Raw genomic sequence first — 127621 nt, 5'->3', positions numbered from 1 at the left:
CTCAGGTGGCAGACCTTGTGCCTTTACCTTTCCTGGGGTGGAATTTTGCAATTATTTTATTCATAGACTGGACCCAGGGCTACAACACCCTGTGTATCATGTGGACTTACCCAGCAAGTCTGACTGAGATTGGACACCTGTGGTTCTTCTCTTCAGTAGTCCGTGATCAGTGGTAAATCTGAGATCAAGCAGCCTTCTTAAAACCCAGACATTATTTATTTCCACAGTTGAAACAAAGCCTTTAGAGAAAAATTATTTTAAAACCACAGTCTACGCATGTCTATCTTACCTAAGGGTTATGTCTACACTGCCCACATTACAGCGTGGCTGCGGCAGTCCTGTGACGTGGGTAGTGTAGTCACGCTTTATCGCCAGGGGATAGCTCTCCTCGTGATAAAAAAAAAAAACAAACCCGAACGATCAGTGGTAGCTTTATTGCTGGGAGTGTGGCTCCCGGTGATAAAGCGCTGTCTATACTGGCACCTTTCAGTGCTATAACTTTTGTTGCTTGGGGGGGGGTATGTTTTTTCACACCCCTGAATGACTAAAGTTTTGGTCCTGAAAGTGGCAGTGTAGACACAGCCTAAGGCTTACAATCCCCTGATGGTAACGTAGGCAGGCCTAACTTCTCCGGGTGACCCAAGTGGGATCTCATGTATCTCAGTCTGCCTTCCCCCAAAAACTCCTCTCCCTCTTGACAGAGAGACCCTTTTAAAATTGCCAAAAATGTTTTGTTCTTCTGCATTCTGAGTGTTGGCTGTTCTGGAAATAAATCTCATGGGTTTATTTGGGTTTTTATTCTGATTGCTAATCTCTAGGTTTGGCAACAGTGTCGTTTGCCAATCAGGGATCACTCCCACATCAGACTTCCCTGTGTTACCACACTGGATCCATCACTAGTTCCTCAGCAGGTTGATGCGGTCATGGCGCAATCCCTAACTGGTAAACTCAGACCATTAACCTTGCAGTTGACTCTGATATTACTGTCTAGTAAGAAAAACATTCCTCTGATCCGGCAGAGGAAGCAATAGTTTTATAAGTGCATTTAAGCAGTCTGTCCAAATCCTAGGAGTTTGCTGATACCTACTAATGACATTCCATTGTTAGGCAATGGATATCTCTCATGTCACTGCTCTGAGGGAAAGAGAAGGGACTGGGACTAAAATACTTTATTAGTGTCTTTATTCTCTCTGTAAGGTGATATGACCATCTATTGTGCCGTAGGCAAATGCTTAGTACTAATAATTAATAATCAGGAATATTAATATACATTAAGACTACTATTTTATATGTTAAGTGTGATGCAGTATGATTGAAGATGACCATTTATATCATTGTTGCCCCTACTATTGCACAGTTGCATTCAATTTGATACAAACTGTATCATGTAAGGTGTCAATGGAAAAGTTACAATCCGTCAAGTATGATTATCCTGGTTAAAAGTTCACCTACCACAGCTGGATGCACCCATGCAACAGAAGTCAGGGATGCTTTGTGGCCCTACGTTATGGACTTTCATGATCCAGTGGAAGAGGGGGAATAGTACTCTTATGAATGTGCTTGTGGGGGATAAGGAAGGGGTTCATTGATTGTGGGGATTTCAGTGCTCAGGAAGGGCTTGATTGCCGGGCAATGTACTTATGAATGACGTGACAACTTTTGAAATGGTGGTGGTGATGGCAGTTGATTCACAATATGGACTGAGGTAAGGTAGTGATTGAAGTAGATAACTGTAGTGAGAAATATTGTTTACATACTAATTCCTAATTGTCCCTGATCATGTGTTCACCTTTATTTTAAATACACATTGTGATGCGATACAGTGATAGCAATAAATTTTCTTGATGAAATAAGTGTTCTAATGCATGTTTATCAATACAAGTATAATATTCAGTTGTTGCCTGGCAGGCCAGCTGCCATTACCACACCACAACACTAGTAACAGAATCTTAAAGATACAAATAAACAAAATAACCTAACCCCACTCTGCCGGAAAAAAACCCCAAGTGAACAAGTGAAAACAGGTAACCTATGTACAAGATAGAACCCCCCTACTGTTCCATGGTCCCTGGCCCCCTGTTCTTTCTCTTCTTTTCCCATTTGCCACATTTGGTGCCCAGGGAGGTGGGGTGGAGCAATCCACAGGGGCAGGGGTCAATATGGTGGGCTGCATGGGGCAAGGTTGCTCTGCTCAGCTGCTCATTGGGCCCCATTGCATGGATCACGCACCCCTGGAGTTTTCCAAGCTGTTTCTGGACTGCATTATAGGGTACCGTGGAGGGGCACTGGCCGTGACTGATGCAGCAGAAGCTGTTACTCTTGCTGCCATTAGTGATATTAGCCATTCAAACAGTTCTTTCTGCTGAGCTCCCTTAGCTGCCATTCCTTTTCCAGGAACTGCAAAGTACGTGCCTGCTCCTGCATTGAAACCCTGCCCTCAAGCTGTGCAGCCAGCCTCAGCCTTTCCTTATGCCTGTGTCTAGCCATAAGTCCCTCTGTCTGGACCTGCTTGTTTGCCCTGTCCAGAAGTTCAGGGAAACGCTTCCTCTTGGAATGGTCCAGGATGGTACATTGGCCCAGGCGTGGAGGTACTGCAGCCAATAGAGGTTAAGGGGCCTGGAGCAGGACAAGACACAGAGGGTTATTGTGTCACATTGCTCAGTGCAGAAGCACAGAAACAATCCTTGTGGAATTTCAAGGATATAAAATGTTACTTTTCCAAACTGAACTTCAATATATTGTGAGAGGGCTGCTTCAGACCACAGAAGCTCACTGGACACAGCCTGGTTAATTGCAGTGAAAGAAGTGCAGAGGCAATGGTAAATTTTTAAAAATTCAAAGCTGGTTTTTGCTTTCTAAAAATTCCAGAACTACTTGTGTTTGCAGGGAAGGGGGCGGGAAGGAGGAGGAGTTGCTATCGGGGCTGTGCTACAAGAAGCTTTTTCTATCATTTCAGGCCTTTCACATGTTGCAGGACATAACGGTTCCTGTGGTGCCCAATTGGCAAAGGGAGATTTTATTCCAAGCTGCTGGTGGGAAACCTGCAATGTATGCAACTGAAGTATTCAAATATATCAAGAGACTGAATAGCACATCTGTGAGTGGAGTGGGCTGGTCAGCTACTGAAGTGGCCCTGGAAAATACTTCCTTCCCCGAAATGGGACTATGTATCTGAAGTTCCTGCTCCAGGAAAAGTTTGCAGCTATCAGCACTCAGGATTGGGTCAGAATTTGAGGGAATCAACAAGCTGCTACATAAGCATCTATATGGCTTTGCCTGTTTTGGCTGCATGCAAACACACAGAACTCCACAGCCATCCTCCTTATCCCCCAACCTCTCTCCCCACCACATTTCTGGACAAAATTTCAAAGCCCAGTTGAATTTTGCACAAATTATTTTGTCACCTATGGACTACCTTTAACAGAAATGGACTAGATTTGTAATTTGAAAATATTTCCACCTCCCCCCATTGTTCACTGTTTCCAGGCACCTAGATACATTGTTGCGTGGTTACAGAGCGGCATACTTACAGGCATGGCAACATAAGGTTATTATTTTAAAGAAACTGGAATGCCCTATCAAAAAGAATCTGGGCCTTCTCCAATAAAAATGTTGACAAGTACACTTTCAAGGCCTGTTTGCAGTTTGCATTTCCCACTCACCATTGTGTTCTCCCTTCTGTCTGTCTGTGTGTGTGTGTCTGTGTGTGTGGGGGGAAGTGGATCCAAGGCACTGGAGGCATACAGTCTGCCATTAGTGGCTATATGCTGCTAGCTGGGGCTTCTAATAACTTTTGCATTGGTTCATATAACAGCAATCCCACCCATTCCTATATTAATGAAAATTAAAATGGAGCCAGAAATTTACACAGCTCAGGGACAGCTTCTGTCCCTTCCATGTCTGCTGCAGGCTCCGCAGTGGGCTCATCAATCTGCTCCTCTGAATACAACCCCACGATATGCTGCTGCTTCTGCTCCAAACCCTCCTTAGGGACTGGATTCAGCAACAGAGTTACCCAGTCAAACTCACCATAAAATGGGGTTATGGACTGTGGGTATCACAGGCAAGGGGAGGCTGTGCCTCCCCAAACAGCCTAGGGTGACCTTGCCCCCAGGCCAGCATGTCTCCTGCTGGGACTTGAGGCCACTGGGGTGGCTGGTGCTGGGCTATGCTGCCTGTCTGGTACTCCAGGGCTAGCTGCCCCAGTACCAGGACTGGGGGCTGCCCAGAGTCCCAGGGCTGGGGCCGCAGCAACCACGCAGCGCAGCCGTCCAAGCACTGGGGCTGGGGCCATGGCGACCATGCTGCCTGGCCGCCCAAGCTCCAGAGCTGGGGATGCAGTGACCGCACCACCTGGCTGCCTGAGCAGGGGGACAGGGGGGGAGGGAAATGTGTGTGGCCATGCTCTCCAGGGGCTAAGGGCGTTGAGGATGCGGTGCACTGGGGCTTGGGCCTCGCCCCTGCCCCTGGCTGTCCAGTGCTGGGGCCAAGGGGCTGAGGTGGGGGTGGGGGGTGCCAGCAGGGGAGAGGCAGGGCCAGGGATTAGCCTCCCCAGGCGGCCAGGTCACCAGCCGCCCATGAATAGGACATTATGTCGGGAACTTGCCCAAGGTGCGGTTCTGGTCCATGGTTTTCCAATACTCTGTCCTGAGCCACTTAATCTGCTCCCTGCACTCACTGGTCTGGTACATTTGCAACATTGCCAGGTCCTTTGCTATTTGTTGGTATGCAAGGTCATTCTTTTTCCACATCATCTGTCACTAGTTGCCTTTTATTAAATTTCATTGTTTTCTGTCCCCACACCAGAGATTCACCAAAATATGGCTGCGCTCTGTGACCATGAAGCAGTGCACTTTGCAAAAGGCTGCTTCTGTTGAGTCTCTGTTGCAAACACAGAAGGCTCTTGGATGGTGTGTTTGCTGCTCAGTGTTCAGAAGACGATGGAAGTATTAAACACTGACTCACCAAAGGCTGGCTGCTTCCCTGGAATCAACTGGAGATTCTTGGGATAGAGAGGACAAAGGAAGTGGTCTACTTTTGGGGGACACTCAGGACCCGAGTTGCAGCGGCTGCATGTACACAGCAAAGCAATAGGGCTCAGGCCTGGCTCCCAGCTTGACTTGAGTTCAAACTCTCCAAAGACACAGGATACTAGGACCCTAGGTCCAAGCCTGAGTCTGATAGATGTATGTAGACAGAAGGAGGGTTTGGACTCAAGCCTGAGTCTGAGACAAGGCTTACACTGCAGTACAGATATACCCTTAAGGTTCTGTTCTCAGTTCCGCCACTGACTTTTGTGAACTTGAGCAAGACATGTGCAGGCAAGTTTTCAAAAATGTTCACTGATTTTGTATGCCTCAGTATTTGGGTATCTAACTTATGTCACCTTCAGGTGCCCAAAACTCAGACACCCAAAGTCAGTGCACAATTTGGATATTTTGGCCTTAATCTCTCTGTGCTTAATTCCTCATCAGAAAAAATGGGAATAATACTTAGCACTTATCTGTAGGCCTTACAATCTGTAGATCTCAAAGTATTTTAACAAAGGTGGCTAAGTATTGGGTCAAATCCATCCCTCATATAACACCACTGAAGTCAATGGGATAAAAGAAGCTGATTATTAATATTATTATTAACTAATAGTTGTGGATTGTAAAAGGACATAAAGCAGCCTCCCCCACCCCCAGTTTGAAAGTATCTTCTTTCCCCATTGGTCCTTTTGGACAGGTGCCAACCAGGTTATTTGAGCTTCTTAACCACTTCAAGTAAGGAGGAATTCTAAGCTGTATGGTTATGACAGAGAGCGTGAGAGAGACAGAGAGGCACACATGCATTTTCTAGGGCTAATAATTTTTATTTAGCTGTTTAACAAGTGTGTCAATCTCTTGGAACAGGAGATTAGCCATGCCTCAGTGTTCTGCTTCATAGTGCAACAGGAAAGTAATTAAGCAAATTAAAAATACAAGTTTAAAAATATCAGTATCTTTATTGACAAATATGATGTACATGTGTAACTCATGATAATTTACATAGTGCCTTTCAGCCAGAGCACTTACATACTTTACATACAGGAATCACTGCAGCCACTTCAGGACCCCATCCTCCAGTGGCAGAAAAGAGACACAAGCAATGTTTAAATTCAAACTGAAAGGTGACTCAGACTTATATGTAAACAGTGGGCTAAATTGAGCCTTATGTGGATTGGGGAAGTTAGATGCACTGCATTTCTCCATCAGAGAAGTATAAGCTGGATATAATTGTACCCAGTTCATACATGCTCTTCAGTACATATAGTTCAGAAATTTACTACACCTAATGATACACATTGCAGCATTTCTTCTAGCAGGTTGCAGAATTCTGTGAAAGGCATGTCACCGGCTAGTTCGCGGGCAGTGGCATACCACCTAGTTGTGACAAGCCATAGCTTAACAGCCAGTGTACAGTGTGCTTTTCACTTCACTGACAGTCATGCCATATGTGACAGTTCTGCAATCCCTTTGCACATTACAGTTCCTAGTCCATTATGTTCTTGCCCACAGAGTGCTTTGAAACAATAAAATAGAGAACATGATCAAAATTGTACTTGTCAACATTACATTTTGGAGCCAGTGTAATCCATGTGATTTATTCATTGCTTTGTTTTCTCCAAGTCCAGAGAGTATGTAAAATCCACATGAATTTGCAGTTAGAGCTCTGTACAGAAACTCTGGTGGCAATGCATCTTCTCAAGTACAAGAATGCAAGTTATTCCTCACTTATAAGACCTTGCAAGGGGGCTGTGAACTTGTAAGGGATACCATTCCTCTGGTATCAGAAGCCTACAGCTGGCTGCTTAGCCATCCACTGCACCTGAGCAGAGAGCTGGAACTTAATTAGCTGATCCTTATAGAAGAGAGCAGCAGCAGATGGAGAATTAAGACTGCAACACCGTTCAGAAAGCTGAAGGGCTGTGCTCCCAATGGACTGCTACTGGAGCCACTGCAGAAAGGAAGTGATCCAGAAACCAAATGGATAGAAGGGAAACTGTGTGAAATCCTTGATGACCAAGTCTGAGGTAAGAGCCAGGAATTTTGGGTTGCTGAAGGTATCAGTGTGAGGGACAAACTTGGGGAAGGGACTACCCAGCATGCTTTGAGAGAGGAATCTGACATTTGATTTGTTAAGAAGAGTTAAAACAGCTAACCCAGCTAGCAACTGCTTCCCTGGATTCTTTGGAGAGAGCACAGACAGAATTATCCAGGGACTGAAGCAGCTCCCCAAGAGCAAAACCTGGCCCAGTAGGAGGGGGATGCTGTGCAATAGCTCCCAATGCATCACAGAAGCATACTCACCCTTGGAGTCCCCCCTTACGTCTGTGTGTAATGTTGCCAGTATCCTCAGCACCAGTGACTACTGCAGGGCATCTGCTTTTTGCTGGGTCTTCCATGGCTTGGCCCTCCAGCCAAATCAAAGTTCAAACACCTTCCAGGGTATCATGAACAAGTCTAAATGAATCTGAATAATTCTTCTGCCCCCTTGGGTTACTGAAATATTCTGTTTCTAATTAGAGATGCTATCTCAGGGCTCCCTCCAACAGAAGCCTACTCTGTTCCCTTTGGGGTTCTCTTTCTGCCTCTGCAGTCTGCCCCTAGATCTTGCTCCCTTCCCAGGGCCCTGCAAAAGGATCAGTTCTGTCCGCATAGCCTTCCTCAGTCTGCCTTCTCAGAGGGAGGGAACTCCCCGAGTTTTCTTATAGGGCCTAGCTCTGCCTCTTCTGGCAGGAGGCAACTAGTTAATTAGGTGCACAGCATGACTAATGAGGGTTCTTTTTCTTTGCCCTGCAGGTGACAGGGTGTAGTAGGGCAATGACTTACCAGTGCAGCACCTCCTGCTGGTCACCTGCTCTGTAAGCTGAAAAAGAGCTAATTTGCATCCTCTGTAGGCCAGTGTCTCACCTCCCACTGGCCCCATGTCCCTCCCAGACCCCAGTGCCCTTTACCTTGAGATTCTGCCCCAGTAGTACCCCCACTCTGGGTCTCCCCTCCCAGGGGAACCCCCACCCCTCTATCCCCACCTTGACTCAGTGGCTACTGCCAGTCACCATCTAGCCCCTGCTCACTGGGGTAGACTGCAGTCTGTAAACCACTCATCAGCAAGGAGGGTTTGGACCTGCTGCCTTTGTCTAACCCTGGGCTGCCCCTCTGCAACCCCAATACCTGCTTTGGGCCTTCAACAAGGCCTGCAGCCTGGGGGTTCTCCAGTCTGGGGCTCCTCTGGCCTTTCCCCAGCCCTGCTCCACTCTAGGGACCCTGCTCAGCTGCCAGGCAGCCAGATCCTTCTCTCATCACAGCAAAAGAGAGACTCTGCCTGAGTTCCTGGCTCACAGCCTTTTATAGGACCAGCTGTGGCCTGATTAAGGCATGGCCTCAGCTGTGGTGGCTTCCCTGATCAGCCTAGCCTATTGGCTCCCCAGGGCAGCCCTTTCCTAGGGCTGTTTTAACCCCTCCAGGGCCGGAGCAGGTGACCACCCCGCTACACAGGGGTTAAACCACATCACAGACCTTTTGGGAAAAGATTATTTTCCTGCTTGCTTTTACAGTCCCAGGCACACAGTGGGCTACATAAATCATGAGTATTATTTTATTATTTCTTAAAAAGTAACTTGTAATTTACACTCATCAGATTGCCTCCAGATTTATCTATTTCAAACAGTAGAATAGGAATAATACAACTTATTTAATTTTGCTTCAAACATACGTATCTCAAAGCCATGTCACCATTTGGAGACCTGGCACTGGATGTGTAGAAGATGTGCAGATCTGGAGATCCATGTGATTTAGAATGCAAACCTTTCAAATACTGGAACCATGTATTGTCCTCAGTCTGCATATGGTCCACAGAGCATATATTTTCCACAACAGAGAATGTAGTAAAGTTCTTCAGGGCAAGGACCTCGTGTTTTATGTGTTCTGTAAAATCCTTACTATTACTTTTGAATGCTGTAAAAGGAATTATGATGATTAATGCAGAAGCTGCAGTCATCTCCTTAAATGTTCATTATGATGCTGATGCTTTTCCCTACTATTCAGGAACAAAGTGCTAATGAAAGCCATAATATGGCTGGGTCAAGGGGAGTGATGGTTATACAGGCTTCTCCCCACATTCTATACTGTAATTGCATTAACTGCCATCTGCAAAAATCTGCATAGTCTATTTTCCTGTGGGAAAATGGAGAGGGGTGATGGGGCTGGAGGGAGGAGTTCCACTAAGTGGCATGCTCTATCTCAACATCTGAGCAAAGCTTGCAGTAAAATGTTTAGCAAAGTAATGCTGCGTGAACCAACATTAACCTTGGTTGTGAACACTGCCCCTTACCAAGTCACAGAATGCAGCTGGAGCCCAGCAGCTAGTGGTGGCTCTGTTTTCTGCTGTAGTTAGTGGGAGCATGGAAGGAGAGAATCATGCGCTGAGTTCCTGCATGTAGTTGGCTGAGACCTGTGGCTATGTGGGTTTGGGTACCTGGGGTTCCCTGGCCCTATGTTGCAGTTCTTGGCCCTGTCTCCTGCCAGTGCCACACCTCTGCTAGTTCTGTGGATCAGGAGGAAAATCCACAAACTCCATGATTCTTACAGAGCCCCAGAGTCTTAATAATAGTTTGTTCCCAGCTGTGAATTTTTTTGTGCAGGAGAAGACCATATAGGCCTATAACTCAGATGTAGGCTGTTCAGTTCTTTTGCTGGAATTAGGGTCTAATAGTTCAATTCAACTATGCGAGACTCACTGGGTCATCTGAAAAGTGTGTAATTTTATGCACGGCAGGGGCTCATTGCACCTTAACCACCAAACATGTCTAGATTAGATCTACATGCTTGCTGTATTTGGGAGGAAAGAGGGACTTGTGCCAGAAAGGGCATTTCAACCTAAATTGCATAAACAGCCTTGAGTGCTATCATCTAAAATCACAAATCTAGAGATATTTTCACAAGATACCACTGACACTGAAAGCCATAACCTAGTCCCTGATCCCCTTCGGTGCCATGACTTGAAAACTATGATGCCCTCACATCACCCACATTGGAAGAGACTGGACATAAATTATTAATGTAAAGAAATGTCAGAATGGATTATGGCATCCGACTCTTAAGGATGCAGCATTAGCAAGATTTGATGGCTTTTATCTATATCCAGATCATGATGAAGCTCACGTTCCCCCATAGTTTGACCATTTGGAGCTTGATTCTACTTTCACTAACACAGGTGTAATTCCAGTGACTTCAGTGAAATTACTCCGGATCCTCACCAGTGTGAGGTCAGAATCCAAACTATAATATTTATACTTTAGAAGTATTTGTTATGAATCTGTCCAATGTGTTTAGATGGGATTGTGATGCTGACAGACCAGCTCAGATGAGAGCAATAGGCCAGTTCATTTTTGTGTGAAGATAAAAAAAATGTTGTGTACTAATTCACTTGAGAGTTAATTTAGTTCAAAGGAAATGTGAATGATATTGTCTTCACTTATCTGTAACTTGTTGATTGCTATGGGATTACATTATGTATACCCTGTAATTAGATAACCCTAGACCAAAGTGTGTGTTAGTGCTAAAATGAGAAGATGTTTGATGAGACTGCATGAAAACTAATGAAATGTTACTTGTATTGTTTTCACTTATCTATCCCTATTATAATGTAATGGCAGGCAACTGCATTATGTATATCACTGAACTAAATTACTTGTGAATGCAAAGGAAGTAGAATGCTAACTTCAAGACAAGGATCATTGTGTTCAACAATGGAAATTCAAAGATTCAATCTGCATTCCTCACTCACAGCCAACAAAGGAAGGCCCATGTGGGTACAGAAACTGTCAGCTTGCTCTCTGTGTAAAAGAGCTATAAATATGTATTCAAAAAAAGATCCAGTATTTCTGTACTATTTGGACACTCACAGGGAAGTGGGTATCTCTGTCTTGCATCTGGCCCAAAGTTATTTTGTGTAACCCTGAGAGACTTACGGAAAACCAGTAGATTACTACATCTCTGCTATCATTTTGGACTTACAAACTTAGACTCACCTGTTAATGTATTTTACCTGCTTTAACCTCTCAATAACACTACCTTCTTTTTATGAGCTAACAAATCTTTAGTTAGTTTACTAGAGAAATTGGCTGCCAGCATTGTCTTTGGTATGAGATTGATCTTATCCATTGACCTAGGGTAAGCAACTGATCGTTTGGGGTAATCTAATGTGATGTGATATTTGGTATAGAGACCAGTATCACAAAGTCCAGTTTGTCTGGGTTGCAAGGTAGGCTGGAGAGTCTAAGGGGACTGTTTGTGACTCCATGGTAAGACTAATATCATGTTCCAGGAGTGCACATTTGTTACTGGCTTGGTGAAATCTAATGATAGAATATACCACGAGTTTGGGGTGTCTGCCCTGTTTTCTGACAGTCTTACCTGGGCTTGGCACTCACAGTTGTGAGCCACTTCAGGCAGCATGACAGGTATATTTAATGTTGTTAACCTGCACTGGTATTGCCAATCTGAACCATGTTGATGAACGTGAAAATGATCTGAAGTCTAGCCCAGGATCAGTGCATAGTTCCAAATACCCTTAAATACTATGCAACATTTTGTATTACGAGAACAGAAATATAGTTGGGGCCACATTCTCTAGCCTCCTATGCTCCCTTTGCCCTGGTCATCTGGGGGAGGTGGAGCTATCTGCCACTCCTTACACAGGGCTATGCCTAAAGGTACAATCTATGTATTTCTCTAGAACACTAACTTTACAGAGTTTAATCTTTGAAGGACATTTTCACTTTGTTGATCTTAAATATTTTTGACATATGTCTAGCACTTATTTTGTAGACATGATGATACGTCTGACAGATATTTTTGTTTTATGATCCACAGGGTATCAGGGCTTATTCTTAATTATATGCATGGTCCTGAGAACTGAAAAATAAAGACAAAGAAAGCAGTACTGTAAGAGAATGTGGTGTGATTGCTCCTAATCCTGGCTAGAAATTGTTTCCTTCTGCTAAATAGATTGATATTCACTCAGAATACACGGTGTATGGTTATTTTGTGAAAGATTTAATGAAGAATGCAATAGGCAAAAGATTAAAAATTAATCTTATGTCTGTTTGTTGCACAATGAAAATACATGCAAACCTCTGAGCGTTACACTGGAAAATGAAGAATTGTTTCTTTAAACAGTAATTTAAATAGAGAGGAAGAAAGTTTACATGTTTGCTGTTGCTGAGCAATTGTTTCATAGGGAAACAATCATGGAAGCAGCTCTGACTTCTTAGTTCCTCCCATCAACATCCTCATTTCAAAATTGCAAGAATACTTGATGAGAACTGTGAACCCCCCACTGAGGTCAATATTTCTGTGCATAGAGAGATGGCAGGATAAGTCTTTAGAAATACACCAAAAACGTCTGTGGCATCCAAAGTTTCTTTATTTTTAACTGATGATCAATGTGTGGAATTTCACAGATGTATTTCTGGAGATCTGAATTATCTTCCATAACTGATTATCGGCACATGTTGGCATCCTTATCACTAACTGGAGTGGCCTGTATTGCTGATAAGGTTACTTCAGCATGCAGCATAATGGTGCGTTAGTTCCCTATACTTGACTGTCTTGTGGCAGAGTAGATTAGCTAAATTAGGGAATATCACCCGCGGCAAACTTCTTTTCTTCGCTAATTGACAACTCACCTGCAGCAGAAAACACTGTACCTATATGACAAAAAGTTGGTATTAGGTTATAAGCAACTTTATTTTTAATATCTAACCTTTGTTTTACTATAAATTGAGTGTATTTATTAAAGAGAGACTTTTTCACTTTCCTCAAGAAATAAGGAAAAAAATAAATCAAACAAACAATATGCAGAGATATACTGTGACCTTTTAAATGCAATCTGTCAATTTTTTCTCTTTGCTTCTCTCATTGAGAAGCACCAGACTAGAGGAATTTTTTTTTCTCCAAGATCTGGATACGCTAAAGGCTTACACACTTCAATAGTTTGTGTGGGCTGGGCTCACAGCACACATCAGGGGCTCCTTGCGCTCTCCATTCCTACATAGACTTCCTGTGTGCACCTTTGCCAACCCCATCTCTTTCAGGGATTCCCTGCAACCCCCTTCCTTCCCCTCATGTCAAGGGATATGTTTGTCCTGTGGTAACAACTGGGGCCTAGAAGGCCTACCTCACTTGTGAGCTGTTGTATTGATATCTAGGGCCAAAAGAGTTAAAGGCGTTTAAATTTTCACAGTACAATATTAAATCAGTGATACAAAGGTTCAGTGTTTTTTACAGAGACCTGGGTTCCTTGGCGAACAGCCAGCAGCATTCATTCTTAAATTGGAAGTTTATTGATCAAATACAAGAAATCAAAACAACCACTTACACTGAAACTGAAACTGAGTAATTATGCAAAGCAATCTTAATTAAAATCTATTAAAGTCTCTCGCCTTTAGGAGGCAAAATATCAGTCTTTTATTTTCATGAACAACCTTTCTTTGATGAAAAGGAAAGGGTTAATTTTACTCTCAGTCCTATTATGTGAGGTATAATCACTTCTGTTTTTAACAGGCACAAGGTGGAGGAGAGACAGGACAGTACAGGTGGGAAGAAATATGGCTTTGGTGGTAACCTTGGAACACTGGATGGCAGGTCAGTCACAACCTGTTGCTTGGACCCAGGCTCACATTCCAGTCAGGGATATTGTTTGGTTGGGCCCTTACTCCTCAGACAGGGTCGAGCTGAATGGGCTGTTTCATCTCGCTGTGGTAATGCATGCAGTGCAGTTGATTTTTGGACCCATTGAAAAGCTGAGGGAGTGAGAGATAGGATAGGGGGAAAAATAGTGGGGCAGAAAACAAAAAGATCCAAATCTTATTGCAGTGCTGCCAGTTAGGTATCCCCACTGATGGACTGAGGCCTGGATGTCATGATGATATGATGACTTTCAGACTCACAGGTGAAAATAAAGTTCCTTGATCAAGAACAAGGCCTCCTGGCCTTTCTCTTGGGAAGAAAATTCTTCAGATACACAAATGGAGACACCATCACTTCAGTGGAGACTTTAGCAGTGGACATGTGTGATCCTGCTTTGTTTCTGCTTTCCATCTGATCTGCTCCTAAGTACAACTGTACTACCACGCGGTACCAGGATGGGTATGTTCTCAGCACAGTCCTTGAGTTATAAGAGCAAAGCCCTTTTGTTTAGACGAATGCATTCTTCACATGTAACAGTCTGAGTTGGACTTTTCTTATCTTTTTTCCCATCAACATTTGGTACAGATGACTAAATCAGTTTACAAACTTCCATACACTTTCCCACAGTTAGGCTCACAGCTGAATTAGGCCTTCTAGGCCCCAATTATCACAATGTTACCCCCTTCTTCTCCATGCTAGGGGCACTATGTGTCCCCCATTACCTCCTCTGCCATATGCCAGGTGTTTTGTCCCCTCTGCCTCCCTCTTCCCACAACTTGATTGTCAATTATCCCCCCTTGCCCATGCCAGTGGTTCTCTGTGTCCTCCATTCCTCCTTTCCTCTTACTATGGTCTTCCATTCTTGCCCCCATTTTCCTTTTCCTCCCATGCTAGGGATTTTGTCCCCCATTTCCCTTGTGACTAATCCCGTCTTAGCCTACCCGTGTCTAGAGGGTCACACACTTCACTGTGTCTCTAAGTTGAGCTCACTGAACACAGTGGTTCCTTGCATCCCTCCATTTCTGCACCACATCCCTCCCATTCCCTTCCATCCCCCTTTATTTCAGGTATATGTGTAAATACACAAATAGTTAAGTTTGTAGAATTTGTAATTTGTTAAATGATTTCTATCTCTCTGGGAGGTAAATCATTCTAGGTGTCAACATTTTAAACTCCATTGGGATGACGGGCAGAGTTGAGATGAGGGTGTTATGGCAGAAGAGTTAATAGCTGTCACCAACTGGTTCTTTAATCTATAGACAATTGCAATCCTTGTTAAAAGCTGGATCTGCTAACCAGATGCAAGGAGCTCTGTGTGTACCTGCTTTGCTTAAGAATTGGCCAGTCATGAGGCATGAATATGCTTTTAACTGTCCAGGGTCCTGAAATACATCAAACAGGTTTTCTTTATTTGACACATACTCTTCCATGACTCTGTTTGGCTTTTCTTTTCACATCACAGAAATCCTTAAGTAGCACTAGAATTTGAACCCCCAAATTCTGGAATTTTAGCCATCTACTACCATGGCACTACACATTGAACTGGCAAGAAATCTTTTGGAGGAAAATGACACAAAGAAACAGAATAGTGCTATGTTATAAACAGAAAGGGAAGGGTAACCACCTTTCTGTATACAGTGCTATAAAATCCCTCCTGGCCTGTGAATCAGATGTAATTCCACTGAAATCAAGTTACACTAAGGTAAAACAGGTGTAAGTGGAATCAGAATCAGGGTAATATCTAAGCTGCATAGTTTGTAGCAGGGAGACTCTTGTACAGTACAGAAACTTTCCTGAAAGAGCTTAATTGTTTACAGCAATCTAATTAGTTGAATTAATAATAATACTATTGCGTATTCAGTGCCTGATATATGCCGAGTGCATTACAGACAGATTAAAAGACATGAAATGAGATTCTCACCCCTGCCTGAGCCCCATGTCTGCCATGTAAAGGGGCTGGAGTGGTGTAAAGGGGCTCTAAAAGCCCTGGATCTGGCCAAGGGAGACTCTTTCTAGCGCTGAAGCTGAGGGTGAAGAAGACAACTACAGGCTGACTTTCAGGGACACCCTTATAAGTCCTGGCATAGTGGGTGTGTGTCTGGTGTGCATTTTAGGGGTCGGAAGGGGATGGAGTTGTAGTGTATGGCGTTGTAGAGATTATCTGTGGTACTGCTGCCCCTATGCAGCGGGGCAAGGCTGCCACAGGCAGTGTTCTAGGGTTTGTTATGCCATGAGCTTCTCCAGCCCCTAGAGCCCCCTGCAGCTGGGAAGGTGCTATAGTGGAGCCACTTTAGCTCCCACTTCCCCTGGCCTGAGTCCTGTGCTGGGAATTTCAGCCAGGGTCTCTACCCTAAGCAATTTACATCTAGGGGCTCCATCCTGTAAACACATGCTACCAAGTAGCATCATTAATTTCAGTGGGATTACTCACAGGAATAAGCATTAACTTCTGAACGTAATGCTTGCTGGATCAATCCCTAAATGAATTAATTACACAACATAACACATAGCCGGTAAGAAGATGGGTACTGCAGGGAGATGAATAAGAATAAAGATGTGAGGTTACTCTTTATTGCACTATACATAGTGGGTTTGATTCTCAGTTACTCTGATGTCCCTTTACACCATTGTAGCAGCATGAAAGGGCCTTTGAGTGAGTATAAATGGACCTCTTAGACTACCCTGAACGGAGAGGCTACTCAGCCAATTTAGAACTGGTGTAAGGGCTTTACACCAGACCTGCTCCAAATCCTCAGCATAGTGGGGTGGATCAGTGGCATATCACAAGTGTGGCCAGAGTGCACTTCAGTGTGCTTATTCTCTGGCCAGAGTGTAAATTAGAAGTCCTGCAGCAGCTCTAATTCACACAAGGCCCCTGCATGGCCCCAGAATATGGAGAGAGCAAAAGTGTCTTAAAGCTGCCCTTGCCCCCAGCTGCATCCCTGTAACTGAGAATCTGGTCTTTGATGTTGACTCCCATATTCATTTTGTTTTGGTTAAGTTGGGGGGGGTGTGTGTGTGTGAGAGATCTGAGGTGGAATTTGAAGAATGGGCAATGTGAGGTCATGCCAGTTATGTGGGGAGTACAGAGTAAATTCTTTTTTTAAATATTTTTTTCCTCTGTAGCAATGTCGCTTGTCTCCTTTCCCTTTTTTCTATTTCAGGTTTTTAGTTTTTAATCATTTCATTTTTGGATTTTCACAACATTAAACAGCTCAGAAGGACATCAGCAGGAGGTATAGATGGATTACAGCTTTTCTATGACCAGAGAGAGCAGCTACAGCAAATGTGAGACATGGAACAATCTTCTCAATCAGAGATGAAAGATTTCAGAAGACAATTTTATATTTAGTATACATATTTGAAAAATAGGCAGATCATCTAATAGCAGTAGCATGATGTCTCAGAGACTGATATGTATTTTAAATCTAATCATATCTGGTTTTCTCAATGCATCAAAGAAATGGCAGCATTTTATATAGAAATCACCTGTTATTTCCTGCATCAATACACCTTTCATTATTATTCTTCCCAAATTCACCTTTTAGGATCTAAGTATGAATAAATAATATTTATTCACCTGCACCACTGAAAATTCCATATGTTACATCACAACAGTGTCTAAATCACTCATGCCATATTGCTAATGAATAATAAAAGGGCACTTAACATTTTTTCCTCCTGTTAATAACATTCTAAAAGCAAACCTTGTTGCCTTTTGTCTTGGGATGGTAATGCCAACCCTGTAAGGCATTGAGTGTCAACTCCCACTGACTCTAATGGAAGTTAAGGGCACTCAGCACCTCTTCCTATTGAGCCTTAAATGAAAATACAGTTTTAAACCCAACCAACTTGTGAGCTACTGCTATGGGGCCCAATCCTGCATACTTTTATACAAGTAGAAAGATGGATCCTGCACTACTTGGAATTTTTTAAAGACAATGTAGGCAGTAAGCAGTACTAAGGCTGCTGCATTATCAGAGGTGCAACAGCTTGAGGCACTATGCTTCAAGACACAAGCTTGCTCTTTCCTTAGAAATCCATATCACTAAAAGGTGAAAGGTCTCATATTTGCAAATGATGACTGTTAAGTTCCTATGCAACAGCTGCATAGGCTGTGAGAGGAGATTTCATTGTGCTAAATTCATCCATGGTGTAACCCCCATTAATTTTAGTGAAGTTAAATCCAGGTATTTATTTGGTCCATGAAGTAGAAATCACAGTTCTGAGGTACTGAAATAATTGAGCAAGATTTGTCTGCTCACAACATAATAACTAATTGCAAAGAAGTTATATGACATCATGTGGTTCAGTATCTGATTGTCTTTTTAAACAAACCTTATTGATTTGCCACAAGCCTCTTAAACCATATGGCTGATAGCAAGACAAATGTTTATATAGATGTTGCAGATGCTGTTTGGGAAGTGCATTTACAACCGTGAAAGGCAGGAGACAGGAATGTGGTAATATAAAATTAGAATTTTTAAGATACTGTAAGTCAAACAAATATATAGGCACTTCCCTGAGGTCAGTTTTACTAAAACATGACTATGAACATATGAAAATCCCTCTTCATAAGATAACACTGACAATCAGGGTCCAGATGTCTCAGGAGTTTGGTAATGGAGTACATGAAATGTTTACCCCAGGCTACAGATTTAAATCCAGCCCTGGCTGGCAGCAATTGAAAGCTGTTGGCTTTCCAGTAGCCTCTGTAAAATGAGTTTGGTGATCTCAGTCCAGTTCTCAGAGGACAGATGTCCACAGCACAGAATCCACCACAGCAACTGCTGGCAGTCATAGCAGAAAGGTGAAGTAGTAAAGGGGCTATGGAGACTGAGATAACTAAAGGTGGTACTTCTAGTTCACAGGTGTGGGGGTGAAGCTTGCTGGGTTGCTATCCATGCTGTAACTGTTCTGTGGGAGAAATAAAGGCTTTAATCTCCAGGGGTGTCAAGATGGCATCTTTCATGAGTGCTAGGGAGTAAAAGGTAACAGCACACAAGTTCATTTAAAACTCTTGCATGGCATCATTAGTCCTTTAGTGATGTGTGGACACTGGGTTTGGAATTCTTCTCAACAGCTTGCCTAAGCAAAGACATACCTGAATCATCAAAGGTTTCTTATTCATGATCAAAGTCATTGTAAAGTAATTGTACAGCACAGATGTAAAACCTAATCTGAGTTTTGTTTCCATTCAGTTTGCTGAAGTAATGTCAACAGGAATCCCAAAGCCTCTTCAGAATGCAGCGGGATTCGCTTTCCCGTGAAATACTTCCTGCTTCTGGTGTCATCACTACACTCATGTTAAATTCAAGTCTGGCTCATTATCATTCCCTCCATGTCTTCCCTCACAGCAACCTCCTCTTCTCCTGTTCAACACACCACAAACTGCAGGGGAGTTGAGATTAGGGAAAAGGAAGGAAGTCAATGGCCTAACTCCTTGAAAACTTGCTGCGCTACTTTAAACTAGTTTCTTAAAACTAAGTCTCATGTTAGGGACTCCCCTCCAAACAAACAAAATGCACTTAAAGAGGTGCCACACTATTGGTTTTCCTTTCTTCTTGTTCAGCGCTGGACAAAGATTGGGGTATTTACAAATGTTTCTGAAATTAATTTAAAAAAACAAAATTCAGGTTCTGTTACTAGCCAGAACCACAGTTTGTAGGAGGAGAAAGTTGGGCCGCCACACTGGTTTTCTACAACAGGGATTTCATGTTACCACTTACCCAGGTTTAATCCCGGGGCACAGTAGCCAGGGCAGCTTCAGCAGGGCAGCCGCAGAGGGGATTGTTCAACAACAGAGATGGGGCAAAATGAACAATTTCCAGCTTGGCTCAGGTTTGAAATGGGAACCTCTCTCCTGACAATGGAGGGCATAGGTGCAGGAAAGAAGGGTGCAGGAACTAGGGGTGCTGCCAGATCCCCTGGCTTGAAGTGGTTTCCATCATCAGGGTTTAGAGTTTACAGTTTGGTTCAATAGCTCTCAGTACCCCCACTATACAAATTGTTCCTGTAGCCCTGATGGAGGGAGTGGGGGTTCTGATCCAGGCCCTGACAGAGTCAGGCTCCTAATGATTGAAATCTACCATGCAGATCTAGATTGCTGACACCCACGCCCTGGAAGTTTGAAGGCTTCAGGAAGCCAGCTGGTCCCCTCCCTATTCACCCCCATTTCTTTTCAGAGCATGACTGTTCCCTGCCAACAAAGGGTTGGTCTCCACTGTCAAAGAAAGGGGACAGCGCAGGGTTAACCTCGCGCATCTGGGGACTCCGGTCGTTTTCAACCCCTCTGTGGGAGAGTCTAACACGAATATTGTGACTTTAGCTCAAGATCCAGCCGCTCCTTCCTGGAGTGGAGTGGGGCCCATCTATCTTTGGCTGGATGTCAAAGGCTTGTTACCTGGAGCAGGGAGAGAGGAGGAAGGATGCAGAATTAGCACGCGAACAGCAGGTGTCTAGTAACTGCGAAGGAAAATGCAGCCCAAGAATCCCCGGGGCCCCTCAGGGCGCCGAAGGGCAAAGGAACATCGAGTTCTGCTCCCCTCCCCCTCCCGCAGGGCTCCCCAAGAGCCAGCTGAACCCCACCGCCTGGCTCGGGTTTGTCCGGTGCCAGCGCTTTGTAGGTATCTTAAAAGGGGGGCGGACGGAGAGGGGAAGGCTCCTGGATGGAGTGTGCCCTGTCTTGTTGCCCCGGCTGTGCGGCTCCCACCTAGCACACAGGGCTGGAGGATGCACGATCAAGCATCCCACCCGTTTGCGGCAAGGACTCCCAGCGCTGCCCTCGCTCCTGCCAGGTGCTGCTGCTGCGAGTAGCTAGTCAAGCGTGTCTCCGGCTGCAAACTCCAGCGAACAACCCACGGCAGCCGCCGCCTCCTCCAGGGAAAGACTCCAGTAAGTATCCGCCGAGAGCCCTCCCGCAGCCCCCGGCGACCGGCGCTCCTGGGCTCTCCTCACAAAGGGAGTCGGTTTCTCTTTGCCTTGCTGGCTCCCGTTCGCACTCACCGAGCCGCTGCCCCGCGCCGGGGCAGAGACGGGGCTCCCCGGGCTTCCCACCAAAGCCGTAGGGCTCGCCTCCTCCTCCTCCTCCTCCTCCTCCTGGCTGCCTCGCCTTGGCCACACGGCGAGCCGCGGCTGGCGGCATTGACAGGGGATGGTCTCCCCCACCCTCCCACGGGCCACGCCGCTGCGGCGTCCAACCTCAGCCGGATGCCTGCTCTGTTTGCTGCTGGTGCCTGGCGCAGAGCTGGGCTGGTTCTTGGCGGTGCTGAGGTTGGAGGGAGTGGGGGCGGTGTGTGTGTGTGTGTGTGTGTGTGAGTGTGTGAGTGCTTCCTTCTCGCCAGCCGCAGTAGCTAGGAGGGAACAAGGCTGGCTGTTTTCCCTTGGCACCCTCAGGTCTGCGTCTCGCTAGCCTGTGATACACTCACGTGTGCACCAGTCAAATGTGTAATGCTGCAGTGGGCAGCCCACCACCACTGCCGGATCAGCTGCAAATGGACTGGGCGAGCCCGCTGCTGAGGAACCCCGCGCGGGAGCGAACAACACCTCGCCTCTGACGCCCCATCTCAGTGCAGCCCCTGTGTTTCCTCTTTCAATCAGACCCTCTCTCACTTTACTTCCCCCCTCCCCAGGCGGGGTGCTCCCCTCCCCCGCTTTACTCTCCAATCCTAAAGCCTCCATTCCCTCTTTCCACCTTCCCTCTTGTATTTGTATGTTTCTTTGCTTGGCAACCACCGGCTTCCCTCAGTCAAACGGCGCAGACTGCCCATCATTTGAAATTAATTTGTTTGACTGCAGCACCGAGACAGGAAGGTTGGGAAATTTATTTAATTCCTTTCCCTCCCTGTGCAAAAGGAAGCGATGAAATTTCCAATCGAGACTCCAAGGAAACAGGTGAACTGGGATCCTCAAGGTTGGTGTTCCTGACTTTATTATTCGTGCTGGTATTATGATTCCTCCTGCGTGGCGATGGGAGGAAAGTGTTTGGCTCGGAATTGGAGTAGATGCTTCTTTACAGCCTGCTCCCCATGTGCACGGCTCAGTCTGTCTCATTTAGTCTTACCGGTGGCTTGAAGCTCGGAAATGTTACTAGGATCTGGGGGAAGGAGAGGCGAGACAAACCGTTTTTTCCCGATTTGACCTCTCCCCCCTCTCCCCCTCCCCTCAGTATTTTAGTATTTCCATTGCAAACTTGTCTGGGATGGCTGGGTTCACCGCATTGGTGCATTGATTGTTTTATTTTATGCCTGGTTCCTTTGTTGTTTCTGGTGGTCATTGCACATGGGTGGTGTAGGGGTGGACACAGAGGTGACTGTATGGCTCTGGTGTCCTCGGCGGTAAATGTCTCTTGGCAGGCAGCTGGGGGTAAAAGGCTACTGCAATATGTCCTACAGAGTGGGCAGCAGGAAAGGCATGTTAAATAATGGAACCCAAAGGGACCTTTCTACGCCTGACTCCATCCTATTAACAATCGATCAGCAGAAGCTGGTAGATTGATTAACTCTACACTTAGTTTTTCAGCGTGTTGGTGTGGTGGGTGGAGGGGAATATGTCTACGCCAGTGCGGTGGTTTGCTGTAAAACGATCCAAGTTGTGTGTGTGTGTGTTTCTTTTAAATACTTGCAGCGCCCGAGGCGGTTAGTTACGATCTATTGGCTAAGTAACTGAAAGGGTCCTGATGATTAACATACTGACGTGCAATCTCTCTATAAACGATCAGTAGAGGATCTGAACAAGTTGAAGCCATATGTCCAGGTTTGCAGTCAGCAGCTGTTTAATAGCGCCCAGAGGAACTATGAAAGAAAGGATGGCATAGACTTGGATTATTGGTCTTTCTTCTGCGGGTCTGGTTTTGATTCTCTGCTACCCCACCCTGTTTAGCTACAAAATGGGACATTTAAAACATTTCTCCTAGTTCAGACCGACCAAAATGAGATCAATATCCTCAGGCTGAAAAGTGAGGTAGTGTCTGAATAACAGAACATTAAGCTTTAGTTTAAGCACTGCTACCTGCTTAATATGGTGAAAGCTGAAATAGACACATAAAAACCCACCCTGTGGTTCACAACAGGAATGTGAGCATCAGTATCTCTTAAAATATTTTATCTCAATAATAGCCTGTGTTTATAAGGCATCAGGTGTTCTGAAAAGCAGAATTCAGCAGTGTAAGCACTTGTAGAATGAGTGTAACAGCATCTTTGCTTATTATTTATTTGCTGCTGTCTCTTTTTTTGAATTTTATCTTACTGGAAATTGCAGCAAAAATTTGAAAAAAAAATCAACAAAAAATCACACATGGAATTGTGGAATGGTGCTATTATGACGACACCCTGTATACAGCTCCATTATCTGGCAGTCAGCAATGGGGGTGTGGGTCCCTGCAACAAGTGGTTGGTCACAACTCACCACGTGCATTCAAACCCCAGTGAAAACCAGCCAGCACAGATGGTGTGTTTCTTCCCTCCTGAGTTGAACCCTAGTAAGGACTGCAGGACTGGGCCTATTATTTCCCACAACTGTACAGACATCAGTCAGGCATCAAGGATGCTGATGTATAACAAGGAAGTAAGCAAAAAGAGGCATGTTAATTTACAGTTTTATGACAACCACAGGAAACAGATAAATGTTAGCCCTGTGAAGGATAAAATTAGTAGGGAAAAACATCTTGGGTCCAATCCTGTAACCTTTACATGAGTACTCCCATAACATGCACTCTGTTGAATAGTCCCATCGAAGAACTAATCATGTGAATAAGGGACGCAGGTCTGAGTCCATAGGGTTCAATTTTGTAAAGAAGATAAAATAAAAACTGCCCGCACAAAAGCTCTAGGTGCCCTAACAATTAATTAGACTTACAGTCACAGAGGCTGTATGCAGTGTTGTTGTAGCTGTGTCGGTCCCAGGATATTAGAGAGACAAGGTGGGGGAGGTGATATCTTTCATTGGACCAGCTTCTGTTGGTCAGAGAGAGACACGCTTTCGAGCCACACAGAGTTCTTCGGGTCTGGGAAAGGTACTCAGAGTGTCACCGCTAAATACAAGATCAAACAGATGTGCTAAACTACTAGACTAGACTATCTGTTTGAACTTGTATTTAGCTGTGATACTGAGTACCTTTCCCAGACCTGAAGAAGAGCTTTGTGTAAACTCAAAAGCTTGTCTCTCTCACCAACAGAAGTTGGCCCAATAAAAGATATCACCACACCCACCCAGTCACAGATAGATGCTGTCCATTTGGTCATCTGCATCCATATATATGCCAAAGGATGGCAAGTCTTTGAATACCATAATGTTTGTGGAGTTAAAGATAGCACTTTTTAGGGTATGTGCTTCCCAGCTTGGGTAGACAGACATGACTTCGCTTGAGCTAAGACACTAAAAATAGCAGTATGGCTGTGGCAGCATGGGCAGTAATTCTGGCTAACTACGGGTACATACTCAGGTGGCTAGCTTGAGATGTCCCCGCAGCCACAATCCTATTTTTATCACTTTAGCTCCATCAGAGCTAGCACGTCTGTCTACTCACATTGGGAAGCACATTCCCAGATGTAGTGTAGACATACTTTAAAGATCCACATGTGAAAATCTGTCGGTAAGAAGGCTGTGAAAGGGATTAAGAGATCTTAACTATTAAAACAGGTGATTGGTGTTCAATCAGTACATAGCTTCATATATCTAGCTGCATTTAAATGCATGTCAGTTCAATATATCTTGTTCTGGTTGTCAGGCACATAACCCATAGGGACCGCAGTTTGTCCAGCATGAATTTAGCCAGAATATTGTACTCACTTGGGGCTAGATCCACAAAGCGATGTAGGCATCACAACACCTAACTTGTAGGTGCCCGCTGCTCAGTGAAATCCTCAGCCTTGAGCTGGGTGCCCAGGCTCCCGTACGATGCATGAAGCAGGTTAGATGTTGAGAATGGGATTTCCCAAAGCCAGGAGCCTAAGTTAGCCAATGGAGATGGCAAGGAGAGTAGTTTAGGCACCTATCTCCACTCAGCATTCACAGCTTTGAACCCTGTCCTGGAGTTAAGTGACAAAGCCAGGTCTATCCTTTCTCATTAGAAATCAGAGAGTGACCACCTATTACAGCCAACAGCCCAGTGGCCAGGTAGTTCACCTGGGATATGACAGCTTTGCTTTCAAATCCCTGCTCAGCTTCATTTGGAGCAGGGGCTTGAACTTGAGTCTCCCACATTCCAGGTGAGTGCCCAATCTCTTGCTAGCTCAATGAATATTTAATTAGTAATCTGAAGTGGAACCATTTCAATAGGAGAGACTGAGAGACCCACCTCAGAATACTTAATAGTGAGGGGGCTGGGCAATCACATTAGAGATGGGGACACTGGTTTCAAGACTCTGCTCCAATCAGGCGGGGGGACAGACGGACGTGAAATAGATCTCCAACATCCCAGGTGAATACATGACCTCTAGGCTATTATTCCTGATCTGTTTGCCCACTGTCATCTTTTGTGTGAGGCCTGATGCAGTTGGCATGCTCAGAGAACACCTACCGGATTGGGCCCCACAGATGTGGTCAGCGGGTGGAGTGTGTGTGTGGGGGAATGTCTAGACTGAGATTCCCACCAGGGTTTAGTTGTGAGACCAGGCGCCAAGCAACTTGGCAGCATCAGGATTTAAGCAGTTTCACACATGCCTACCTACAGAAACTGACGCACCGTGGGAATTTAGACACCCACAGCATTAGGTGGCAGCTAAGAAGGGATTCTGAGGATCTCAGTGGTACCTAAATGTTGAATTTAGATGCCAAAAGTGGCAGTTAGGCACATAAGTACCTTTATAGATTTATAATATCTGAAGTACACCCATTTATGTTTCTTTGCTAGCAAGCCAGCAATTGGAAGATGTAACATGCTGTAATGCAAGTGATGAGCATTATATTTAGAAACATACAGTTATTCCCAAGATAATTTTGTAACAAATGATCCCAGATGATGTTTTCCAGAAATGACATATATCTTCCAAAGGCCAAAGATCTTGTAATGGAGGACTGCATGAATCAGGGGATTGGTGAGGATGCTAGTTTGAATCCACGTCAAGATATTAATCACTTAAATGAATTAGTGCTCAGATACCACAGCACTGGTTGCACTGTAAATATTTAGATAGGTAAATAAATTACCATCTAATGGCTTTTTTGGGGGCTTATATGAAATTGGTGTTCTCAATCCACACAACAAACACCCCCAGCCACAAACCAATGTACCATGAAAAGACTTTCTGAAAGGGTATATACAGTGTATACAGGTGGAAAGTAATAGAAGAGAAAGCAGGTGTTTAGCAGACAGCAAATGGGCGGCTGTTCAGTTTCCAGCCGTAACGCCAAGGAAGGAATGGATCATGGAAACTAAATCAGACATTTGCTCCGCCAGGTGATACCTTCAGGGGAGGGTTGCCACATAATGGTAGTACGGAGAGGGATATTTTTGCTGTCCCTGCCCAGGCTGCACCTGTTCCGTGGATAAACAGAGTATAAGCTGTTGTTCTGGTGCTCCTCTCCCCCTCTGGATCCCTCATTCTGACCCTGTGACCTTCACGCCTCTGCCTGGTTTTTCACACTTTGGCCCCTGTAATCACTTAAGTTCTGGGAATGGCCCTTTTATTGCTTTGAGGAACTCCGTCCACCATTCCAGGATTTAGATATGCTGGCCCTTTTAGTGAGCCTTGAAATTCACATTAATGAACATATCAGATACCTACATGAACACTATTTGCTGGGGAAGAGTCAACATGGCTTTTGTAAAGGGAAATCTTAGAATTCTTTGAGGGGGTCAACAAACGTGGACAAGAGTGATCCAGTGAATATAGTGTACTTGGACTTTCAGAAAGCCTTTGACAGGTCCTTCACCAAATGTTCTTAAGCAAAGCAAGCAGTCATGGAATAAGAGGGAAGGTCTTCTCATGGATCAGTAACTGGTTAAAAGATAGTAAGCAAAGGGTAGGAATAAATTATTAGAATTTACAATAGGGAGAAGTAAATAGTGGAGTCTTCCAGGGGTCTGTACTGGGACCAGTGCTGTTCAACTTATTCATAAATCATCTGGAAAAAGGGGTAAACACTGAGGTGGCAAACTTGGCAGATGATACAAAACTACTCAAGGTAGTTAAGTCCCAGTCAGACTGCGAAGAGCTACAAAAGGATCTCTCAGAACTGGGTGACTAGGCAACAAAATGGCCGATGAAATTCAGTGTTGATAAATGCAAAGTAATGCACACTGGAAAACATAATCCCAACGATGCTTACAAAATGATGGGGTTTAAATTAGCTGTTACCACTCAAGAAAGATCTTGAGGTCATTGTGGATAGTTCACTGAAAACATCTGCTCAACGTGCAGCAGCAGTCAAAAAAGCTAACAGAATGTTAGGAACCATTAGAAAATAGATAGATAATACAACACTAAATATAATAATACTGTTGTATTAATAGGCAGCAGGTTTAAAACAAAACACACAATGCACAATCAACCTGTGGAACTTCTTGTGAGGGGATGTTGTGGAGGCCAAAAGTATGACAGAGTTCCAAAAAGAATCAGATAAATTCATGGAGGATAGATCCGTCAATGGTGATTAACAAAGATGGTCAGAGACCCAACCCCATGCCCAGGGTTTCCTTAAATCTTGGACTACCAGATGCTGGGATTGGACAACAGGGGATGGATCACTCGATAATTGCCCTGTTCTGTTCATTTCCTCTAAAGCATCTGGCCAGTGGCAGAAGACAGGATACTGGGCTAGATGGACCATTGGTCTGACCCACTATGGGTGTTCTTACTATAAAATTAGGAAACATAAATCATGCGAAGAATGAATAAAAACAGGTAGGCACTGCAGGATCTGGCCCTTAATGTGAGTGAGAATTTGGCCACTGACTTCAGCATAAACTTGGCTCTTCTCACTATTTGGCTTCACATATTTTTTAAAAAATCCCTTATCTTGGATTTGTAAAGCATCTGTTACCTATTACTGATAGTGGCAAGTCAGGTGATTGGTCTCACACCACACACATGTAAATGTCTTAGACCATCAAGTTGTACGTCTAGCTAGCTTTTGCAGATACTTATCCTTATAATTGTGATTCTCATCCTCCCTCCTCCATTCATCCTGTTTGTTACATGTACTTGTTGTACCTTGTTTAAATTAGATTGTAAACTCCAATTTAAACAAGGGACTGTTATTTTCATATACATTTTTATAAAGAGCAACACAACAGATCTCTGATCCCATTGGGTACTACCTTGACAAAATTATTATTAATAATTAACAGACACTGAAAGGTAATATTTGGTCTGGTTAAAACAACAGATTCTATTGGAGTAACTGAAAAAATATTTCCATAGGAACATTTGTATTGATTTTAGGTCTGGTAAAAGATAGTTTTGTTAACCAAATATAAAACTGGCACCAAATTTGACTTGACAGTGCCCCTTTCAGGTATTGATTTTAATGCTCCAAAGTAATTTTCCTCTGAGCACAGAGGATCCCTCCTTTTCCTCACATTCTAAGGGGAATGTCCTTCAGACTGAAGGGGGCTGGATGTGACTCCTTCCAAAACCCACCAAACACATCCCTGAATTGCTGATGCCTGATGCAAGGTGCTCTGTCCCCTCCAGGGGAAGAATGTGTTTCCTTTGTGATGCTCCTTGTAGTCAGAAGGCCAAGCTCAATCTTCACGTTGGACCTGGTAGCACATAGTGCAGTCATAAGACTGCCCAGCTTCCTTTTCACAAATGAAATATAATAAAACTATAATATACATTCAAATGACTGGGATTGTAAAAGCCCTTTGAAACTCAGGTTATATGTGCAGTTCCAAAGCAACTTTTTGACACTCTGGATCCACTGAAGCTATAGTGTAACTTCTTGGGTTCTCTCACAAAGGCAATTTTTGTGTAAGAGTAATTCATGTATTTGGGAGACTACAACTCAGTAATAAATCAAGAAGCTGAGAGAGTTCTGTAGAGATTAGAGCAGTGACTGGGAGCAAGGACTCCTTGATTCTGCCAGTGACTTACTGCGGGACTTCCAGTTAGTCACATAGGCCCAGATCCACAGAGGTATTCAGGCAGCTAAGTCCCAGTTTTGGCTCCACTGTGTCCATAAAACTCCTGCTGGACCTTGTAGGCACCTCAACTCACTTTGCACCTAAGTTTTCAGGGTAAAGTTTCCTTGGGTGCCTAAGTTCCTGCCTCTGGGCATGCGCACTGCTGCCTCACTTTAGGCGGCCTAAGTCTCAAAGCGATTAATAAACTGGGTGAAGATAGGCATTCCTCCACCTAAATAGTGTGCAGGGTCTAATCAGGTAGGTGTGTTCAGGGGCTGCCTGCTGGATCATTCAAAATCTGGCCGGAGGAGGAAGTGGTGCCCATTTATAACTTTTAGCTCAGTGGTGAGAACACTCCCCTGGGATGTGGGAGACCCACATACAATTGCTCCCCTGCCAGATGGGGAGAAAGGTGGGGGACCCCTGTTCAAATCCTTTCAGATATGTTCTCTAACCACTGAGCTATGGGATATTCAGATGTGGGGATCTCTGTCTCTCCTGTTGGAGCCGTTCCACTTTGTATTACATAATGAAAGTGATTGGAACAGAGGGACTGGACCATTGGGCAAGAGAGAAAATGACTGAAGTATAGGGTTGGGGCACCCACCAGGGAGGAGGGAGCCCCTGGCTCAAGTCTCCTTAATCCAATTACTCTATCATTATTGAACGTGGGTCTACCACATCCCAGGTGAATGCTCTAGCCATGGGCTAAAAGTTATAAGGTGGATACCTCCTCCTTCAGGGTTTTGTGTGGAGCAAGACAGACACCTAAGCCACCTGAACTCAGGCACCAGGTTCCCATTTGTAGATGGCTAAGCAGAGATTCTAGACAGATAGTTAGATATAATAAGCGCATGGCCGCTTACGGCTTCCCTATTGTTACGGTGCTATATATCCTGGCCATTCCGAATATCATGGTGCTAGTAGGGCTAGAGCTCTTATGGGTTCAGGGTACAATCCGGACCAGTAAGGGATTGTGTCTCTTCTTGCCCTGCAACCCAGGGTGCCTTACAATACTTTGCTGCTGGAGCACCCAGGCTGGGACACTCACAACCAGCCTACAAGTATACAGGTCACACCCTGAAGTGTCTGTGTGCTAGGCAGCCCTGGTTCAGCAGCCTGTCTGCAGCCCCACAGCAGCTTCCACCAGCCTGGGTTACAACCATCAAGGTGACCCCAACACACTCACAGTCTCAAATTTCCCCCAAATCAAGTGCTCTCCAATGTCTTTAGCCTTCTCTGGACTGGCTTGTTTGTTCTACTGAAGACATAAAAACACATCACAATTTATTAACTTACCCTTCCATTTAAACACAGCACTGAGCTGGTTTATAGTAAAAATAAAAAGTTTATTCACAATAGGATGTAAGTTATGTGACACCAGGTGAAAGGAATAAAGTGAAAACACACATTTAATAGGTCTAAAAGTTAATCTAGCGAAGTGCAGGCTTTGTTCAAGATGGTTTCTCACCTACGTTCAGTTTCCAGAGACTTCAACCCCTTTGTCTGAAGGACCCATCCTTCTCAGCCCACAAGAGCTCTGTTCCCCTGTGTCTGTCTAGTGATAGATGCCAAAGATGGCTTCTGTCTTTGCTTATATCTTCCAAAGTTCAATGACTTTGTTTCAAGAGGCACGATGACCTCAAGCTGTTTTTTCTCCTTCCTGTGGGCTTCTCATCCCATATATGTAAATGAGGCCTCCATTGTTTTGATTCCACCCTGCTTAATTTACACAGGGAACATGTAAGTAGCTGCCTTCTCTCCTCTGTCTGGGAGGGAACCTGTTTCTTCCTGTTTGACAACAAACTTTAAAGCATAATATCATTAAGTATTCATATTTCCTCATATAGTGTTAATACATACATTTCACAGTGATATTAATTACTTAGTTTCCAGAAAAGACCTCACTCAATACACTTTTCTGATACAGTAATATTGTATACCATTGATTCAATTGCTTATCACTTGAGGTTCAGTCCCTCTCCCTTTATAGACCAGTAAACCTTTGCAATGGATTCTTTTGAGGGTTACCCCTCAAAGTAAAGTTTATCCAAGCTGTGAGGAAGGCAACATGGAGTCTGGTGGAGAAGGAAGCACCATGCTTTTTCTTCCTCCACTTGTTAGCTTAATAGCTTTGTTTACCTAATATGTAAAAAGATGGACCTTCATTGACTTTGCCTGAAGACCAAGCTGGTCAGGGAATCAAATATACATTTCTTTGTTTAGGGCAGACCTGTTTACCAACTCCCCCAACATACCTGGTTTAAACACTCTTTAGTGATAATTTTAGCATATATCCATAACTCTTACCATGTAACATGTACATACATCACACAAGAATAATATTGATCAGTGACAGGTTTCAGAGTAACAGCCGTGTTAGTCTGTATTCACAAAAAGAAAAGGAGTACTTGTGGCACCTTAGAGACTAACCAATTTATTTGAGCATGAGCTTTCGTGAGAAGTGAGTTATTAGTTTTTAAATTATACCTCACAAGGCATATTGCAATAGTGTGTGAACACAGGAGTGCTTAGAGTCACAGACTCAGATCCGCCTGCTCTAGAAATTCATGATCCTAGTGCCTGAGCTAAGGGAGAATTGTTGTTAGCATCACAGAACTGAACCCATGACACCAAGTTGAACAGTTTTGGATCTAACCAGAAGAGGACAGTGGCACATATATAGTTTAGTATTTGCATTACAAATATTTGCCTTCCCTCCCCGCCCCTAATTTATTTGTGGTGATTGTAATCACAGCAGATAACCCGACACTATATTATACCTGATCAATGTGGATTGCAGAATTCCTGGAAGACGTGCATTTTATGGAGGGAGCTGAAGGAGGAGACAGTTACACAGGGAGGAGGCTATTGCAAATACAGAGGACTTTGTGAGCAAAGGTGCAAAAGCAGTAGTGAGGAGAGAAGATGAAAGGAGCAGTAAAGTGATGGGATTAGAAGATATTTAGGAAGCAAATGAGGGAGAATGAGGAAGGGACAGCAGTGATACATGTGGAGGCAAGATTACATAGGGTCTTACAGATGAGGAGCTTGAGTGTGATGTGGTAACAAACAGGAAGCCAAAAAAGGAGTTGAAAGAGAGGCTGATGAGATTGGATCAGCAGGAGAGGAAGATAACAGTCTGAGCAACTTTTAGGATAGGGCTGGAGGAAGAAGTAATGGGCTGACCAGAGAGGAGAAGATGACAGTAATGAAGTAGAGAGGTGACCAAGGCTTGGTCAGGGTCCATTTTCACAATGGGGATAGTGAGGAAAGGATTAATGGTATTAAAAGGAAAAATAGGACTTAGTCATAGACTAGATACTAGGGAAAAGGGGGAAATAGGAATCAAAAGTGACACTGGGGCTCTTAGCCTAGGAGACATGGAGAACAGTTGGATTGTCCATAGTTATATAGTGAGTTAATCAGGGATTCCAGTTAAATGAAGAATATTATCATTATTTTTGCCACATGTAAATGAGAGTAATCCATTAATTGGCATTTGGACTGAAAGTCCCCCAGACAATGTTACAAATCCACACAGTGCCATCCCTGAGTGCTGAAGTTAGCTCCTTTGGGACTCTGCTGAAGATGAAAGATATGTGAAATCACATGCAGAGAGGCAGCTCTTGATTCACTGTGAATCTGAGGAAGTTTATGTGTGTTTATTTTAGCCAGTGTGTGGGATGTACTATACTGATGAAGTGTCCAGCTGTGCTAGCTTCAAGCAGAAATATGCAAATACATGACAATATTACTTTAGGGCTCAGTCCAGCTCCTGATCAAATCAATGGTGTGTTACCATTTTCTTCGATGGAAGCAATTTGCATACCATCAAAGTTGCACAGATTACAAACTGTGCCCTCAAATGCTTTAAATAATAAAGAGTTGCCTGAAGTAAATGACAGAAAATAGAGGTTCACAACATTATATGTGAATAAAGTGCTGAATTGTAAGACCAATAACTGAGAGAGAGAAATTAAGAGGGTTAGTGAGAAAGAGAGAGATACATTACAGAGTTCAGTTTAATAGGACCTTTAAACCTTTATTTTGTAAAAATCTCAATGAAATGGCAAAAACCAAAACAGACTATACACATTGGGTAGTATTTGAATTTTTCATGGTGGTTTGATGAAAAAAATGTATTGATACACAGTGAACAATAAGAGATTTAAAATCACAACTTTTGGCAACTGTTTCACTGGATTGTCTCATTGTTCTTTGTATCTCTTTTGCAAGAGATTTTAACATGTTTGTCTATGACCTGGCCTTTGTCTACTTTTTTACTCCTCACTGCTAGTATTTGTCTAGCGCACATGTTATAACCTATTATCCACACTGGAAAATATGTGCCAAGGCCAAGCCGCTGAATTTGACAACAAATCTGCTGTGGTGCGAATGCCATCACTCACTCCCAGGAAGCAAAACAAACTAAGTGAGATCAGCCCTTGATAAATGCTACTGTACCTATGGGACAGTTCCATAAGTTAGGAAAGTGGTGGCGATTAATTGCAGTTACACAATAACAGAATACCATTTATTAAATATTTTTGGATGTTTTCCACATTTTCAAATATATTGATTTCAATTATAACACAGAATACAAAGTCTACAGTGCTCCCTTCATATTTATTTTTGATTACAAATATTTGCATTGTAAAAAAACCAGAAGAAATAATATTTTTCAATTCACCTCTTACAAGTATTGTAGTGCAATCTCTTTATCTTGAAAGTTGAACTTATAAATATAGAATTAGGTACAAAAAAATAACTGCACTCAAAAATAAAACAATGTAAAACTTTAGAGCCTACTAGTCCACTCAGTTCTATTTCTTGCTCAGCCAATCACTCAGATGAACAAGTTTATTTAGATTTGCAGGAGATAATGCTACCCGCTTCTTGTTCACAATATCACCTGAAAGTGTGAACAGATATTCGCATAGCACACTGTTGTAGCCAGTGTCGCAAGATATTTACATGCCAGGTGCACTAAAGATTCATATGTCCCTTCATGCTTCAACCACCATTCCAGAGGACATGCTTCCATGCTAATAATGGATTCTGCTTGATAATCCAAAGCAGTGTGGACACATGTTCATTTTCATCATCTGAATCAGATGCCACCAGCAGAAGGTTGATTTTCTTTTTTTGTGGTTTGGGTTCTGTAGTTTCTGCATAGGAGTGTTGCTCTTTTAAGACTTCCACTCCTCGTCCCTCTCAGGTTTTTGGAAGGCACTTCAGATGCTAAAACCTTGGGTCGAGTGCTGTATCTATCTTTAGAAATCAGACATTGGTATCTTTGTGTTTTGTCAAATCTGCAGTGAAAGTGTTCTTAAAAGGAATATGTCCAGAGTCATCATCCAAGACTACTATAACATGAAATATATGGCAGAATGTGGGTAAAACTGAGCCAGAGACATACAATTCTCCCCCAGGGAGTTCCTTCACAAATTAAACAAGCATCATCAGCATGGAAGCATGTCCTCTGGAATGGCGGCCGAAGCATGAAGGGGCATACAAATATTTAGCATATCTAGCACGTAAATACCTTGCAATGCTGGCTACAAAAGTCCCATGCGAACGCCTGTTATCACTTTCTGGTGACATTGTAAATAAGAAGTGGGCAGCATTATCTCCCATAAATGTAAACAAACTTGTTTGTCTTAGCAATTGGCTGAACAAGAAGTAGGACTGAGTGGGCTTATAGGCGCTAAAGTTTTACCTTGTTTTGTTTTTGAGAGCAGTTATGTAACAAAAAAAAAATCTACATTTGTAAGTTGCACTTTCACAATAAAGAGATTGCCCTACAGTACTTGTATGAGGTGAATTGAAAAATACTATTTCTTTTATAATTTTTACAGTGCAAATATTTGTAATAAAAATAATAATATAAAGTTAGCACTGTTACACTTTGTGTTCTGTGTTGTAACTGAAATCAATATATTTGAAAATGTAGAAAAACAATCCAAAAATATTTAATAAATTTCAATTGGTATTCTATTGTTTAACAGTGCAATTAAAACTGTGATTAATCGTGATTAATTTTTTTAATCATGATTAATTTTTTTAGTTAATTGCTTGAGTTAACTGCGATTAATCAATAGCCCTAGTTCAAATCTTACTGCTTTTAACTGATGTTAAATTAATTTACTAACTTAGTTATTCATGAATATCATGACAGCAACCTCAGCAGTGTTCAGGCAGAAAAACTTCCCAAATGCCTGGAATGCAAGCTGGTCAGATGTGCTGATCTGTTGCAATAACGGATATCAAAGAATACAAGGTCACTGTCAAGGTCTCGCATAAGAGTGCAAGTTTGATGAAGCTGGGCTACCTATTGCTTTTGGGTAGCTGTTGGAGATGGAAGTGAAAGCCTTCTAGAGAGTTGGGGTGTGTTACTGACATCCTCGTAGCCATATGACGATGGAAAGGAATGCACAAATCTTTCCCCTTACTTTATTTCCATTTCTTTGAGGTTTTGGGTGGACGGGGAGTGTCCTGCCACAAGCTTAACTGCCACTAATAAATATAATTTTTGTCTGCTAATTTTATAGAGATAGTTCTGAGCCTCAAATTTCAGATCCATATCTGATATTGGCCAGTTTGGGGCTTTTTGTATCTCTGGTTTTGGTTTAGCCCTTTCTAGAGATAATGGCCAGCCTCAAAGTTTGGATTGGGATTCAAACTTTCTTAATGTTTAGGCATGTTTAGATGAGGAGTTTTGGTCTGGGTATATTGCTTATGTTTTAAGAGAAGATTTGAAAAGAGATGGAGACCTAAAGAGTAGAGAGACAGAGACACTGCTCCAAGTGGTAAGAGCTACAAAGGAAAGAGACTTTTGCTAACATTGTCCAAAAGGTGTGAGGGGACAGGGCCTGATGTTAGGTAGCAGAAGATGTGGAAAGAAGAATATAGATAGTGGCTGAAGTGAGTCCATGGAGACTTTGAGAAACAAGGTAGGTACAGAGACAGAACTGGTGCTAGTAACTAAAGCCTTCCCTTTTCAGTTAAGCTATGCTCCATATTCAGGATCTCAGAGCACAAACCTGTAACAAATAAGCAACTAAGCTAATGCATATTTGGAAACACTGCAGTATCTGTATGGTTGCTACTAGTTCCCCAGATTTCATATATTATTGAATTTTTGATGCCATGTCAGTGCATGACTGAAAGCAGAGGCCTAAAGGATAAGGAATGGGATGTAAATGTCTCCCTGTAATCAACAGCATTTTGTCTAGGCAGGCTGTAGTTTAAAAATAATTGTAAATATTTTTATGGGACTGTTTCAAAATGTCTGAATTTAATGAAGCAAAATATCATCTTAGGCAATGTTCATATTCCTCCTGGGAGAGAAATATGTAGATATTGTCTTCTGCTTATTCCTCATACTGCCCTGAAATGTATGCGGGGTGAATGATCTTTCAATTCCTACATGGTTATGTCTGCCTGAGAGCCACTAGACTGTTGGTGACCAGCTGCAAGTTGTTTTGTGTTTGCTGAAGGCAATGGACAATGTAATCAACAAAAAAGTAACAAGAATTATCCTCCTGAAAAACATCCTACTGAGAAGCAATTTGGCTTATATTAGCAACACTATACCAGAGGCTCAGTTTAGTGTTTTTAAACATCAGGTTTTGAATACCTAGACTTGCTGGTTCCGCATGTTCATATCCCAGCAGGACTGACTCAGCCCTTCTTCTTTTTGAGGAAGATAAATTTGAGTACCATGCAGTTTGCTGCATGGGGTTCTTTGGAACAAGACCTTAAAACAGATATTCTGTCTGCTCTGTGAAGACTCTAAAGAGCCATGGCATCTATCGTAAAAGTAGGGGGTTTACCTGGTGTCCTTGGGCTGTATTTTCCCTCTCTCTACCACTGTTGCATGGTATGCTTATGCTGGCAGGGCTTGGAAACAGCTAGTGTAAACTCCTCTGAAGCCAATCTCTTGTTCTGCAGGATCTCAGTATTCATTTAAGAGAAAAAGTAAGGCTTCTTCACAACCATAAAGAAAACCTAAAAAATGTGAGCTGAATGTAACCAAAGGAAGGAAGAATCTGCAGAGAGCCTGGGACAATAGCTTGGAGAGGTTCAAATTGCCGTATTCATTTCAGTGATGATAATTTAAACATTGACGTTGTTAGCTATTTCATTCCTCTTGTAAGAAAGGAAATGGAGAGTTACAGATCTGCACAATTTACTGAGAGTAAATTCTGGTGTCGCAAGTGAATGGAATTTGGTAGATACCACCACTTGTCGCACCCACCTCCCCTGAGGTCAGCAAGTAGCCAACCCCATGAAACCTAGTAGAGCCAATGGACATATTTGAACCCCACTAAGGGGGAACCAAGCTCAAAGAGCCCAGTGGAGCCAAACAGCACATGATCATGTTTTGAACATCTGAAAAATCTACTGTGAGTGGAGTCTCATTATGGCTCTTCGCATGGGTGAAGCTTGTTTCCTGGGCAGAGCATGGAAGGGTGTTGTTCTCCCTCCCCCCACCCGCCCCGCCAATCCTGAGCACTGGTGCCGATGGCTGCATTTTAGTGATACTGTCTAGTGACCAGACTGTGAAATGCTTTGGGATGAAAGGTGTCATACAGAGGTAAGATTTTATTATAGTTTATATTAAGATGGTATTTCCAAGCTATGGGCCAAATTAGGAGGTGAGACTAAGCAAGTTTAAGTAAATCTAGAGGTAATCTTGGTTTGCGTCACTTACACCTTTTTCCAGTGCCATTCACAGTGTAATGGTGCTGGCAGTCCCTGACCAACCCCTTGCAGCCCAGTGTGACACTCTCTAGCGGAACAGCAATAAGTTTCAGGTTAACAGCTCAGGACAAGGGGACGCCAGCACGTTGAGTAAATGCCATATCCCTTTAATAAACTTCAGGCCAGGAAGCATTAGCACCATCAAGTCATACTACTGGAACCATTTCAATTGTTTCATTAGGCCCCAGGTTCAGGGCTTCCAAACTCACATTCTGCACCCAAGTCTCTTCATCACATTAGGTTTGTCTCCAAGTGCTTCGAGGAGCAAATGTCCCTACTAGATCTATAACTTACCAGCCTTCTACTTCTCTCTCATTCTGCTTCCTGTTCCTGTTTACAGCTCAGTCCCTAGGGTGGAGTGGGGCCTTAATGACTAGCTGCAGGCTGTAAACTCTAGCCTCCCTATTATATGGGAACCTGGGGTTCAGAGAGCTAGAAGCCCACAGTTTCAAAACTGGTATCTCTTTGAGTGCCGCAATGTCTGAGTGCCCAACATTAGATACCATGGGCCTGGCTTTCAGAAATGCTGGGCATCCACAACTTCAGCTGAAGTCAATGGGAGCTATAGATTCTCAGCACCTCTCTAAAACAGATCCCAGGCATCCAAAGCTGTGGAACTCTTCCCCCCCTCCCCCCAAATTTGATATACCTAAAATTAGAGGCCACTTTTGAAAATTTGGTCTTAAGTGATTTGTCTAAGGTCACAAGGCAAGTATATAGGAGAAAGAGTTGGTAAAACAACCTAGTTCTCAATATTAGAACTGACTGGAAGATAACAAGAGAGACAAGGTGGGTGAGGTAATATCTTTTATTGGACCAACTGCTATGGGTGAGAGAGACACGCTTTGGATCCTGAAAGCTTGTCTCTCGCACCAGCAGAAGTTGGTGCAATAGAAGTTATTACCTCACCTACCTGGTTTCTCTAGTCTCCTGTGGCCAACGTGACTACAACTACACAATTCCATTTCACAGCAACTTTTGAGGGAGGTCTCAAAATTTGGTTTCATTCTACATTGGAACAAAGCCTTGTCAAATGTAAGTCCCTGCTCTGCCTGATTCAGAGCAGAGTTCTTCAGCTCAGATCACTCTCAGTCAGGTAAAGCAGACTCTGGAACCTGGGGCTCTCATATCCCAGCCTAATGCCCTAACTGCCAGGATACAGTGTTTGCGAGAAAAAGTCAGACTCTCACACTCTGGGGATTGTGGGAGGTTCTGAGCATAAGGTTGTTGCAATAGCTATTTCTCTCTTAGTTGTTTTACTTTGATTGTTTTACTTGTAAGTTTCCTTGTTTTAGGATATCAGGTAGTTGGAGTCCAAACCTGGCAACACCACCTTGTGGCAGGAGTCAGCAGCCATATTGCCCAGTGGTGAGAGTCAGTGGCTGGGGGTAGGGGAATCCAGTCCCTCCCTACTCCACCAGGTTCTAACCTACGGTCCTGTGAGTAGTAGTCAACTGTGCTGCCAGGGGCCTTAGGCCTGCTCCCTGGGCCACTTCCTACCTTGGCTTCAGTTCCATCTCTGGCCTGGATCTGGATTTACCCCGGAGTTCTCTCTGAACTCACTCCAGAGGGTTTTCCTCTATCAGTTGCGGCCCATCATTCCTGGTCTCTGTGGGTGAAGGGCTTATGGCTTCTCTATAGGATCTCTATATAGGATATATAGGCTTCTCTATAGGATCTTGTAGTACACAACTGATCCCTTGCCCTGTCCATCATTCCAGACTGAGCTGAGATGTTCCCTTTTGAGTTCAGCCTCCACTGTGAGCACGCCCAGCAGATGAGGCTGGGTGAGGCCTTCTGGGCCCAGAGCTGCTCATTAACCCTTAGTTCACCAGTGTGTGGCTCATGCAGCCTATCACATTATTTCACCTCCCTCTTTTCCTGGGGAGCGAGGGGGGTTCACCATGAGATCTGCTTCAGATGGGTTCATCACTCTGACCTGTAGACATGAGGTCTGGTGTGCTCCTGCTGTCTCCTGCTCTATGGAAGACATGTTCCTGAGCATAGGCGAGGTTATTGACTGTATGAATATATAATCTGCTTCTCTAATGAAGAGATCTATCATTTTTTCCTAGTATAGGACCAGTTTGCAAATTGCTTGGTTCAGGAGGGGCTCTGGGTCAAGGAGTCTTGTTGCAGTTTCCCTTTGATTACTACTGCCACTGAAGTAATTTTTTCCAGTGTCCTCCTCCTTCATTTACAATGCCACCCTGGTGTTTGCTCTTTCCCACTATAGGAAGGTAGTTTCTGCTGCTAGGTTGATCCTGCTGGGCAATAAAAGCCCAGATGGGAGGCACATCATGCCATTCTGACTCCAGGTTTATGTGGTTTTAAATAGTCCTGAGCAGCCCTTGAACCTGGCTCTAAAGCACTGTATTGACGTGAAGGATTGCCACCACAGACACTATGAAATGTGTGGTAAGCTGGCCCACCTCAGAGGTTCTTGCCTGCTGACTCTGGGAGCCCTAGCACAAATACAGGAAATTGGGATACAAGAGAAGGGGCTGCGACATCGCTGGCCCAGCAGGAGACAGAGCCTATGCCTGGACCACTGGGATCTGCATTCCCCCTTGCCCTAGATGGTCTTCTGTTGTTCAGGGTATAGGATCCCCAGAGCAACCCTCCACTGTGACCTCAGTTTCTATACTTGGACAGAAGTGGGTCCTGGACTCTGGAGAGCACTTCTTCGTCAAGCAAGCGGAGTCAGATTCTGGAGATGGGGGTGAGGAGTAGGCTGGTGAGGCAGATTCACCTGGGACTGTTATTAAAAGAGACTACGGAAGGCCCTGAGCTGCTGGCTGTGACTGACAATGGAGCTATGTAGGGCCCTGGGGAACATGACTGTGCCTGTGGCTGCCAGTGGTGCCGTCTCTCCCAGGCATGGTGAGCTCTCTGTCCTCAGAGCCTGCCAGCCTGGGGCTAGCCTGCCCCAATGTGATCAGTGTACCAGCCACGACGGCTGAGCCCGTCTCCCTTGTGCGGAATGGGGATACTGTAGCGAAAGCCCAATGTTCTTCTCAGGCTCCACTAGCTTAGGATGATGAAGGGGATGACAATGACCTTTCTGACTCCTTGCAGTTCTCTATCTCAGCCAGCCAGCTGGACAGGATGGGTGGTTAATGTGCTGGAGATCAGTGATTTTTTTTTGGATAGTACGAAAGAAAAGTAGGGAGTTACAGACAAGGCCTACATCTCTGATTTACAGTGCTTTGTCCATGCGACTGCCCTTAGTTTGAGGAATGCCTTGTTTGATTATAGGAAAGTTGCCAACTCAAGAAGCTGCTGTTCAAAGTTAGGAAGCCTGTATGGACTGTTCAGAGCATTTAGACTTCCCCATGGCTTGCATATCTGTGGGTGCACCCACTTTCCCTTATTTCTCTCCGCTCTCTGGCTTTCTCCTTCTAGCTTTCACAGTGCTGTTCAATCTTGGCACATTGCATATTAATAGGTGCTGGGATGGTTATAAAAGGGCATGTGATGGGCTATGCACCCAACACAAGTAATAAAAGCATTAACTGGAGAACTCAGTTAAGGCAGCTGTGTGAGCCAGTCCCAATGAAAGACGAAGCTCAGCTGGTGTGGAGCAGGGTGGTTAATATAAAGAGAGGAAGCCCAGTGGAGGAGAGTTGTAGGAGGAAAGGAACGGAACTTTACTGTTCCTTTCTTGGTACTAGAGAGTGAAGAGATTGGTAGAGTTAAGGAGGAAGCTTGGGGAAGAGTTGGTCCAGAGATCCTCTCCTAAGCAGAGTCTGGCAGGAGGCCAGGAGAGACATGGAACAGTCTCTCATGGTGAGCCCTGATAAAAAGGCAGGATCTGGAATTCCAGGGAGAGAGCCCCAGGATGCATTCAGCTGAGGAACTGAGCAGGGGAAATGTAAGAGGGATGAAAGGTCAAGACTCAGGGGGGCAGAAGTTGGCTTAAGTTTTGTACTTTTGTTTTGGGATTCTGTTGGGGGATTCAGGGTACAGCCCTGTGAGTCATGGCCCTGGAAGAACAGTGAATCTAAGGAGGCTGTGGGAGAGAAGGCCTGGAAAAAAGGCTACAGTAGGAAGAAGTCTAAGGAAATATCAGCAAGGAGTCTGATAGAGCAGACCTTGGTTCCTGGATTGGATCCGAGGGTAGAGGGTGAACCTGGGTTTGGCTAACAATCACTGGGAAGGTGGAGTGAAGCCTCTGACATAAGGGGATAAAGACTATTTAAAGCCTTGAAAGAAGGATGTAAGGACTATGGAGCCAAGAGATGGGGCCAACAACCACATGTAAAGACACTGGATTTTCAGTTTGACTTTGTTACCCTGAAAGAGGTGGAACTAAAATGGGACCTGGCTAGAGGACTAAGTCTTGTGGACTAAAATCTGCAAACATTAGCAAGCTTTGGGGGTTTATAGTGAAATTTGAACCCATGTGAATTTTATCTAGTTTGAGCTTCAGTCACCTAAATATTATGCAGTTTTAGAATATATAAAATAGTAGTTAGGATAGGAAGCATATCAAGTAGAGCTGGTGGGAACTTTGTCAAGCAACTTAAGTTGCATCGAAATATGCTTTTTTTGTCAAAATCAAAATGTTTCACCAAGAGAGATGTGATGTGAAAAAACGTCTTTATTCACCATAAAAAAAAACTTATGTAAACAAAACCAAGTTGTGTGGAAACAAAAGATGAACAATTTTGACTGTTAAGAAATAATTGACTTTCAGAAGACCAAATCCAGAGGTTCTGTCTCAGTTTCTATAGGCCTTAAAATGCACAATACCAGGAGCCTGAGGACCAGCTCTCTGTTCCCACCTCTGTTACCCACTGGCTGTGCAACCTTGGGTATGTTACTTTGCTTTGGTCTCCCCATTTGTAAAATTGAGCTATAATGTGTTTTGAGAGGTATGGCTGAAAGGTGCGCTATACATGTTAAATATTTGTATTGCAGTAATGGATTCAGGTTTGGAGCCCCCTTGTACTGGGCTCTGTGCAAACAGGAGAAGAGTGGGTCCATGTTCTGAAGCGCTTACAGTCCATGAGGTTATTAATTACCTCTCAATTAACATTGTGCTTAATTAAAAATAATGACCTAGTTATTTCTCAAGATGTCAAACTGACTTGGGATTTGGTTTGTTGACTCAAATAAGTGTGTTTGTGTGATTAATGGCAGTAGGATTTTTGGCCCCATAAACTTTTAAAACACTGAAGCTTTTGTTTTCTTGCTTGGAAAGACCCCAGTCAGCTGGTTGCTTGAATTGCTATTCTTGTGTTCCTGAAAGAATTGTGATTTTTTTTTTAAATAGCAGCATCATTGGAAGGCACAGTTAACTACCAAAAATGTTATTCAAATGTTTCTCTCTAATTATGTTTCTATGAGTAAAATTAAATCAGACTGCATCTATTCCTTTTAAATCTCTGCAGGGAAACAAGGCATAGGATTTTTAAATTGAAATAATAGAATTCCACAGAAAAGTATTTTTAATACCCTGACAAAAACCTGTCAAAAGAAACAAGGGAACTGTATGGCTCAGTGAATTGGTAATAACTTAAAGAGAGCTTTTAATCTGTCATTTGTTAAAATCATCACTACCAGGTTAACAGTTAATAGAACTGAGCAAATAACTTGTCCAACAAATTTAGCTGCTTTTTGTAATTGCATGATATCTGCAAGCAGATTATGATTTCTTTGACACTTTTTGAGTTACCACTTAGTTGTGGTTGGTTAGATAAGTCACATGGTATGGTTTTCTTTCCTTGATTGGTGACAGTATAAGCGCTACCAGTATGAGATGTAATGGAACTTTTGACATTTGCTTTCTGTGAAAATGTGTGCCATTAAGGTAAACTCCTTGAATGTGTACAGAAAGTGAACACAATAAGTGTGTGCGTGTGTGTGTGTAATGTGAGAGAAGCAAATTCCTCCGAAAAGCTGAAAGATTGCTCTTTGTGCAGTATTCACCCAACTCTCATAGTGAGTACCAGAAAGTCATTAGCATGTGAAGGCAGTCTGCTGTCTACATCCATGTTCACTACTATAGTTTGAGTGCTGACCTATGTATTGATGGGCCATTACCTAGTCAGTGGACAGGTGTCTACATCACAAAAAAGCATTATATTTGGAGAGCCTCAGAAAAGAAGCTAGGGATTGAATTATCCATACTGAACTTCACTCTATCTGTACTGTTCCCTTCCAGTCTAGTACAGGACAGATGTCAGTTACAATGCTTAATGAGCTACGATGATGAGAGCGATGTAAGAACCGATATAGTATAGGAATAAAACCCTGAAGTCTTAAATTCTTGGTGATAATCAGATATGTATTCAGTGTGTGACAGCATTAAAGGATGTTTCCACAGTGCACTCCACTAGTTGGGGAAATCCTCGGGTATAACTCCTAGTGAGCACACTTATTCCATGGGAAGGACTACCCTAAAATGAACAGGCAGTGCCATTTTCATAGAACACAAGATTCATCCTAAGTGCCTGCTGTGTAGCTTCTAAGATGCTTAACTGTTCCAACAAGGTTTTTATGGTACAGGGTAGGAAGCTTAAAATCTCCTTACCTCTTAGCCTGATGACTTCCCTCACCACCAGCTTTGCAGGACTCCCTTCTGATAGTTGGGCAGCTGTCTCAAATGCTTTGTCTCAGACCATTGTGCTCAGTTGACTTCTACTGTACTCCCATTTTTGACTTTCTTTGTTTTCTTTTAGTGTCTTAACTATAGCTTTCTAATAAAGAAGCGAGGAAACAGCACTTCAAACAGTGGTGTTTTTAATTTTCTCATTACAACTGCATTCCAAATCAATTAAGCATTGGGTTATTCCAAGAGCTATTAATTATAGCGTGTCAATTATAAACAATTAAGTGGAATCATGTAGATTGGCTGGAAATTACTGAGAATCATATTGTTAGCTGCCGATATATCCCAAAAATTGCAGAATTGTTTGTATATGACGCTTTTCCCCAAAGCTGCTCGCAGGGATGAGAAATTAGTCTTCATTTCCATGTGGAATACACTGCTAATATTTCTCTCTCCCAAAGCACAGTCTGTAAACACCTACAAAAAACCACCGTTGGGCTGGAACCTTTGGGGGTAATCAACATACTACTTCGTTTTTAACAACACGCTCAGTCTCTTTGTTTTAAGGTTAGATCACCATTTATACCTCTCCTACCCATCTCTCTCTTTTGGCCCTTAGTTGAATTTGTTGCCACTGAGAACTGCCTTTGCAGCAGATTGCTGAGATGTTGCTGATGTCAGCAGCACTAAGACTGCCTTAGAGAATCCATGTTAGTTAAAATGATGTTAGACTTCACCAGAGTGCTGCTGCTGCAGTGTAAAGCCATTTGCTCTGAGGCACTGTGTGCATTCTCCCAGCAAGTGATGTCTTCAGCTTTGCTTTCATTGAAAGCAAATATAATAGTAACACTTTACTCTTCTATAGCACCTTCCAGCAAACTACTTTACAAACACTAGGGTGTGAAATTCACCCTGCTGTGGCAGTCTAGCACCAGATCCTCTGCCGTGCGTAAGCCCTGCCGTTGATGCTGCTAGAGGTGCAGCCCCAGAGAGTATAGGGTGTCCATGCATAGGCCAACATGGAGAGTGGGCAGTTATATGGATCCAGTGCCCACAGAGGGGCTGTGGTTGCTATTCTGACTCAAGCTGGAACAACAGTCATGGGAATGCTGGGCTGCATTCCCAGACATTGTCCCAGCCAGATGGGAGGATTTTGTCTCCCATGTCTTCATCGCAACCTGAATTTCACCCATTAGTTATTTAGTATTTGTGGTAGTGCCCACAAGATGCTAAGGTGTTGTACAAACACAAAGGAAGGAACAATCCCTGTCTCCCAAAATTTACCCTCAAAGAGCCAGATTTTCAGAAAAGCTCAGGATCAGATTTTTCAAGTGCTCAGCACCCACGATTAGGGTCAGATTTTCAGTAGAGCTCAGCACTCAATGTGTGAAAATCTGGTCACTTATTTTGTTGCTAAATTGATGCTGACCACTTCTGGCCCTATAAGACACAGCAGACAGATGGAGACCAGAGGAAAGTGGAACAAGTAGGTAAGGTGGCCAGACAGTGATTAGCCGTGCAATAATAATGCAAAGTTCTCATGCACAATAGATTTTTCTTTTTTGCTATATATTTCTATAGACACTCCTAAATCACATTACACCTGTAACAACCTCCTGCTTCTGTAATGTGTGCTTTCTGCTTCTGTTAAATCCTCACTGCCTTTTCTACTTCACACACATGGATGAGAAACACATGTGGCTAGTAGGTTAATGCACTGATTGCTTCATTGTTTCCTCTTGCATACCTCCGTCCTAACTCTTCCCCACGTGCACAGTTGTTATTGTTCCCTAAGCAGGTAGTTTAGTTGAAATCACTTCAGAGTTTGTTGTGTGTGCTTTTTTTTCCTTTGGGATGTGGAAGCAAATGGTACAAACCTGTTTCCCTCAGGAACTTCTATTTGGAGACTAGCCCAAGCTTCACAGGTGGAAGATCAAAGCATTCTCCACTGTTGGGCTGCTTACCTTTCAGTCCTTTCACACTGTTTTAAATAGGAAAATCTTTTGGATATTAATTTTTCAATGCAGTGAGTGGGCTGTTGAGAAGGAAAACCACTTCTGAAGGAACAAACCTGTCTGTTTTCTGCACTTAGAATAGTCCCATCAGTTAAAATTAAATGTGGCCCTTTCCTGGGAGCACCCCGAACCTCAATGTTGGGAGCTCTTTATTCCTCCCTCCTCAGGGGTTGGATGACCCTTAGGACTGGTGGACCCTGAGTTCTTAGTGCTGGGGCAGAGCAGGCCAACTTGGCTCAGCTGGCTCACAGTCCATGTGTGTACAACAGAATCTTGGGGCTCAGCATCTGTTGTGCATCTGGGACTCTAGCTCAGTCTCAGGCCCAGGAGAGACAATGGTCACCTCCCCTTCTGGTGCTGGCAGCACTGCTAAAGCTGCTTCTCCCCTGTCTCCCTACAGCCAGCTTAGGCTCTGTTCTCGTGTCCCAGCCATTTGTAGACTCTCAGGTTGCCTGGCAGGAATGCCGGTACGGACCCAGGTCTGCGGTGTTTTGAGGGATGTGTTGGAATTGCAGGCTATTGAAGAAATTGTGTGTGTGTATGGGGGGAGGGGGTGGTGGTGGTGGGGGTTCCTGGTCATGCTTACAGGTTAGAAAGCTATGTAGAAAAGTGTCCAAATCAGTCAGTATGTGACAAGCAGCTGAAAGCAGCGTGGGCTGAGTTGTGCTTCTCTGCCTTAGGGAACAGCCTGTTTTCTCTCTCTGTGTGTTGGGTTCTTTTGTGTCATCATTCTGAATTCTCAGAAGGAACATAGTGTCACATTACAACCTTCCAGCAGAAGTGTTTGTTTTATGCTGTGAACATAAGTGGGTCTGCCTCTCCCCAGGCCATCTGCATCCCTCTAGCACAGGCCAGGCAGGTAGTCTCAGTTTGTGTTCCAGTCTCATCCTCAGGACTGGTTTTGCTGGTGCTGCTCCTCGGAACTTCCCTAACTGGCAAGGTGCTATGTAAACTTTGCAAAAGATTGTGTTTTTTAATTGCTTCAGGAGGGATGTACCAAGTGCATAGGGCAGTGCTGCAGAAGAGCTGTCTGAGCAGGCTTGATGGAACTAGATTTTTTTCCCCCCTAATTTTTATTTTTTTATCTTTATTTTTAAGATGAACTATTTATGTTTACATTTGCTGCAAATGAATCAGAGGCTAGGCTGGGGACTAGGGTTCGGGTGACCAGGTGTCCAGTTTTGGACCGGAACACCAGTTCAAAAAGGGATCCTGGCGGCTCCGCTCAGCACCGCATGTCCAGCTCCTAGCCTTAGGGGCTGCCGGGGCGGGGGGATGTCTGTGTGCTGCCCCACCAGCAGCTCCTATGGGGGTGGGAGGATCAGGGCAGGGAGGAACTAGCCTGACTCATGAGTGCTCAGTGGGTGGCTGAGGGGTCGCGTGGCGCTCGCCTCTCCTGCTGCTGTCCGGCCCTTTTCTCCTCGCACGGCTGGGCTTGAGCTGCGGCGCATGCCCAGCAGCGAACCGCGATCTGTCTGTCGCCCCATTGCCGGCACCCAGGAGTTCGAGGTATATGTAGCCCCGTCTCTGAGTGCTGGAAATGGAGCTGCACCCCCACCCCCTTAACTCCATTGCTCCCTGTCACACTCCCCTGCACCCCCATCCCCCCCATCATTGCATCCCTCCCCATCCCAACCCCCCCACACCCTCATTCCCCTCACTGCATCCCTCCCCCATCCCATCCCAGCCCTGTACTCCTTACAACACTCTCCCACCCATCCCCTCCACCTCCCAGACCAGCCACTTCCATGTCCTTCACCCCCCACAGCCCTGCACCCCATTCACCTCCATACACTGCTGCACTCCCAATATGTCCCTAGACACCCCTGTGCCCCGCACATCCTCATGCACCTGTAGCCTTCTGCCTCCCTCTGCATTCCCATCCACCCCACATACACCTCCACACTCTTCTCTCCTTCACTGCCCCCTCTCAGCCCCACCCTGCTCTTGTCCTTGGCCTCTTTCTCTCCCCATCCTCTCTCCTCCACCCTCCCAGCCCCCCTGCCACCATCCTTTCCCCTCCAGCCCACTCTCCTCCATTCCTGGCTGGGTGATTTAGGCAGCCCCTGGAAAAGTGTATGAAAAAATGTCTCTGCGTAGGCAAGTGTGTGCATGCATGCATTGTATGTGTGTAAGAGACTGTGTCTTTGTGTAGGGAGGTGTGTGTATTGCCGCATGTGTGTATACCTGTGTGAATAAAATTTGCAGCCTAACTCTTTGACTTTTATTCCTTTTGCTGTCTTGTGCTCAAGAAATTGATGACATAAAATATGTGTATTCATTTCATAACAAGATTTTAAAAGAGAAGGGAACTCTAAAAGAAATGTATTATTTTTTAAAAAGTGAATGTTGTTGACTAGTAATTGCAGAAGAGCTAATGTATCATACATTTCACCTCACCTTTGTCTAGCTACACTATAAACTCTTTGTTGCAGACTCTCTTATGTGTATGTCCAGCACCTACCACCGTGGAGCCCTGATCTTACTTGGGGTCTCTAGGCACTAAACAACAATTGTAATAGTAAATAATGTGGAAGTAATGTGTTAGTGCATGCTAGATATGTACACATGAATACATGTGTGTATCTGCATGTAGGTGTGGGAGTCAGTTTCTACAGATTTATTTATATAGGTATTTGGACAGGTGTGCATTTCTGTGGTTGTGCTCTATGGATTTGTATTTGGGCTTCAGAAGTGGGCCTTTAATAGACCCATTGCAGCTATGACCATGTGTGGTCCTAATTCTGCACATAAAATTAAATAATTTTAGTGAACAAAAAACATGGAGCTGGTTACGAAAAATGGGATGAGGGGAGGGAAAGAATCATGAAAATCTTTGTGAAATTTCATTTTTTTTAAAAAATTACCCTTTTTGACTATTTTGCTGCCAGCTCTAATGTCCTGTAACAAATAAAACCTGAACTTAAGATAATACATCTGTCAAAACAATAAATATGCCTGTTTGGGCCTTGCAGGGAAAATAAGCACATGAGAGAGGGTAGGGGACAGCAAGCTACAGGGGGCAGGGGGAAATGGAGTGAGTGGGAGTGGGGCCTCAGGAAGGGCAGGGAAGTGGGCAGGGCCTCAGGGAAGGGGCGGGGCAATAGGTTGGGCAAGGGTGTTTGGTTTTCTGGAATTAGAAAGTTGGAAACCCTAACTAGGGTTTGGGTTAGGGCAGCACTGACGGCAGAACTGCAGAGGGCTCCCTGCACAGCTGAAGGGCCCATGACCCCAGCGTGAAAGGTGCAGGGGGAAGCTGTGGTCCTGGCAGGGCAGAGCAGAGAGATCCCATCGGGACTGCATGGAGGAAGTGGAGGAGGAGACCATAGAAGTGGGGGAGGCCACCCTGCTGCTGAATGGCTTCATCCCTTGTCAGGAGTCATTCAGCAGTGGGGTGGCCGACCCTGAGCCTGGGGTCTCATCCTCCTCCTTGTGGCCCTGGCCAGGGGTTCTGCTCTGCCCCCTCTGCTCCCAGGACCACAGTCTTCCTTGCAGCAGCAGGGATCTGGATAAAGCTGCAGAGGGAGCTCTGCACTGCTGCAGGGCTGGTGATGCGTAATCCCTACAGGCACAAGGCAGGAGACTGCACGCCCTTTGTCTGTTACCGATTGATATTTTCATGCAATTACTTGCCTCCAGGAGCTGGGGATTTAAGAAAAATACCAATAGGAGACTCGTGCTAAAATTGTGCAAGTTGGCAACAATGAAGATGGAAAAACTTTTTTTTAGGTCATCTAGCTCTTCTCTAAGGGGTCAGTGCAGGATTGTTTCCTACTGTACATTCTTACAGGATATTAATCCCTGAACTGTTTTTCTATGCCCCAATCCTGACAACTCTACAACTGACTTTAGTGGAAGCAGGGTCAGACGTCTAAGGAGCAAAGTTCTTACTCGTGATCTGTCAGGGAAGATTCTATGTTCTTACTTGGCACATAGAACAAACTCTCCAGATCCAAGCATTCAAGTCATTAACTACTTCTTAATCCTTAGCCACAAATAAATGATTAAAACAATATATCCAGAATACCTAGGTAAAAAGCTCTTAAGTCAATGTCCACAACACAGTGTGCATCCTTTTAGTAACAATAATATTTTACATTTCACCCTTTTGCCCTGCCTTAACCTGCTTGCCCATCAGTGGCAGGGGTTTTGCTAGGTTAACTCTTATCGAGTGTTGTTAGAAGTCTCATGTGTAAGCCTGTCTGTTCTAATGCAAAGCATGGCTATTCTGTTCATGCAAGTGCAGAAGGATTTCCAAGGCTTGGCTCTCATTGCATGGCTCTTTCAGAGGTTAATGGCAGTGCAGAAGCAGACATTTAATGCAGCTGGTAACATTAGTGTCTTCTGATTGTTTCACTCTGGGGCTTGTTCAAACAACCAGGATCTTGCTTTCCCCACTGGCATCCTCTTGCTGGGAAAAGACCTGTGTCAAAACACACACTTTCCTTTTGAGGGCTGCATATTTGCCAGTATAGTGTGTGTGTGGATTCATCATTGCTTTCAATGAGGCAGATTAATTCACCCTCAATATGATTTAACAAACATTGCCCTGGGAAAAGTCCATTCTGATAGTGGTTTATTTTGAAATACAATAGGGGATTAACAGAACTGGGATTTTGTTTTGCATTTTCTAATACCCTGTTCTTGTGCAATACGTTTGTCTTATAATAAAAAAATAGTATTGCAGAGCCACTTGTAATGCCTGTGAAATGAATTCATTTATTCCTATGTAGACAACCAAACATATAAGTAGAGCTGGTAGCAACACCTATGTTGAGGTTCCTTGACATTCCAAGACCATATTTTCAGTTGCTTATAACTTTGTCAGCCTTAAATTGTTGAGGCTGAAATTTTCCATAGGGGGTAGCTGCCTTATGCTGAACTTTTTTGGGAAGTGTCTCCTGAAATGGGTGAGCCCTATCTGAGAATGAGGTGAGGGGAAAAATACATATTTTCTATTTTTAAAAAGAAGAAACAATCCATGGCCCCAGCATTCTTCCAGTGGTTTCATTGAGAAGCTTTGAAGCAGGGACTTGGAATTTGTCAAGATGAGTTGCCCTGGTGTCAGGGATATGCTCTGTGAACATTCACCCAAATTTGATCAAGTTATAAGTTTCTGAAAAATTGCAGTTCACACATGCTCCATTCCTCCATAAGTCCTGTTTGCTGACTGGACTGCACCACCCTTGCAGTGTCACTCCAGTCCAGGGCTGCAGGGGCTGAGTAGGACATTCTTTATAATTGCTCCTCGTGACTGCAAGGGGCCACTGTGATGTCGGGCACCAGAACTGAGATAATGGACCAACTTCTGTTGGTGAGAGAGACAAGCTTTCGAGCCACACAGAGCTCTTCTTCAGATCCTTCAAGCTCTGTGTGGCTCGAAGGCTTGTCTCTCTCACTAAATAAGCAAGGTCTCCCATCACTCTGACAGATCTTAGGAGACAGACCAGTCCTTGCTTGCAGACAGCCCCCCAACCTGAAGCAAATACTCACCAGCAACCACACACCCACACAACAAAAACACTAATCCAGGAACCTATCCTTGCAACAAAGCCCATTGCCAACTGTGTCCACATATCTAATCAGGGGACACCATCATAGGGCCTAATCACATCAGCCACACTATCAGAGGCTCGTTCACCTGTACGTCTACCAATGTGATATATGCCATCATGTGCCAGCAATGCCCCTCTGCCATGTACATTGGCCAAACTGGACAGTCTCTACGTAAAAGAATAAATGGACACAAATCAGATGTCAAGAATTATAACATTCAAAAACCAGTCGGAGAACACTTCAATCTCTCTGGTCACACGATTACAGACCTAAAAGTGGCAATTCTTCAATAAAAAAGCTTCAAAAACAGACTCCAACGAGAGACTGCTGAATTGGAATTAATTTGCAAATGGGACACCATTAACTTAGGCTTGAATAAAGACTGGGAGTGGATGTGTCATTATACAAAGTAAAACTATTTTCCCATGTTTATTTCCCCCCCTACTGTTCCGCACATATTCTTGCTGGAAATGGCCCACCTTGATTATCACTACAAAAGCTTTTTTTTTTCCTCTCCTGCTGGTAATAGCTTACCTTACCTGATCACTCTCATTACAGTGTGTATGGTAACACCCATTGTTTCATGTTCTCTGTGTATATAAATCTCCCCACTGTATTTTCCACTTGCATGCATCCGATGAAGTGAGCTGTAGCCCACGAAGCTTATGCTCAAATAAATTGGTTAGTCTCTAAGGTGCCACAAGTACTCCTTTTCTTTTTGCGGATACAGATTAATATGGCTGCTACTCTGAAGGCTGAGATAACGTATCTCTTGTACGCTCAATGCTCCCCTTCTGGCATCCAGAGAACTAAGGTCTATGGGACCTGTGCGATGGATATAAAAATGCTGAGTACTCTGAAAAAATCAGGCTTCTCACATGGGGAACTTGAAATTAGTTGACATTTTTGGCCTTACTTTCTGTGCCTCTGTTCCCCAAGAGTAAATGGGAATAAAGCCACAGCACCCCACAGTAGTGTTGGGAAGATAAATTCTTTGATGTTTATATAGGACTCAGATACTACGATCAGAGCATCATAGAAAAAAAACCATGGGGAAATTAATAATTCTGTATCCAGTGCAGGGTTTGGATGATGTGCTGAAAGTAGTACATGGGACCAAACACTGAATGATGTAGATAAAGAGAACTATTGAATGGCTACCCATTCAATGAGCACCATTTATCCTATACACTGAACAATCCTATGGAAAAAACAGTACGTGCTTATGTAATCAAAGACTGTATCATAATACATATGCAGAGGCAACCTTAAGTCGGGCACTTCCTAACTTTTGAGCGCTTGACTTTGCAACCTTAATGTTCTTTTAGCATAGTTGTAGTTGATGTAATGTTTAACTACAATGCACTGTTTCAGAGTAACAGCCGTGTTAGTCTGTATTCGCAAAAAGAAAAGGAGTACTTGTGGCACCTTAGAGACTAACCAATTTATTTGAGCATGAGCTTTCGTGAGCTACAGCTCACTTCATCGGATGCATACCGTGGAAACTGCAGCAGACTTTATATATACACAGAGAATATGAAACAATACCTCCTCCCACTCCACTGTCCTGCTGGTAATAGCTTATCTAAAGTGATCATCAGGTTAGGCCATTTCCAGCACAAATCCAGGTTTTCTCACCCTCCACCCCCCCACACAAATTCACTCTCCTGCTGGTGATAGCCCATCCAAAGTGATAACTCTTTACACAATGTGCATGATAATCAAATTGGGCCATTTCCTGCACAAATCCAGGTTCTCTCACTGGAGGGGGGTGAGGGAGTGAGAGAACCTGGATTTGTGCTGGAAATGGCCTAACCTGATGATCACTTTAGATAAGCTATTACCAGCAGGACAGTGGGGTGGGAGGAGGTATTGTTTCATATTCTCTGTGTACATATAAAGTCTGCTGCAGTTTCCACGGTATGCATCCGATGAAGTGAGCTGTAGCTCACGAAAGCTCATGCTCAAATAAATTGGTTAGTCTCTAAGGTGCCACAAGTACTCCTTTTCTTTTTACAATGCACTGATTTTTATATCTGTTAAATGGATTCATGTAGATCAGAGGTCCCCAAACTGTGGGGTGTTCCCCCCTCAGGGGGCATGGAGGAACATTCAGGGGGGCACGGCTGGGCCCGGACTAGCTCCCATGATGGGCGGGGAGGGAACGCCACCCAGCCCTGCTCTGCCACCAGCTCTGCTCCAGCCGCGCCCAGCTCTGCTCCTAGCTGCAGCCCTGGCTCCTGGCCCTGTGCCCATCTCCACTCTCAGCCCGGTCCCAACCCCCAGCCTCGGGCCCCGGCCAGGGCTCCACTCCCAGCCCTGCCCCCAGACTTGGATCCCAAAAGCAGCCTCGCCCGCAGCCTTGCCCGCAGCTGTGCCCCCAGCCTTGGCTCCCTTACCCCTATCCATTGCCTCCCTCCTGGAGGGCGTGGACCAGGGTTAGGGGGGAGTGTGACCCTGAAAAGTTTGGGGACCACTGGTTTAGATCATCAATCAATGAGATATCAAATAGTTCAACTGAGATGGTTTTATTAAGTCATATTGTTCTAACTAAAGATCGCTTAGCACAAATACAGAAAGTGGGAGGTCAAGATTGCTCTAACTTACTCTGCCAGGGATGCAAATTGCAGTGGTCACTGTTCCAGATTGGTTATTTCATGTTTTATTTTTGGTTTTTATACTCTACATTTACTTCTTTCTAGAACGTGCAGTTAGCTATACACCTAGCATCATCCAATCACCATCAAATGTCATCCTTGCAGTCAACAGTCTAGAGCAGTGGTTCCCAGACTTGTTCCATCGCTTGTGCAGGGAAAGCCCCTGGAGGGCCGGGCCGGTTTGTTTACCTGCCGCGTCTGCAGGTTCGGCCAATCGCGGCTCCCACTGGCTGTGGTTCACTGCTCCAGGCCAATGGGAGCTGCTGGAAGCGGCGCAGGCCGAGGGACGTACTGGCCACCGCTTCCAGCAGCTCCCATTGGCCTGGAGCAGCGAACCACGGCCACTGGGAGCCGCCATCGGCTGAACCTGCGGATGCAGCAGATAAACAAACTGGCCCGGCCCACCAGGGGCTTTCCCTGCACAAGCAGCAGAACAAGTTTGGGAACCACTGGACTAGAGTCTAGCCAGCATTGGTTCCACTATGCCCTAATACGCTCCAAGTTTCCAACATTTAAAATGTCATAACAGCTGTGGCCTATTCAATAACCACACTATATTGTGTGGCTAGCTGTGTAACACCTTTTTATCAGTTGTTTCATTTTGCCCTTTGCAGTTGGAACACCCTGTGCATCTTCAAGACTTATTCCTTTCTTGTGGTTTTTATAGTCGAGCCAATCACAAGCACAAAAAGAACCTTAAACTGCTGTAAAAATCAGTTATGCCATAGATCCCCTTCCATTTCTTTTAGGCCGGGGTACGTGCTGCATAAGTTTAATATGCTCAAAGCCAAATATATCTCTTGTTTCCCTTGACACAACCATGAGGGATGCTGGGAGCTCTCCATCTGGCAACATTCCTTTCCAATGATCTGTGTAAACCTCATGGCCAGTTTCTGTTACTAAAGATCCCATGTCACCTTTTTGGATGAATGAGGGTGAAAATCTTAATTTCCCAGTTAAATTCCAGTTTGGGTAATTGTGTGGTAATTGTAAATGGAATTTGCTGTTTCAAGTGGGTATGGAATTCTTCACTTTCCTAAACTGTTTTGTAGTGCTGCTGTGTATTGTTAAACTACCTCTCCATTTAATTCCAGAGGTGATTGTATTTTAGTAAAACTCAGCATTTTTACAGCCCTTTATATACTGAAAGTACCATGTCGGCACTAATTCCCATAACATCCTTGTGACGTAGAAAGAGTAATCATTATTATTCCCATTTTACAGATGGGAAACTGAGACTGAAAGGCGAAATGACTTGCCTCAAAATATAGGGAGGTTGCAGTAGAGCTGGGATTAGAATTCAGGCCTTGACTCCCCACATTATGTTCATGCCAACAAATCCTTGGGATGTGGGGGAAAGTAGAGAGAGGATTAGTGACAGAAAAGCTACTTTCCTTCTGATTCCTGGGTGCAAGCTGGTTTCATGTGCTAGTTCAGTATTAAATTTACATGTGAAGAGAACTACATTCAGTAGGTTTCTGTAGTATGTTGGTCATTCTGCAGGTGGAGGATCCATCCCCAAAGTAATGCTTAAGAAAGTACCTGTTTTAGGAAAAAAATTGATTTTTAGTAGACAGCAATTTCTTTAAATTATTCTGTACCCACAAATTGTTCTTCTCCTGGGAGAGAATTGTAACCCATTGTCTAGTTAATGGTGTAATCACGCTGGTATGTTCAAATTGTATGTAGTCAGCCACTTCACAATACTGCTTCCCCATAGATGCAGTAAACATCGAAGTGTAGTTCTCAATTTGAAGACGCTAAGGTACTTGGAGGGTAAAGGCAGCCTTGGTTTAGCACCAGAGACTATATTTTTGTCATCTAGTTTCATTTCATTTGCGACTTAAACCAGTAGTTCTCAACCAGGGGTACGCAGAGGTCTTCCAGGGTGTACAATACAGCAGTTCATCTAGATATTTGTCTAGTTTTCCAGCAGGCTACATAAAAATCACTAGCAAAGTTACAAACTCAAATTTCATACAGACAATGACTTGTTTATACTGTTCTATGTACTATACACTGAAATGTAAGTACAACCTTTATATTCCATTTGATTTATTTTATAATTGTATGGTAAAAATGAGTCAGCAATTTTTCAGTAATAGTGTACTGGGACACTTTTCGTATTTTTATGCCTGATTTTATAAGCAAGTATTTTTTAAGTGAGGTGAAACTTGGGTACGCAAGACAAATCAGACTCCTTAAAGGGTACATCAGTCTGGAAAGGTTGAGAGCCCCTGAAAAACCAATGAGGTCTCAAAGTGATTATGGAGTAATGATAGTAGCCCCATAGTTAAGGTTGCAGCAGAGGTTCTGTTTAAAATGAATCTAGTACCCTCTCCTAAACCGATATGATATGCTATATGTACAGTCAGATCAGCTTGAAAAGTAGCATGACAGTTCAAAGGCCTAGGTAGCCCTATTCTGAGGGCTTAAGCAGGATTTAAGTGACACATAGGCCTTGTGCTGACTCTCTGCATGATGGTGAATTTCACCCTTCATGAACAGTAAATGTCTGGCACTGAACACTGGATGAAGCATGTTTCATGCTAAAATCTTTAAAGCTCCCAGGGTTCACGAACACTTTCACAAAAACCCAGTGGCTTTCTGAGTACTTATGAATCATACGGTCCCACAAATCATAGTAAATCAAACTCAGCCTTTTGATTTGTCAAGATGTTTGAAAAGAAATGTTTCACTAATCTACCAGGTCTAGTTCTAACCACTTCTGGTCACTAATGACTCCACAATAATAATTATTAATAAAAAATTAATAATAAGTTATAATTAATTATGTAAGAATAGGATGCTAATTCCAGTGTTCTGACAAAACTCCATTTTGTGTGATTTACATTCTGCCAACTTAAAATACCTGTTGGTGTTCTAACTGGATAAACACTTCTCCACTTCTTTCCTAAATTGTTGCATCAGCTGGTGTGTCCTTAGAAGTAGTGGGTGAAATGATCTCTGTGAATAGTTTGTATAAATATGTGAAATGCTGAGGGATCCTTTGAGGGAAGGTGTCCCTTCATTTTGAGATTATCATTACAATGTAACAAGGTTCTTCTGTGTATCTTGGACATAATATTTTACAAAATTATATGTGCAGATACATAAAGATCCCGGCCATGCTTTCAATTAGAGATTTTATTTTTTAATGAGGCTTGGAAGGATTAGATTTTTATTGGTAAATGTTGATAAAGGTCGATTGCACCATACATACAAAAACTGATGAAAATATATTTCCAATGATGAAAATCAGAATTTTACAGATAGGCAAAGTTTAAAAAAAATGCAGTTTGAGAACTTATTAACATTTGATTTTAGGATATTAACTCTGTATATTTTGACATATGATGTTGATAACTTGTGCTTTAAAGGACTTTTTGAATGTCAGAGTCTATTGTCATTAAGTAATTATTTCCTGCAACTGTGAAAATGTTTTTGGATGTTTTTCTACATTTTCAAATATACTGATTTCAATTATAACACAGAATACAAAGTGTAGAATGCTCACTTTATATTATTTTTTTATTACAAACATTTGCACTGTAAGAAAGATAAATAAAAGAAATAGTATTTTTCAATTCACCTCATACAAGTCCACTCCGTCCTACTTCTCACTCAGCCAATCGCTAACACAAACAAGTTTGTTTACATTTACGGGAGATAATGCTGCCCACTTCTTATTTACGTCGCCAGAAAATGAGAACAGGCGTTTGCATGGGACATTTGTAGCTGGCATTGCAAGGTAATTACATGCCAGATATGCTAAACATTTGTATGCCTCTTCATGCTTCGACTTGTAGGCTTTAAAGTTTAACATTGCTTTTGTTTTTGAGTGCAGTTATGTAAAGAAAAATCTACATTTGTAAGTTGCATTTTCACGATAAAGAGACTGCACTACAGTACTTGTATGAGGTGAATTCAAAAATACTATTATCTTTCTTACAGTGCAAATATTTGTAATAAAAATAATATAAAGTGAGCACTGTACATTTTGTAATCTGTGTTGTAATTGAAATCAATATATTTGAAAATGTAGAAAAACAGCAAAAATATTTATAATTAATTTAAATTGGTATTCTACTGTTCAACAGTGTGATTAAAACTGTGATTAATCACAACTATTTTTTAAATCTTGCAATTAATTGTGATTATTTTTTAATTGTTTGACAGCCCTAATATATATTAAAAATCAATTTCTACCAAACCTATTTTTAACATCCTTTGTTTTGCATTTCAGTGGCTGTTCCCTCAGCCATGCCAGCTTCTGAGCCCAAGACTAACGGGCACCATCCAGCTCCACGACTCTCTGTTTCTTCCCGGACCACTGTGGTCGCCACCATGGAAACCACCTCCCAGGGCTTGCAGACAGTCATGAAGTGGAAAACGGTGGTGGCCATCTTTGTTGTGGTTGTAGCTTACCTGGTAACTGGAGGTCTTGTCTTCCGTGCCCTGGAGCAGCCTTTCGAAAGCAGCCAGAAAAATACGATAGCCTCAGAGAAGGCGGATTTCCTTCGGGAGCATATTTGTGTGACCCCACTGGAGCTGGAGACTCTGATTCAGGTGAGACATGTGAGGAAGACAGCAACTCACGGTGAAGGAGGAAACTTTTTTTTTTTGAGCCTCTTCCTGGAAGTTCTGAGAAATGAGCTTAATATTTCATTGCTAAGTCCAGACCACAGGGTGACTGGAGGGCTCAGGGGGATTGGCAGTGAGGTAGGGCGCATTCCAGCTTGCAGTCTCTGGTTTGAATCCAACCCAAATGGGTAGTGACAGAAATTATCACCTGAGAGCTGTTTGGTGGCCTGTGTGAAATGAATTGGTCTCATTCCAGGTTCCACTCAAGAAGTGTTGGTATTGCCAACATTCACCATCCCAACTGGCAGCCTCAACAGAGGGCTCAAAGACCAAATGGGTATAAGGACTTGATAATCCTCTTTAGCTGGTGCCTCCCAGTCAAGATATTGTGAAAAGGTCTGCATTGCTGCTGGCTGTGCGGTACATGTTCCTGTTTGCAGTGCTTCTAATCTGGCAGCTTTCACCAATGCTGAATTCACATTAAAGCATCATTTATTTGTTGTTAGGCCTATGCACACTAACGTAAGAACATTTACGGCTTGACTGATAAAGCTGGGGTTCATTAATAAGATGACTATTCATTTAATAAATGAGTCATAAATAAATCATACACCAAAAGTCCAGAATTCTTGTAGTGAAAATCTGTTTTGATGAGGAAGATTAGAATTTCACTTCAGAAGAGTGACAACACTTGCTTTATTCTACAGTAGTGTCGAGGGGGCCATATTCTGTGCTGGTGTAGATCATCTGAAGTCAGTGAGGATACACTGGGATTGAATTTGGCCTGATGTGTTTGGCATTTCAGTCTGAGAATGTTCTATCCCTATTTACTGGGAGCAGCTCAAATTGCAGCACTGAACCTCAATATTGAGGTACATGAGTGAGCTTTATTGATGAGGTCTGCAGTGCATAAGTATTCACACGCCAAAGCATACTCCCAACATTTCAAGTGGCTAACGTGGGACACAGCGCCACTTATGTCTGGCCCCTCTCCCCCTGCATAGCTAGAGACAGAGGTGTGTATGGGCCAAATTTGGTTGGCATTGTAATCTAGCACACTTTGTTGCAGTACCACTCAAATTTGGCCTGTGAGCCCCTCCATCTGCATCTATCGAGGGGTATGTCCTGAGTGGTGCTGCAATCCTGTGTGCCAGGTCACAATGCCACTTGGTTTTGGGGCCCTCTCAAACAGGGAGCCTGGAGACTCCAACCTCCCATCCCAAGTGCCCCCGAATGCAGAAATAGTCACTTCAACTGAGGTAGAGGGTTTAGGCATTCAAAGTGGGATAGTCCTGAAAAACCTGGGACTGTTGGGAGGTCTGCTCAAGTCCTGTCCTAACCTTCATTAGGCTCAGCGCAAAACCTGTGATGGATTTTGTGGCAGACAGCCTCTTTTTAGTTTCATAGAAATTTAGGTCAGAAGGGACTATTATGATCATCTAGTCTGACCTCCTGCACAACATAGGCCACAGAATTTCACCCACCACTCCTGCAAAAAACCTCACACCTATATCTGTGCTATTGAAGTCCTCAAATCATAGTTGTTCAGTGTTCTGACCTGGAGTCTGGAGAGGATGGCCCTAAAACATTGTAGGTGGATGTTCAGATCTATTCTCAAATGCAGTGCAAAATGTTTGCAAGCAAACTTGAAACTATTTTATACTCACCTGGAATGGAGTTTTGTGATGGATCCAGAACTGAAGCAAGAGGCTTGCTTAGGTTCACAAAACCTTTGCATGAAGCTGAACCCAATTCCTCCTGCCTGGTCAAACTGTTGAGAATCTCACAACTCAATAGTTCACAAGAGGAAACTATATATATTTTAAAAGTGTATAAATTTTGACATCTGGCAATTGCTTATCTTATATCTTGCTCTCGCAGAATTATGTTATACCCAACTGAGAAAAATGTAGCAACGTATATATTTTATACCATGAGATTAATTTAAGGCCTATATACATGTTACTGATGGACCTGACCATCAAATTGCAGATCTGAATTTGCATCTGCATCTTCCCAAAGCACAGTGTGTTCAGTTCTGGTGTTTTTCTTTATAAGAACATATGTACAGGCAGGAGTTCAGGATGAAGGTGGAACCTGGACTTGTATCTGAACTTTTCCAAGTTGAAAGCTTCTGGTCTGGGATTTTTGCTCTGATCCATTTCTAATACACATCATGTGAGGGCTACTGAGGTCAACATTTCCTGCTATTCTTGAGGTGCAATAAATAATGGAGCAGTTCTAGGAATGAATATTAAAGCAAGAAATTTGTGTGCTGTATGTGTGAAAGTCAATGATGAAAGATATGCAAAGTTCTTGTTTTTCTAACAAACACTTTTTCCTGCCTATTAGAAATTCTATCTCAACAGGATGCTAAAGACTGCTGCCTATAGAGTGCAACACCAGGATATTTCTTAATGTCATGTAGTCTGAACCAGGTTTCAGTTCTCAAGTGTACACAATATTTTGTCCTTTCTTTTACCTTAAAAGGTGGTGGCATTAATCTCATATACAGGCAGGTTGTGTCACTGCAAGTCAGATATTCTGAACAAACCTTATCTCTCATAAATTCAGTTTGTCCTCAGGCATTTCACTGGCTAACTGGGAATCATTTCTAAATAGTAAATTAAACAGGTTTAGCAGAGTGACATACTGAATAGCTTAAGGCCAGCTAGTGTAAAATATTAAAATGTATTTTCTCAATAAAGAAGCATTCTATTTGATTCTTATGAATGACTGGGAATAGGTAAGCATGGCTCACAGCTGTGGTGAAATATGATGATACATTATAAAGCTGCACTTGTAACTGAGCTGAGTGTAAGAACACAAAACAGTGTTTCAGATTATTGTCAAGGGGTTAACATTTTTGCTTTCTACCTTTTATGTTGATTTTAAAAAGTGACATCTTCCCTTGCTGGAACAATGGATTACTGCAGTGCATCAAGTGTTGGCCTGCCTGTGAGACCATGAGTTCAGAATAATGGAACTGATGGGGTAACCTCCTTGGGTCTTGGCGGTGTTACATGTCTTCATCTCAAAGCTACACTTAGGGGTGATGTTTATTATTAATTCAATTAGACTAACTTCATTGTGTAGATGAATGCATAGATCATACTCCCTAGAGTTATAATGAGGACTCAGCTCTGAGCTACTGGAGTACATTCTCATGGAACAGATCCATAAGGGGAATGAAAGGGAGACTTTAACCATAGGCCAGGGTCTGTGCTCTTTCAAGCTGGAGTAGCCTTTGTTAGAAGGGGGAAGTAAGGAGAGGCTGTAGCGAGGAGATGAAGCCTGTGATGAGTTTGCAAGGTCAAACCTCTGACCTGAGCCCTAGGTCCTATGTCCCCTGGAAGGGTCTTGCCTTGGGAGGCAAAGCACAGAAGGAAAACACATGGCAGCTGCGTGGATCTAGGAGAACCTTGGTGTGGCTGAAAGGTGCTCTCCACACTGATCCCCTCTTCTGCATTCCAAAAACATTTGTATTATGGCACAAACACTACTTGTTTTATTGAGAGAGACCAGAGATGATCCCAGGCTGTGAAGTTCAGATGTGCAGGTGCTCAGATACGACTGATAAATGCAGTATAAATGTCTAGATGGGGGGAATCCAGATCCAAATAGCCTCAATAGCCTGGTCAGATATAGGGCTTTTGTTTCACCTGTTATAGAGACAGGGCCTGTCCATGAAATTCAGGGAAAGACGTGAACTTCTCAAAGTTTGTGTTTGCCAATGGCATTCAGTTCAGGCCTATCTCAAATACTGATGCCTGCTGCGGTACAGGGTACAGAACAGTTTCTCCTAGCAATAACTACATTGTCTCACTGCACAGCTGGTGTTATCCCAGTTTGCCTGAAGTGAAAGTTTGTAGTTTTGTCAGCACACAACTGCTTCTTAATATGAATATACTGCAGTGAAAATAACTCATTAATTAGTGCTTCATGCAATCTATGATCTGGCTTCAATGATATTATAAACTATTGTAAATATAGAGGAGTGAGGAATGGACAAAATCAGCTATTGCACTACTTTTTAATTGCAGCCCCTTCGGATGTGGGTACTTTCATTAGATTGATCTGAAATTGAATTTTGAGAGGAAAAAAGAAAGAAAAAGGTCTAATGTAGTAAAAAGAAAACAGACCTGACTGCCTCTGTTGAGTTTAGCTCTCTGATTCCCATTTGGATAAAGTGATATAAGATTCAACAAAAGATTAGACAATTATTTTAATAAAAATAAGATCTGCAATTACACTTGCTAGGGTAAAATCACCAGGATTACTAATCCTCATGGTTCAGGGCCTAAAATAATCAGTACCCTCTCTTTATAGTGTTGCACAATGTGAGTGCATTATGAGGAGGTTCCACCTGCTTCTGAAGTAGTAGGCATTACCCTTTGTTGGAGACAGAGTAGAAGACTAGATAGACGATAGGTGTATTTTGGCATGGTAATTCCTTTGGGCATGGTTACCAAGGCTGGGCTCCATAAAGTAATTTAGGTGTTGCAATGGCAGCATCATGGTCCCTAACTTTTAGGTGCCTAGAAAATCGCAGTAATACATCACTGTAATCCACAAAGTCTGAGTTAGGCTTCTAGGCTCCCTGTACAATGAATGGAGAGAGGCAACCAAGAGTGTGACCCACAAAAGCCACCATGCTAGGCTGGGAGCAGCTTAAGCCAGCCATTGGGAAATGCCCACTAGAGGGGTGTGTGCTAAGCCCTGCTCCTCTCTCAGAGATAGATGTCTAGCTGCAGGGAGGCACCTAGCCCTTTTAGCAATCCATGGACAGGACCCTGCCACCTGGAGCTTAGGCGGCAGATAGGCATCTAGATGCCTAGAGGGAAGCAACCATGTGCTTCCTCAAAGGCTGAATCATAGGTGCTTAGGCAACTTTTACCTTGAAAACTTAGGAGCCGAGTGAGTCTAAGCACCTACAGGGCTCAGCAGGGGTATTGTGGATTGCAGTGGAGTCAAAACTGGGATTTAGGTGCCTAAACCCGAGACTTAGGCACCTAAGACTGGGGTTTAGGTGCCTAAGTGCCTTTGTGGATCTGGGTCAAAGTCCACAGTTGGTTTTCACTCATTCGTCACCCAGTAAGATCCTCAGAATTTGATCCCATATAAGTAGGTGTGATGGTGGGTGACTACCTTAAGAGGTTGCCTGGATTTTTGATGGGTTGCTTTCTTCTCCGTGCTCCCTCAGAGTTTAATTGAGAAGCGTTGGTCATCATAGCCCAAATACACAGATCTGGGAACCAGGTCTTATTATAAGGGCCATTACTGACTAGGAAGGTAACAGGAAATAGTATGAGAACAGAGAGTAGGTAAGGAGGGAGGCTAGTCAGTAGTTACTGTCTGGGGCTCAACTATTTGCACTGCTGGGGTGTGCATTGAGTTTTTTTCCCCTAAAGAGCAGAATTAGTAAAGAAACTTTAAATGCTGTGGCCCAGATCCATAAAAGTCCTTAGGTGTTGCAATGCCTAAATTTTAGGCACCTAGAAAATCACAGGAACAACACTGCGATCCAGAAAGCCTGGCTAGGCTCCCTATATAACGAATGGAGAGGGATAGGCGCCATAGAATACAATCCACAAAAGCCAGCATCACAGGCAGGGAGCCACCTAAGCTAGTCCATGGGAGATTCTGACAACAGTAGGGATATTATACCCCCACCCCTCTCAAAGAGATAGGCACTTATCTCTGCTTGGTGATCCATGAATGGGAGCCCATCTCCTGGAGTCAGGTGGCTTAGCTTCCTAACCAGTTTCTTTCAGGAATGAATTAGACACCTGCCTCACTCAACGCAAAACAGACAGTGAAGGAGGATGTGGTGGTGACTGGAGCAGGGAACTGGGCCCTGGGTCACCCACCTCTCTGGTGGATGTCCAACTGAACACTAAACTATACACTCATTTTCTCTCTTTCATTATCTAGCCACCGTGAAATAGCTTCAACAGGAGAGATTAGAGGAGTCCTGTGCCAGAATATCCCACAGTTCAGTGGTTTGCACATGTGCCTCAGAGGAGAGAGAGCCCAATTCAAATCCTTTCTACCCTGTTAACAGAGAGGCAGAAATTGTACCTGGACCTTCCCCCATTGCAGGTGTTGTTCCTAACCCCTGGGTTATAAGTGCGGCTGTTTCCATATTTTGAATGGTCCCTGATTCAGTAGGCAGCCTTTGAACCCACCTACCAGATCAGGCCTCACACACAAGTTAGGTGGCTGAATGCTGATCTTCCCTGGTTTGTGAATTGCTCTGGGGCTTAGGCAGGAGATAGGCACTGAGACACTGAGAGGGAGGCAGTGGTGGGCGTGCCTGGAGACTGAAATCAAGGCACCAAGGGAACTTTTACTCTGAAAATTTAGGAACCGACAGGATTCGGCAGGAATTTTGTGGATTGCAGCAGAGTCAAAACTGGGACTTAGGTGCCTAAACCCGAGACTAAGTCTGGGATGTAGGCCCTGAAATATCTTTATAGATCTGGGCCTACCTGCCTGACAGGAGCACTGTTATTAGCCAACCTGTGCTGGCCCTTTGACAATAGACCAAAGAGAAATTGGATGACTTGAATGAGATGGAAGAAAAAAGCCCTAAACAGAGCAGAAAGAGGGACTTTTGAACAAAATACTGAAGGAGGTGTGAAAAGACTGGCCATACAGTATAGAAAAGCAATTGTAAACTTCTGAGAGTTGACTCTTTTGTGCATCCTGTATATGGAAACTATTTTCTGTACATGTCCTCATCTCCTTTCTGTTCCTATTCTTCACTTCTTAGATTACAAACTTTAGGAGAGACAAAAAGAAAGCTATTAGATTTCTCCAAATCACATGTGATCCATTTCCTATAAGAGTAAGGGGACAACATTCAGATAGATTTCTAATATTAGATTCTAAGTAGTGCTTGGGTTGTGAATTCTTGTGGGGAGGTCTGGTGCTAAAACACAGGATAAGAAGGCAAGAGATTTAAATTTAATTCCTGTTTCTATCACTGATATACTCTGTTTCCTTGGGAAAAGTCAAACATTTTGTCCTGCAGTCTCCCCATCTGTAAAATGTGTATAATAACACCCGGTTCAGTTCATAAATATTTGTCAAAAAAACCCACTTTGAAATTCCCAAATAGAAGATGCTGTAGAAGTGCAGAGTACTAGCAGCCAGAGTCAGCTCATGTTTGGAGGGCCTAACTAACCAGGAATGTCAGCTTTCATTCTAAAAGAAAATAACTTTCTAAAACTTTTTTCCTTGTGAAGAGTCTTGAAAATGTAGCAAGTGCAAACTGGTGACTGAGACAGAGAACTTGGAACTGATTGTTCCTGAAGATCAGACTCCTCACACTTGAAGTTTGGGCTGGCCTTCAAGTGCTCTTCACTTCTGATAATCAAGCCACTTACAGTATCTGGATGTCTAAAATATGGCCTTGGGGCCCAACCTTGGCATACATTTTTGAATATCTTGGAATTTGGCTCCAACTTCTCTGTGCCTCAGTTTCCACGTATCTAAAATGGGGATAATAATTGTCTGTTTCTCGGGGGGATTATAGTAATTTAGTAGTTAATGTTGTAAAAGACTATACAAATCCTAAACTCACCCAGTTGTTCACAAAATGTTTCAATGGTTGGTGACCTTACAGGTCCCAGAACAGCAGCCTATTTGGGCAACTGTCCATTGCAAAGCTTTTCTAAATTTTGGCAACACCTGGGTTCTACTCCTGCACCAGGAGGATAGGGGGATGGAACCTGAAGATTGTGTGCTTGCTCCCTTAATTGAAACGAGCCATCTACATTTGGGATGTATGCTGAAGGATCCTCATATTAACTCTCTGGGCTAGTTAGCTAGCACTAGAAGTGCTACAGTGGTGCAACTGCCCTGCTGCAGTGCAGCCAGTGAAGACGCTCCATGCCAATGGGAGGGAGCTTTCCCATCGGCATAATAAAACCACCTCTGTGAGAGGTGGTAGCTATGTTGGTGGGAGAAGCTCTCTTGCTGACATAACACTGTTCACTCCGGCGCTGAAGTCTGTGTAACTTACGTCGCGCATGGGGGTGGCTTATTCACACCCCTGAGTGATATCCGTTATACTCACATAAGTGGTAGAGTGTACAAGCCCTAAGACTCTGCATGTGTGGGAGGGCTGGCTCTAGGGGGATGCTTACTCAGAGGCATTCTGGAGGGGGCAGGATGATAACATGACTGTATGACAGGCTACGGTGTGATTCCTGAGGTGAATATGTGCTCACCCAGTTTGCTGTCGATTTCATTAGCTCAGCTGGCTGGTGGTTCCTTCAGGATCCTTCTGAGGTTTGCAAAAAATGGAGAGGGATGGGCTCTAAAAGCAGCAACTTTTGTGCTTTCAGAGACATGGTTACACTGATCATTTATAAAATCTGAGGTTGTTATGTTCATCCACATTAGAGTCCAGTGGGTTGTGACCATGGAAGGGGTAAAAGTCAGGGTTTTTCTTTAACTCAAGGATGGGTGGGACAGGAGTCAGTATTATTTTCTTAGTGAGAGGGGAGTTTGGAGGCAAAGGGCCTGATTCAAAGTTCAAAGGGCCTGAAGCTAGTACAAAGACTCCCATTGACTTCAAGAGGAATTTTGCTTGATTAAACACTGCATCATTTGGCTCTCATCTCTCACACTGACTTCAGTGGGAGGTTGGCCCAAGTCAGAACTGAATAAAAACTAAGTGAGTATCCCGTGTTTGTTCCGAAGTGGTCTCTTAATTAGTGTTATGTTTCTTTTCAATATTTAACAATTCAGTTAAGTCAATTTGGCTTTTTTCCCCACTTGTGCAATCCTCAGAGGTATAGTTAGGAATAATGAACCACATTCATCCCAAGTGGAATTCCACTACTGCCAGGGTATGTGTATGGTTCAGTCACTAAGACAGTGGGGCATGAGTAGCTCCAATGAAGACTATCCAGCAAGTGAAGAAATATATTTGAAATCAAATACCATTTTTTGAGACCTAAATCTGAATAGTCACAGAGCACCCAGCACAGTAGGGTCCCGGTCCATGACTAGGGCTCCTAGGCACTATAGTAATACTAATACTCCCACTAATTTAGTTATCCTTACTGTGTCTAGGAAACATCCATCTAATTGATGAATAGCTCAACCCTGCATTCCTGGCACAGGCAAGGGCACATTTGTCTGTATTAGAACTGTGGGATCAGGCCGTTACAGTGATGATTTTCTAACAGGGCCCTTCCTTCAAAATAGGTGTGAAGAACTGGGGATCAATTAGAAATAATGCAGGCAGGACTTTCCATAAATAAAGAGTGGGGACAAAGGGAGGGGAGTCTAAGGTTGAAGATAAAAGTGAAAGCTCATAAAATGCGCTTATTGCCACACTGATGGTGCTGATTCCATGCTGTTTTAAAATAAATTCATATAGTGAAATATGTAGCTGGAATGAAAGTCAAGTTGGAGGTCAGCAAAGGAGAGTCTGTAGTCCGTAGAGTCCCTCCGGTACTTGGGTGAAAACCTGATCAATAACCAACTTTCACTGATGTCAATTTAGCCAGGATGTCACCCCTGGGCTTTTCCTCTGCCTAAGCATTGCAGTTTCTTGGTTGGGCATGATACCCAGAGAGTGTCACCCAGCATGCCGGACTCAATAACCTTCAAGGAAAAGTCTGATTATGAATGGGGCCTTAGCCTGTCATTCTGTTTCAGCTTCACTTGGCTGCTCCCCAGGGGTTGCATGCTGGGAATTCATGAGACAGATTTATGAATCTTGATATACCCAATAGAGATGATGGAGAAGCTGATTGTGGCAGAAAAAAATGATCTGCAAAAATACAGAATTTATTTGGAAAAACTTGGGCTAATTAATTCCCACTCATATAAGACAATCAGGAAATGACAATATTAATATTTGCACTTACATGGCACCTTTCAACTAAGAATCACAAAGCACTTTACATGCACTGGACAAAATTACTGAGCTCTCTGGCTGTTCTGCGTGAGTGAAGACCCATTGATTTGGCCGATTGGTTACTATTTTTAGTACAATGGGCCTGATTCTTACATACACTATGCCCCCTTATACTCTGCCAGTATAAAGGGCCCTTAAAGTGGCTGTACATTTAATTTATGTTCACTTTAAGTTCCCTTTACATGGCTAGAGCAGTATAAAAGGTCTATAATGTAAATGAGAATCAGGCCTTATGCATGACAGGGTTTTTTTTTTACTCTTTGCCCTAAATTTCTGTTTTGTACATTGTTAAACAGCTGCCACTTGCAACAAGGGTGGCAGCACTTCCCTGATGGGTCACATCATTCATAGCAGGATGACTCAGGCATCATCTTCATCTCCAGCACTGCTCCATTTCTCTTGACCTCCCTCATTGCTATGATGCAAGGTTATGCTCCTAACTTATAAAAATGACACTATGTAGCTCTTGTATTGCACTTTTCAAGAGGAAAATGACTTGCCTAAGGTTCCTGGCAGAGCCAGGTATAGAAGCCAGCTCTCTTGAGACTTAGTCCGGTGCTCTAGCCCTAAGTCACCCTACCTAGGATAGATAGTAGTCTTGGATTAAATGGAATTTTTTCTTATTTGTTTAGAAAAAACCCAAGCAACCATAAATACAGTAAATTTAAAATGTGTTTTTGTATTTCATAGAGAGAATTATAAGTATGATTGTATGTAAGGCAGATAGACTTTTTTCCTAATCGATCAGCTCATCTATAGAGGCATTTTAAAGAAGTAGCTACCGTAGTTAGTATAAATCTAACACTTCATTCATTTTAAATTGTCAATCGACACGTTTAGGCTCAAAATTAGACAAAGGTTTATCACTATCAGAGGAGTGAAGTTCTGGAACAGCCTTCCAAGGGGAGCAGTGTGGGGCAAAAAACTTAACTGGATTCAAGACTGAGCTTGATAAGTTTATGGAGGGGATGGTATGAAGGGACTGCCTACAACGGCAACTGCCAGTAGCAAAAATCCCCAATGACTGGAGACAATGTACGAGATGGGGAGGGCTCTGTGTTACCACAGAGAATTCTTTCCCGGGTATCTGCCTGGTGGGTCTTGCCCACGGTGCTCGGGGTCTAACTGGTCACCATATTTGGGGTCAGGAAGGAATTTTCTCCAGGGTCAGATTGGCATAGACCCTGGGGTTTTTTCACCTTCTTCTGCAGCATGGGGCCTGGGTCACTTGCAGATATAAACTAGTGTAAATGGTGAATTCTCTGTAATTTGAAATCTTGAAACTGTGATTTGAGGACTTCAGTAACTCAGCCACAGGTTAAGTGTCTATTTCAGGAATGGGTGGGTGAGGTTCTGCGGCCTGCATTGTGCAGGAGGTCAGACTAGATGACCATGATGGCCCTTTCTGACTTTAAAGTCTATGAGTAATCTATGCTGGGATTCTTGTTCTGTTTAAGTGTATTTTTGTATTGGGCTAAAGTTTCACAAGACAATTATATTGTCTATATTATCTATTATTTATTTAATGAAATAACATTGCAAAATTCCATTGCTTTGTTCGGAGACTCTGAGCATCAAATGACTTGGGATGTATGACATGGTTTACAATTTAGCAAGACTCTTCTGATGCTAATGTCTGAGGCTTAATCCCACTGCATATTTGGTCCTTGTCAGGTTGATATGATTCTCTTGCTCCCTAATAAAACAGTCAATGTCACATACTAGCAGAAGCTATGAGGCATGAGGTTATCTCTGCTGTATAAGACAAAGCATAGAATCATCATTAGGTCCCTAGACATCACTCTTACTATTATTTAGATGCATTTTTTATTTGACCCATGAAAAGCAATCATTGAATTGAAGTTGATATAAAATGTTTTCAGGCAAAAATTAGAGAGCATGGTAATTAACGTGGCCACAGTTTCAGAAGCTGAACTGACAATTAAGGATGTGGAATCCAAAGAAAGAATTTATATAGGAAATGTAGGAATGCAAGAGGAAAGCATTGTAGACTAAGTTGAAATGGTGTATTAATCTTCTACATATCATTTGTTTATGTAGTGTCCAAAGTGTCTTGGATGCTTTATGGGCAGAGACCAGGTCCTCATCCCTAAGAACTTAGCATTTAAATAGAAACATAATAGGACAAGAGAATACAAAAATAAAGGGAGCTGGCAGGTAAACAAAGGATAAGGGTTACAATTATAAGGTCATGAGTTAGCTTTGATGATTCTACGCACATCCTGTTTCTTGTTATTTTGTTGGGTTGGTTAAGGTAGAGCTGGCAAAGAAATAGATTGTCTAAAAAAATTGTTGGGAACTTAATGAGTCCTCAGAACATTATTGTAGGACTGGGAATAAAGGTGAATCTACAGCAAGCATCTCTTAATCACTGAAGGGGAAAAAAACAAGGAGAGGAAGAGTCTAAAGAAGAGTTATTATCTTCTTAATAAGAAGTCATTATAATAGAGAAACAAATGCAGCAGGAACATCCTTTTGTCTGCTTGATGATAGGAATCCATTTGGAGGAGAATGATGGTGAGGGAAGCAGTGATTATAAAGTTAAACACAATCCTTGGAAGGGATTTAATAGAACTGGAAAGGAAGAAAAAAAGTGGAAGAGGTTGGTTTTTTTACTCTCTTTTTTTTTGCCAAATTTTTGCCCTTGGATAAATTTGTTCTGCTTCCACTGAATAACCCTCCAAAAGCTCAAGAGGGTTTGTGTGTTGTATTTGTCCTCTGTTGGCAAGGAAAACATTTTTTCTTGGCTTTGGACTCTTTTGAAGACGCAAAAGGAGCTAGAATACTAGTTGAGCCAAACCCAGAATCAGTCCTCTTGACATCCCATTCTACTTATCCCTCGCCCTGCCCTCAAGTCAGCAGTTCATAGCACCACCTCCCAGCTGTCCTGCTGCTTTTTTTTGCATTAGACTTTTTTTTTTATTTTTTTGATTAGACTCAAATTGATTGCCAATTAAATGGAGGTGGTTAACATATTTATAAAGGCTAGTATGCACAAACATGTGTACATATGTTTGTAGCCTGGATCAAATATATGCAGAGTGTCCACACAAGACTTGACAAATATAAGTTCTTTGATTGAATTGGCAATTGAGGGGCAAATGGCCTAGTGTAGACATATGCTGCCAGAGGATGGTTGTCTGGGTTAAACTAACTATGGTCAAGAAGCAAATGATGTTAGTGGAAAGATGGAACACACCGAAGAACTATCCAAAGGTCAGACTAGATGATCACGGTGGCCCCTTCTGACCTTACAGTCTATGAGTAATCTATGCAGGGATTCTTGTTCTATTAAGTGTAGACAAGTGCATCATCCTTAGTTGAGGGAGTTGACCCTCTGCTTGTTGACAGTTCATAATTTCAGGGTTTGCTCAGACTCTGCTGCTGATTTCCCATATGGTAAGAGGGGCCAGAAGCACCTTTCTCCATTTCTGAATATTCAGGAGGTTACATCCATTATCTCAGGTGCTGATTTACCTTGTGACCATCAGGCTCAACTACTGTAACTGTGCTTCAGAATGACAACAACTCCGAAAGAGCTCCTGCTGCTTTAAAATGTGGCTGTGCACCTGCTAAACAATATCAGGTGTTGTTAACATGTTACCTACACTGGTTCCCCATTGGATATCAATTCCAATTATAGTCTGACCCTGATCTTCAAATCAATGCCTCAAACTCAGGCTACCTATCATCTGCCTTGTCTTGTGTGACCATGAACTTCTGTAATAGGTCATGCTTTTCAGGGACAATGGAATTGTCAATGACGGGGTTAAAACTTGTGAGAGCAGTAGACTGGTCCATGGCTTTGGAATTCCTTTCCACTGGAGATTATAATGATGACCACAAAGCTCACAGCTGTTAGGACAAATGTCAACTCTGTCCTGGCTCTGTCACAGACTTCTCTGTGCCATGATTCCCAGCTTGCAAAATGGGGATAATAAAACATCCCTCCTTCACAATGGTATTGGGAGGGTCAATTCATTAATGTCAGTGAGGCACAGCAATACTCTAGTGATGAGTGTCATAGAAACGCCTATAAATAAATCTCCTCCCGAGAGCTTTCCTGCATAATAATAACAGGAAAAGAAAACCAAATATCAATAATGATTAGACTGCATAGTGGGTCAAGGTAATTCTGTAAGGCACTCCTGGAACAGTGATGAACAGGGTATACATAGAGGGCATTACCTCTGACGTAGGTGAGGATATCAAATGCAGGTGGAGAGATTACTGTGCCAATCTGTATGCCTCATCAGAGCCACTTACAATACAGGATGATAGAAAAGTGAGTATGCAGCCTGCGAGGGGACGTGGTATGTGCTATTATGGAAATGAAACCAGGGAAAGAACTAGGATATTTAATGTACCAGCAGAACTGCTAAAACTGGTTGATGACTGTGGTATTGATCTCATGTGGAAAAAATTGCAATGATGTATGGATGACTAGAAATTGGCCAGACAATTGGATGAAGGGAATCTTTCTGCCCTTATCAAAGAACAGGGATATAACAGAGTACCGTATCTTCAGCCCATCTCCTTGATATCATACATGAGTAAAGTATTGCTCTACATAATTCAGGGTGGCATGAAGTGAATTATAGAAGCAGATCTACCACCATCAGCAGCTGGTTTCAGAGAGGAACAAAACACACATGATTAAATCATGACTATCTGTGTCAGGCGCTATGACTCTTGAATCCAGGCCCAGGGGGTGGCCAACCAGCCTTCCCCTCTGCTTTACCCCACAGCAAGTCCAGATGAGGGAACTGTAGCTAATACCTCACCCCCAGAGGCTATACCTGTTGACTCAGCAGGGTCAGGTGACTAGCAGCAGACTGCTGATTGGTTACCACCATGCACAAAGCTTCCTGTTCTTGTCCCACCATTTGTCTGAGAAACTACTTGATGGGCAAGCTGCTGACTAGACCCCTGAGACCAAATTCCCGTCTTCTTGCCTGGTTCCTGCTCTTTGCTCCTGTTACCACAGCTTTATCCTAGTTCCTGCCTCCTGGCCTGGTTTCTGCTTTTTGCTCCTGTACTGCTCCTTGTTCTTGGTTCCTGCTTCCTAATCCTAATTCTAGTGACTGACTCCAGTTTGACTTTTGGCGTTACTTCTGTCTCTGATTGTGGCTTAATCCTTGGCGTATCTACTGACTTTGACCCTGGCACTGACCCCTGGCTTGGCTTCTCACTCTGGCTTTGACCTTTGATGTGACTTTTGACAGTGACCCTGACTACGCTCCTGTCTCTGACAACTATGTCAGAGCAGCCTATTACTGGCAATGACAATCTGTCATATCACTGAAAAATGTAGAGAGTATAATTGCCCCATTAATTATGTTTCATTGACTACTTCAAATCATCTGATACCCTCAGACATGACCGTCTCTAGGGGATACTAGCAGATGTGGCGATTCTAAACGTTGAATAGAACACATCACAATTCTCTACTGTCAACAAGAGAGCACAGTGTGAACAGCAGCAGGTGACAGTGAGTGGGCCAGGTGAGGGACAAGGCTGTGCTTTGTGCCTAGGTCTTTTCAACATGTATGCAGAATTTATCATGTGACAAGCCTTGGAAGGTTTTTATAAAGTGCATGGAGCTGGGGTTTCCTTTGGTGGACACCTCTTAACTGGCCTCAGATTGCTGAGGATGTGATACTCTTTGCTACAACCATTGATGCAATGCAGTGAATGTTGGAGTCTGTAAAAACAGTTAGTGAGGATATGGACTATTCCTGAACGTGGCAAAACAAAATGCATGTATATTGATACAATCAATAATAACAGGATGAAAGTAGACATCACAATCAATGGTCAAACTGTAGAGGAGGTATATGAATGTATTTATCTGGGATCATACACATCCAACCAAAGAAGCTGCTCCAAAGAAATCAGAAGAAGACTAGGGATGGCTTGCCCAGTCATGGCCTCCCTTACGGAAGTATGGAAAAACTGCGGTAGTTGGAAACGTATGCAGGTTCGACTGGTGAAAAGCTTCTTCTTTTTCCATAGTGACTTAGGGATGTGAATTCTGGGAAACTAATGCTGCTGAGAAGAGGAAACATGAAGCCTTTGAGATGTGGTGCTGGGGAACTCTTGCGTATCTCCTGGATGAACACTTAGATTAGAAATATTATTGGAGAGAAGTGGACTCTGCTCTTGGAAATCAACAGACACAAACTTATGTACTTTGGTCACATGATCAGGCATAGAGATGGAAATAACTTTCTCAAAGTTGTCATGGAAGGAATAGTGATGGATCATCATAGTAGGGGATGACCAGCGAGGAGATGGATAGGAGGTGTGCAGCGTATCAGTGGGAGGTCAGCTGTTAAGTGTTAAAGTTAGTGATGGATCAAAAAGACTTCTGAAAATTATTCTATGAGGTCACCAGGATTTAGACATAAATAAATGGACTTTACTTATTCTTTTACAGGTGAGGAAACTGAAGTATAGATAGGTTAAATTGGTATCCCAAGCCAAAAACTGCACCCAGTTCTCCTAATGGCCAGCCCTGTGCTCTAAACACTTGACAGTGATTCCTATCTAATATCCATCACCACTCTTAAAATGCATAGGCCATGTGAGAAAAAGCAATTTCAGTTACCCTTCCAGCCAGTGTATTCCCCTATAATTGTACTATAAGCCAGGTTGTTAAATGAGGTCACCCCATCACCACCACATGAGTTGTGCCCTTGAACAGCTTTTTGCTGTTGTATGTGTCTGAACTTCTGTAAAGACACAGCTGTGCTAAATATCTTAGTCCTGAAATGCCTTAGTCCTTGTCTTGAAATGTCTCTTCTGATTTTGGAGAAGTGGTTTGTACTGGTGCCTTATGGGCTAGGAGTAAAAAGCATAATTCCACAGGAACATGGAGCCAAGATTAGAGCTCTGAATAAATGGTGAATGTTTTTCTGTAAAATTATGTCTGAATATTTTCAGCTTTGTTGCAGGCATTTTCCTCCCCCTCTAATTTGGCTTCTGAGCAAAGGTTTTGATCACATGGAATATTTGCACTGAAAAAAATGAACATTGAAAATTTGAACTTCTAAGCCACCTACCACTCTGAATTTTCAAATGAAAAGCAACGTACCACTTAGAAGCCACCTATTAAGGGTTTTTTTTATATAGCACTTTTATCCAAAGGGCTTTACAATAGTTAGCTAACAGTACAAACATCATTTGGAAAGATCATTAAGTGGTCCACCGAGACCCTCAGCAATTTTCAAGTGGTCCGCGAAAAAAAAGATTAGATTAACCTACTATAAAGTAAGTGCACAACTGATTGGAAAACCGTACTCAGAGAGTAGTTACCAATGGTTTACAACTGAGCTGAAGGGCATATCAAGTGAGGTCCTGCAAAGATCTCTCCTGAGGCCATTTCTATTCTGTTCAATATCTTCATAAATTATTGGGTAAGGCATAGAGAAAACACTAATAAAGTTTGTAGGTCAACTTCTAAGCCACCTACCACTTACCATTTTCAAATGAAAAGCCACTGAAGATTGATATATGTTTTTGCCAAGATGGAACCTTTTTTCAAGTCTATAAGAAATGCTTTGGGGGGGAGGGATAGCTCAGTGGTTTGAGCATTGGCCTGTTAAACCCAGGGTTGTGAGTTCAATCCTTGAGGGGGCCGTTTAGGGATCTGGGGCAAAAATTGGGGATTGGTCCTGCTTTGAGCAGGAGTTGGACTAGATGACCTCCTGAGGTCTCTTCCAACCGTGATATTCTATGATTCTATTAAGAGAAACCCTTTTACTGTGTGAGTACTTAAATGGCTTGGATTCTGGGTACTTTAGAGACCCACTCTTACCTACAGCAATTGAGATCCGTGGAGGCATTTGAGCTAGAATCCCTAGTTTAAATGGGAAGAGGTTGCTGACAGAGCCTTCTTAGTGAGGGGCTTTTGACTCTGGAGCTTTCTTCCCTCTACTCCAGAGGAGCCAGAGTCTGCAGATCTTCACAGCATGTTGCAAAGCCTGTCTATGCTTTCACTGAGGGGATGGGGAGAGAGTTCTCAGTCCTGCTGGACTGGGTGGGCTGGGAGAGCTTTATCATTGAAAGTACCCCTGTTTTGAACCCTGTGTGTCCCTTATACATAGAATGTTATGTTTCATGCACCAAGAGCATGGATAATTGCTTGTTTAGAAATCAAAATAGGTCAATCAGGTTTTAAAGATGGAAACAAATGCAGTTCTGAGATATGATGGATGGAGGTATGCACTCATGTGAAGGGTTGAAGACTAAGCCTATGGGGCTGTCCTGCACCATGGCTTCCAGACGGGCATTGCAGACAAAATATCAAGCATATAGGTGTGGCTGACAGTGTTAAAAGCAGCAGATAGGTGAAGGAAGATGAAGCTAGAGTACAGCAGCAGAAAGGTCATGGGCATGGTAGACACAAACCATGGAATGACGAGCTGGTTGATGGCAGTGGGCAGTGTTGAAAGCGAGGTGGCTAGAAAGTGGCGATTCAGATGGGGACAGATGAAAGAAGGGGCAATGTTTAGTGAAGATAAAGGCCAAATGATCAGTTGGTGGGAATGTTGATCTTGAATTGAAGGAGGCTGAACAAGGAGGTGAGGTGGGAAGCCAACAAGCCAGACAGGTTGTCAGCATGGAAGTTGAAGTCACCAAAAATAAATATCAGAGATTATATTTAGAGGGAGATGCAAATCAAAGGGGAAAGAGATTGGAGGGAGTCATGGTTAGAGTAGATAACAGCAACATGGAGTGGGAAAGGAGAATAAAGTCTAATGGGGCTCCAATGAGAACAAGTGGGAAGAGATAAGAGGGAGGGGTTGAAAGTGGCAGGAGGGGGAGAGGAAAAGCTTGACCCCCTCACTGTGAATCGTTTGGGGATGATTCATGGTAGCGAGTGTTTGAGAGGCAGAGATCAAGGTTGTGAAAGTCCAGATCATGACAGAGTGGGGGGATCTAGGTTACTGAGTGTCCCAGGCAATGGAGAGCATGAGAGATGTAGGAGTTGTGGATAGTGGCGATCTCTTCAGAGATGGAACAAATGTTCCAGAAAGAGAGTAGGGGAGACTGCCAAGGGAGGTGCCAGTAGAGCAGAGGTGGGGTCAGAGACAGGTACAGAAGGGGCAGGGAGGGAAGGAAGGTTGCAGTTGGGTGGTGTCACTGGATTTGTTAAAAACAAGAAGTACTGGAGTTATAGATTAAACGTATCAGTCCAGGTATTTCCTTGCTACATGGGAAGACTTCACACCTCAGTAACCCCCAGACGCTAAATGCCTTCTAGAGTTGTGACTATCCCCTCAGGGTACATGAAGTCACATAACTGTACTGATATATAAATATGCAGAGAATACAGTAATCTGAAGGGGGTTTCTGTGTTAACCTCCGCTGCAGTTGTAATCCAAGTCCTACCGCCAGGCCACCTGCAGACTTTTTTTTGGCATGGCATGGAGAACGATCCAATGACCATACATGAAAAGCTCCATACTGCTAGTGTTTATATGCAGCACTGCCATCTACAGTATGGGATCAGACCTGCTCAGCTGTGTCATGGCTACTGATGAAGGCTAATTGAGTTTTATAGCAGATGGCAGGCACCTGTGCTATTAAGACAGGAGGATCAATCACCATGAGTGCTGTGAAATCCCAAGGGTTCATGGTGTGCATTATAGTGGCAATTGGGAAGTCCTAGGTGGTCACAGATTTCTTTCAATATATTTTTATTAAGGAGTCCTTTTTGTTTGTTTCAGATTAGGTATTCTGCATTTTATTTGGTATCTGATATATTAATAACTTAATGTAATTTATTTAATTGCCTGATAATTAAAACCCTTGACTGACTAGATTTAGTTGACTCAATAAGCATTGTTTCTATTTACTACCCCCACTGTCACATTTAGCATCCACCTCATCCCTGTCCACCATTAGAGAGTCTTTTCCTCTGCAGCTTCTGCCTCTGGAACAGCATTTCTGCATCTCTCTACTGTACCAATTCTCCGTTTGATTTCAAGCCTCATTGTATCTTTCCTCACTTGTCTGTGCCTCTTCACTTTTCTTCCCCTTTCATATTTATTATTGAACTCTGTAGAATACTTTGGGGACACAATTTGTATGGAGGATGCTACTGTACTTAGAGCATCAATTACAGAATTCAGATCCAAGCTTCCCCACTGGTGTGTGGAGCTGGGGTTCCTGTCTTTAACTGTACCCTATCTGAGAAGGCACTTTGCAGGCTGACTTGTTATCTCTTTCCTTGCAGCATGCCATTGATGCAGATAACGCAGGAGTCAGTCCCATAGGAAACTCTTCTAACAACAGCAGTCACTGGGATCTTGGAAGTGCCTTTTTCTTTGCTGGAACAGTCATCACAACCATAGGTATATTTATATTTTAAGGGAAATGGTGACATTGAGAAGTGGAGAGCAAAATAAGATTTATTAAATCTCAGAGAGACAGGCAAAGCAGCAGAACTGCACTCTTGGGTTTCAGAGTAACAGCCGTGTTAGTCTGTATTTGCAAAAAGAAAAGGAGTACTTGTGGCACCTTAGAGACTAGCCAATTTATTTGAGTTATGCTCAAATAAATTGGTTAGTCTCTAAGGTGCCACAAGTACTCCTTTTCTTTTTGCACTCTTGGGGGCACTTTCACTGTATCATTGTGTAGTGTATCTGACACTGAGCTGTGGGGTGCATATCCGGAACTACTTATATAATGAGAATCCAAGAAAGCAAGACTGAACCAGAAATCAAGTACTGCAGAAATGTTCACAGTTCTGTAACCCTGTTACTACTAGTACAGGTGGCTGCCTACTTGGCCATGGCTACGCAAGCCAACCCTGTCTCTGAAGGTCAAGCACAAGTGCCAGATGCTTCACGTGAAGCTGCAAGAAACTCTGCAGTGGTCACTAATGGAATAACTTTCCCATAAGGGTAATTTCTTTCTAACCACACCAGTCTATGGTCGGCGTATGCCCTGAAGCATGAGGGTTTATATCCCTCATTAATTTTTCAAATCCTAGCTATTTTAACCGGGGCTATACTCAGTGTCCATATAAATATCTAATCCTTCTTAAAATCCTACTAAGCTTTTGGCCTCAATGATACCTGGTGGCAATGAGTTCCACAAGTTAATTATGCATCGTGGAAAAAATAACTTTCTTTTACCAGATTTTAAATTGTTGTCTTTAAATATCACTGAATGTCTTCTTATTCCTGAATTATGTGAAAGGCTAAATAGGAATGCCAAATTTACCTTTTCTATGCCACTAATATTTGTATTAATCTGTCAGGTTCCCTCTTACTTGTATCCTCCTAAATAGCCCCGATTTTTTCAATCTCTCTATTTATGAATGAAATCTTTACCCCCTAATGACTTTTGTCACCTCTCTCTGTACTACTTCTTCTGAGGACACTCAGTTGATGATCTTTGCCTTTACCAGTAGCTTATATTTCTGTGGAAAGTCAATAACTGAGGTGTTCCTCATATGAATTCATTTTTATGTGAAAAAATGTTTGGGAACTTCATAAATGGCATATTACATTTCATAGCCCTGATTTAGAAAAGCATTTAAACATATATTTAGGCTCTGTTGACTTCAGTAGGATTTAAGTACATGCTTAAAGTCAAGCATGTACTTAAGTGATCTTTCTAAACAGGGATACTTTCCTGAATCAGGCCCTGTTGATTGCATCAATTAGGGCCTTGGTTACGAAAATCAGCACTAGGATTTACCAGTTAGAATGTTGAATCTAATCTGATTTTTCCTTTATATTTTTAAATAATCCATTTGTAGGTGTGTGCTAATTTTCGGAGTAGTCAAGCAACAAACCACTATAATGAAAGGGTTTTAATGGAGATCCTAAAATAATCTTAACTGTAATGGTGCAGGTGTTACAGTTATAATTCTTGTTTCCTCTCTTTAATGGTAACCATGCTTCCCAAACAGAGACACAATGGACACTGAAGTCATAGAGCACTATATAGAGGCACATGGAGAATGGGGAGAAAGGGGGTGTCTGTGCAGACTGCAGTGGCTGTAGGTGTTTCACTTGTTTGCACAGAGGCATTATCGCTCTTCCTCCCCTAGGGGAAATGCACTCACTCTCAGCCTTGGCTACACTTTTAGAAATGTCACAGCGTGTTCTCCTCCTCTGCACACCCAAGGCTCCTGGCACCTTCCACCTGCTAAGGGGACAAGACCTTCCCTATGCTTTCCTGGCAGTCCTCTCTAGAAAGTCCAATACTTCTGCCAGGACTAGCCTTCCACTGCCCCCTTGCACTCTATCTGTAGTAAGATTGTGGGAACCTTTGGGCAAGGGGCTCCCTGCATTTTACAGCAGTTGATAAGAGAGTTGCTCTCTGTAGAAAACAATATCCCGACTCTCTGTAGAAAACAATATCCCGAAGGACTCCTACACTGAAAATAAAAACCTTATGTCTATGCAAGGATCTCAGAAATTTGGATGGAGTTCTGAGGTTTGGAACCAGAACTGAAGTCCAAACCAAACTTGCCCAAAGGTGTTCAGACTGAACAGAGAACAGGTAATGATGTGTTAATTAGTGTTTGTGCTCTGTTGAGGCAGCTCTGTGAGTTACCTTAACAATGGCCAACATGAAGACATATAGAAGTCTTTATTACCACGTTAACAATGCTATTTAAATGTAAATAATCTCCAGAGGGAATTCTTAAAGAGCTGCTTGTGAAAGTCCATTAAAATTCAAATAAAACTTAAGGTTTTTTATTATTAAATTGAAAAGAAGAGTGAATAGAATAATAGAATATCAGGGTTGGAAGGGATCTCAGGAGGTTATCTAGTCCAACCCCCTGCTCAAAGCAGGACTCCAATAAAAGGAGTCCTTGAAGCCTCATGTTAGCACAGCAGTAAGGACTGGAAATGGCAATTCGTATAATCTGTGATAAAGAGTCTATGTAATTCAGAGCTGAAAACTGGGAATGAGAATATTCAGGTGAGTCATCCTCCCATCAGGAAGCAATTGATAGAGTTCAAATGCAGCAGCAGCATGGAAGAGATAGGCTAGGGCTCTAATCTAAAGGTTTCCTGTAGCGTATTGTGCAGCTGCCATGCTGAGTAAAAGTAGCCCACTTACTCAAACAACAGCTTTAATTAGGAAGATGAGCCCAGAGAGAAATAGTAGTAACTGAGGGTTACGTGTGAATAACTAACGATGGTTTCCAGTGGGCACCACTAAAAAGGCTGGACTGACTTCTGTTCAACGGGCATAATGTGGTGGAGAGCATGTAAGGAACCTTCCTATTCTTGCTCAGAAACCATCTGCAGTCAGGGTGTGGTGTATAGGTACCTGCACAAGAGGCCATGTCTGAATTGTGAAGTTATGATGATAATTTTTCTCTCCAGGGTATGGGAACATCGCCCCAAGCACTGAAGGAGGCAAAATTTTCTGCATTTTGTATGCCATTTTTGGGATTCCACTCTTTGGCTTCTTGCTGGCTGGAATTGGAGATCAACTAGGAACCATCTTTGGGAAAAGTATCACAAGAGTGGAGAAAGTTTTCCGAGTAAGATCATGGTTGAAAGTCTTTGCTGGTGTGGCCTACCTTGTTTAATCTCAAATACTATTAATGTTACACAGGATCTTAGAAAGTTTTGCATGTTGGGCACAAATATCTTTAATTGCATAGCTTGTTTGTGTGATCTACGTTTTCTGCATCGAAAATGAAGAAAAAGTGAGACAGATTCTGTGGGACCAGGTATACAGAGTAACTCTCAGTTGCATCAGTACTGAAAACAGAAAGATTTGGAAAGCCTGATTTCTGGGGTGAACTATATAGAACTCAGGGAGAGAGATAGCTGAAAGGTATCTATATAGAGAATAACAGACATATGGGGCCAGATCCACAGTTGGTGTAAATTAGCATAGCTCCACTGACTGTGATGGAGCCAGCTGAGGATCTGGTCCATAGTTCTCCCCTTCTCTATGGCTTTTATCACATTTGGGTACTACTTACACATTTAATACCAATTCCTAATTATACAAAATGTTCTGAAGTTGAATGGCCCTAGTGCAATGACCCCCAACTTACTGTCCCTGGTGTGATCCATTCTGTTGAATTATATCCCCCATGGAAGTACATCAGACACTTCCCCTGGGAGTGGTATCACAGCACTGGCTAATGCTGCTTTGCTAACATAGTGGTTTCACTTCAAGGATTCCCCTTTTAGATGCAGGACTTCCAGGAATGATGTGACCATATTGTAGTTCCCTGGTATGTGGCATAACTGGAGGTAAATCCTGTCTGGGGGATGTGGTAGGTGAGGGGTTGTCCAGGCTGACTATTTTAATAAGCCTCCATCTCTAAAACATTCCCACAGATACAAGGCAAAATACTTGTAGCTGATTTTGGAACTAAAGTAATTGAGCATTAGACTGGAGTATAAGTAATTTCTCTGATTAAACTATCTGTGAAATGTCCCAGTCCACACCTTAGTAATATCTTTTGGCCTCCATTTTCAAAAATGACTAGTGATTTTGGATGACTCAATTTTTACATGCCTGACTAGAGACAGCTACAAAAGGCCTGATTTTCAGAAACTGCTGGGCATCCACTTCCTGAAAATCTGATCCCTCGTAGATGTCTCAAGTTGGGAACCCAAAAATCAAGGGACCCAAAATTGCTAGTCACTTTAGAAAATTTAGGCCCCTTTGGTCATATTTTCTGTTGCATCCAGTTTACTTCAAATCACTCCTGGGAGCATTCCAGTGTGGTTCTTCCAGGGAGAAAACTTACCCACTGGTAAGCTATCGATTTGGGAATCCTGAAACCTTGGCTTTATTCCCAGATCTGCCATAGACTTGCAGGGTGACCTTGGATAGACTCCTTAAACTCTCAGCATCTCAGTTTCTCTCTCTGTAAATATGATGATAATTATATGTACCCATCTTTTAGAATTACTTCAAGATCTAAAGCTGAATGGAATTGCCACTACTGCCTTTGGAGTATTATTCTCCCACCCCACCATAGTACCTTTTCCTTTTCTTGATTGGACGCCTTTGCTCCTTGTTTCTCTCTCTCTCCAAACCATTCCCCCTGTCTTGGTATTTGCACCTTTCCAAAATCTTGTATTGCAGAGCTGCACAGATTTAATCCTTTTACTTTTTCCTCAAATTCATCATTTCAACTGATTAATCATTTTTGTTGCTTTTGTTCTGAAGTTCTTCAGATTTGTCCCTGTGTGGCACTGAGGTGGGACAGCTGAGTACAGTATTCTAAGTGGAGTTCTAGGGTTCCCAAACATCCCAATAACATCTCAACAGACTAATCTGAGGAGTCACCTGACATCAAAACTGACATTTCATGTTACCAGGCATTTTGAAGCTGTAGCCAAAAGGGTGGGCAGAATAGAGATGAGGGACAATTTAGCTCAACCTAGAAACGCTAAAGATATTTTTTACTTCCTTAATGGCAAAGTAAATGCTTAACTAACTTAGGGCTTGTATTCCTCCCAGTACACCCCTTGAGTAAATGGGCTGTGCACTGCAGAGCTCTGTTGGTGATGTGATCCTCTCAGCACTGTAGCTGTTACTGCAGTCTAGGGCTACAGTAGCCCTCTGCTCCTTCTGTTCACCATCCCCTGCAAAGAGAAAGGATGGTGGAGCTGTTTATTCATGGATGTATTGACTCTGCCCCTCAGTGCTCCCTCAGCATCCCCCAGGCATCAGTGTGCTAGGATCCCCCACTACAATTATGCTCCAATGTGTGTGAGTGTGCATGGTTTCCCTGAATCCTGCTTCCACGCCCTGTGCAGTGGAACTGCACTGGTTCACCTGGATGTGGGTTGTTTCGTGGCTGTGTAGAGAGCTGGGGAGGGTGACAGGATTTACCTGCACTGCAGAGTTCTTATCATCCAATTCCTTCTCTTAACAATCCTGTTGCTCATTGCAACAGCATTACCATGAACAGCTGTCCCACACCATGTGGTAGGCAGCTCACCTCTGACATCCCAGAGCATATCTGGAAAGGCAAAAGGATGCTTTCTTCCTGAGGAGTCACACTAGCACAGTTGGTTGTCTGACAAGATCTGGGCATCCTCACAAAATCTCATTTAGATCTCGGCATAGATTAGAACCTGAGAACACCACATTTCCCTTGCACACTAAACAGCCCATGTGCGCTGCACTTAGAGTCATTTCAAGAACAGTTCACACTCGGGGCGGAGGGAAGAAGAGAGCTGCTCTTATGGAATGTGCGCTACGCCTGCGTTATTGACAGTGCGTTTCGGATGCGTGCCACTGTTCAGCTGGTATTCCAAAAGCAATTCTGGCACTACGTCTGAACGTATAAATAGCCACCAAAACAGCCATTCATTTGCTTGCAACGTATACATTTGTTGATTCCTATTTAAGAGCCTTAATTATCCTTTAACAGCACATTCAGTTTGGGTTTGACAGGGAAGTCACTGAGGGTTAAATAAATACTAAGGGCTAAATTTTCCTCTACTGTGTGGGTGCACTAGTGAGCAGGGGGCCATAGGGAGCCTCTTCTCCCCTGTACAGGCAGAAGGGCAGGATTTCTCCTTAGTGCTGGAGAGCACTAGGTGGTAGAACCTGGCTGCTGGGCCATTCGCTGCAGCCTCAGGAGGTGTGATCTGCTGGAAAAGGGCTGTGTTCACACCTACCACCCAGCTGGTGTGTATGCTGTGGTCACTAGCATTCTTACGCAGGGTCACCTGCTGCTGGTTCAAACCAGTATAAAAATGCACCCTGTGTAATCACCCCAGAGGCCTATCTGAGGGAATCATGGATAAATACGATTTCTAGTAATGAAGGTAATAATAATCACTTTGATCTGACAGTGCTTTCTAGGCACTTCAGAAACTAACTTGACGTCAAGGTGGCATAAAGCCATAAGCTTAATAACAACACTTCTACATTCGTAAAGCATTCTGTGCACAGCCCAAGGTTGCTTCTGTGATAAACATCAGTGATTTAAGAATCCTTAGCATTAAAAGCAAACCATTTTCTTTTAGTCTGTTCCTATACACACATAGAGACTGTGAGCTACTAAAAGTAGAAGGAAATGTATTTCACAGTCCCTCTGCTACCGAATGTACCCCCCACCATTATCATAAAGTTAATTTAGGGCAAACTAGACAGCTGTCTAATTCAGATCGTTAAAGACAGTTTAGAATCCAAGTTGAAAGAAGATCCAATGAGCATATTGGAGTAAACTTACTCTCAGTCTTAAAGTTCAGTAAAAGACCATTAACATCTATGAGCTGTGTTATGCCTCTAAGATAGTGGTTTCTCAATCTTTTTTCATTTGCGGACCCCTAAAATTTTTGAATAGAGATGTGGACCCCTTTGGAAATCTATTGTCTGTGTAGTTGAATTCTGTTCAGTCAGTGTTCAGTCTAAGTCTTTCATGGACCCTTTAGACACAGTCTCCAGACTCCCAGGCATCCACAGAGTCGCAAACCACAGGTAGAGAACCACTGCTCTAAAGCATAGCACAGCGTTGGGAATGGTGCAGAGGTCCACTGCCCCAGTTTGAACTCTGGGATGTATTATGTGTAGGCAAGCTGTCCCTGGTTGAAATGGAGGGACTTAACAGATCTAATACATCTGTTACCTGTCCTTCAGGGTTTCAACTTTGATATGCCCTTTTGATCTTCCCTTATGAAGTCTGACATAGATACATGAGGTCTGGCCTTAAAGTTCTTTGAAAGTAGCATTCACTATTATTCTCTAAACAATAGTAGGTTTAACACAGGGTTGCTCAAACATCTTGTCTGCACTTCCATTGAACTTTGGAATAATCCCGTGAAAAGTAGCTCCTAGTAGACAAATAAGAAAAAATCATACTAAAAAGCTGATTAACTCCTTTCTTCTACTGTTTTCTAAACAGATAGCATTTATTTCACGTTCTGTGAACTTGTTTCTTCTGTGTCTTCCTGGATACATCAGATCTGTTTTCCTTGCTCCACTCTCCCTACCCCCACTGCCTCATCTGCCCTGTCAGTAGAGATCTGTGGCCACTTTGAACTCATTTCCTATAGTATATCTCTTTTGTACTCTCGAGAGTAGAAAATGAGGTAAAAGTGATTGCTGGAGCAGACACTAGTACAGGAAGGCAGCTACTGCAGGATGAAGCAGTTTAAAATCACTTATTTCCCCCCTTTTAGTACCTTCCTTCTTTCCTCCACATTTGCCGTTTTACCTGTCGACTTGCTCCTTTTCATTCTCTCATTTGTTTCCTTCTCTTCCTGTTCTCTCTGTAACTCCCACTTGAAACTTGTAATATTATTTGAGAATCAGATCCCAGTGGAATTCTTAAGCAAAGATTCATTTCAAACGAGACCTGCAACTTCCTCAGCACTATTGAGTATTGTAGCCAGGCTCGGGGTAAGTGGTGGTTACCTTTGAAGTATCCTGGTTGTCTCTTCTCTAGTAGTGTAATGTCAGGATCCAGAGACCCTGCTTGTTTCCCATCTAGCAGGAATTACTCACTGCTTAGACCTCTGTCAGATCTAAACTTGCATCCATTTTTTTTCTCTTTGAGGAGCTGAACCACACACATACACAGATGGGAATATTCTCAAACACAGAAGTCAAATCCAGGTCAGAATTTAGCCATGACAATGGTGTTACTGTGGATTTACACCGATGAGATCAGAAAGTGACCCATAGTTAATTAAATATAAAGTGGGGAAATCTCACTTTTAATCTATACTGAAACATTCACTAGGAATCACCTAAATGCATCCTGGAATGTCTGAAGCTGGATGCCCTTTCCTCCAGTTTATTTTTCAAAGTAGTAGAAGCTGTGCCCTATGCTTGACAGTCCCAGTCCAGGATGGACTGAATTAGTGTTTAAATAAGTGAGAAGCTTAACATGTCTACTTCCCAAGTAGATCCTGATATATAGAATAAATCAACATTTACCTGTGTCTATATGAAGTTCTATTACATGTATGTTTTGGGCCAGTATCAATGTATATTAAACCACATACTCAAAAATCCTCAAAGGATCAAATACTTTTGCAATCTTGTTTTGAGAACAGTGTTACTCACTGAACTTTCCTGTGAGTAGAAGTCACATCATCTATGTGAATTCAAGAACTGCAACAGCAGGGTGAATCAGAACAATGATCCATCTCTCTAATCCAGTATCCTGTCCCTGATGTTGGCTGATGGGCAGATGTGTCTGGGAAGGTATAAAGCCCAGCATAATGCACTGAATGTGCAATATTATTCCATGAGTGTATAAGATTAATCAATTGAGACTTCGGTCTCCTAAATTGTTAGTCTGGTACTTTCCACCAACATTTATTTCAGCAAAAGAAAATCATTGACAAAAGTTGGATCAGCCACTGTTGAAAAGAACCGGTTAAATCATAGCATTTAATCTCAACATTTTCATTTCTGAAAACTAGTCATATTAGCAGGATCAGAAAGAGATACCATCTATTTAATCCAGCAAAGTAGCGAGTGCTGTGATAGTTTTAATTTGAATTCCTTCCCACTGGTGAGAGTGACATTTCTTTTCCTGATTAACTTGTTAAGTCAATTGTAGAAACCTTTGAGGTAGAGATGATGTAAACCATAGTCTCTGGGAAGAAAATACTTCTGGCAGACACAAGGTTACCTTGCTATTAAAAACCAAAAAGATGATGTAACCCTTGGAGAGAATCATTACACAAAGCCTTGAGGTAAACTGACATGAAACACTTTAATTTTGATTCTATGATTCTCTCTGGATCCATAGCAGCAATTGGGGATTTGCTTCTTTGAGGTTATTTCTTTTTTTGCTTCCCATATAGCAGAGTATCTTGCTTAGAAAGAGTAAACTGTGGGGAGAGAGCTTGTATGGACAGAAGGTAGTTTGTTAGTGATCAGATTTATAAGACCACACTAGCACCAAGTGCAAGTGGTTTTGAACACAGTTTCACCAGACTGTCTGGTCATGCGTTAACTGTCTACCAGTTTAAAGATCTGGCCTAGAACATCTACAGTACAATTCCATGAGCAAGGTCAGATGCATTAAACAGAAATAGGCCTAAGAAAGTTATGTGAAATTCATTCAAACTAAAGATGGTCCTGAACCCAAACCTCAGATCTGAACACCCCTGAACGCTGGGGTGATTGAAAACCAAACCTAGATACAGATCCAAGTTTTGCAAATGGTCCCTTGTCTTGAAAATTGGCTAAATCAAAACCCTGGATCCAAACATTCCCCAAAAATCTAAGAATTCAAAATCCAAATGGGATCAAAAATTCAGAGGTTCAGATCTGAGGTTCAAAGTCTGGGCCATCTCAGATTTTTATATATGATTACCATGATGCATGACAAACTTCCTCTATTTAAACCTTTCTTATTCCTTCCCCAGGCATGGATGCAGAGGGGCTCCTCTGAATTATTAGCACTAGTTAGTTTAGTTCAGTAATAGACAAATTGTGTGAAATTTCTAAAAGTAGTATTTAGTGACTGGGCTGGATTGGTTACTGATTCTATCAGTTAATACACCCATCCCATACTCATCACCTTAGTGGCTGAGCTTCTGATAGCCAAAGCCAGGCAGTTTTCCAGATAAATCCAGCAGGACTGAAGTAAAGTTCCAGTAGTTTCTTGAAAGGTAAATTTCATTGCAGAAGCAGAATATGACACGTCACCTTTTGTCCCCTGAAATTTTCTGCATTTCCATGAAGAAGGCTCTGTGACTTTTTGATTTTACAGTTCCCACTGGACGACTTCATTTCTTGAAAGTAGTTACCTTATTCTAACTCCTTGGCTGGCATGTGCACAGGGCAAAAGTTTATTCTTTGATCTACACTATAGATCTTATTTTGCCCTTGATCCCAAGACAAAACTTCCACTGACTCCAGCTCAGGTTTAACAGAAAGTGTAGATCAGAGAGATCTGTATTGAAGATAGGAGATCTGCAGTGAGGTGGTAAAAGAGCTGTTCCTTCATATGGTTTGTAGTTGGACAGACACTCAAATACCAACAAAAATGGTCCATTGCTAATATGTTAACCTGCATCATTCTGCAAAGGTGAGACCTAATAATGCAGTTTGTCACATAAAATAATAATAATAATACCTAGCTTTTATCTAGTGCTTTTAGCAGTAGATCTCAAAGTGTTTTACCAGTGAAATCAGGACCATTGTCCTCATTGTACAGATAGAGAAACTGAGGCACAGAGAGGAAGTGACTTGCCCAAGGTCACCCAGCAGGCTAGTGGACAATCCAGGAACAGAGCTTGGGTGTCCTAAGTCCCAGTTTAATGCTCAGCCCATTAGGCAACATTGATTCTCAGAAAGAAACAGCTTGAGCTCTATCAACCTTTAAAACAGTTCCCAATCTATTTACTGGGACATATTCTGATCTCAGTTATGCTGTTGTAAATCTGGAATAACACTTTTGGAAATCAGCCACCAATTTACGTGCTTCAGGATGGATTTAGGGGTAAAATTTTCAAAAAGTGCCTAAGTGAGTTAGGAGGCTAAATCCCATAACTTTTCAGTGGGACAGAGGGTAGCATTTTCAAAAGTGCCCATGGGCCAGATTTTTAAAGGTATTTAGGTGCCTAAAAATGCAGATAGAAAATCCCCAGGAATCTATCTGTATCTTTAGACACCAAAATAAGTTTTAAAAATCTGGCTGTAGGAGCCTAACTTTAGACATTCATTTTTGAAAATCAAAGCCAAAGTGACTTGCTCAAGGATACACTATCAATCAGTGGAAAACACAAGAATAGATCCCAGAAGTCCTAACTCTAAGTCCCCTACCTTGGAGGTGGTGAGCTTGGTGGTAGTTGAAAGGTCAGTCCAATAGCTGGTAGAAAGAGAACAGTGGCACTCAGATGGGGGAGAATGTCTGTTCTGCAGAGCTCTTGTCAGCATCAAGCAAAGAGAAGCACCACAGTTATACTCTGCCTTATATTCTAGGCAACATGCTCTTCTAAATGCAACATGCAGACATTGTTTAATCATTCAAAACTCTTCTGCCTTCTCCTCAGTTTTCTAAAACAGCCCTGATTGTCAGAAATAATTAGCTGACTACCCTCAACCCTTTTCAAAAATCTCTCACCTGTTATGCACCCCCACCTTTTCCCCAAACCTGTTATCAACTCCACGTACATTCTGCTTCAGTTCATCAATAATTTATCCATTATATAGGAAATAATTAATCACCATGGACTTTATACATCCTTCACTCTTCTTTATCTCATCCCACACCTGGCTCCCTGGCGCGCCCTTATTAACAAAACTTTCACAACAATCTCATTACAGCTTTTCTAATTGCTTTTCTGGTAGCAAGCTCACTACAAAGCCATGGTCACCTGGACACATTAAAGACGTTTCAATGTTACCCTTTGTCCAGCGATGGCAGGAGTGGGACAGCTGGCTTTTCTAATGGAGAATCCAGAGTAGATGGCAGGCAGGAACATTCGGTTGATGCTCTCTGGCTGAAATACCTTCCAGGCTGTGTCAGGTGCTATGTTCCATGTTGGTGTTTTAATGATGGTGGTGGAAGGATAGATACAGGTTTTATTCTTGCTTTTGAACATTACGTCCTTTGTTACTCCTTGTGAAATGGTGGTTAGGGCAGGACAGTGGCAACCTGGATTCCTGTGAGCCAATTAATCCGCTTGTGTAAGATGGTGCAACTTCACTGCATTCAGTGATATTGCATCCACTTACACTAGGGCTGAATGTGGCTCCTGGATTCTATTTCTGGTTCTGCCACTGACTCATGACATGCCCTTGGACAAGTCACTTAACCTCTTTGCCTCACTTTCCTCCACTTGTGAAGTGGGGATAATAAAATGCACCTTATCTACCTAGTTATCAAGAAAATTAATTAATAGTTGTAAAGTCATGTTGATATGTTTGGATCCCAAACCCAGTGACTCCTGGGTGCTGATTCTGGAATTTAATCTTCACAAATTTACTATTGAATGAGGTAGATGGGGCTTAACGCTTATTTGTTTTTTGAGAAATTAACTTTAGCATGATGTGTCCTTCACAGCTTTGTCTTTAGCCAAGCACATCAGTTGCTTACTTGAAGCTATGTGACAGGTTTCAGAGTAACAGCCATGTTAGTCTGTATTCGCAAAAAGAAAAGGAGTACTTGTGGCACCTTAGAGACTAACCAATTTATTTGAGCATGAGCTTTCGTGAGCTACAGCTCACTTCATCGGATGCATACCGTGGAAACTGCAGCAGACTTTATATACACACAGAGATCATGAAACAATACCTCCTCCCACCCCACTGTCCTGCTGGTAACAGCTTATCTAAAGTGATCATCAAGTTGGGCCATTTCCAGCACAAATCCAGGTTTTCTCACCCTCCACCCCACCCCCACACAAACTCACTCTCCTGCTGGTAATAGCCCATCCAAAGTGACAACTCTCTACACCATGTGCATGATAATCAAGGTGGGCCATTTCTTGCACAAATCCAGGTTCTCTCACCCCCTCACCCCCCTCCAAAAACCACACACACAAACTCACTATCCTGCTGGTAATAGCTCATCCAAAGTGACCACTCTCCCTACAATGTGCATGATAATCAAGGTGGGCCATTTCCAGCACAAATCCAGGTTTTCTCACCCCCCCACCCCCATACACACACAAACTCACTCTTCTGCTGGTAATAGCTCATCCAAAGTGACCACTCTCCCTACAATGTGCATGGTAATCAAGGTGGGCCATGTCCAGCACAAATCCAGGCTTTCTCACCCCCGCCCCCCGTTTTCTTTTTCTTTCCCCCCCGGGGACACACACACACACACACAAACTCACTCTCCTGCTGGCAATAGCTCATCCAAACTGACCACTCTCCAAGTTTAAATCCAAGTTTAACCAGAACGTCTGGGGGGGGGGTAGGAAAAAACAAGGGGAAATAGGCTACTTGCATAATGACTTAGCCACTCCCAGTCTCTATTTAAGCCTAAATTAATAGTATCCAATTTGCAAATGAATTCCAATTCAGCAGTTTCTCGCTGGAGTCTGGATTTGAAGTTTTTTTGTTTTAAGATAGCGACCTTCATGTCTGTGATTGCGTGACCAGAGAGATTGAAGTGTTCTCCGACTGGTTTATGAATGTTATAATTCTTGACATCTGATTTGTGTCCATTTATTCTTTTACGTAGAGACTGTCCAGTTTGACCAATGTAAATGGCAGAGGGGCATTGCTGGCACATGATGGCATATATCACATTGGTGGATGTGCAGGTGAACGAGCCTCTGATAGTGTGGCTGATGTTATTAGGCCCTGTGATGGTGTCCCCTGAATAGATATGTGGGCACAGTTGGCAACGGGCTTTGTTGCAAGGATAAGTTCCTGGGTTAGTGGTTCTGTTGTGTGGTATGTGGTTGTTGGTGAGTATTTGCTTCAGGTTGCGGGGCTGTCTGTAGGCAAGGACTGGCCTGTCTCCCAAGATTTCTGAGAGTGTTGGGTCATCCTTTAGGATAGGTTGTAGATCCTTAATAATGCGTTGGAGGGATTTTAGTTGGGGGCTGAAGGTGACGGCTAGTGGCGTTCTGTTATTTTCTTTGTTAGGCCTGTCCTGTAGTAGGTAACTTCTGGGAACTCTTCTGGCTCTATCAATCTGTTTCTTCACTTCCGCAGGTGGGTATTGTAGTTGTAAGAAAGCTTGACAGAGATCTTGTAGGTGTTTGTCTCTGTCTGAGGGGTTGGAGCAAATGCGGTTGTATCGCAGAGCTTGGCTGTAGACGATGGATCGTGTGGTGTGGTCAGGGTGAAAGCTGGAGGCATGTAGGTAGGAATAGTGGTCAGTAGGTTTCCGGTATAGAGTGGTGTTTATGTGACCATTGTTTATTAGCATTGTAGTGTCCAGGAAGTGGATCTCTTGTGTGGACTGGACCAGGCTGAGGTTAATGGTGGGATGGAAGTTGTTGAAATCATGGTGGAATTCCTCAAGGGCTTCTTTCCCATGGGTCCAGATGATGAAGATGTCATCAATATAGCGCAAGTAGAGTAGGGGCTTTAGGGGACGAGAGCTGAGGAAGCGTTGTTCTAAATCAGCCATAAAAATGTTGGCATACTGTGGGGCCATGCGGGTACCCAAAGCAGTGCCGCTGATCTGAAGGTATACATTGTCCCCAAATGTAAAATAGTTATGGGTAAGGATAAAGTCACAAAGTTCAGCCACCAGGTTAGCCGTGACATTATCGGGGATAGTGTTCTTGACGGCTTGTAGTCCATCTTTGTGTGGAATGTTGGTGTAGAGGGCTTCTACATCCATAGTGGCCAGGATGGTGTTATCAGGAAGATCACCGATGGATTGAAGTTTCCTCAGGAAGTTAGTGGTGTCTCGAAGGTAGCTGGGAGTGCTGGTAGTGTAGGGCCTGAGGAGGGAGTCTACATAGCCAGACAATCCTGCTGTCAGGGTGCCAATGCCTGAGATGATGGGGCGCCCAGGATTTCCAGGTTTATGGATCTTGGGTAGTAGATAGAATATCCCAGGTCGGGGTTCCAGGGGTGTGTCTGTGCGGATTTGATCTTGTGCTTTTTCAGGAAGTTTCTTGAGCAAATGCTGTAGTTGCTTTTGGTAACTCTCAGTGGGACCATAGGGTAATGGCTTGTAGAAAGTGGTGTTGGAGGCCGAGCAGCCTCTTGTTATATTCCGACCTATTCATGCTGACAACAGCACCTCCTTTGTCAGCCTTTTAGATTATGATGTCAGAGTTGTTTCTGAGGCTGTGGATGGCATTGCGTTCCGCATGGCTGAGGTTATGGGGCAAGTGATGCTGCTTTTCCACAATTTCAGCCGGTGCACGTCGGTGGAAGCACTCTATGTAGAAGTCCAGTCTGTGTACACAATCTCTGTGTGTATATAAAGTCTGCTGCAGTTTCCACAGTATGCATCCGATGAAGTGAGCTGTAGCTCACGAAAGCTCATGCTCAAATAAATTGGTTAGTCTCTAAGGTGCCACAAGTACTCCTTTTCTTTTTACTTGAAGCTAGTGAGTTTATTGTCTACTGCTTGACGCAGCTGTCTGTGGTCCACACTATTAGAAAGTTTTCCTCTTCCAGTTAATCTTTGGCATCATTATTTAATCCAATAGGTCAGTGAACAGTTGTAAATTGAAATGTATATCAAGGATTAATATTAATACCAATGGTTAAACACAGATCATACCAGCTCCTAAAGATTCTTTGACACTGCTGGCTTTATCAACAATATCTGGTGAGCCACTGGGACACCAGAAAGGCAGCAGTAACCTGTGGCAACTTCAAAGATAGCCCTTGAAGAGAATCCATCTCTATCTCTACGGAGAGCCCAGGAGGTGGTGAGCTTGGTGGTAGTAGAAAGGTCAGTCCAATAGCTGGTAGAAAGAGAACACAGTGGGACTCAGAAGGGAGAGAATGTCTGTTCTGCAGAGCTCTTGTCAGCATCAAGCAGAGAGAAGCACCACAATTATTGTTTCACTTTTGGAAGCACATCATTCCTTTCCTGTACTGGAAAAAAAGTGTAAAAAGAAAAGGAAAATTCTTGTTGCACAAGACATCATAGTTTCTCACCTGTGCTAGAGGGAATTCTGAGTCTAATCTCCCTTTGTCTTATACCTCTCTATGCCATGTGGAAGAGAGGTTGATCACCACTGCCTTCCATCTTTGCTGGTCTCCTTTGCAGTCTGAACTTCTTCCCATGTCATTTTGGTAGCTTTCAATTCTGCTTCTATTGAATGTTTCCATGTTATCCTGGATCTACCTTGTCACCTCTTGCCCTGGGGATTCTAGTTCAACAACTTTCTTGTTATGCTATTTGGGTCTTTCCTCCATGTATGTCCTAGCCATCTCCATTTTAATTTCCTGTCCTGTCGGTTTCTGTTTGTCTTCCTCCAGAATTCTTCATTCAGGATTTTTTTCAGGCTATATGATATTCAGGATTTGTCTAAGGTAGCTATTTATGGATACTTGGAAATTTATTAAGACCTTATTAGCTAAACTCCAAGTTTCAGCACTATATAGTGACTTTACAATGGTGTTAAATATTAGAGCCAGATCAATAACCGACCCTCAGTATTCACTGAATTCTACTTGCCTACCTAATGCTCTATGGTATTCCTATACCACCTAGCCCCATAAAATATAAGCATTGAACAAGGTGATTGGGAACTGCAAAGCATTATCTAGCATGGATATCAGAGTGAATTATGTTCTTTGCTTCTCCAGCCTGTAGGACGCCCTTCTCATCTTTATTTTGTTGAATTTTTTCTTCAGAACATAAAATTACTAAAGGTGCATATCTCCAATAACTCTCCTCACCAGAGTCACATTGTCATCATTTAACTTCTATGCCTCTGGTATTTTATGACTCTTAAAAATAGAATCCCCGCAAATATGAATGAGGAATCCATGATTAATACAAAAGGTTTTCGTTTATCACAGGTCCTATTCTCCCCTGGATTACAGTAAACTATAATAAATATTTTTCTCATTTGGGAAGCTGTCCGCATTGCATTGACTCCTGCTTGTGAATATACTGTAGCAGTCCAAGCCTAAAAATCCCTTGTAATAAATATTCCCCATACTCCTGTTACCCTTAGGTCTTTCCCTAATTTATTTTAGCTTTTCATAGAATGCCTGACACTGTAATATCTAAGTACCTTTTGGATGTGTACTCCGAAATAAATAAATAATTAGCGACGAGTTTACCAAGCACCTGTTGGTTACAAAGACGCCAGCTAAATCAAGGATCCCATAGACAGGAATTTGGATTCAAGTGTAGAATAAGTTTCTCTGCATTTAACAGGTTCTAGGAAGGAATGTTTTACAAACAGATGTAGCTGATCTTACCCCTTCCCCTCTCCTGCCCCCCAATGCAATGCTCTAAAATGAGGTTTGAAGGCCAGAGAAGCAATAGCGGCTAGGGAATGAAATTCTCAGGCAGTGGGTTTCTTCCGCTGACACTTTTATCGGCTCAGGCACATCAAGCTTTAGCCGTAGGTATATGACTTTGTCCTCTTCTCACCTGGTATTCCCACTACATGCCTCTTTTCATGAATGTAGGTCCCTGCCTAAATGCTGAGGCCCAGTGCTGTCCACCTCCAGTTTCAACCCAGAGTGATACATGGCATGATTCAAATCCTAGAGTGTACAAGACTGGAGTGCTCAGCAACCTACGCGACACCCTGGATTTGCCATGCACAAATGAATAGGAATCAGCAGTGGTGATAAATCACAGGTCCAGACAGAGCCTGAACATGAAGCTCCCATTAAAAAAGGGAACGAAATGGTCACTGACTCCAGAGGAAGAAGGACAAGAAGAAGATGTGGACAAACTGGAGAAAGTTCAGAAAGGAGCAACAAAAATGATTAAAGATCTAGAAAACATGACCTATGAGGGAAGATTGAAAAAATTGGGTTTGTTTAGTTTGGAGAAGAGAAGACTGAGAGGGGACATGATAACTGTTTTCAAGTACATAAAAGGTTGTTACAAGGAGGAGGGAGAAAAATTGTTCTTCTTAACCTCTGAGGATAGAACAAGAAGCAATGGGCTTAAATCGCAGCAAGGGCGGTTTAGGTTGGACATTAGGAAAAGCTTCCTAACTGTCAGAGTGGTTAAGCACTGGAATAAATTGCTTAGGGAGGTTGTGGAATCTCCGTCATTGGAGATTTTTAAGAGCAGGTTGGACAAACACCTGTCAGGGATGTCCTAGATAATACTTAGTCCTGCCTTGAGTACAGGGGACTCGACTAGATGACCTCTCAAAGTCCCTTCCAGTTCTATGATTCTATGATTATCAGCCTCAGGGGATCTGGGGTGAAGAGGCTGCTGCCTGGTACCATGTCTCAGGTCTGGCAAATGAATACAGAGGCCTGAAATCATTGAGACCCCTTGTTCTGGGGGTAAGTAATTGTTCAGACTAACACATGGGCCTTTACCTGCATGACTCCCTGATTAATGTAACTGTTAATCACAAAGCTTTAAATCTCAGCGGACTGCACTGAAAAGGAGCTCAAAGCAATTATCCCTGCTGTGGAAGTAGGAGACAAACAGGATTTGGAAGCATGATTAACAGTTTACAGAACTGATGGGGTTTCTTTGCTATTCTTTGTGAAGTTTGAAAAAGGAGGTGCTGGAACGGACACTCCAGGGTAGTGGGAAAGAACTCACATGAACTTTCCAAATGGTCATCAGAGACTGAAAGTTTAACTGTCTCAGAGCCATACCAATGATCATTCTTCCTTTTTTATTGCCCTCCGTTTGGTCATATTACCGTGGCAATGTGTTTGAATTTCAAACAGTGTGGTGCTGAAATGCCATAGCTATGTTCCATGATGTATATCCAGATCACTGTTACATTTGAAAACATCATTTATATCCTGGGGAAAATCTTGTTCTGTGTCAAGATAATTTAGGCTGTCAGGTTGGGGCACATGATCAGAAACCACCCACGAAGGAGATAAAACAAGAGAGGATGCAAATGTAACAGAAAAAGAAAAGTGATCAGTGAAAATACAATAACCTGCTGCCCCCTAAATTAAGGCACAGAACCATCCTACTAGCGAGGTATCACACTGCAAAAACACCCACCACAACCCCTGATTGGCAGCCTTCGCAGCAGTGCCATGAACTGAAGTCGCACTCGAGAGATGATTCTCTAAAGTTAGGTAGAAGTATTTTGGCATGACTATAGATGGGAAACACGATGTGATGCTGCCTGTGGTGTGTCTGTTCTGTGGATAGGAACTTCAGTCTCCATGGTTGTCAACTCAAAATCTTTAACCAATGCTAAATAATTTCTGTATACACTCTCCACATACTCCCCCCACATACCAAATAAAAACCACTTTAAGAGTGGAGCCTGTAACATGAGTAGGACCTTGGAGAGCAGTCATTTGACATCTTATCAATAACAACTAGTGTTTTGCGCAAACCAAACCATAAATCTGAGAATCAAGGACTTTGAAAAGTTTGGAACTGGATTCAGATTTGAACGTTGTGGTGTGGATCCATCTCTAATACATCCATAGTAAGAATGCAACAATGGAATTTTTTTAGTATTGAAAAGTAGGAGAAATCCACAGCAAATACAGATATAAATGCCAAAGATTTCAGCATCAAATTCCCAGAGGATACTGGAGAATGTTGGACACTGATTCCAATGTAACCAGCTAAAGAATCAAAGAGTGCAGATCAAAGAAAAGTGAAGATGAAAATATACAGCAGCCCCACCAGTTTCTGCACAAACACAATCTATATCAAGAAGTCTAGACTAGAGCACAACTTCTTTCTGAGGTCCAAAGATCTTGTTTAACCTTTGGAAATCTAGTCCAACCAAGTCTCAGCTTAGCTCTGCTGCTGTTTTCACTGCTTTGTTGGCTGTCACTAGGGAATTGTGCAGCAAAAGAAAAGCTCCTGAAAATACAATCTGAAGAAACCTGAATGACTTATTTCAGATGGTAGTAAAAGCCCTATTACAGCTAACAAAAAAGAGGTAGAACTTTTCCAGCCCTTACACAGGAGAAATTTCCAGAGCCATGTGCAATACTCTGTTTCTTGCTAAGATTTTGGAAATGGCCATGTTCATGCAGTGGCAAAAAAGGGATCTTTCATTGATGTGGCAATGCTGTCCGGATCTCTCTGGGTTGGCTCAGCTTGTTGCAATGCATTTCTACATTAGAACCAGCACAACCACCCATAGCTATACAAATTGTTCTATAACCTATTCATTTTCTTTACGGTATCAGAATGTACCTTCTCTAAATTTAATCTGTGATCTAGATGAAGGCTTAGAAACCACTCTAATCAAAACTGGTGATACCAAAAGTGGGAGAATAATATTATGGTCTCTGTTCTGACATCTGCATGCTGTCTCTCCTAGCATTTCAAGGCTGAAAAGGCAGAGGATCTTCCTGCTGGGGATACTCTGGTGTAAAGGGTATTCTGTGGTAGGGCAGCCCTATGCCACACCTCACAGTGCCAGGTTTAGGGGACGTGCAGGGGGCTGGCTGGCAGAAGGAGGGGTATTCCAGAAGGAGAAGGCATGAGTAATGCATTCCAGCTGTTGCGTCAGCCTTGAGGCTGCTTAAGTTTGTGCCATGAGCCAGCCCCTTGCCTGCCCCAGATTCTGGACAGTGCAAAGGTGAAATAAAGGCACCTTTGCCCTGACCGCTCACTGTTCCTATGCCACACTCAGCTCAGCTAGAACAGAGATTTGGGGCCATTATTATTCCTCAGATAATGCACTAGGCCTGTATGGCAGTTTACCAGCACTGTGTCGGAGAAGGTGCTGATTGCACATGCTGTTTTGGACTGACATAATCAAACAACTGAAGGATTAAAGTGCAGGTTTACTGGAAAAAGTAGCTGTGAAGAAACGGCACCTTCTTACTCAGATCTACCCACCACAGTGTGTTCAGAATATCTGCTGACTTGAGTAACAAATATGAATTTCTATGGCTTTTTACTCCTGTTCTCCCTGCTGCACTAACACAGCTGAGAAAGCATGATCTGGATGCTACCCCTGCTTGTGCATCATTAGGAGAATTGTTTATTAAGTTCCTATCATTCCCAATGTGCGAACTCATTGAATGCAGTGGCATTGTGTAAGTGTCATTTAAGCCCTACTGAGTGTTGCAATGCCTAAGACCCCTTTGTGGCTGTGGGCCCCTGAGGTTAAGGGTTAGATCCACAAATGTACTTAGACACCTTGCCAACTATTGGAATCTACAGCCCCAAGTTAAGTGCTCAAGCTCCCTGTGTAATGTGCGGAGAGGGTTAGGCTCCTAAGAATGGCAGTCACAAAAGCCAGCATGCTGAGCAAGGAACTGCCTAAATTAGACAATAGGAAATGCCAAACAGGAAATTCCTTGCAGGGAGCTAGGCACCTAACTCTTGGCGAAAGGATGTGCCTCCTTGCACTTGGAATTCACAGCTGTGAACCCTCTCCTGGTGTTCGATACCTAATGCAGATCAGTCTTTTCTCACAAAAAAGGAGGACACCCCAAACCCCGCACAGCCTAAAGGCCAGTGGTTAGAGTGCTCACCTAGGGTGTAGGACACCCAGCTTCAGATTCCCACTCTGCTTGATTTAGAGCAGTGACTTGAACCCAGAAGTCACCCTCACTTCCCAGGTGAATGCCCTAACCACAGGGCTACAGGGTATTCTCTGTCTCTCCTGTTGAAAATGTTCCACTTTGTCTGAAATACTTAAATTTGCATTGGAGCAGGGAGAGGGAGGCTGTCCCAAGGAAATGGGAGGCAGCCTGAAAAGGACATGAAGTCAAGAGTGGGTAAAGTGGACAAAGGGAGCTGTCCAGAAGGATGAATATATTCACAGGGGGAATGATCCTAATTCCAAAGTACCCTGGAGACAGCAGGATAGTAAGCTGCTTGTAGTAACATGCTATTCAGGACAAATCAATGTGAAATCACACACCTAGAGAAAGAAGATAAACAGCATAGTGAAAAATTTGCAGAACATCTACCTGGAAATTGGAAAAGAAACTGCCAATCTAAGAGTGGTATGTGGTAGTAGTTACATTGTATGAACTCAGATTTATGTAAAACTAGAGACTGCATTACAAAGTCTTGGAATAGTGGTATCATTCCGTATACTTTAAAGTGTCATTTTCTCTAAAAAGTGACTGTAAAAATGGCACCATTTGGTCCTCTGTTGATTGTCTCTTGGTGATTTCTGGATCATATCTGTTCAGTTTGCAAAGGAAAATGAGTTCCTTCTAAGTGCCAGCCTTGCAACCTCAGCCTGGAGACTGAAAACCCACTTGGGTCCTTTCATCATCAAAAATAATGTTGTAGTAATAGTTGCTCTATAGGACCTAGGAGGAAAAAATAGTAAAAAGATATTTCAGTCCCTGAAGTGGGCAGACAAGACGCCGAATATATCGGCAGGCTCTGATCAGTTGAATGAGAACATGCCATTTTTTACATATTCCCTTTCCTCTGAACTTTAAGGCCATTGAAAATCAAGAGAGAAATACAGAGAAGGGCAATGCTGCAAAGGCTGGTGGAGATGGTACATAAGGAGTGAAGTCCCCTTAGTGAGAATGCCCTGTCTCCAGCCTTCTTGAGATTATACAAGGGTAGCAGTAGGTTGTTAATTTGGGTATCTCAACTGCAGTGATATCACATGGGGAGAAAGGTGATCTCTAACATAACCAGCACTCAACCCATTTAAAGTAAAAATCAATATTTTTATTTGCTCATAGAAATTGATGCAGAAGCCAGTGCAGGTATCGATGTAATGTGATCCCAGCAAGAGAATCCTTTAAGAACTTGCATCCTAGAAATATCTCCTGTCCTCTCTCATCATTTTCTTCCTTCAATCTCTCTCAGATTAGTTTGTTTTGAATTCAAGTTGCAATCTTTCTCATTATCAGTAATTTATTATTTGAGTGTCTCACAAACACTTAACCTGCTTCCTCAAAGTTTATTGGGAAAGCAACAAAGAAAATATTATTCCTCTTGAAAGTGCTCTCAGTTTATTTAAAACTGAAAGTAAAGGGATCTCCTTTTGCAGTTGGACTCCTCTGATTGTTTCACTACCACACCGTGCTGGGAAATGAAATACCATGCTGGGAAATAAAACTATGTGCCTCCTGCTGTTAGGGTCTAGCTTGCAAATACTGTTTATGGGGAAAAGTTCTTCTACTTGTTAGAATCCTTTGTGCACATCATTTCAGTTAAGAAAACCACTGAAGACCTTGAGAGCAGCTTGCATGGGGGTATCAGTTCACATATTACAGGAACCTAGGATTTGTCATCAGATCATTATTGGTCTGTCGCATCTGTTACCCTGCAATACCTGATGTTTCCTGGGGAAAAATTCCTATAATGCATCTGGGCACTTGTGCAATGCTGTGCATGAGGAGGGACTGGGCGAAATGCCTTCTTGATCCTGTGGTGATTAGCAGACACCCTCAGTGTGTGATGTAATTCCCATCATTGGTCTGTAAATGAATACTCTTTTTTTTGGTGCAGGCTTTCATTAAGCACTTACTGTTCTTGCTTTCACTGCGTTCAGTGACGTCATGCATGCGATGTTACTTCTTTAATTCTCGTGATTCTGCCACATTGGTGTCTCCGTTTCCCCATCCTATTCTGAGGGTTAAAGAAATGTGTGCAGTGGTTCGAATGGTCACTACAGTCTTTTGTTGGTGTTTCCACCCATGATGGGAAGCTATTCCAAGAGCCAGAACAACTGTTTACACAGTATGCAGTTGAGTTGCATTAAGCTGCATTCCATGTTTCACAAGTTGCTACACTACAGTATGTCACACGCAAAGTAACAGGCATAAAAACAACTGTGTATGTTTGAATGCTTGGTAACCCATTCTTGAACAGATACCTTTCCTAGCCTTCTGTAACAAGGCCCAAACACTGGGAATAGTAAAAAAGCTCTCACTCTCTTCTGGCTTTATTAACAACACAATATAATGTTTAACACAAGCTTTCTCCCCAAGGGAGGGTTTCTCCCTACAGGACTGCTCAGCCCCTACCCTAGATCAGTTTTTGAGAGAGCCACTCCCCTCATGTTATACCTAGCTCTTACAGCACTTTCCTTCACGACCCCCCTTTTGAAGATGGGGAGGCTGAAGCACAGAGAAATGAAGAGACATGTCCATGGTCACTCAGCAGGCCAGAGATAGAGCCAAGACTAGAAACCAGGCCTCCTGAATTGAAGTTTAAGTTCTCGCAGCACTATGCCACACTAAGGTAATAAGCCAGCCGCGTTAGTGAGTCAGTAGGAGCTGCTTAACCTTTACCCAGCAGGTTCAACACCTGTTAACAGGACCAGGTGTTTCAGGAAACCATTGCTAGTCTGTTACATAGTTCTTATAAATTAAGAACCTACCTGACCTTTCACTCAAAAGTTGCAACAAACCTAAATTGAAATTAGATGTCACTGTTTTGCACCTTCCCACACCTCCTGGTGCTGGTTGGGACTGGATGCAGAAGTGTTGAAGAGCATGAAAACAATTGTTCCCAGGGAACTTCTATGCTGTGTAGAGCTGAGTGAATTTTTTTAGGACAAAACATTTATTTGCCAAAAAAAATATGAAGTTTTGGGTCCACAAACTATTCATGAATTTGCCAAATAGTTTCAGTCAATATTTTTTTTGGGGTGTCTAGATTTAAAAGAGAACTTAGGTACCACTCACAAAACTGAAGAGGGGGTTGTGCTCCCCTTACATAATAGCCCAGTGATTGGAGGACACACCCAGGTTCAGCTACCCATGCTGTCTGAGTTACGATAGGAACTTGAATGTGTGTGTCTCCTCTGTTGTAGGTGAGGGACCTAGCCACTGGGCTATATGGCATTCTTGAGTGAGTCAGTCTCTCTCTGGCCCAATGAATACTTAAACGCACAGAGTGGAATGTCAACTGGAGAGATGGAGGCTCTCCCACCGCCCCGCAATGGTCTATAGCCCTATGGTTAGGGCACGCACCTACACTCAGGAAATGAAAGTTCAGATCCATACACCAAATCTGGCAAAGTGGGGGCTGAAATCCAGATCTCACACATGAAAGGTGAGTTCTTTTAGCTAGAGGATGGGGGCGGCACCACCCCCTTCACAGTTTTTTTGCATAGCCTTTCCAAATTTTCTTGACTTTTAATAAAAAAGTGGTGAGACATGCCCAAAATTGAAACAAAATGTTTCGTTTGACCTGAAACAAATGTTTGTATCAATTCAATCTGTAACATTTTTTTTTTGGTTTAGCCAGCAAACAGAAAAAATCAGGTCTTTGCACAGCTCTCCCCCTGAGTGTAAGCAGGAGTTTCTGTAGAACTTCAGTGGATCTCTCTTCTTGTGAGATTTCCCACTCAATTTTGCAGATTCTGTAAGTTAAAAAAAAAAATCTGAACTTTTGGGTATTTGTACGACCCTAACCTGAAGTCTGAACCTTATGAGGCTTTTCCATCACTAATGTGTATTTGTCTTGTTTTTTTAGCAATAATCCAACATGATGTACAATGCTGTAGTGGTTTAGACTGTGACTCACCTAACTGTAGCTTGATGTAAAAGCTGTGGTCCATTAGCCCCAAGAATCAGAACAGCACACACCGCAGTGGAGTTCCTTGTAGGAAAATGACAATGCCAAGAAGGTTACTCGTGAGAAGAATGCAAATTACCAGTCATTTTGAGTTACTGCACTTTTGTAGCATTCCAAATGCTCAGTGAATTTGATACCATAATTTTTCATTGACTGTTAATGCTTATTCTGTTACGAGTTTCTTTAGAGGGTCAAAACAATTACCACACCAAGCAAGGAACAAAATAAATCACGCATATAATTATTGGTAGAGATGGGCTGAAGATGAAAAATTTCAATCTAGATCCACATTTTGCAAACTCCAGCATTTGGGAGTGTTACATCATTGGCGCATTATAAAGATGGTGGCCATTTGCAAAATACAAATCCATATTCTGATTTCTAAATACCCACAAAGTTCAAAGAAGTTTGGTTCAGCCCTATAACTAATTCCTATATAAAATATAATGCTCATAGTTCTCTTAATGACAGTGTAATAACCGGCACTCAACACTGGAGTGCCTCTTGTTGGATTGATATGGAACTGCAGCTCTGTCTCTGCCTCAGTTTCCCCAGCTGGGCTCTCAGTAAGTTCAATGAGACTTACATACAGTAACTATGCACCTTCAGGGGTCTAATCTATTTAAACAAGCTTTCTCCTTCTGCCACAGGTCCCCAGGCTTCTCCACTGCCTGGAGCTCGGCAGTCTCTCCCCTGCTGACTCAGGGTATCTCCTAGGCCTCCCTGCCTGGAGAACTTTGTACTTTGTCTCCTCTGGAGTTTTTTCCTCTCTGTGTTCTGGGGGCTGTTCCTCACCCTGAGAGCCTTTGCTTACCAGAGAGACTCCAGCAGGAGTAGCTTCCTACCCAGCTCTCCTGAGGTGCTCACTCCCCAGGAGCTTCCTCTCTCTTTTCTGGCTCCTGCCTGAGCACTTGTAACTCTTTATTAGGCCCATATGTTCCTTAACTAATAACTACCACCCAGTTAGCCATCCACAGGTGGATCTGGGGTGGCTTATTCTCCTCAGCAGAGCCTGTCGCAGGGAGGTGGGGTGCCTGACAGCTCAGAGGGCCAGCCACCATGACCTATCTTTCTCCCCCTGAGCTGACGTGTACTCAAAGGCAGGCTCAATAAAAACTAACTCTTGATCATGTCCTGCAGCCAAGGGGGTACTTCCTGCCTTGCTGCCACAAGGAAGTCTACAAGACCCCCCTGGTGATCTTTGTATTCTTGTCATTGAAGTACGAAGAGCCCAAGAGTGGTGTTCCCCAGAGTCCTGTGTAGCTCAAGTGGTGAACCAAATCCCTGATAGTCTTTGGCATGTCATAGTTCAGAACAACCTGTACTCCCTTAGAAGTCAAGTGGTCTGGCAATAATCAGAGGTCATCAATAGCACCGGGCTTTCATGGTTGGTAAGCCAGTATAAAGCTGTCTCGCGGTCTCTTCTAGAGTAGCTGCCCAGAATACACCCACACACATACCCTTCAGAGTTATGGGACTCCTTCATCCAGACTAGCGCCTTGTTAGCGTGTCAAATTACAGCTGACTGCAACAATCTTTTTTCCCCACAGTCTTCAGTAAAGGAACAATGAGAGCCCGTTTCTGATCCTCTGTGGCCACGTGTGTGTGATGTTATCAGTTGAAGAAGCACCTTTATGCCCCTCCCCTTGTGGGGTCATCTTTTCTTTAGGCTGAATTTCTGTTTAGCCTGACTCTAGTAATGGCTTTGTATTGCTGTTCCCAGGCCTCTGGGCGGGGAGATGACCCCGTCTCTTCCCTCTTTATTTCAGATTCCTCTTGGCTGCATGGTTTTACAGCACTAATGTGGTGGCTTTTTCCTTCAGTGGGCCGAAGCCCCACCTCAAGTACCCAATCCTATGCAATGTGTACATTCACCATGAATAGTGTCCCCTCATGCCTGGAGGCAGCATTGCAGAAATCCAAGCTAAGTCACATACAAGTTCAAATGCCTTCTGGGGTAACAAAAGGTTAAACTGAAAGTCCATGACAAATGCTCAGACTAATAATCCTCCTGCCTCTCTCAGGCTCCCCTGAAGTCCTCTTCTTTCTGGCCCCATGCAGAGCTTCTCCTATGTTAGTTCTCCCCAGCAGGATTCCCTTACTGCCTCCCTTCCCCTGGGATTCTGGCAGGGACTGCCTACAAGGAGCAGGAGGATCCATATCTCAGGCATCACCCATCAGAGCCTGCCCTGCTCCCTCTGGGTCTCTTCTATTTGCTGTTCCCCTTCCAGAATGCCAGCCTCAGGAACTGGATGCCTGCCCCGTGTTCCAGGGGCTCACCATAGGAATTATCTCTACTCTGATGGCTCAGCTGTCTGACCACAGCCAGCCCCAAACTGCTGGACCCTCCTCTGCAGTCTCTCCCCTCAGAGTGAATTCCCAGCTCTGTTTAAGTTGTCTTTCCTGACTTCCTGCAGGGGGCGGGAACTAATTATCAGTAAGCTGCCGTATTACCATTAGCTGGGGGCAAGGCTGAGCCCGGCCAGCCAGCCAGTGACAGTCAGACTGAAGGATCAAGTTCTGGTCTATTTTGGTGGTTTTCAAGTTTTGGTCTGCTGAGCATTTTCTGGTGGCCCAGAGCGAGCTGGGTGGTCACATGGTGCTGGCTCTCCCTTGTTGCTTTCATTTGCTACACTGCATTAAAAGACAGGAAAAATATATTCAGTTCTTTCCAGTGTAAACTGTTGCTGAAGTTGTCAAAGGGGTGCTGTGCAATCATGAATGGAAAAAGAGGTTACCCATGCAGTTGCCAAAGGGATGGGACATGGGTCTACACAACTGTGAATAAGTAGGGAGGTATCCATGTGTGACTGTTGGTGCCTGGCGGGGTGCCACATTGAGATTGCTCAATCAGGGCAAACTGCAAAGAATGGGGCAGACAATCCTCCAAACTGGTGGTTATTCTAATAATTAGATTCACCATGCCAGCAACAAAACAGCTTACTGGTTACCCACAAGCCAAAAGCACAGCTCCCTTAAAGCAATCCAGCATTGGGCAAATATGAGGATTACTGAAAATCTTGTTCATCATAACGTTCTACCAATCCCAAGGGATCAGACACATTACCTGCCAGGTCAATGAATATTTCAGATCTCACCCAAATACACGCATGCTTACAACCAATTCTATTAACTAAACTAAAAAATTATTAAAAAGAAAAGAGAGAGAGTATTGTGGTTAATAGGTCATTATACATACAAGTATGAATAAAGTTCTTAGGTCACTTTCATAGTAGAGATGGTGAGCTGCTGAACTGCAAAAAGTTCTTTCCAGAATCAGTTCACCAAATAGGCAGTCCATATACAGAGTTTGTTCAAATTATTTCATGAGAGTTAGCAGGGTAATCCAGACTGGAGCTGGAGACCTCAGTCTTGCGACTCAAGCTTTCCCTGACCAAGCTTAAGCAGATCTGAGATAACAGGATCAGGGCCCTGGAGTTCTTTTATAGATCTCTGGCAGGCTATAAATAGCCTTTTGACAGCAGGTATTCCTTGGGTGAAGCATTATGGCTTTGAAATAAAGCCTCCTATTTCCTATGTATACACAGGTAACTAGTTGCATTTATCAGCATAAGGTAATTATCCATTAAGCAGTTCGTAGACAGTTTACTACAAACTTCAAAGAGAAATATATACAATGGTATTACACTCAACATTCATCTAAATGTTAATATCCCCTTAATCTCTGAATCAATAGAATCTCTATTAATCACTGAATCAATATAATATAGTAACAGACAAGAAATCGTCTGGTTACATTGTTAACCTCTAACAAGATAAAGGTAAACACAGACAAATACTATCACTATCTTCTTCTAATTCTAAGGAATGGCCTTAATTACCATTTATATACTTTTCTAATATGTCTTTAAAGGTTGAATTTGCATCATTTAGCTTGCTAGTTGCATAACCCATTCTGGCTCTGTGTCACACCATGAGACATACTCTGAAAAAAAATTGAGCCTGCCGGTCTACTTGTATACTGTATTCCACATATTATTGTCCAGCAAATAATGTAACGGGGGTATGGGGGGAGGGGATTTGCTTTTGTGCTATTTTTACTAGCTCTAAAAATGATGGGCCTGATTCATCACTGTCCTTGTATAAACATTTATGCTAATGCATAGTGTGTATACAATACTACTATTCCGGTCTGGTGGCATTTTACCCTTGCTTTGCCCTGGTGTAAATGGTGGAGCAGGGTAGTAGTGAATCAGGCCGGATGGCTCTCCATCCAGTTGTGTGGTGCACATCATCTTTATATGAACGAATGGTCATTTTTCATTTCTCTTAAAAACCTTTGGGTGTGTTTATTGATCATGAAATTGAGGGATTTATAATGCTGGCTTGAACAAGCAGATGTCCCAAGTGTTTCCTGGTACTGATCTATAACTCCCCGCATCTTCCAGTTTTGGTCCTATCATAAGCAGAGACTGCATTGTCACTCACTTTGAAATGCATGCTGATGTGGACATATGGAGACTAGGGAGAGAAGCACCATACTTAAGTTTACTTTACTAATATTACATAGCTGTTCTAAAGCACTTTTTAGCCAAGGATGTCCAAGTAGTTTACAAACATTGCTCAAGCCTCAGAACCTGCAGTGTGAGGGAGGGAAGTGTTGTTATTCCCTTTTTATATCTGGGGAAACTAAGGCACAGAGCATTTAAGTGACTTGCCCAACTTGCAGTCACCAAGCTGGAAAATAAACCTTAAAGTCTTTTGCGTGGGGCAAGTTTGAATCAAAGTCTTCCAGGTTGAAAGGCTAGTGCTCAAATCCATTGCACCAGTTAACTTTCAGATGTTCCCCTTCTAGCCCATGCCATATCAGCTATACATCATACAAAACACTACAAAGTGGAATCCTGCAATTCTGGGTTTATCTCAGTGAGAAATAATTCCTGATGAAGTTATGTCAGATTTTAATGTTTTCAGAAAGCTCCTCAAAGCAAAATAATTCCTCAAAGGAAAAAAATAGAGAGTAAGTTTGAATACTCTTGCACTGTTTATCTGCCTGGTGCTTGAGTAATGATTTTTTTTCAGGTTTTGCATTGGATTAGTCATGTTCACTGTAATCTTTTTCTGTTAGCTCTCTGAAAACAGACAAAACATAAACACAAGTGTTCAGAAAAATAACCGAGGAGAAGAATAGCATATAATATCTATTTTAAAATGGCATTTATGAGACATAATGTATTTAGGCTACTACCTGGGTGTTGTCTGTGTGTCTTATATTCAGGCAACCTTTCACAATTCAACTTTGCAGGCTCCAACTTTGTTGACTCCTTCCGAGAAGTGCAATAGTGCTGTGCCCTGGCTGGTTAGACTGGTAACTGTCCAGTTCAGTCCATAGCCTCTAGGGATATTATAAAGACAGTTTCTGAAACCTTATTTCCTTTCTAGATGATCTAATTTGAAATGAGATCTCAGTTCTGGGTTAAGGCACATAGTTTGGAGAACTAATTTGAAAACATGTAATATACAACTTGACCTCCACATTCCCTCTCCAGGATAAACACATGAAATTTAAGTTGGAGTTTAAAATAATCTACAATAGACCAGTAGTTCCCAGATTTCTCGGGCTATTGTACCAAATTCTGAGTTCATTTATAGCATGGTAAATTTGGAACAATTGCACTGAAGTCAACAGAGTTAACTGTTGAGATAACTGAAATCAGACTCTTGACCCAGTGACCTCAACTTTATCAACCAGGGTTGAAAAAATTAATATTACATCACTGATGTAGTATTTAATTCACAGCTGCTAGAGTGTTCTTTCTCTCCCTGCTTCAAGGCTCAACAGAATAGTTTTACGCCGGTGCCCATGCAGTGTTGCCAGCTCTCACAATGTATCTAGTGTTTTATTTGGAGCCACATCTCTTGGAGTCAGGGGATTACATGAGAATTCCAGCCTTCATTAAAAAAAATAGTGAGCTTCTAGTCCTTGTGGTTGTTGTGAAAATCTAGAAAATGTGACCTGAGTGCACCCTAAAGGCTCAGAAATCAAATTAAAAGACCCCCCTCAGAGTATTATTATTTAAAAATTTTGTGATTTTTTAAGCCAATTTTATGATTTTTTTACACCTGACTCATGATTTCTGATTGCTTGGGCTTGACAATACTGGTATTGTGTGTGTGTGTGTGTATGTACTCCCCATTAATTTTTCTGAACCTGCAATGGATCCTGAGCTACTCCAAGTCACAATCTGATTTGCTCTGGGATGTGGAGCCCTCCAAGCTTCATGTAGGTTAGCACACAAGCCACTGACCGGGAAATAGGCAGCAGCATTGCACTGGAGCCAAGCACCGAGGGTAGATGTTGTGGAGAGGTTCAGCCTAAAATAGCTCAGAAAAGGCAGAAGTACCAGCACCTGCAGCAGCAACAGTGCTTCGGGACCAGGCACAACAAGGATTGTTTTTAGGAGCTTGCTTACACAACCACTCCTGCAATATATGTTAAAATCAAGAACAGGGGGAAAACGTCCATAATCTATCAAAAATGTGTTGTCTCTTGTTGTTTCCCTTTTCTAGAAAAAACAAGTGAGTCAGACAAAGATCCGGGTGATCTCCACTATCCTCTTCATCCTGGCAGGGTGCATTGTCTTTGTGACCATCCCTGCAGTCATTTTCAAACAGATTGAAGGATGGACAGCTTTGGAGTCCATTTACTTTGTGGTCATCACTCTGACCACAGTTGGCTTTGGGGATTTTGTAGCAGGTAAGTAATCTGAGCATTGAAATGTCACCCTCAGTCTAGTGGCACCGGGTAGAAGTGCCTCGGCTCTGACACATTTTTTCTAAGGTGCACAGCAGGCTTTTAAAAACACGTTGAATTCCACTGAAAATGATTCTGAATGTCTTCATCTGTGTCACTGTGCAACTGACAAATAACAACATAGCAGTACAAGCTAATTTAAAATCCAGGTGCCTAGCCATCTGACGAGCGCAAGCTCTGAGCAGTGTAAGCAAAGTGAGTATCTTCCTCTTGGAACCTCTTACTGTCCTTTATCATGCTATGAATTATGCATGAATGAAATTAATTTCCTATTGAATTCAAGACATCTGAATTGTATTAGTGCCTTTTGCATCACACTGATAAAGGCCTTAATAGCTAAGGGGATGCACTGCTGAGACTTTCCCATTGGATGGCCATGTGGGAGCATCTGTGAGCTGTGCTGTCCAGTACAGCTGATAGCTGCTGTAACAGGAGCATAGCTTCCACTGCTTGAGCTGTAGCTTTCTAGGAGGTAGCTTGCAGGATTTTACTCTCTAATCTTGACAGAAATTTTGACACTGCAGCCATCCCATTAAGGAAAACTAACATTAGAAGTGAAATGGGACTAAGGGAATGTGCATTTGAGTGTCATGTGGATATGGTGTACTTTCTGGGATGAGTACAGTCCTAAACAGGTACCATAAATATTCAGCCCTGTCAATTACCAGTAAAGGGGCTGTCCTGGGATTGGTGGTCACAGCAGCTTTGCTGAGGAAAAGGTGGTTAGAAACCGAGAGGCATCTGTTCTCCCATTAGTATGTGAATTCCATTCCCATTAATGTTTACTGGCTTTAACAAATGTGTTGAGATGAGGATGGATCCCTGTGTTGCAAAGAGATGTACTATGCAATTGTCCTGTTATTTCCCATTACACCAATGAAATCTGAGTGAGTTAAAACAATTCAAATTCAACCAGTTGGTGACCAGTTTGCTTGCTAAAAGTTGTTCTTTTATAAACAGTCCCCTCACCCTCCCTTTCTTATTTTGGTAGGGAAGACATGAGTTATCTGTGCAGATGGGCCTGAATCAAACCCCAGATCTGAATACACCTGAACTATGGGAAAATTCAGATCCAGATCTGAATTTTTGGACTTTGGTCCATCTTTAACTATTTGAATGTGAAGAATAATGGATAGAGGAATCCACTGATGGTTGGGTTTTTGTGGTATCATAAGAAATTTGGGTGTTTCACAATATTTTTCCTGGGTCTGTGGAACTTTCCCTTCCTCACTGTTTTTTTTTAAAGAAATTTAATTCTAAAATATTAGCTCTTTAAATCTAAAAAAAAAAAAAAGTAAAAAAATTGTCTGACAGCTAAGATGGCCTGAAGAATAAAATCCATAATTTTTCAGCAGCCCATGGCTGGTGTTCTACTAGAGCCAAATGGAATGTAACCCAAAAGCCTCAAGGATGATCTCATGATAGGAGTGCTGGAGCAGGAGGCAGGAGATTTGCGGTTTATTTTGGTTCTGCCACAGATTTCCTGTGAGACTGTGAGGAAGACTCTTTAATTGCTCCCTTTCTCAGTTTCCTCATCTGTAAAATGGGGATAAAGATACACTCCTATGAGGTAAAGTAATAACAAGGGAACTGCACTGATTTATGCCATCTGAGAATTTGGTCCAGTGTCTCTGTAAACTGGAAAAAGGGTTTGCTGTTGCTGAACATAGTGGAAAATCTGATAGGCTGGGAAAAGTAGTGTGCCACCCCATTCATTGCCCAGCTATTTAGTCTGACAGACCACAGTGATCCACTTGATAGAAAGCTTCCACTGGGACATGTATGACCAGAATGGCCTCATTGAACTATAGCAATGACAGCCCCCACCTCCCTCTGGTTCACAGTTCACATGGTGGAGGACTGGAAAGGCAAAGTGATTCAGAGTGTATATGAAGAGAGATTAGAATCAAAACAATATTTGGGTCCCTGCCAGCACCTGAATGCCTGGGCTTTCAAAGGAGTATTCAATCACTGTGAGTACACTCATGCTCAGGCTGGGTAAAACTCATTGTAAGGACTCATTAGAATGTATCAGATTGCAAACAGCCTGTAAAAGCTCTGGGGAAAAACATTCAATTGTAGCATGGGTTGTTAGTGGGGGAAAAATCCTGTGTTCTGTCTATGGCTATAAACATATAGATGTATAACACTGGAGTGCGTCTTCCTTAAATAAATTGAAATATGCTAATTATTGGCCAAAATGTAAAACAGGAAAATTAGATTCTGTATCTGGATTGAAACTGTTGAAGATAAAACAGAAAATATAACAAGTGAAGAGCCCAAATCCAAACTCTGGATCTAGATGGCCCTGAATAGTCAGAAGGGTCCCTCTTTCTAGACTGGATCAGGTCAAATCTGCAGATCAAAACAGGCCCCAGCTTTATGGAAGTTGAGCTCCTGATTCAAATATGATGTTTCAGGTTGGGCTCATGTGTAGAATTTAGTGAAATTTGCTTCAGATCAAAATATTTTCCATAATGTATATTCTACAGGGAGTGCTTTTACTAGTCTATCACTGTTTTAAATATAGTGTGTGGTATATCAGAAAACGATATTCTCTACCTGTATTAGGCTTAGTCTTTGAAAAGTTGTTTGTGCCCTTTAAACAAGCATTAAAACTGGGGATCCAGTACCTTCCTCCACAATATTATTCAATGTAAAGAAAAAACTCACAGAATATTCTGACCAGCCACACAGCAGCAGAATATTAAACCATTTTAGGAAGGGTCTCAGTTTAGGAAGGGATTTGGAGATTCCAGCTGTTTCTCAGACCAGACAAACCTGTAGTCATTTTGTAGGACAGAAGGAAGCTGCTAATGAGAACCAGGAAATACTTTCATGAGTTTCCATGAATTGTAGAAGGCCTGGTGTTAAATATTTTTGCCATCTCATGGTTCCCACACATGAACAGAACCATGTATGCTTATTTCAGGGGGAAATACTGATATCCATTATCGGGAGTGGTACAAGCCCTTAGTCTGGTTTTGGATCCTCGTCGGCCTTGCCTACTTTGCTGCTGTCCTGAGTATGATTGGAGACTGGCTAAGAGTTCTATCCAAGAAGACAAAAGAAGAGGTATGACTGCTAGTTGATCAATCATTTATCACTTTATAAGAGAATTTTAAATGCCCGATCACTGCTAGCCAGGGAGGGAGGGTCCCTCATTTGAACCAATGCAAAATAATCCCTTTTATTTACCCTGTTGGCTGCTTCTTTTCAAGCCTCTTCCTTTTTTGTATTCTAGCGTGTGACTTAACGGCTCTGATCTCTTGATCCCTTAATGAGAGAGGGAGAAAAAAAGGAATTGACTGAATCAGACTCTATGTCGTTAGCATTATAGCCCTATAGAGATTGCATGATATTAGAATTTATAGCACTATCATTATGGGAAAAGAGAAGAGACCCTCCACCACAAAATTAGAAATTGGCCGCAAAATCAGGATCCAGAATTTAATTTCCTCTCACTGGCAAAGGACTGGGGATTCATAGATTTTTTTTTTTAGGCGTGACCATTATGATTGTCTAGTCTGGCCTCCTGTATAACACAGGCCAACATACTATTTCACCCAGTAATTCCTACATTAAGCCCAAAACTTCTGTTTGAGGTATAGCATATCTTTTATATTTGACCCCAGGATTTGGTTCAGCACATTATAAAGCAAGAGTCAAACTTTAATCTGGAGTGGATTTTGAACCGTCCTTCTCCCAAATTCAGGGATAGTGGTTCAGAGTCCGGGTTTGGGTTCAGGCCCATCTCTGCTAAAAACAAAGTAGCAATGTCAGAAAGATACTTTAAAAAAATGGAGGAAACTTTAGCCACTTTTGGCAAGAGCAGTTGGTGTCCTAGTACCACTTGCCCTTGGTTAATTTCAACCAAATCACTGTCTTCCACAGTTCATGGGGAAGGGAAAACAATATACTAGTGACTCACTAATAATCAGGGTGGAAATTGAGGGTAGCTGCCTTGGTTCCAGCATTATGCTGTTAAGCATAATGTGATTAATTTCACCCCTTCTACACCCCAACAAATTCTACTTTGGCAGATTAGTTAGAGAATGCATAACCAACAAGTTGTTTGCCAAATTAGAACTGCTGTTCATTATCAAGAGTTATTTGTGAAGTCAGCTGAGTTACCTGAGGCCAAATGTGTCTCTGGTGCATCTCCAAGGATGTATCCAAAGTGAGATGCATCATGGAAGAATTTGGTTTGTGTTGGTGGGCTGATCAGATGTGATATCAGCTGAAATCTATTCTACTCTTTTCAAGTGGGACCTTGGAAAAGGCCTGGATGGGCTGCAACATCAACTATTAATTTTTCTCTCTCTTTTTTCTGTGTCAGAAGAAATATTTGTACGACACAGTAGCTATGTGAGCTCCCTATTCCTAAGTCATTATTCTGCATTCATGTACCTGTAGCTAGAAACAAAACATAACAATAAATCACTTAGGGACATTTGAATGGAACTGTATGGGTCCTTGAAGCACACACAGAGAATTTCCCAAGTGTTTTCCATCCTCGTGCTTTGGGAAACAAACTGATCAGCTGCTGGCATTTGGAAGAAATTCCAACACTTTGGTATATAGTATTTGGGCAGTTCAAGTGAATTATGGAGATTTTTACACTTCCCATTAAAGACTGAAGCATTTGGTAATTTCTGAGACAGGATACCAGACTAGATGGACCATAAGTCTCTTGCAGTATTTAAAATAATTGAATAAGAATATAGATTTTACCTAAATTAATTACTGCAGGGTTCAATACAGAACCTTCAGTGGGATTGCACAGGTGTAATTGTGATCACAGTTTGGGAAATAGGTCTATATATATAATTATGTTTATTACTTCTCAGTTATTAAAGACCTCAAAGCCTCATTTGGAAAAATGCTTGGTTGCTGATGGTTCTTTGAGTTGCCTGTCTACCTGATGAGTGCACAGAGATTACCAATCAGTGGCTTTATTGTTTCCCTAATGAAGAAAGGATTGGTAAGAATGTGAGAGTATCCTTCTAACATTCAAGCTGGACATAAAATGTCAACTGGTGGTAGCCAAATGAAAGAAGATAAACAACTTATCTATGTGGGATACAAGTTGTTAGCCAGTCTAGACTAAGGGCTTGTCTACACTGGCACTTTACAGCGCTGCAACTTTCTCGCTCAGGGGTGTGAAAAAACGCCCCGCTGAGCGCAGCAAGTTTCAGGGCTGTAAAGCGCCAGCGTAGACTGTGCACCAGCGCTGGGAGCTACGGCCCTCGTGGATGCGGCAGTGCTTTAGTGTTGCCAGTGTAGACTAGCCCATAGTATGATTAAAGCTGAGCCTGTTGCTACCACTGCCAACTTTTGGGGAAGTTTGGAGCAGGCTCTGGCTCCAGATGTAGACTTTTCAGCTCTGACCAATCTCTAATTCTATGACATACAGTAAGAATGTGTGTTGTTATTCTACAGTGAGAATTTCTCTCTTTCCTTAGCATGTTTTTGTTTGTTTGTTTTTCGGAAGGTTGGTGAAATAAAAGCCCACGCGGCCGAATGGAAAGCTAACGTGACTGCTGAGTTCAGGGAAACCCGGAGGCGGCTCAGCGTGGAGATCCATGACAAGCTTCAGAGGGCAGCCACCATTCGGAGCATGGAACGTAGGCGCCTAGGGCTGGACCAGAGGGCCCACTCACTGGATATGCTCTCTCCAGAGAAACGCTCTGTCTTCGCTGCCTTGGAGACGGGACGCTTCAAGGCCTCATCTCAGGAAAGCATCAACAACAGACCTAACAACCTGCGCCTTAAAGGGACAGAACAGCTCAACAAGCATGGGCAGGGGTCATCTGAGGACAACATCATCAACAAGTTTGGCTCCTCGTCCAAGCTGACCAAAAGGAAAAACAAAGACCTGAAAAAGTGCATCCCTGAGGATGTGCGGAAAATTTATGAGACCTTCCGACACCTCTCCTTGGATGAAGAGAAGAAGGAAGAGGAGAATGAGAAGATGTGTAACTCAGAGAACTCTTCTAGCACAGCTATCCTGACCAATTGTATTCAGCAACACTTGGACCTGGAAAATGGAACCATCCCCACCGAAACCAAAGAAAGGGAACATGAAAACAAAACTTTACTTGAAGACAGAAATTAAATGTAAAAGATGCTTGACTTTAATTAACTTATGTTAGTGTTTTTATATACATACATATATATATATTGAGACACGTGCCTTACACAGACTCCTTATTCAGTCTGAATTACATAGCATCGAAGAATATTTCACTGTGCCATAATGACTGAAGCTTGCTCTGCCAAAATGAATCAGAAACACAGCACTGGAGAATGGCAACAGAAAGCAACACATAGAGAACTTCAGCCTGTGTACAATTACAGTGGCAAAATGCAAAGGGAGAAACTTACCATGGCAATACAACTGGACTGCTACCACCATGGCATAATGTTTGCAAAGGACAGCTATGTTAGAAGAACCCGTGGGAGGGTGAAGAAAGAACTGTGTGTCTTTTAAATTGATCATGGCTTCACTGAGCCGCCCACTGGCAATTGAAAGAGGAGAAATGATTGGGATGAACTAGCAACTTTCAATCAGGCTGAGGTTACATTTTGGCACGTGATCCAAGCTAGATTTTTTTTTTCCTTTTAAAAATCAGATGCATTATCTTTCTAAACTCCAAAAGCATGTCCCTGGACTTGGAAGCCAGTTGGACATTGGTTGTGAAATCAAGGCAAACATATTGAAGGATGTAATTGCTTTTTTCATTTTAAAAAAAATACAAAAATATGAAAAAAAAATTTCCTTTCCCTCAGAGGAAATATCTGATATAAACTCGCAAATACTTAATAAAAAGCAAGTTCAAACACTACATGGTTTAAAAGGGGGGGGGGGGGGGGAGATATATACAATGTTTTGCTTGACGCATCAAATAGTGGGCCAATTTTTTAAAAATTTTCTTGTTCACACTTTATATCACTGAAGGAAGTTCAGTTTTAATTCTGTAATACTACAAAGACTGAAAGAAAGCTATAGTCTTTGCATGATGTCAGCAACTGGCTGTTTTCTGTAGCTGAATTGGAATTTTAAAGAATAGACTTAAGAGCATTTACAATACTAAAATGAGGACCAGAGCAACCTTAGAATCTCAGGGCTGTATGTCCCTTTTGGTGGCTTAGGGTTTAGACAGGAGCTGGTCATACCCTCCAAAAACAAACAAACAAAAAAACCCCAAACAAAACAAAACAAAAAAAGAAAATAACCAACAAAAAACTAAAAAACAGAAGATGATAAAATACGATGGAAATATTTTAAGTGCTTACAGCTTTAAGTGCCATTAACACCATCTTACTTTGTAACTTTTAAAATAATGTATTTTGATTAATTTATTTGAGTTCTTTCCCTTTCAGTTTATTTTCTTTGTTCGATATTCACTTTCTCAAGTCACTTTTCTCAATAGACTCTGAACACAAGTGACAAACAATGAAACACAACCAAACTGTGAGAGTTTTGTATCTGTTGCTGTGACTGGATGTGCGAATATGAGAAGCACAAATGTCCCCAGACTTCAAAGTGAACATTAAGAGAAAAGACTGTGAAATAATTCTTGGGAATTGCAAACAACACTAAGGCCTGGTGCATTCAGTGTGTATGTGAGGCACTGCTTGCCAATACAAATGAGAGGTTTTTGCATGCTGGAAATGAGACATACATAATTGCACAACTTATCCTTCCCAACCCCCCCCTCTTCACAAAATCCTCAAATTGCCCTTCATGCAAAGTACTCTAATTCTAACAGCATTCCTTGTAGGCTGCCAAAGTAAATGTGGTGTTAGGCTCCAGACACATTTTGAGTCTTGCTGGCTATTCATACAACCAAGCACTTCCCAGTCATGCAGGCAAAGATTTTCAAAAGTGCGTGCCAATAACTGTCTGCACAAAAATGCAAACATAATTTTTGTTTGCATTTTCTGAGATATCACATGCAAATAGACACTCAAACATTTGACTGGTCATTTGCATACACAGTTACCATGGCTGTGAATACATACATGGTAATTGCACATGAAAATGATTAGTGTGCATATTAGCATATGCAGTTATTTGTGCACAATTTGCAACACTGAGCTAAAAGTCACTGCTGCAGGAGGCAAAAGGAACTCTGAGTATGTCCTTTCCCTACAGATTCACAGCACCTGAAAAATTGTGTTCTAACTCAATTTGGTTATGAAAACCAGCTGTCCTAGAATTAAGGATGAAACATCACTTGTTGAGAAACTGCAGTAATTTCAGACTGGTTTAGCCCAATAAGATCAAGTAAAAATTGGATTTTGCTTAGTCCCCGATGAATCTATTAAGATACAGGCCTAGATTCTGGCTTGTGTGGAGGAGCCTTGCTCCGTAGCCTTTCTCTGAAGCCGGAGGCCTCAGGAAGCACTGTGGCTGGTTCAGCTGGAATTCCTCCTGGAGGCTCCAATGGTGCACATATCAGAGCAGCATCTTTGCCACCCTTTGAATGGGTGCAGTGTGCACTCCCTTCCCTGACAGATCAGTGCTGAGGAGATAGGGTCATGGCCATGCTCAAATCCCAGACCTCCTCGCTACAGGGAGCAGGGTCTAGCCAAGGAATGCAAGTGCTTTTGCCCTCCTCCCACTCTTGTGGACACATGTGGGAGCTGAACTGAATGTGGGCCATAATCAGGATTCTGACATTCACAATGCCACTTGCAAACAAATCCCTTGTTATCTCATTCTGAAATAAGTCGTATCATATTGTGTTAGCTATGTAGGTCCCAAATAGCTGAATCACACAGGACTCTGTATCTGGACTACTAATGTTTATGTTTTTCAGATCTGGGGTTTTATGGAGTTAGGAACTAGCTGCAAAAGTCAGATCTGGGTTTGGATTCCAGACAAGGTTAAGGGACGTTCAGATCTGGATCCTTGTCTAATTGAAGTGCTGTCTGAAAAGTCTATACTGCACTTTATTTGTTCACTTTGCTGGAACTGAAGGAGGATTCCGAAAGCATAGAGTACAGATGTAGCAATTCATCTTGCTTAGCAAGTGTAAAAAGACAGTAACATCCCCAGTCTGATCTCTCCCCTAAACCACATAGTACGAGCTGTAGAAAAGCTTCCTGCATAGCTTCCCTGCAAATAAGAAATAAGAGTTAGTCCTACAAAGTGCATTTACACTGTGCAGGGTCAGGGAAAGTCAATGTCAGATCAGCCATTCTTTCGAGTACTGCCCTCCTCTTTTCCATGTGGTCAGGCAAACCAACAGTTTGGAGAAAGTCTGGAATGTACCTCAGCATAAACGCTTTAAATGAATGGAGGCAGTGTTTATTGGCCAAATTCAGACCTGGCATAAGCAGGCACAGCACTATTGAGAGAGAAGACTGGAGGGTCTAAAATGTATATTGCCTCTTTGATTCCATGAGCCTTTGTGTTTACTGTTCACGTTCTAACAGTGTCCATGTCTCCCCTCAGTTGCTGCGTAGCCAAGCTATACATAATTCCCCAACTAACATTTCATTAGGGACTGTCTTGGACATCTACTGGTTTTGAATGTTTTTGATCCAAGGACAAAGGGTGATCCAAGCTAAACTCCCAGTGAGATACTAAGCAGAACACTGGATGACCTTTCACATGAAAGACATCGCCTCAAAAAATAGAGAACTCCATTCCCCACCCCTGTATTTGTGAAACTTGCTGAGAAAGCTGCCAGTCTTGTCTCTTAATAGGGATCCTCTCATCTGGTTGCTTTCATGGTCAGGCATTGCACATTAAATAGTTTAATGTAGATTATTTGGATGATATGGTAGAGAGTGTGGCAGTGACTACACAGAAAGCCAGACTGACATTTCTAATCAGCTAATCTGATGTCATAAAGTCCTAATTCACTTCTTCTTTTTTAAAGCACATCCCCTGTATGCAGCAGTTTGGGAAACTCTCTCAGTTGAAGCCTTGACTAGAAGCATGGCTAAAATCCCTGTTCTCTTGTTTTCATAACTATATAAAAGCTTTTAATGTCATTTCGGTGGAGTTGTTGCACTATTCTTGAATGTTTTAATGAAATATGGGCTGAACCAAACCCAAACCCATACCTTCAGGTTGCTGGTTCCCAGCAGCTTTCCCAGGTTTGGAAGAGCAAAAGAGTGATTTAAATCCACTTTGCTCCTTGCTGCTATACTGAGCACACCATGGCTAGACATGAGAATCTGGCCTTAAACTACTAAGGAAATTGATTGTTTTTAGCCACAGCCCCCAAATCCAGGAAGCCGAACCAATTGCATATTTTCCTACGTATTCTAGCCCGCTCTGCTCCAGTTTAAATTCACTCTTGTGCAGGGTTCTGATGTTTCCCCCTGGAGATCCTTCTGAGACACTAATCATTGTTAGTATATTACAAGCACCTGGATTGCCAGGTGGCTCCATTCTATTCCATCCCTGGCAGTATTTGCATGAGCATCTGGCTGTTTCGAGAACGGGTTTTAACTTCATCCATGTGAGATTCTCCGTGGGGTTAATTCACACTTTCACAGATTATATGCGTTATATGCGTTATATGCGTTATTAGAAATAATACCTATAAATAAATGGTCATGATGATTTACGTTCATTTAATCCCATCTTGGGTGTTAGGGTGACATTATAAATCACTTGATCTTGTGCTGTCTGGGTTTATGACGTCTCCAGAAACTCTTGGTGGAGTTATGTGCTTGTTAAATCAGTGCAGCCCCTCCCTTGTTTTATAGGAGTATTGCTAAGTCAGGAGGAATCTTGCTCATGTCCATTTCTTACCCAACACCATCAATAAAATGTGGGCTGGAGCTGGAGCTTTCTGGGAGCAGCAGGGTCTTCCCTAAACCAGTGGATGTAAAGGAAATGAAAAGTAGGGCTGTGTATTTGGGTTGTGACAAACCCTGAGAAACCTTTCTCTGAATTTGTGTTTTTGTATACATTGTTTATGTGCTTTTTTGCTTCCAGGGCCCATTGATGGCACCAAAATAACATGAGATCTGCTTCCCAGGCTTTTTCCGTCATCCAGGAAGAAAAATACCATGTAAAGACCAGAGTTTGCATTATTTAGCATATTATCCTGGAGAAACAACAGTGCCTCAGTGATGTACTTTCCAGGAACACGCATGCCAGGATGTCACTTGGAGACTGGTTAATTCTCAGGATTTTGGGAGAGTCACTAGAGGTCTGTTGTGGCTTTGGACCTGCTATTTTTAAAACTCACCTGTGAGGTGCCATGCACACTTAATGGTATGGCATATCAGTAATAAATACAGCTCTGTAAGTGGGTCCTGAGGCAATAAAATACCCAGAGCAAAAAGGAAACACACATAGAAATCAACAGAGCTACCTGAAATGCAAAGATATTCCCCTAGTCCACAGCATGCAACTAAATAAAGAGGGAAAAGATCTTAGGCCCAGATCCTCATAGGTATTTAGGCGCCTAACTTCCATTGATTTCAATAGGAGTTAGGCACCTACATACCTTTGAGGATCTGAGCCTTAGTATCTTTCTACTCTCTTGTTTTCACTGTATTTCAATGATATGATACAACCACATAATCATGCTGGCAAATGTTGCATCATATTATGGAAATCAGGTATTATCAAGGTGCCAGTGCTAATGTCAAGCTGGAATAATGTTAAAGGAGTAGAGATATAGTATAGCTGAGCTGGATCACGCTGGATCAAATAAGTCACATTAATCACAGGTCCCATTCACACTGCTTGTGGGCACTCGCGAACAACGTGTCTTTTAAACGGTTGCAAATAAAACCCTGTGTGCACACACTTCGTACTAAAACATCTATGCAGCTTTTGTACGAAACTTAAATGGTGATGTCCCTTACCGAATGTAGTTTCACTTTAAATCTCTGTATTGTCCCATGGCAGTATGCAGGTCACATATCGGCCTAGTGTTCTCAGTCTGAAATATAGATGCTTCTTATTTAGCAGAAAAAGGACATCATTCTAGCAGGTGCCTGACTAGACAACTGGGCTTTGGCTTTCTACTTGGAGCTCCTGAAGGGTAAATCACTAGCAGGTTACCATCAATTTGTGGGTATGTGAGAGAGAATATTTTTGTCTCCAGAATCTATTCTGCCCATACACATTTCCTCCTCATAAGAGCTGTGTGCTTGAAGAGAAAAGCTTAATGGTGCCTCACTTGATATGCAAACCAAATGTACCAGCCTTCAGTCTATCCCTTAGCTATTTCCCAGATCCCAGAGTAACGAAGTATATTATCAGCTATTATTAGAAATGGGCAGGGTTGGCTCCTGGATTGGAACTGCCTCACAGTTTGAGTGGGTTCAGATCCAGTGTCCCAATTTGGACTTTGTGATTGATCTGGGCTCAAATTGCAAAATTCAGATTCAGATGTAGGTTTGGACTGAATTTTGCCAGTATTCCAAAGGCGTTTCAGTCTGATGTTCTGGATTGGTGGACTGAGCCAAGAAGGTCTGATTTGGAGTTCTGAGATCTGGATTTGATAGTGACTTCCTTAGATTTTTGGGGATATCTGCATGTGGGATTTGGATCCACTTTGTCTCTTTCTGGCCCATTTCAGATTATAGTAATAATTAATAATTAAATACACTTGCAGAGATAGTCTACCTGTTTGCTTTTTCTCTCTCTTTCTGTAAGATTTCATGGTGCTTAGAAAGGCATTTTCAAAAAAGGGAGGAGTTCATAAATGTCATTAGCCAGGGTACCAAGCGGAATGTGCTTGTACCGTCTCAATAAGTTTTGCTGCTATTGTTTTTATTTTATGATGTAATGTTTTTCAATGATGGAAAAAAATTGCAACAAAGACCTTCTGGAGGCTACAAACACTTTTCCTGTTGTTCTTTCTTTCTCACTTGTTCAAACTAGATCCTGGAAAAGACAAAGGTGCTGCGGTTAGGGCACTGATCTTCCTTTTGCATACAGCTATGGAAATCAATGTGTAACTGAAATTATCAGCATCACCCACCTTGCATTTTCATGTATACTCCAGTCATATTTACTCTTTGTTTGTCAGAGTAATGCATATAGCGTTAGTAGTGGGATGGTATGATATGAAGAAGGAGGAATAGCACAAACCTCCTCACATGATGGAAACACACTAGGTCAGTGCTTTGTAGGGGAACCCCTAAAATAACAAGATTATGGATGGTTCTACATGTGACATGTATGGGAGCAATCAATAGGTAAAGAAGCCAAAGATCAGAAATTTTTAGGGATCAGTGATATGCTTTCCAAGAAAGTATGTACCAGGATATCACGTGGGGACTGGCTAAGTCCCAGAATTTGGGGAGAGTCACCTGTATTGTATTAGTTTAGATGGAATAACTGTGCCAAAGGTGTTAACATAACCCAGTCACTGTCCAACATTCAACAGTGTTAAACAAGGTCTGGAATTAGATATACAGAGACATCAGCCGGCTTAATACCATCACAAACACATTAGAAAATTCAGGCCATAGGCTCGAATTTTATTCTTTGAAACACACAAAAAGAAAAGAACACTGAAATTGAAATTGATTGTTTATGCAAAATAAACAATCAAAAGCTATCAAACTCCTTTTGGAGACAGTGAATACTGGTTAAAGTCTGTTATTCAGTCAAGCAATCCTTCTTAGTCGGGGAGAAAGGGTTAGTTTTATTTGATCAATTCTGCATTGACAGTGATAGTCACTTTCCTGCCTTAGAATAAACAGATAGACACTGAAAGAAAAGAAGAGATAGGACAGTAAAGGTGAGGGAAATACAGCTTTTGTTGATGTTCTCAGGGATATAGTGCAGCTGGTCAGTCACGGATGGATGTATTGGGCTGGCAGGTTGGCCACAACATCTGTTGCTTTAGACCCAGGTTCACCTCCCCAGTCAGAGATATCATCTGGTTGGTCTGATCAAGTCCCTCTCCTTCATTGGGCCTTCTCAGGCTGAGTAGAGCTGGATGGACTGTTTCGTCTTACCATGCTGGTGCCATGCAGTATACTTGATTTCAGGATCAGGTGAAAAGCTTAGAGAAAGAGAGAGATAGGCCAGGAGGAAGATAAGGGGAAGAAAGGAGCACACAAGGGAGGGGGAAGGCAGAGCAGCATCTCACATCTCAGACTGGGATCCTGGGTGATGCAGGGATGATGGTCAAAGGTCTGCCTTCAAAGTGTTGGGTCATGGCAACAATTGTTCCACTGCAGCTGTGGTGATGGTAAAAGTTCTTGTTGTGTTCTCCCCCAAAGTCTCTTTTTAAGGACCACAAATAGGCAATGGGTGGAATCGTCCATCCTCTCATTATTTTGTCCACCAAATAGGCCTAATTTCAGACACCCCAATTTTGGTTCCTTGATTTCCGCTCTTCTGCTCCTCTTGTTTACCAGGCATAAACTTAATAGGCCCTTTCTGTTTAAATTAGTTCAGTCTTTCTGTCTTCTTCTCACATCTTTTCTTAAACAGTTTTATATGACAGATCATTGTGATAATTCATAACCTTTATCCACTTTTCACTAGCTGAGCTTACAATTAGGATAGATTTGTAGGTCCAGTTATCACAACAGGTCATTATGGCCGATAGGAGGGAAAGTTGCTCCCTCCTGGGAGGCAGAGTAAAGGTTAGGACTTGCAGTGAATCCTGATTTGCTTCTTTGCCTCCTGCTGGGTGTTGCCTCATTTTCCCCAGCCTGCCTGTGATCTGTTTTCCCTTGCTGCTACATTCTGCCTCCTCTGGGCTGAGAAGCAGAAGCAGAGGCTAGTTGTTCCTGGCATGCAGTCCAGCCCCTTTCATGCAGGCAGGGTGTGTGAGGCATTTCCTGGCGCTCGCAGAGGATTGGGACCTGGGAAGAGTTGGTGGAGTCCTTTTTCCTGGAAAATGGAGAAACTAAGAACAGGGAAGCGTGGTAACATTGAGACACCTCTATGCCCTTTTGGGACCTCAGTGCAGGGTGCTCACAACACAATGTTCTCTAAAGCAGGACTGGCTCGGCATGGTTTGATGTTTTATACAATGTCTGCTGTCCTTGAAACAAACAGTTACAATGTGGCAAACCAATGAAAATTCCATTGGAAAAAAAATGAATAATAGAACTGGGATACCAAAATGGAGCACAACATGAAGGAGGAGCCCACACAGACTTCATTGCCTGACCAGGTAGGTGCCAACGCGTGGTCCAAAAAGAACTTAAATATTTCCTCAGATTTCATGTCATTTCCACAGAGACTTCTGTAGCTTTTCCCCTCCCATATGGGCTCCCTGTCTTATTTTCCTGTCCTTTTGGCACCCCAGATCTGAGTCCTCATATTCTCCTGCTTCCTTGATGTTGTTCTTTCCTTTGGTGATATTCCCAAAGCTCCTTTGGAAAAACATAATGTCCTTGTTGAACTGAATCTTAACTTGGCTAAGATAGACATGTGGGACTGGGCTGTTGCACTCCTCTTAATGGACCTGTATTCTCAGCTATCATTTCCTTTCAGCCACTGTGTAGCCTCCAGGAAGAATGAATAAAGGATATTAGGGTTTTGCTGAGTCCCAGAACACCTGGGGCCTAATCTTTGTCTGGTGTAAAGTTCTGTAGCTCCATTGATTTAATTGGCACTAAGGAAGATGAGGATCTGGTTTGCAATATCTATTCTGTTAAATTGAGTGGCTATTTGCAAAACACATTAATTGCTATGGATCTGAATCCTGCAAACATTTTTCCTATGGGAGTTTCACATGAATCAGAACTACAGAATTTGCCCCAGAAAAAGAACAGTGTCAAATGGGCCAATTGTTTGTTTCTACCTTTACCTATGAATTAGAACGTTTCTGTATAACTCTTGGTGGGAGGTGGGGTTGTTCAGTTCCGGCTCTATGACTAAAATATGAAAAGATGAGAATCCTAGGGCTGTTGCATCTACATGGGAATTTTTAAAGCCCACTGAAAAGTGACTATGATGGGGTGGCCCGCTGCTGGAGGCCTTG

The 127621-nt window shown here is 42.8% G+C and overlaps 1 protein-coding gene across 1 annotated transcript; it reads left to right on the top strand.

Moving 5' to 3' along the window:
- The first annotated feature begins 21497 nt into the window (after positions 1–21497).
- On the top strand, positions 21498–117870 carry KCNK10 (potassium two pore domain channel subfamily K member 10). Its single transcript, XM_077820393.1, has 7 exons — positions 21498–21627; positions 58582–58904; positions 79124–79241; positions 82242–82402; positions 111437–111623; positions 114613–114755; positions 117175–117870. The coding sequence occupies exons 1-7, from the start codon at positions 21576–21578 to the stop codon at positions 117796–117798; spliced, it is 1608 nt and encodes a 535-aa protein (XP_077676519.1). The 5' UTR covers positions 21498–21575; the 3' UTR covers positions 117799–117870.
- The last annotated feature ends 9751 nt before the right edge of the window (positions 117871–127621 follow it).

The sequence above is a fragment of the Eretmochelys imbricata genome, chromosome 6 (genome assembly GCF_965152235.1).
Source record: "Eretmochelys imbricata isolate rEreImb1 chromosome 6, rEreImb1.hap1, whole genome shotgun sequence".
Taxonomy (NCBI): Eukaryota; Metazoa; Chordata; order Testudines; family Cheloniidae; genus Eretmochelys; species Eretmochelys imbricata.
This window is presented reverse-complemented; position numbering and strand designations above follow the sequence as displayed.

Coding starts and splice junctions, on each gene's coding strand:
- KCNK10 (XM_077820393.1), top strand. CDS start 21,576: ATGAAATTTCCAATCGAGACTCCAAGGAAACAGGTGAACTGGGATCCT. Junction 21,628..58,581: donor GGTGAACTGGGATCCTCAAG/GTTGGTGTTCCT, acceptor TTTGCATTTCAG/TGGCTGTTCCCTCAGCCATG. Junction 114,756..117,174: donor CCAAGAAGACAAAAGAAGAG/GTATGACTGCTA, acceptor GTTTTTCGGAAG/GTTGGTGAAATAAAAGCCCA.